The sequence below is a fragment of the Porites lutea genome, chromosome 13, assembly GCF_958299795.1.
Source record: "Porites lutea chromosome 13, jaPorLute2.1, whole genome shotgun sequence".
Taxonomy (NCBI): domain Eukaryota; kingdom Metazoa; phylum Cnidaria; class Anthozoa; order Scleractinia; family Poritidae; genus Porites; species Porites lutea.
In genome coordinates, this window is record NC_133213.1 from 16,533,241 (window position 1) to 16,657,518 (window position 124,278).

Here is a 124,278-nt window from a genome sequence, read left to right on the forward strand (position 1 = left end):
TTCTAATGACCAGTATCAGTGTGCGATTTGAAGAGTATCCCAATAAGAGTGGTATCCCTACGTTTCTCTGTTCCCTGATGTCTTGTGTAATAACAGTTTTCAGTGTCACCGGCTGATGCAAAATACGTTTCAAGAACGGTATAAAAGTAATCAGTGTACAATATACTGCATTTTTAACTAGCATGCGCTGTGAAACCGTGAACCTGACCCTTTAATAGAGGATTTACGGTACGTGGAAACATATGCATGGATGTGTCCTTACAGACCCTTATGGCAATTTAAATTTGCCCTTCCCAGGACAGCAAGGATATTAGTTTTAAAAGAAACATGCAGTTTGGCCAGCATTGAGTTAGTCTTAATAATAAACTATATTATTATTATTCATTAAATTATTTTTCCATTTCTGTTTGGTTGAAATCCCACGAATAATTCATCATATAGCTATTGTCGATTAAATTTGGAAGAATTTGTGATGTGCAAAATGATGACAATCGTGCAGCAAATTGCCATGTTATTGAACCATTACCCAAGAAGACCTTGTGATGAGGAATGAAAAGTTTTTAACCAACTACATGTAAGTGAAAGGGGTACCATTTTTTTAATGGAATGTGTACGAAAGGGTTACCTTTTCTGTTACAAATGATGAAATAAAATAAAAATATGGTGATATGATATAAAATAGATGAAAGGTTGTTATGAAAGGGTTAGGGATTGGACATCAGAGTGGAGCCTCCACGTATAAAAGTTTGAATTGAAAAGATTGAAAGTCAGGAATCTTTTTAATGTGAAAGATGCTGTCCCTGAGGGGCTACGCACGCGTGTGGTCTATAAATTTTCGTGTGCAAGTTGTAATGCTTGTTATGTTGGTGAAACCAGCCGACACTTCTCCACACGAGTGCGCGAGCACTTACTTTCAGACAGGTCTTCGAACGTTTTTAAACATCTGCAGGGTTCAGAGTTTTGTAGAGCATCCTGCACACCGGATTGCTTCGAGATCCTGGACTCTGCAGCCACTAAGTACCAAGTGAAGATTAAGGAATCCATGTTTATAAAATGGGAGAAGCCCGATCTCAACCAGCAGGTGAAACACATTAACCTGACTCTCTCCCTGTAAAGAACTAAGCGTCACTTGTTTAACTTTGTTTTAGTACGCAATATTGACAACGCAATGTAACGAACTTTGTAAGATCGCGCGCGCTTTAAAATTCAACGGCGATTTCAAAATATGTAACACTGGAGATGACGGATGTACCGTCGAAACATGTCTGGAAAATTAAAGAAAGTTGTTATGTTTATACGACAAACAAGGAAATGTAATTGCTCCTTGTACAAAATCTTCTTAAAACAATATTTTAGTTAAAATTTCAGAAGATTAAAAGTAAAGTAAGAACCAAAATCCAGAGAATATGACATAAAGGCTCAATTTTCTGAGGTTTCCTGGCACTTTATAGTTTGAATAAATACTACAGAGGGTACAACTGTAGATTATGTAGATGAGAACCTCTCTCTTGATGTGTATGAATACAAATTGATGTCAAAAAAAATAAGGCTTTCATCATTTTTTGGGCAACAACACAAAGAAGAAACTGCAGAAATGTCCACAGAACATGACGAAGCAGAGTGTGAAGAAAATGTCAATCGAGTGAACCAAAGTCGAAGTTGTTAAAGTGCAACTTTCAACAGAGCTGGCAGGCTAGAGAAGTACAAACAGCTGAAGTTCAATCCACCAAAGGGTATGTTCTGTTCGCTTTGCCAAAAAATCAAATCTCATATCAATCTCACATGAATAAACTTATCTTACTTTTCCTCTAGATAACAACGGTATGTTCAATTCACTCTTGAACATTGCACATGTTGATAACATCATAATGCCTGTTACATTAGAATGAAAAAATATAGTGATGCCACCAAAAAACGAAATGTCCCTCTGAAAATTGTTGACTGGGACACATTGCACCCCTAGCTGGAAATCCTAGATCAGACACTGTTCCAATGACTGTAATAGCTAGGTTTACCCATATAATAACAGGTGAACATATTAATTATCATTTCATTCCTTAAATTCATTCACTCATAGTGCATTCATCTGTCCTTTGCTGGTTGTATGGAAGCTTAATTTTAATGCTCTTACTTTGTTTACACAGTCCAGGTAGTTGTCACCCTAGTGCTAAACTGGACACCAAATTTGCGTTAAGTACCTAATAAGAAATTATTGAAAATAATATATAAAGTGAGTGACTGACACGTTTCCCAACCATAAGGCAACTTTTTTCAATTTCGCATTTTCCTTTCGATACAAGGTAGGATTCAGTCGGGACTAAATATTCCAATAAGCTGCCATATGGGAAAACGAGAAAACCCTGGGTAAAAGCTCGAGTCCCGTTGAAAGTTATAGGAGCCTGGACCGAGACCTAGCCAGATACGGTTATGGTACGATTGGGTACAACACATATGTTAACTTCAAAGACTCTAGATTCCCCTTATCTGTTTAGAGCCATACACCGTATTCACAAATGGCAGACACAGGGGAAAAATGGGTGCCTAGTTATGAAAGGAGGCAATGCAGGATAAACAAAAATTAAAAATTTCAGCGAACTTGCAGAGCGTTAAGCCTGCAAAGCAGCATTTTTTTTTACTTCCGACTGACCAAGAGTTGGGGTGAGTCAAAGGAGAGACGCCTGACATGTCAAAATAGGGAAGGGGGAGGGGTGAAGGGTGGAAAAACATTGCATTCTCTTAATGTTCCTGATACTGATTCTCTCAATATTCCACTCAATGCTTCTCTTAATATTCTACTCAATTATCTAACTTTTATGAACTGTCTGATAGTCGAGTGATTTTACTTAACCCATGAAAGAGGTAGTAGAGTCCTACGTGCTATAATGCACTAATTCTGTTGTCTCCATTTGTTTTTTTTTTGTAGCCATTTCACGCTACATGTATTTGTTATTTCTCAACTGAACACTCCTAGCCAGCCACCTTGTTCAGATTGTATCTTTTCTTGTCTTTGTTATTTTATGGCTCAAGCAGTGTACAGATGTTACTCATTCCCAGCTACAGCAATGTTGCTCAGCACACACAATCGTAAGTAACTACAGCTCACCTAGCAAAATCTACTTTAATTGACTTTTGGATGCTCTTTGAACCTAAGACAAGCTTTAGACAGGAAAGTTTATAAATCAAGGAACCTTGTATAGGTTTGGAATTTCATCATGTCCTGATGGAGTTTCAAGTTTTAATTACCAAGACCCCCGGGGGTGGGGGGTACTCCCTTATAAGAGCTTAATGGGGACGTGCGGCCAGCCAGGGTATGTTTTTCGAGATTTTTGTCTTATACAGGGTATCAATTTTATCATTTTGTCTCAATCAGGGTATCGATTTTATTAATTTTTGTCTTAAACTAGACTGCTTGCAGTCTGTCTTTTCTCTTAAAATCAGTCCAGACGAGACGAAAAAAGAAAGCCTGTGTGCAGATGTTCCCCCTCCCTCAGAAAAAAAAAATGTCTCTTATTTTTTCTTCTCGGGCTTACGCCCTTGTTTCTCGCGACAAGCGGCCTCGCCGCTCACGTGCTTAGGTTTCGCGTGCAGTAACTTTGCAAAGAAAAATGAGAGACTGCTCGCAGTCTAGCCTTAAAGAGGGTATCTTTTCTTGGACGATAAACAGGCTGCGCCTATTTTCTACGAACTAAACTACAGCAAAATCTTTTTTGGGGTTTCGGGTTAAATGTCTTAAACAGGGTATCAGAAATCGGAATTCTGTCTTAAACAGGGTAAGAAAATTAGCGATTTTTGTCTTAAACAGGGTCAGGGTATGAGGGGCCGGGCCGCACCTCCCCACCCAAGATATATCGAGTACCCCCCCCCCCCCCGGCCAAGACCGTCAAAGGGTAGGACATTTTTACACACGTTCAAAGTTAGAATTCAAGTAAAAAAATTTGGTGCCAGAAAAACACTGCACCACATAAAAAAGTACACATACTTGATTGGAAGTTGATGGCCCATACATGACTGTCTCCACTGGATCCATGTCCCCATGATGCTGTCGGAGAAAGGAGTGCATTAAAGCCATCACTCCTGTTTCTGACCCCTTATCCAGCCTATAAGCCTGATAAGCTTGCTCGCTATCGTTCTTGCTTTGTACAAGTAAACCCAAACCTTTGCCCAAACCATTTTTCGGCTGCAAGTGTCAAAGCATCCGTAAACGGCGATAGGGAGAGTGCTGGTTTGATAGCCCATTAATTTATCGTGGCCATCAAGGGTATGAACCCAGTTTGGGCCTCGTGATGTGAAGTTGCCTTTGGCCGTTCTTTTTCTTAAATTAAGAAGCCTTTTTCAGCGAATGCATCTGGATCTACATCGTATATTACTACATAAACAAGATCGCCGGTAACCAAGGAGTTTTCCCAGCCCTTCCAATTCTCTTCTTACTGCGTCTTCGACCTCATCGACCTCATAGACGAGCATATACGGTTCGATCGGTGTATGTCATGTGATGCCATTGAAGAACTCTAGTCTTCTGTCTAGCGTCCTTAAACTCCTCGCGTATTCACAAAAATCTCTTGACACAAAGTCTTAAGGTTCATTTCGAGGAACGTTTTGCTTCAAATAACGACTTAAGACCTCTTTTAACTCCTCAATCGTCTTCTTGACAATCGTTGTTGTCGCCATCTTGAATAGGACACCCCAAAGGCATTCTGGTCTATGGTAACGATATTTTGTTTTTGTTTTTTTCCACTGAAAAAAAGTATGGCAACATAGACCATGGCCGCTTTTTTCACTTGCAAAAAAAAAAAGCAGAAAAAAAAAGAAAAACCTAGGGCAACGATAAGCCATGGATAAATTTTTATTATTATTTTTTTATTATTTTCAATTCATTAATTTTTCATTTTTTCATTAAAAAAAGTTGATTACTTTTTGAAAGTATTATTATTTTAGTTTGTACAATAGTGCTAGTGTATCTTTCATTTAAATTTATTTTTAGGAAATATTAGTAATATCTTAAAAACAAAAAGGAAGATAAAATAAAACAAAACGAAAAATAGAGAAACATGATAAAGAAGAAAGAAGAAAAGAAAACAAAATGTAGATTTACACAAACATTTTCAAGGCAGGGGGTTTTCTTGCAATGCGGCAGTCCTAGGCGACAATACAGATGTTCTAATAGTCTTGAAAGGCTTCTTTTCTATCCAGAACGTTAGCAAACACTATTTTTCGATCTATTTTTGATAACTCACAAGAGATGAAAAAAACGTAAACTCAGTTTTGACCAAAATCATGCACTAACTCCTTTGAAAAATGTCAATTTTGCGGTTTTCTTAAATCCATGTTTCTATTGTCTAGTAAGGCTTGTTTTCTAACGTGCAAGTCGCCAAATACCTTTTCTCGGTGTAGTTTGCATTACTACTACATGAGAAATTTCGACAATTTGATTGGCTTAGAGCAGTGGTATTTCAGCTTAATTTGAAATACCAACATGTGAAAATTACAAACCGTTTGCGGGTAGTAGTATAAACAAATAATTGCATGATTTATACGTGATATTTGGCATAAATACCACTCGTGATATGTCAAAATTTTCTCAAATTTCACTCGCCTAATGGCTCGTGAAATTACGTATAAAAATTTAGAAATATGACTCGTGGTATTTACGCCAAATATCACTACAAATCATGCTATTACCTATACAAACGAAAAGTTGAAAAAATCTCAAATACTGACCAAAACCCGCCAAAACCATGGACAAAACCCCTTTGGAAAAATACAAATTCTGGGTTTGTTAAACTGATGTTATAGTTCAGAAAGGCTTGTTAAACACAAAAGATAAAAAAACTTGAATTTATGTTATGCAGAGATTATATACCTACTTTTTACTCTTAATTTGGTATAAAACATGAAAGTTAATAACTGTACAACAAACCGTGAGTAAATGGCAAACACATTGACCCTATTACATTTAACAACTATACTAGTGCATATTTCGTAACAATTCCCCTTGCTAAATAGTTTTGAAAAGTAATTGCAGTTAAAGATGAACGTACAAAGGTCAACAACAACTGCCGTAGAAACAACGAGCTGTCTAATAAAACTCAAATAATTAACAACAAGCTCACGGACACCATCTTGAGTAACCAAGCTAGTTATGCGCATGCGTTGAGTCCTGTAAAAGAGATCTTGTTTAATTCCTGTGTGACCCAGGTCCCATGAATATGAAAATAAGCACGCCAAAAAATAGATTTTGTTACTTAAATTTGCCTGTAACACTGCTCTTATGCCTGAAAAAAACCTTGGTTTTATCAGTTGCAGATCTATCCAAAAGTGCAAATTACGCTAGCAGAGCGGAAAATAGATGAATATTATTACATATGCTTGTAACGACCAACTATGCCAGAAATGTTGCTAGCACAATCTATCAAAGCCCAACGGAAGGCTTCCTTGCCAGAAAGGATGAGGGCATGAAAGTATTAAAGGAGCCTTGCAGAAAACACTACTCTGAAAATGAAATCAATGTCGAGGTTCACTTTTCATGGCAAAACAAGGTAAACAATAAGGAAAGGTTTCTGGCGCCGTTTTAAGCTCGTAGTTTTTATATCTTATCAATTCTAAAACTCTTTTTAAAGCTAAAACTACTAACCGTACTCGTCAACTATTAAAATAAAGGCAGCACAATGAACCGAATTGTTGCATAATAGAGCGCGAAGTATTCTACTCCCTATTTCACGGGTTATGTGAAATCACTCTATATATGTAATATCTACATGCACTTGGTGACAAGATAAGAAAAACGCAACTCACACATGATTCTCATGATTTTCTCATTAACTATAATTTATGAAGACATCAATTGGTCTACTTACCTCTTTGGAAAAATCCCAACTTTTCTACTTTTTAAACTCCGTCTTGTTTTTATAGTGTAGAAACTTAAGGCGTTATTTTCTTTCTAGAGTATCGTGAAACTTATCTTCTTGGAATATTTTGCCTAAAACTGAAAACATGCCAAAATTGCCAACTTATGACCAAAACAATGGACTAACCCCTATGGAAAAATCCCAATTTTTCGACTTTTTTAACTTCTTGTTTAGATAGTCGAGAGAGGCGTCTTTTTCTTTTTAGAGTATCGTGAAACACAATTTCCTGGCCTATTTTGCCTAAAATGAAAAGATAGAAAAATTGCCAATTTTGGAATAACCCCTTTGAAAACATCCCAATTATTCGCCTTTTTTAACGTCTTCTTTTTTAAGTCTAGAAAGGCGATTTTTCTTTCTAGAATATCGTGAAAAATATTTTCCTGGCCTATTTTGCCTCAAATAAAGCGACGAAAAAATAGGCACTTTTCGACCAAAACGATGGACTAACCCCTTTGGAAAAATCCCAATTTTTCGACTTTTTCAATTTCTTGTTATTATCGTCAACAAATGCATTTTTTTCTTTCTAGAGTATCGTGAAACACATTTTCTTGGCCTATTTCGCCTGAAATAAATAATTGCCAATTTTTGACCAAAACCATGGACTAACCCCTTTAGAAAAATCACAAATTTTCGACTTTTTGAACTTCTTGTTTATGTAGTCTAGAACGGCGTTTTTTCTTTTTAGAGTATCGTGAAACACATTTTCCCGGCCTATTTTGTCTAAAATAAAAAGAAGGAAAAATTGCCAATGTTTGACCAAAACCAGGGACTAACCCCTATGGAAAAATCCCAATTTTTCGACTTTTTAAACTTCTTGTTTTTTTAGTCTAAAAAAGCGTCTTTTCCGTTTTAGAATATCGTGAAACTCATTTTCCGGGCCTATTTTGCCTAAAATAGAAATATGGAAAAAGTTCAAATTTTTAACCAAAACCCCTTTGCAAAAATGACACGTTTTGGACATTTTTAACTCCTTGTTTTATAGTCTGCCTAAACTTTTTTTTTCGCGAATATCGTCAAAGGCATTTTCCTGGCCTATTTTGCTTTAAATAAAAACATGGAAAATTTTTAAATCTTTGACCAATTGAACCATGGACCAACCCCTTTGGAAAAATCTCACCTTTTTGATTTTTTTATCGCTTTGTTTTTATAGTCTAGAAAAGCTGTTTTTTTTTTTTAAGTCTAGAAAATCCTGGCGAATTTTGCCTGAAATAACCAAATTTGGGGATTTACTTCTAGCTTTGTTTCTAGAGTCAAAAAAGACTTATTTTCTATCACGAACGACATTAACACTTTTTCGGTCTATTTTGCATAAAAACACAAGATAAAAATCTGTCAAATTTTTGATCGAAACCATGGACTATCCCCTTTTGGAAAAATGCAAATTTTGTGACATTCTTTTATCATTGTTTTTAGATTCTACAACAAGTCTTGCTTTCTATCAAGAATGTCATCAAACACTTTTTGTCTCTCTTTTTTTGCTTAAAATAAAACATGAAAGACTCTTTAAATTTTTTTTACTAAAACCATGGACTAACCCATTTGAAATAATCTAAATTTTGCGATTTTCTCTTATCTTTTTTCCCAGTCTTTTAAGTCTTGTTTTCTTATTGCTGGCTCTAAAACGAGCTTGCAATCCTAATCTCCAGGTTGTTATTACGCATGCGTCGCACGTATATAGGCAGTATTCGTTTGGACTCCCACTAAGTTTGTATGGAATGCACAGAACGCACTTTGATCACGTGCGTTTGGACATTTTATCACTCGTGTTTTGGCCATCTGTAACTTAAAACTTGCGCAAACCACATCGCTAGCGGAAAAGCGTTTTAACCTTCCATTCTATTTCGCGCGCACCCACGATACCTTTGGTTATTGGTAAAAACTTTCTCTTTCCATTTGCAACCTGAAAAATTTGTTGTTCGAACGCCGGTTAGCGCTAACCTGAGGTTAAATTTTAACTCGAGTTCCTTTCCTTGTTATCAACAGCACTTTTTCGGATAATTTTCTCTATTCTTTTTAGAGTATCCAATCATCAATTTGTAGGCAAAGGGAATTAAACTGAATTTGCTTTTTACGCTCTCGTATTTGAGTTCAAATTTCGCACTAACCCTGGGTTATCTTAACCCAGCTTCGAACAACCCGGCCCTGTATATTAAACGCGAGGCCATTGAAATATCGTCTCCCATGACAAGAAATACTTAAGCTTACGCCTAACTTAACAACAAAACTAAAACAAGAAAAAAATTGTAAAAGCTGCTCAGGCTTACCTTGGATGTAGCTTCTGAAAGCGAGTAAGTGAGGTCAGAAACTTTTCCCGTACCCTGCTGTAAAAGCCTTCATGTTCAAATTTCACTTTCGTTGACCTTTCCTCATAAGATCTAAAGAGATAAACAAACCAGCTTCGAATAACAGAATAACCTTGATAGCACCTGTATTTCATTTTGTGGCAGCAGTGGAAGAACAGGAATAGTTAAAAATTTGAAATGTTAAAAGATTTTTCCTATAGTCCGCCGGAAAACTTGACTAAAACAAACACACCATCGAAGAAGGACCCTTTGCGACACTTTCCTTGAAAAAAAACCAAATAAACAATTAAGTTAACAGAAAATGAAGCTTGACAGCAGTTGTATTTAATTTTGTGGTGGACGTACAAGAACACGATAGTTTTGGAACTTAGCTGAAATGAAAAAAATCTTAACACTGTTGCCACTAGTCTGCCGACAAGTTCAGATGCTGCATGAGTTTTCACGCATGAATTCACCTGTCAAAAGTTTCTCCAAGCGGGGGTTGGGAGAGGGGTTGTCCATGGACTGTGACCAAAACGTGACTGAAAACGTACAAAGCAAAAAGTAAAGCCAAGAAAATTGTTTCCGAAACTTCCGAACACAAGAAATATCTATCAAGAAAGGCTTAATTTAGCGCCAAAAGGAAACTCAAAGTATATGTTCGGGACTCCCTTCCCTACTCTACTGAGTTTTTTTTTTTACCCTACTTCCAGAGTCCGTACCGAGGGTTTCATACGCTGACGTCATAACCAAATTTCTGCCATCGATAAGTTTCCCGCATTCTCTTTTAGGTATGGGGCTCCGCTGCGCGCTAATAAACAGAAACGTTTAGGCTCTCATCGGCTAACGTAAAACAGACTGACAAAGCTCGTTAATAGAGAAAAAATGTCTTTTACTGATGCTTTAGTCAAAGAGCTGGTGTTTACATTCATCAAATACCTTTGTACATTGTTGGTTGACAACCGGTGGCTATGCTAAAGATTTTGTTTATAATTAATTAATTTGTCTTATCATTATGGCTCATAAATATAGGCTAATTGTACGAACCTTCATATTCACAGGAGAAAAAGGGCAATTTGAGGTAAGAACGTACTTTTATCCCTTCAAATTTACCTTATCATGATTAGTTTCAACTGAACGTTAAGTACCGAAGAAGCAGCAAGCTTAGATACCAAGATCCATTTATGGAAAAGGATCAATTGATAATTCGAAGTTCAGACTGAGTTTTTTTTTTTTCGATTTGCCAGCTTTGTCTTTATACAGTAGGTTTCAGTTAGAGCGACTATGAAAATTGCAAGCACTTATAATGTCCGGACTGCTAAGAATACCGCCAACAACATAACGTTTCGGAAAACTGATCGAGATTCCATTTTTTAATAAATTCATTGGAAACTGTACACTGTACTTCATTCATTATGAGGTTATAGCAGTTAACAAAAAACTGAAATGGAAGATAGGGCAGAAGAAGAAAAGGATGATAAAAAAGACTTGGGCAAAAGAAAACGAGAAAGAAGAAAGAGTGAAAACTAATAGCCTTTAACTAGATTTTGCTTCGCTTGTATTTACAATGAAGAAGCGACGTTATCGGGCGTGTCCATCACTCTTCTTTCTTGGCTACATAATGTACCGTTTATTGACACTAGTCGTCTTATTTTTAAGTATAACGGTCCAGATAAGAAGGAAAGCAACGTTTTTGAACATGTTAGAGTGCAAAAAGGTGTTAACTTTGCAGTCTGTCTACTTTGAATCACTATTGTCTGTACTATACTTCTGATGTTGGCTTAAACAGCAAAAGTTAGGAAAACTTCATAAAGCATTATACATATTCATCCTTACTTTTCCAACCAACTTCTATATAACAAAATCTCTTCTCAGTCTGAATAACACGGAAATCCTATTTGGGGCACATGTAAAATTGTAAACTTCTCTAGGCTATTGTTTGTAATTCTTATGATTGGTCCAAATCTTTTAACGCAAAAAACACCCTAGGCTTTCAAAATGAAGTTTCAACACATTTTGTCGCGTAAACGCCCTTTGTAGGTTATACATTCTCTGTGTAAAAATGAAAATATTCCTACATGTATGTGGGGAAAGCACATTGTCGTGAAACAAAATAAATTGCTTTCCACCTGGATAATTACTTAAATAAGACGATAAAACGCCTATCAATGTATACCTCTTTTTTAATTCCATGTTTCTGAGCTCTCTCTTCTCTTAAGTATTCCTAAATTATAACCAAAAAATTTATGAAGTAATGAGATAATGGAATAGTTCATGAATACATTTATAATTAGATTAGGGGTGATCTCTGAAACGACCTATAGAGTGTGGCGAACCATGCCAAAGACAATGAGGCACAAGCAACGGTTTCGTTTAATGGTTAATAGGAGGCCATCGTGTAATTAGATTTAAACCACCGTGACAAAGATTGATTTTGTAGGTATGTAAGAAGGGAAATTAATTTCTAACCTTTATTTTTTTATAACGTTAGGAAACTGGGGGATTGCAAGACTGACCAACTTTTGTCTTTGGTAAGCCGGATCTTTGGAGTAAAATGTAGATCACAAGACTTGCTAACAGAGAGAAAAATAATGAACTGCAATTATGAATAAAGGGTCAATCGTTTCAAACTATTAAGAATCGAGAACATTACAATGAGGTGTTTTTAAAATTGAAGCGAAAGATCAGTCCTATCAATTGGATATTTCTTAAGCAACAATTCAACTTTTTCTACTATCGTCTATGAGAAAACCTCATCAATGTTAGGAATTTATTACGCACTAGCCTTTTTGCCGAAACAGGTATCCAGTCACATTTTTCGCAGGAAAACCATCATATCTGCTGTAAAGTATTTCTGCAATACCTACTTATGATTTGATCTTGAATGGCATAACTTTTTAACTTCCTTTTTGTCCTTTAATAGGCTGTCCCTGAAAAAAAAAGACACGATTTAGTACACAGCAATTTCACAGTAATTTGTCTTTTTGGGGTCGGGATTCCATGTCTACGGCTTAGCCAAAAGCATTTCTTTAAGTAATGATCCAGGTAAGAAGGGAAGCAATTTGTTTTGTTGTGGCGCAATGCGCTTTCCTCACATAGAAATGTTTTCCTTTTTACGCAGAGAATGCATAAATCTACAAAAAGGCAGTTTACGAAAGAAAATGTATTTGAACTCCACTTTTAAAGGGTGTATTTTTGTGTTAAAACATTTCGACCCATCACAAGAGTTGCAAACAATGGCCAAGGAATGTTCACAATTTTACACGATCCGCACATACGATTTCTATGTTAGTTAGACTCAGACGAGATTTTGTCATAAGGAAGTTGGATAGAAAAAAGGGATTAATACACATGCTGCTTTGCAAAGATTTCGTAAAATTTGATGTTTAAACCAATCAAAACCATGGTAGAGACAATAGTAAAGTTAGCACCTTTTTGCATACCGACGTGTTCACTGCGTTTTGGTCCTTTCCTTCTTATCTGGACCATTACTTAAATATGTTAAATTTTGGAGTTCTTTTGTTGTTGTTGTTGATGATAAAGAATGAGCAGTACGGGGTGGGAGAGTCTCGTAAACTTGGTTGCGAATGTAGCATGGGTGCCTGCGGTGTACGTCCACTTGATTGTCTATCTGGATCAATTTATAGGTTTCTGGGAAACTGCCCACCTACCCCTCTCCTAAGTCAACATTAACACTTACTTCTCACTCTGGGCAAAATGTTGGCTTGGGGGAGGGGTAGGTGGTCAGTTTTCCAGAAACCTAAATTGATCCTCTTATTTCACAACCTTTAACTGTGACTCTTAGTTAGACCTCAAGCTTAGCTTCGCAATACTCAGTTCATAATTAGTTAAAATAAGTCCACTCACTAAATGCCGTGCAGCTAGTACATGTATAATAAGAAAACGTATTCAAATAATTTTCTATATTTGTTTTTTTTCTTTCAGAAATCTCCGACAATGCTGCGTATCTTGATTCTATGCTCCGTACTTTCCATCATCCAGTTAATGGAGGTGGACGGGATTCGCGTTAGTTCACGTTGGGCGAATGGATTGAAGAGGATTCAAAATAACATCCTTAAACGAGCTAATCCTTTTCGCATGTTGATTACCGCCTCATCAGTGACGTCAGTGTATGTAGGTGGAACGGGCATCTGGTGGAGATCGGGTGTCATTGCTTCGATATCCCAGATGGAACAAGGGGAGAAAGAAAAGTCAATGCAAACTCTCCACATTGCTATGACAACCCTGGCTGTGTTTGACACAACACAAGCCACGGTATCCCCCATTGCATCTGAACTAATTTCGCAGTTAGTAAGCCACAGAGGATTCCGTCAGACAGTCGCTGGATTCAAAGAGTACAACAGAGTAGTAACCGAAGCTGTGATCGGTGGCAATGCAAATGATGTAGATGACATCATTGATAACGCTAAGGCCCTGAGAAAAAGGATCGGAAATTTTTTTGACAATGAAGTAACATCATTTCTGAAAAACACCCAAGGGTATGATGATCTCGTTACAAGTCTGAATAATGCTAAAAGGTGGGCGAAGGGTTTGACCTGGTTTGACACCATAAGTGGGCCATTCTTTGATGCCGCCAATGTAGCATTTTGTGGCTGGCAGTTGTATAATGCAATCCATGATGAAGATTCTCCACCTGAAGTTAGGTCTCTGAATATTGCAAGTGCATCGCTGGGAGTTGCCAGCGGAGCTGTTGGAGTGACATCATTTGTTGTGGGAGCTTTGGCAACGGCTGGGAGTGTAGTGGCGACAGTGGCAGGTCCTGTCGGTGCAATTGTAGGATGCGTGCTTTCGCTTGCATCAATAATCATCGATTTAATCAATTCTGCCAATCCTTATGGCACGATAAAAGATCACCTTGAAACTATACAGAAACTGAAAAAAGGTTCCCTGCAGTACCTTCAAAATCAAGTTAACATAACACGGCAAATTACTCCCGTTTTCAAACAAAACACTGGCTTTGACACTATTTACGAAATTAACCAAGGAAATTTAATAGAAGCGAATCGCCCTGGATTACCCTCCCTGTGGTCGGGTGTAGACAGAGATCCCAATATAATATTTGACGCAAGAAACAGTCCTGGAAATGAAAGTGGCTATCTTACAATGGGAAAGAAAAGGATTTTTGACAAGTCAAAATATCCTCAAAACTTCTTTTTCCGACCACAAGGTCTAGTACCGCTGGGGTATGACTTCTATGGGAACGTTACAAAACCCAATGGAAAGGGAGTGACGGTCGTTGTTAACACGGCCATGGTCGCCGAGCATTTTTGGATCAGAGGAGTTCATATTGACACTCGAGTAGAAAATGATGAAGAAGAGGGAAACCCAGATGATGTTGTGATTGGAGAAATGACTGGGCTGGCGCTATCAGGGCATTCAATTCAAGTGAACACTGGTGCTGGGGACGACTTGCTCCAGGTTACTGGGCTGCTTTGCAATGCCTGGACTTATCACGAGATGTGCTTTAGATGTGAGCTCGGTACAGGAATCAATACATTATCATTTCAAGGTATGAACACGGATCGAGTTCGGTTTCCAGATTCCCGAGGCTCCAAAATTTTCGTTGGTATTAAATACAGTATGACAGGGTTCCACTGGATTCATTTAAGAATGAAAGACTCGGAGAGATCACCAGTACAGGAATACCACTTTGGTTACGTTGCTGATGTGAATGTATTTCATGGTAGGTATTTCTGCTTACTTAGTTAACTATCATAAATTATCAGATTCATTTTAAGTTCCCTTTAATTGCCCCTCCGCATTCCTGTCCTAGAGCTCAATCATCGGATTTATAGACGTCTATAGACGCTTTTTTCCCAGAAAAAAAATATTTACCAGTATTTTGTTCATGATAAGTAGATTAACATAAAGGATGACTTTTTAATTAGTATCTCTCACATTGCTCTTCAATAATGACGAGAATCTATAGCTCAGACGTATTTTTAAGGATGGCAATTAATAAAGACAAACTATGTGTTGATATATTAATTTGGCCCTGGTTAGAGCAGATGGCTGACTGGTAGTAACAGTGTGGAAAGTAAATCCGACAATTCAGCGAGCCACAATCACCAAGCAGACCTATAGAGAGACAATTAACGGCGTTTTTACTCGTTTTCACGAGCTTCGTTCTGACGAAAAACCCCTTTTTTCAAGTACTAAAAGTACTAAAAAATTAAATAGTCTTGCTGGTAAATAGTTTATAACTCTCTTGTAAACAGATGGCCTTACCATGTAGCTGTCATGATCTGGTAAATCTCTTACTCCAAAGACATTTCTTAAAAAAAAGGAAAGGCGGAACGAGATTGGATCTTTTCCAATGCTATTATTGCACGCTTTGGATAAGTTTGTTACCGAAGGAAAGTAAACAGAAAAAAAATATAAGGGGAGCTTCTCAAACTTGAAACTTTAAAACATCTTCGCAATAACCTTTGATTAACAGGAAGCATATTTATATTTGTAGGGTCTCCATTCGATGACGAAATTGTGATGGGAGAAGACAGAAGTTGTGTGGTCAAAAACGATGGCGGAAACAACAATTACGTCATCTATCTGTCCAATGAACGCAGCTTTACTCATACGATCATTGATGACTCAGAAACACTCGGACAAATATTTCTTGTTAGGAAGAAGGAAGGAGGAGGGTTTAAAAACCATGACATTCGAGACGTAGTGTACGATAAAGAAACACAAACACTAGTAACGTTCATGAGAGACAGTGAAGGCAGGCACACGTTTACTGGCAGGATTATAATCAAAAGAACAAAACCAGGCGATGTTAAAGAAATGAAGCTCCATTTGGTCCAAACGTACTACTTTAGAGGCTGCCCACAAGTTCCAAGCTTGGACGAAGAAAGACTTGACTGCCACTCTTACAGTACACTAGGGCACCAAAATATAAACAGAGGGATCGGTAGTCTTCATCGATTTAACCGATTCTTTGGCTGGAATATCGATGATCGACCCGTCCCAAGTGTCCCATTCCATTATGACCTTAATACCGATTTAGAAGCTAACCCAATTCCCGGCCTTTGTGGGGATTTCATTATCTCTCTTGGTCCTTTCAAAGGTACGCGTCCTCAAAGAGGTGGAAGTCACGAGTTTTCCCTGAGATTACCACAGAACTCTTTTATAACTATTAGTGATTACCTTTTGGGTTACGTAACAGCCCGTCAACCATTTTATGTACTCTACTACCTTAAGTCAGATAGAAAGCTAGTATTTGAACATCGTTTTGGTTATTTGATAAAAGCACATTATACAATCAACGTTAATGTTCCAGAGGCAAAGCGCATCGTATTCAGGACAACTGGAAATTATCAGCTTCTCTTAGATCTTAAGCATGATGACAGGCCAGCAGTGAATTTAGCTAGTGAATATGAAGGGTTAGTTTCCAGGCCAATTGATGAATATAGATTTACCAAGAACTATGTTAATGAAAGTTCGAAACCGAAACAGCTTGTCCTTGGAGTCCCTGCTAAAACTCCTACAGAAACAATATGGAAAATAACGTTTGGTCAAGCAAAGACGTACGCACAGGTGACACTCGAAGAACGTCCCTGGATCAGTAGAGAAGGTGTAACAACAGGAGATTATGCGGAAAATGCATTGATTGTTAGTGATATTCTTTGGGCGCACCTCTCAAGAGAGCAAAATGACATGCGCATAATTTTTAAACCGTCAAATAGGAATAGAAACCAGTGGAGGATTATAGTCGAGAAGGGAGGGCAGAAAATTCATGAGGCTTTAGTTACAGGAGCAAATACTCTTGCTTATCACGAGGGATCAGTGAGAAGTAACCTCTATGATCTAGTGAATGGGGAAAAGAGACAGTTTAATCTTAAGAACGTGTGGCGGCCAAAAATGGATATACTACAGAGCGATATTATTGCTGAAGCTAACAGGTGCAGATAAAAAAAAAATCGATGTTTAAGCTACATTGTATTGTTAATTCCAAAAACAGCTTTCATTTTAGAAGTATGAATCGTTTGCTCTCACATATATATATAGAACGGAACAAATTATGACGTCAACCATGCCAGTTATAATGAGTATGTTATTTTCACTTTGATTCCGTTTTAAAAATCGTTAATTGTAAAGTACTTTGTAATGGACACTAGAGAGCTTAAGAAAGGACGACGGCAACGAGAACGGCAAAAAAGCAAAACAGTAACTTTGCACGTGCATCACGCTATTTTATATTAATGTCAGTGCACTCACTGCACGACTACAACGTGAAATTGTCTTATTTCACGTCTTGAGGAGGACGTGAACACTAGAAGGCTTTCTCTTTTTTGCCCTGAGCTTCGATTAAGTCCTTTAAAACTAAACCCCAGAAAACTTTGCTAAAATTGAATTCCATTCATTTTTAGTGGAAGTCCAAACGAATGCTGGCTACATACAAACGACGCATGCGTAATAATAACCTGGAGATTAGGATTACGGGCTCCTCTTGTCGCCCACAACTAAACCCCACAAAACTTTGCCAAAATTTGACGAATTAAATGAGATGGAATAGGCGCGACGAAGTTTGAAGAAGCAAAAATTCAACTCACTTTTTAATTCAGTGACGTTTTCGTAGACGTGGCCGCCATCGTTACTTTAGCTCTTTACTACAGACAGTGGTGACCAGCACTGAAAGAAAAGTACATACAATCAGGCCCGGGTTGCTCGAAGCATGGTTAGTGCTAACCAGCGTTAAATACCATGGAAACCTATACATTTTGATACCCCTTAACCAACGGTTAGCGCTAACCGGGCTTCGAGCAACCGGCCCCAGAATGTCAACTGATGCAGGATCAATTACGACGAAATTGTAAAAGATAAATGGTGATGCTATAGTGATATAAAATTCCTGTGTTCATATTTATCTTAAAATTAAATTTAAGAGTATATTTTTAATTCCTCTTTAATAGTCACGCACCGTTCAAATGAATCGAGAGGGCGAACACTTACATGTATGAAGATAATAATACTGTAGTAACTTAATTTGATTAAAGCAGTTAGAACAAAAAGTGTTCATGGCGAAACCATAAATTCTCTTTCAATGTTCGATGTTAACTTTTAATGATACAGAATGAGGTTTTTTTTTACAAATAATATGATGGGTGACAAACTACAGTTGAGCCTCTCTACAAGGGCTACCGTTGGGACAGAAGAAGGTGGGCATTGTAGAGACGTGGCCGGTGTAGAGAGGTGTAAAAAAGAGTCAATGTATGAAATGTCCGTCCGAGAGGTGGCCGTCAGTGGAGGTTCGACTGTACTCCTAATTTAGAATACAATCATAATTTCCAGCACATTCTGAGCAATCAACATTCGTCCGATTTTTAAACAATAGGATGCGGAGCCTATTATACTAAAGCCCAAACTAAAACAGGTATTTGCAACCTTGTACACAGGAGAGTGTTGTTGTTGTTTTGACAAATGAGAGCTTAAACACAAGCTTGTATTATCATGTATGTGACGGGTCAAGAAGTGGTACAGGCTATGTTGCCCTTTTCAGTAACATCTAATGCGATCGTTTATGGAGGACGTGAACACACGACGACCAATTTCCCTTTCTATTTTTTAGAATTCCACTCTACAAAAATTCGCCTATGGAGCGTTTTCACTCACGTGGTTAGCAGCTATGCAAATTGAATGGAGCAATAGAAAGTGTTTACGTAAGAAAAGAGTTCAACTCCCACAGGACTGGTTCGGAAGGCCAACATTGTTTTAATAGGGACCTTACGATCCGACAACGGCGACGTCCATGAAAACGTCAATGAAAAATAGACTTCGCACCCTTTCATACTATTTCGCGATTATCACAAGTCGCCCTGTTGCTTTAAAAGAAGGGAATTTAGGTTGGAGCTGAAGAAAGGGACCGCGCCCGAGTTCAGACAGGGATTGTAGAATTAACCCCCTTGCAGTTTCCGTGCTAAAGTAAACTAACATTTGGTCATTTCACGTCGTAGTTGTGTAGCGACAGCAAAGAAATGTCCAAAAAGCGTGATGCACGTGCAGAGTTGCTTTTTGGACGTCCTCGTTTTCGTCACCGTCATAGTTTCGTAAGGTCCCTAATACACCAATAGGGCAGTGTAAAATGCACACTGCGGACTGACTGCGGACTATTGTTTTAGGGTTAGAAAACAATGGGACATTATTAAGTTTGAAAGAATACCAATTCATTTAAGCAACGTTATAGCGGTCGTTGTGGTTGCTTCGCTTCACTCCATTTTGATGCACTCCCTATAATTTTCATCAAAAGATGTGTCAATCGTAGTTAATTTCTATCCTCCTTTCGTTTTCGTTCCTTATAGAAAAATGCAGATTGTGGATTTCTGAACCCATTTTTAGCTTTCACTTCAAGCGATTAAGATGGATAGGAAAGATTTCAGAAGGGTATAGATTATTGTACAGGTACCCCATTTTAGAAAAATTAATTCTGACTAAGACTCTGCAAGAGTTACAAGCTAAAACCTGTAAAACGTACTACCATTTTGGAATTTTTTCTTTACTATTCACCTTACCCTGGGGTACCACTGGTTTTTCTCGCGTGCGGCGCGAATTTTCGGTGATAGCCGAAGGTCGACACATCTTCAGCCGTAGGCCGGTTCACTATAAAGACCTGACAGAAACCGGAAACCTTGCTAGAATAGTCTCTGGCACCCAGGGTAATTCACCTTCAACTCTTTGCAGATTAAAATTTCCCCTTTCCTAAAAAAGATAGCCATAGCCGCAATTCTATGCGGAGGAGAGACAATAAAGTGAGTAACAGAACCAGATATTCGAAATAAAAGCAAAGGAAATTAAAACAATTGACATAATCTATACGAATTATATTGTCATACGTTTCATTCATGAGCCTCTGGGGGCAACCCCATACCACGTATTGACATAAATAAATTGATTGATTGATTGATTGATTGATCTAGATCAGCACTTTTATTGTTCTCTGTCAGAAACATTTGTCGGATGCCGTATTTATAGTCAGTTAAATATAATATTAACATTGTATTTGAGTGCGAAATCCTGCGCCGAAAGTGATAATGTAACGCGATTTCCGGATCGCGAGGCGGCCCTGCTAGCGACAAAAGCGCGATAAGTCTTCGTGCCGCGAGCCAATTTTTAAATAAGACGAAAAACTTCCTCGAAATGTAAACAACAAATCTCCGTCGGCGGTGCGGTCCGGAAGGAAATCTTGTCGAGTCAATATGACAGTTCTATTGTCTTTTGAAGAAAAAAAAAACAGATGAAGCTCGCGCGTGCGCACAATCGTTCTGTAGGTACAAGTCCCTTCAAGCACTGGAAAATGAATGAGCACAGATGATGTTGCCGCCTACTATGTAGGTTAGCCCAGTCATTAGTTAGGAAACCAGGTCCTTGCATGATTTTTTCTCTTAGGACAACCCTCACCCCTCTCTTTTGAAGCCTTTCAAGGTTCTCCACCCGGGTAGACACCACACTACTCAAGCACAGTCGCAAGTTAGTATGGCTAGAAAACAAGAGCACAAGTATTTTACCAGTTTTCCCACCCTACCCTTTCTTGGTAGTACCAGGTTGTACGTTTTTCCTAATTGTTTCAGAGTTTTAATGTTTTGTTAATTATTTACACAGTGCACAGTGTACCTTCAATACTGGTCCCAGTTGTTCAAAAGGTGGATTGCGCTATCCACTCAATAGTAATTTATCCAGTGGATAGTACTATTCAGCTTTTGAACAACTGGGGCCAGGACAAAAAAATCTTGGGATACGGTAATAAAGTTTTCATAACTTCCTGTGATTTCTGGGTGACCGCATAAAACAATTAATGCTTCCTTTTCAAAATTTTCTTACAGTTCTCCCTCCCCCACTCTACATGACATTGAAATGCGCAAAAAAAATCTGGAAACATGGATACAACATTGTTTGTGGAGTGGGGGGAGGGATTGGGCATGTCTAAATTGAAAAAAAAAAGCCGCACAAATGCAAAAAGTGTCCCAAGACTTTTATCCATGATTTTAAGTATTGTGGCCTCACTAAACTATCATACACACAACACAGCTGTGAGGCTGGTCAGCCAGGCCAAAACTAAGCATTTATTGAAGCCTCAATAAAATACAGGAAACAGAGGTAAATATAAACCAATAGCTTAGATGCGCCACAGCTAGACATGTAAACCCTGACTAAAAAGCTGTAGGAGAAAAATAGGGACCATGTACCCCCACCCAATGTTATGGTGCAATAATCACTAAACAATTTACTAATTAAAACAATATTACAACAATACTGAACTAAAATAAGTAAAAAAATATATTTCCACAAAACAAACAGATAAAACAAACTAAACAACATAATGCGTTGCCAAGGGAGGCTGACAGTAGGATATTACAAACTTCTCAACGCACACTTTTGAAAATACCTGACCATGGGCCTTTACGCACTGCACTAGCCCTATACTTTTTTGTGTTTGTCCGCAAAATATTGATTTATGTTAATTGGGATGAACACAATAATTACATATTTCCTGCCCTTCCACTAGTATTATTTAATTCTTTTTTTTTTTGTATGTGTGTGTACTAGCTTTATTACGTGTATCATTTTCATGTTGTATCTATATTGAATGATCATTTTCACTTTGTGAAAAGGCTCTCATGATCCCAATCTTGCCTGAGTCTTGGTTGGTAAAAAATATTGAAAATGCATTTGGGAAGTCCAAATGGTGACTGTGTCCATCCAATACATGTACAGGTAAACCAGGTGGTACTCCCATAAATTTTGGAAAGGTGGGACAAATGAAAATTGACTCCCTAAAAAGTCCTAAACCAGAAAAAATGGCATCCATTTCAGAGGAAAAAACAAAAACTAAAAATTTAATGGCGAGTCTTACAAACCTTGATTAAATCACTAAATTTTAACAGATGATTTGTCTCTTGTGTAGCTAGGCATTTATGCACTAGAATCTTATTTACGCATCCTATCTAAGGGTCACACCAGAAATGCAATGTCAACAAAGGCAAAAATGATACCCTATTTAGGTGCGAGACCCTAAAAACATACCATAAAATTCCAAAAATAAGCCCCTCTATGAATAAGCCCCTCTAAATATAAGCCCCCAAAATCGTAACGCAAAAATCCTTCCATTAAATTGCCCCTCCGAATATAAGCCCCCCGGGGTGCTTGTACTTGGAATTTGCCCTCGAATACAAAGTAAAACAAAGCAAAAACAGTAAATTTCCCTCCAACTATAAGGCTAGCCCAATCGATTTTGAAACCTAAATTTCCCTCCGTACATAAGCCCCTCTGAATATAGGCCCCTCCATAAATAGGCCCCTCAAAAAGGGTCTTTGAAAAATATAAGCCCGGGGGCTTATTTTCAGAATTTTATGGTACCTTGTTGGGCAGTACATCATATATTATCTACATCTACATTTAGTAGTCAGCAGAAACCATGAACAGCTATCACGCAGTTATCATGCTATCTGGCCAGAATGATCAAGTTCGAGGGATTAAAGAGTTGTCAGCTGAGAAAGGCCAAAGCTGATAACACTTACCAAGACTTTGACTTATTGAGGATATCACAAAAACCAAATCTAATAATAATTACCAGATAATATTTAGTAATTATAATAATTATTACTGTTGCATGGAACCTGAAATATTGATATTGTTATTGGAAAATGCACTGCCCATGCAAGTTACAAATTAGCTAGTTATCTGCTAGCAGATAACTAACTAGTCTGTAGGTTGCACTGATTTCAAAATTTAGCTGTAGGCTATTAGCCAATGACAAGATAGATAGGGAGTATAATGTCGAATAAAGTCATACATTGGAGTACTATGCTCCTCCCTTCCCCCGGGCAGCCATTACACAGGTAAACTTCACAGTCATCCGGAGAAAATGTAAGGTCCAGTGACTGTAATACACAGGGTGATCACTGTAAACAGCAGGGCAGTTTATATACAGGTTTGAGTGTATGCAATTCAATACAAATGCAATAGGCTACGTATTTTGCAGCTAATTTTAAATCCTCAGCAAATAGCTAAACATCAGAAACATGGAATTTTCCAGTAAACAGCTACAGAAACATAATGAAGCAGTTAAACTTCAATATATACTAACCTTCACGTTTTGAGCTGGTGGTAAAAGGTATATTCCCAGTGTTCACTTCTCTCAGTTCTAGTTCAAATGCCACTTGAACAAAAACAATTGTCATTTTCAACAAATCGTATCCCGGTAAAGCTTCCGAGAGAAGTAACTCTACTATTGAGCAAGTCGATTTCCTTTCAATTTCACTTCTGTCAGTTTCTTCGAAAGATCGGGACTGTTTATGAAGTTCAGTTCGGATATTTGTTACCGGCCGGTGCCATCTCGAAATTTTGGCGCTAATCTTATTTGAAAGTGAGGCTGCGCTCTTGGGCAAGTGAGCTGACCCCTGTGTTTGTTTATTTTTGCCTTTTTTGCGGGTGAGTCTGTTAGATCTCTTGGAAGGTCTTGGATGAATAAGATTGCAGAAAAAAAAAAAACACCGAAAGAAACATGGAATGGACTTTTCTGCCGTTTGAATCATTTGAAATCATGTCAGTCTTAAAATCTTTGACTTCAAACCGATACAAGTCGTGGAACTGGAAAGGCAATCGCCTTCGAAAGCTGTGCAAGACCGCACCACTATGAACATTGTCATTGAAGCCAAAACTGCTGAGCCCCATCCAAAAATACCTGAAGCTATCTATACTACGGCACAGAAAAGTATTTTTTATTATTTCTAACTTATTTCCTGATTTCAAACCGACTCTTAATAGGGGGGGGGGGGGGGGGGGGGGGAGTGCGGTGGTTAATAGGGGTATGCATTTCCGCTGATCCGTCATAATTTTGCCCTGAATCCGAAATCCGGGTAAAATATTCCAAAATCCGGGCCCAAAAAGTGGATGAATCCGCAATCCGCTGCAATTGCAGGATCGGGAAATCCGTTGAACTCTCGCTTGGAATCCGAAATCCGGGCAACAATATTTTCAAAATCCGTCGATCCGTTCGCCTATTCACCCCGCCTCCTCAATTTTCTGGCGATGATACTTATCGCATGATAGAATAATGCTAAAGTTACTCTCAAACTTTATGCGTGACAATAAAGTTTACACACGCGTTCATTCTTTTATGTAGTTTTCTGTAACAACTTGTCTCGGCGAAAAACTATTTTGTAGGTTGCTTGTTCTACTTCGATATCTTAAATTTCAAGACAGATGAATGCAAGAAAGTTTACTGTAATTAAATATCCAATAAGAAAAGCTAAAATGTACTCTCTGCCAGTGAGGAAGGTTGATGAATGTACATGTATGTAAAGAGCTAGTGGCCGTTTGTGGGGAGGAGCGTTCAGTGACGACACTAAAGACGACTGTGTTCGGACTAATAGCTTGTACAAAAGAAGAAATACCAAAAGAGATCGACTTAAGGGAGGTTTTGTGAGCCCGCGAGACTGAGCAACCCCCACAAACCCTTGTTTTCACGAAAACCGCTGGACACAAAACCTCCCCTAGGTGGATGTTACATCGTCACAACTGACTAGTAAAGAGCTGACTGGATGCGTTGTATGACTCTGGCCCAAGCGGATGCGAAGGAGACTACAGAGAGACTGTTTTTATACTTAACATGAAATAACTACTTTTTAAATCTATGGTTGTACGTTCTTCCTTTGAAATACAGATTAAATATGGGATTTGAAAAAAAAGTTTAAGGTGATTCCCTGGTTTTGCATTGCGCATCTCTTACTGCGCATAACAAGATGGCCTCCGTAAAAAAGAGCATGAGGTAACATTATTAAAATGAAGTTGACCGAAGAGAAACGCTATTGCAATTTTTGCTTGCGGTTGTTTCTTGCCGAGGTGAGACTCAATGTGGTGGGAATGTGTATAACGTAAGCAGTACGCGTGTTGATGAGTTCGTCTTCCTCACGGAGAACCTCGATAGTGGATGTTTAATTTGTGCTTATTCACTTTGATTTTCATTTAAACGCTTTCTTTATCACATTGTGTCCTAAATGTGATATCTCGATGTAAATTCTGTAAAGACGGAATTTTTAATACTTTCTTCCCCCTTTCACATACATTCTGTTTCGAAACTCGCCCCAGTCCTCTCTCAAAAATCAAGGAAAATGCATTTGGTGCGCACTTTCTGCAGCTCTACCGCAAAAACGAGTACGGTGACCCCCATTTTTTATTTCATGATTTTAATAAGGATAGTGCTTCCTTTCGGTGAGAAAAAAATTGGCAAAAATCTATGTTCAGTTTTTTGGCAATTTTACTAAATTGTACGGATTGAGCTATCACGTGTCGAATAGCGCGTGTCCAATTTAATTCTACTTTGGAGCGTAAAGTAAAAACAAGGGCATTAAAAGGCATTTTTATGGTACGTAAGTGGATAAACAATACATTAAAGTCAAATTCTGTGCGATACCACATGCATCATTGAAAAAATCTTTCCTTTTTGTCTAGTTTTGCGCTGCGCGCGGTTTTTGTCAAATAGTCCAAAATAGCCGTATTTGTCAGCATTGTGACGTCAAAACGAGCACGGTGACCCCCACTTTTTATTACTTTTTTATCATCTTCTTGACTTGTTACATCAGTGTACCAAGTTTCATCTACAATCTATGTTAGGTTCTTTTACTAGGGAATCACCTTAAGCCATTCCTCAGCCCTCTATTTCAGAAAATACAGTTAAATATGTTATGTTTAAATAGTAGTTTGATAGCAATATGTTTCAAAGACAAAGACATCATTCTGCGAAAATTATATAAATACAATACAAAGAGATGTCAAATACATTTAAATCTCCGATCAACTTGAACTAGCCAGACGCTACCCCCATATGGGGGACTGGAACTAGTCGAATAAACTTTTCTCAGCACATGGAAAATGGCTGTTTTATTTTGACGTTTGAACTGGGCCAAATAGAATTCTAAAACCTGAAATTATTCAATGGTTATTAACTCGTTTAAATAGCGTTTAAACTACTTCCAAAACAGTTTTAAAATACAGTTGGTTTGGTACAGGATTAGCTCCAATTTTCATAGTTTCTAAGCCTTAAGGTCTCGGTAAATGAAAATTTTAGTACATTGCTCGATTTTGTTTTTTTTGGATTTTTGGCATGAGTGGGTCCTAAATTTTATTTTGGCAGAAAAAGAAAATCAGAAAGTGCTTTTTAACCCTTCTAAAATGAGCCTTTTCTGAGCTAACCAGCCAAGCGTGGACCTCGCGCTAAACCTTTAGAGCTGATTTTTTCTCACTCTATTTTAGACGCAAAAATCAAAATTTTCCGACCTCCAGTCGGGACAGGTTTTAAGCTATCGCTTTGAAACTTTCAGATATGATGGATAATGATATAGACTCAAAAAGGGTGTGAGGAATTTTCCGATTTTTCTTTGTAACTAATTTTATGTCAGTTTCTTTGCGTAAATCGCGCTCGAGATTCGACCTTTTAGTTTGAAATGCAATAATTCCGCCAATACGAGACATATGCAAATTTCCTCACACTCTTTTTTAGGTCTTTTATCTGTCAATCAGATGCAATAAAAAGGAAGTGAATATTTCACAACGCGAAAGGGCTGGAGCTTCAGCAGTAAACTCGATACCTCTGAGTTCGAGAGCAAAAAACTTACGCGCCTTTTGAAATTCGATGAAATAAAATCTTTTATAAGGTAATTCAGTCTTTTAGCTTTAATTTGATATATAACTTGCCTTTGTAGCGAAAATACTCGCACGACTAGAATTTTTTTCTGTGGGCACCTCGTTTTCCTTTACCGAGACCTTTAGAAGGTGGATATTGTTGAATTGTCCGCGACAGCGAACCAATAACATAGCTTAACAGATATGAGTGTGTTTATACTCATGGCCTATATAAGGACATATTCTGAATGGGCAATATTCTGGGATACTTCTTTATTCACATTGAAATTTGCACAGTATTTTTGCCATGTTTTTTTTCTACTTTCATTGAACAGAGTGTTTTGCCGATTTAACACGGTTTATTTACTTTTCATTATACTATCCTCCTGCATTCCTCTTCACATTTCTGCACTATCTAGTTTTTAGCTTCATACGAAACATCAGAATTCCGTGTATCCACAAGTATACATTAAAATTAAATTAACATAATTATTAGGAAAGCATAGTTGGATTGTCTATTACTTATCGGCCAATTTTATACAATTAAAGAACATAACTTAATAGTCAATCAAATACATAACCAGTGTTTATTTAGGACTTACGGTGATTATTTTATCCGCACATTTTAGCTTCAGCAATGATGTCTCTCTGGATTTTTTCCATTTTTTTCCTCCCCACTTTATAAAGATTAAAAGATCTCTTTTCTCCATTTCCCAGATCGTAGAGGTTACTTCTTACTAATCCCTCATGATAAGCCAGCGTGTTTGCTCCCTCAACTCGTGCTTGGTGGATTGTTTCCTTCCCTTTCTTCACGATAATATCCCAGCTGTTTTTCCCTTCAATAGATGGATAAAATTTTATGCTCATGTCATTTTGCTCTCTAGAAAGGTGCCACCAAAGGGTGTCACTCACAATCAATGTATTTTCAGCATAAGCTCCTGTTGTTGTACCTTTGTTCCACGGGGTCTCTTCCAGTGCTACCTCTGCATACGTTTTTGCTTCACCAAACTTTATGTTCCATTTTGTTTCTGTGGGCTTTTTTGAAGGGACGCCAAGGACAAGCTGTTTAGGCTTCGGGCTTTTGTCAACGTAGTGCTCCGTAAATTTGTATTTATCAGCTGGCCTGGAAACTAAACCTAAATATTCAATGCCTAAATTTACTGCTTGCCTATCATCGTGCTTAAGATCTAAAAGAAGCTGATAATTTCCAAACGTCCCGAACACAAAACGTTTTGCTTGTGAAACATCAACTTCTACTGAACGCGACGCCTTTGTTAAACTACCAAGACGTTGTTCGAATACGAGCTTCTTTTTTGACTTCAGATAAAAGAGGACACGTTGTGCCTCCCAGTCGCCGATCTCATCCATGAGTTCATCATCAAGGGCAATAAAGGAATTCTCTGGTAGTAGCAGCGAGAATTTTTGGACAGCAGCAGGCAAGAAGTCACCGAGAGAGATGATAAAATCCCACAAAGCCCAGGAATTGGATCAGCTTCTACATCGGTATTAAATCTATAATGGAATGGGACACTTGGAACAGGTCGATCGTTTATATTCGAGCCAAAAGCTCGTTTGTAATGTTGAAGACTGCGCTCAGAGGAGCATCCAAGTTCTTCGATATCTAAGCTTCTGAGCTTGCATCTAATCTGCACTTTAATTAAGGATTTGGGTTCAACCAGGTATAGCTTCATTTCAGCAACATTTCCTGGTTTTGAACGTCTGATTATGATTCGTCCCGTGAACTTATGTTTCCCTCGACTGTCTCTCATGAAGGTCACTATTGTTTTTGTTTCTTCATCGAATCCAATATCGTCGTTTTTATGCTGTTCATACTGTCCTCCTCCATAATATCGCTTCCTCACGAGATATATTTGGCCAAGCGTTTCTGAATCTTCAATGATCGTGTGAGTAAAGTCGCGCTCGTCGGAAAGATAGATGACATAATTGTTATTTCCTCCATCGTTTTTAACCACGCAGTTTTTGCTCTCTCCCATCCAAATCTCATCATCGAATGGAGACCCTTGAGAGGAAAGGCAATAAACGTATGAGAATGTTTTAGACTAGCTTTGTGATCGGTGAAAGGTATAGCAGTGCTGGAATAAAAACTGTTGGGTTTCGAATCAGTATCCTGCAAGCGAGTTCTTCATTTCATTTCTCAGAGATCTCAACCAATTGATTGGGCCTAAATTTCCAAGAGCAAAACCGCTGCCAAACGCCATTGCATGTAAAGTTTATATTGAGGCAATTAATCTTCCCGGAGTAGTCAATCGATAAAAATCGGCATCCATTTATCAATCGTTAAATAAATCGATAAAAAAAATCGTTAAATCTGATTTGATTGATATCGATTACATCGATCGGGAGAGTTCGATGACACACTTCTCTTTGTTTGGTTGATCGATTTATCTTGTCCCTTTACTGATTATTTCATCGATTTGTATCGGAAGAACTGAATACATACAAACCGGTAAATTGAGAGTCGAAAGGATGAAACAATTATTACTCTTTTTTACGGATCATTTGAAAATACTTATCTTTTCCATTAAAACAGTTTTGAATTCATGAATTTTCTGGTTGCTGATTTTGGCAAGGTTTGTGGGCGCCCAGTTTTTCAACCGGTTTTTCGCCCAGTGTTTCACAATTTAGATCTGCCACCCTCTTAAAATATTGTTGGTGTAGTTCCGGATGTAGCAACATCCCGCAGAGGCCAATAGATAAAAAATTGTTAGCAATTAAGAGTGTGTCTATGAGACAGGTGGGTCCCTGTGTACCTAGGGGTTTCGATGTTTGGACCTCATTTTTTGTCGGGGTAAGTATCTCAACACATCCAACAATTGTGCCAAGTTTAAACCAAATGCGTGGTTTGAGCATTATCACACCCTGCCTGATTCTCTAATGGACACAGTCGTAAGTTATTTGTATCGTTTTATAACGGAAAATGGTGAAAATCTATCTAGGGAAATCGTTTAGCCTGAATTTCGACTGAGGAGGATGTCTGAAATTCAGGGTAGGAATAAGGAAATCTCTATCTAAGGTTGTACTTCCCGTGATACTCGCCCTGGGAGCTGAATGTAAAAACGGAACCGTACCGTTTCTGTCATTATGTACAAAATAAACGGTTTTATAGAGAGACTTGTGTGTGTGATAGTTCCCACATTTCTCATTTTCATGTTTGTTGATCAGTTGTTACTCGTGGCTGTGCGTTCTCAGCCGGCTGTACTATTTAACTTATCCCAAAAAACAACAACAATGGCGGATCGTTAAAATCATGAAAAATCCACAATATCGATTTGACACAGCAATTTAGATTATCGATTTTCACTGATTTTCGTTATCAATCAACGAAAAATCACTTGATTGCTACCGTTTTTCATCGATACCGATTTTAAGCTATTGACTACTCCAGGTAATCTTTAATTTAAAGAAAATAAAGTTCTTAACGCTTAATTCCCTTTTATGGTAGATGTTCTCACCATGATTGAGCAGGCAATTTCAATGTTTCTGTATCGCAACTAATTCGATGTCTCAGAGGAAAAAAAAATAGACTCGCTGACTTGCCTTGCATTCATTTAATTTGCATTCTAGTTATCTTGGATACATGTATCTGTTATATTTAGTCCCTATATAATGAGACCCGTCTGGGCGTGGTTTCGACAATTCCAAAGAAGAGTGTTTAAACGATATCAAATCAGGAAGAGCGTTAATGTACTTGTATCAAATTTGAAAACATGCACATGTCAAAAACAATATTGGAAGACAGTAGGTAATTGCATAGAGCATGAATGATTCATAGACATTAAAATGGAAACTGAGGAAAGATTTTTCTCTATCAGTGAGTGCAAGTTAAGTGTCAATCACTGACTCACTAGCTGCATGTTCCGAGAAGTTGTACAGTCATAAACGATTGGATATTCTGAGCTCACACGACGTTTGTTTCCTCGACTAGGAGCACAAAGTTTAAAGCCAATCACAACATTTTCCTAGCATATCAGTTAAATGCTTTTTTCCTCACATAATCCGGCATTGCAGCCGGAATTCTTTCCATATTCTACCATGACGGACGTTTTTGGCTTAATCGTAATGTTAATCTATATTTGCGTTTCCCCACAAGTTAATAAAGAAACGAATATTATTCATTCCTTCAACACAACACAGAGCAGACACCATTTAATGTAGCATCTCAAATTATTTTGAAAATGGTAATCATGAATTAAATGTACACCATATCTGTAAATGGACACATGCATGTTGAATACCTACCATGAAATACACTCACACCTTTCACAAAACCGACTTTGTATTCTGCTACTCCTTCACTTTGCTTTGATTCCTTTAATCTCAGGTAAATGTTAGTGCAACCCGCTTCTGGAAACGGGGTTCTTCTTTCCCTCATGTCGTACTTAACACCAGCGAAAATCTTGGGGGTTGTACCCTCAATAGTTGGAAACTCTACTCTATCTGGGTTCATGCCTCGAAAAGACAATGTATTAATTCCTGTACCAAGTGCACCCGCAAAGCAGTTCCGATTGGCAGTCCAAATATTGCAAATCGGTCCAGTAATCTGAAGTAAGTCGTCGCCAGCACCAGTTTTCACTCGGATTAAATGAGTTGACTTTGCCAGGCCTGTCATTTCCCCAATCACAACATTAACTGGGTATTTTGTTTCCTCGTCGTTTTCTACTTGAGCGTCAATATGAACTCCTCTGATCCAAAAATGCTCGGCGACCATGGCCGTGTTAGCCACGACCGTCACTCCTTTTCTATTGTGTTTTGTTACGTTTCCATAGAAGTCATACCCCAGCGGTACTAGACCTTGTGGTCGGAAAAATAAGTTTTGAGGATATTTTGACTTGTCAAAAATACTTTTCTTTCCCTTTGTCAGATAGCCATTCTCTCGACCTGGACTTATTTTTCCGTCAAAGATGATATTTGGATCATCATCAACACCTGATATATGTTCAACTGACTCTCCACGCATTCCTTGTATTAAATTTCCCTGGTTGATTTCGTAAATGGTGTCAAAGCCAGTGTTATATTTGAACACGGGAGTGACTTGGTGAGTTATGTTGACTTGATTTTGAAGATACTTCAAAGAACCTTCTTTCAGCTTCTGTATGGTCTCGAGATGATTCTTAATGGTACCATACGGATTTTCAGAATTAATTAAATCGATGATTATTGACGCAAGCGAAAGCACGCACCCTATAATTGCACCTATAGGACCTGCTACAGCAGCCAGGGTATTCCAGCTGTTGCTAAAGCTCCTACAACGAACGCTGTCACTCCAACTGCTCCGCTGGCAACTCCGAGTGATGCACTTGCGATATTCAAAGACCTCTCCTCAGGTGAAGAATTTTCATCATGGATTGCATTATACAACTGCCATCCACAAAATGCTACATTGGCAGCGTCAAAGAATGGCCCACTTATGGTGTCAAACCAGGTCAAACCCCTCGCCCACTTCTTGGCATTTTTTAGACTGGTCACGAGATCATCATACCCTTGGGTATTCTTCATGAATGCTGTAACTTCACTATCGAAAAATTCTCCTATGCGTTTCTTCAAGGTTTTGGCGTTGTCAATAATGTCATCGACATCATCTGCATTAGCATTGACCACACGCTTAGTCAGTGCTTCGTTATACTTTTTCAGTTCACTAATTGTCTGAGGGAATTTTCCTTTGTGTTTTACTAACTGATTAATGAGTTCAGATGCAATGGGAGATACAGTAGCTTGCGTTGTATCGAAGACAGCTAGGGTTGTGATAGCGATGTTTAGGGTTTCCATAGCCGCTTCTTGCTCTCCTTGCTCCATTTGGGATATCGAGGCAATTATACCAGATCTCCACCAGATGCCAGTGCCACCCACATACATTGACGTCAGTGATGAAGACGTTTCCAACATTCGTATCGGATCAGCCCTTTTAAGCATGTTATACTGAAGCCTTTTGAAACCTCGTGCCAACCTAGGCCAACGTATGCGCCCATTCGCCGCCAGCAACCAGATGAGGAAAAACACTGAGAAAGGAACTAAGGTCCTTAACATTGCCATAAAAGCCTGCAAAATGATTGAAACTTTGTCAGTGGTGCAAAATTTTTGTCAATACTAATAAAACATTTCCATTTTTTTTTCGAATTTTAGGGCATTTCAAGTAATTATTTCCACGGATTTCGATTCTCAAGGGGAGTATTTTTGACAGTGTTCCTTTGCCGAGCCAATGACACAATTTTTTTTAGCAGTCGAAGAAGAATACATTAGCCGCAAACACAGAAAACACTTTCTTTTTTAACAACTAAAAAAACCTGTGAACCGCTAGGTGTCTCCAACTAACTGAAAGATCACTTCAGATAGAAAAACCTCTCAGAGCAAGGTGTAGCTAACTAACAACCTCAACCCACACATGGCGTCGATCTTAGACTTCAGAACCCTCGCCACTTGGGAAGGAGACGATCGATCTTACCACAACTGCGCCAATCTTTGTTCCCCTTTTTTAACGTTGCCGAACACCCTTACTCTTCTTAAGAGATTGGTTTTGTTTTTCTTATATTCAGTTGGTAGCCTATTCAATTGCTAAATTTCGCGACAAACATGTCTTGTAAATATCTGACCATATAGCCCTGGGATAAGTCGAAAAAATACTCCCAAAAAGCCAAGCCTAAGGACAGTAGACCTTTATTACAATCCACCCTAGTGAGGCACAGGCTCTCTGTTTTAGGATTTCATGCAAATCCCTGTTATAATTATTATATATTACCTTATTTGTCAACTCAATTAAGCCTCCGAGATTGTTGTCCTCCCTCGTCACAGGAATGCCTGGAAAGGCTATCAAAAAAAAGTCCTATCTCGTTTTTGGAAAATACACCACACTTTCGTCACCTCTCCAACGTCTTTAATAGTTATAACGTCAAGGACGAATTTTTTCATATGTTTGTAACCTTCTTCTATGACAACAGGTTAATTTTGTGGACTCACCAGGGAATCCAGAGTTTGGCTATAGAGGCTTGGTCAAAACGTACTGTATTGTCTTTACTATTATTTTTATGGGCCCTTCTTTTTGGTAAAACGCCATACTAAACCCATCTGAATTTTAAGGAAAAAGGTTCATTCGTCGACGCATCCCTGGCAATATGACGCGACAAGACAGTTAATTTGTTTTTTTTTAAACTTGGTTCTACATATTTAACAGTGTTGTCTACCTGCGATCTCTACCTCAAAGACTTCTAAATTGCCTGATCCGTGTAAGTAATTTGTTGACATTAGTTCGTCGTTGTTATTTTGGGCAACAAAACTATTTAACGCTGTAATTTAGTGACTTTAAAACTTTCCATTACATGAGAGGGTGTGGCTTTGATCCATTTTTAACATTAATATCTTGATACCTTGATAGCACAATAGAGTTCTATTAACCACGTCAACACTGTGTATCGATCAGAAATTCACATTCTAGGTAATAATGAACAATGACATATTGTGCCTCTACGAAAACTCCCGCCTGTGGCCTCTGAAAACACAATTCCAATCACTGGAAAACTGCTATCCTAGTCTAATGTCCCTTTTTATTGTTTATCAAGTACTGATTACCATTAGACCATCAAGGAGGATTTCGGATAAGAGTATTACAGATATCCATTGAAATGCTTTCCTTTACCCAGCTATTCGAATACTTAATTATTTTTGTCCTACAGGTCAATCAATGATGAACATCTTCTTGCCAGAAATTTATCGTACAGATTAATTTAATCACATGCATTTCCGATCAGTCACTAAAAGTGAAAGTAAATCAATATATGAATAAAATTAAAATTAGTTTCTGTTCATACCTTAACAGTTGCAGTCGTTATCGCCCTCGGGTTATTTCTTACTTTACCCGTTAAATAACAGGGTAGAACAAATCAATATCCGTCCCTCCTTTTCGAAAGGCTTGCAAGGCTCCGATTGGTCTTTTAAAGTCCATGACCTAATGACATCAATGGCCTATTCCATAACCTCTTTATTGACCAATATAGATCAAAGAAAATGCAAATTATTACAAGAGTCTCAATGATGAAATTAGCGATAATTACAATAACAATAATGATGAAAAAATGGATTATGGGATGACATTCTCAATTCTTAAAATCTTTTTGATGGCTTAAAACTATGACGCCTCGTTCGCTGAAAGCAGGTCAACTCCCCATGGAGTCAGCAGCTTGTCGTTAGTTTCCAACTATTTCACGGTTTAAAACAAGGCCTATATTAATGAGGATTTGTTATAAGCGTACATAAGGGGCCAGGAACAAAGAAATTGATTTTTCTCGTGTATAAGTGTGCCACAGTAATTAATGCAGTCCATAGCTCCCTTAATCCTTTCACACTCAGAGAAAATGGTGTAGTCTAAGGTAAACGTGGTTCTAAGTCTTGGATGAAATCCTCTGGTGTGTTCATTCAAATGAAAGCTGGACCAATTGTGCGCCGACGTGGCCTTATTCAAACACTAAGAATTGTAAAAAATGTAACCTAACTCCTGAAGCTCGCTTCTATTTTGTAAATTGGTGATACATAGTGATACATAGGCTGTATATATCACGACACTTATTTTTAATCTAAGAAGACCAGAGGATCAGAAAACACGATTGTCTGTCTCGAGCTTTTTAAATGTTACTTGTAATTGCTCCCTCATTGTTGGCCAAACTCTTTTGGAATAAGGAATATGGCCTATGAAGACAAGAATCATTCGTGTTGGTAAAACTACTGGTGTCATATTCAACATAACTCAGGTCAAACAGTTTTCCATTCAGTTTCATGACAGCACATTTATGTTGCGCAACTGGTGGCTTTGTTCTACACGAATAAGTTTATACAACGCGTACTATCGTTTGTTGTACATCAGTGAGGAAACTGAGTAGCGGACTAACGGAAAACAAGGTTGGTAATACACCCGGCGCCTGTTCTTTTATTTATTTATTTATTTTTTTTTTTTTCATAAGAACTTTATTAAATGCCTTAGGGCTAATACTTTGAGACTTTTTGAATATTTAGAAAAGTGGAAATTATATACGTAAGAAAACTAAAAGAGTAAAGGCAAGGAATTGACACTAGGTTCGAGTGAAACAAGAGAACAAAGCAAATAAAAGGCGTTCAATATTATGCCTTTCAGGTATGCTACCTATTTGCCTTTTTAGCATGGCAAGAAGTCTCTTTTTTAGGCTAATAGAGTGATATATAAGATCCGAAACTTCCACAATGTAAGTCTCCTACAGGGTCAAGCACTATTTTTAATATCATCTGTCACTTTAAGTTTAATTAATGAAATGAAATTAGGTGTAATCCTCTTTTTAACGATTTCATAGTGTAAAACGTTTTAATGTAGTAACTAGTGTGCACAAACACATTGTCAAGTGTCTATTGTTACCCCAGGAAACGTTTATGAGACAAAGGGATTGGAAGCAAAGAGCCTGATATCTCTCTACCCCACAAATGGTACTTTGCAACGTCTTTTTCTAAACCCAAATCAAATTGATGTTGTCATAAAAGTTTTTCTTTTCCATGAATTTTCAGCTAAAGTTACGTCTGGACTCGGGGAGCGCCCATATTTAAACTGTATCAAGAGGTACGTTGGGTGGAATGGGGTTTATAGTTCTCATAAGACCTATGCTCCTTAGCCCTAAACCGGCATGTAAAAGCACAGGGCCTATAATCCTCTGTTTCATAACCTAATGAACTACGTCATTGATGTTTTGCAAGATTCTCCCTTGCAGAATAAGGAATTATGATTGGCCGGGTCTACACTACAATTTCATGCTCTATAAAAGGAAACAAATAAAAACGACTCCTGTTAAGACCCTTGGTTCCCACTTCATAAAGTGAGAATTTCCGTTTCTGGGTCAAAAATTTTATGGGGGAGGAGACATTATGCATGTACCTACTAGCTGGTAGGTGATTTATTTGACCATTTTTGTGTCACACGCTGTGTTGCCTTCTTGTCAAATTTACAACAACTTTCTAGCAAGATAGCTTGCTTTTTGACGGGTGCTAAAAACATCGTCAGAAAATTCAGATTGCACCTGAAAGCCATAATAATGCAAACTGGTTACAAAGAGTTACATATGCAGGTCCTAAACAAACAATGTGATGTTCAATTGTTTCTGAGTAAAACCTGCTAAATGCAGGTCAATGAACGAACGCATGGATGAACAGAAATGTCAACTTTCCAGTTGCAAGTGATTCGCAAGATATGTGTTGCACAAGTCAGGAAGATGTGAATAAATAAAGATTGAAATGCTCTTTAGGAAAGCACGTCTGATGACAGTTTGTTTTTAGTAAAAGTAAATGATAAATTGCCTTGTAAGATATTTTCCTTGTCATTGCCTTCCCTTTGCCAAGATTATTATACCATGAGGTAATCATTATTAAGTCATTATGTGGTCATAACGTTACGTTTTTATAGAGTATATCATTCATTAAGAGGTCATAGTAAAGAATATATTCACATTGCGGAACGATTATTTCGGACTACTACTTATTCTGCTCTCTTTCTTTCAGGGGGCATCGAGAGCACAACAGCGATTGAAGCTGTGGGTAAGAAAAGAGACTAATTTATAGCCCAATTAAATTAATGATCGTTTTCGTCAATTGCAAAATTACAAAGTATACACTTCAGGATAATTTAGTCGGATAAATGTCAAGTTTAATCTTTTCAGTTTGGTGTAGATCCAGCAGTGAACCCGTGGCCGAACACACATTGAATTGTCAGTTAGATATATATTTTTCTTTTTTAAGCTTTGAGATAATGAGCAATTCTAAGGGCAAACAGTACGACGGCCTTACCCGTTTGCATCAGTAGTGTGTGTGTCTGTTATGCCCACAGGTAGGTCCTCCCTTTTAGTTCCCGATCTTAAAGGCGCACCTCCGCTATTACTGGTTTAGGTCAATTCTGTTCCAAACTCATTTCTCTACAGTGTAAGAACTTTTACTTATACTCCGGTAGAGCCATGAAAATGATATCTAATAAACTTCATCTGGGAACACTAACCATATTTTTTGCTGATTTTTGTCCACATGCCAGTAAAATGTGAACACGTTGGCCAAACGTTTCAAGTTTCAATCCAGGGCCAATACTTGACATCCTTAGCAACAGTCGATAGGGAACAATCGCCATGCCAAAATGTAGCCGTTTAGAATCAACAAACTGGATCTGTTGTTTTTGTATCAATTGATGTAAAAACATTTTTAACTTTGCAAAACTGCAGCAAATAGCGTGACTTACCATTTACCATTTACTAGTCAATATTTCATAAAACATCTTTTACGTCACTACCAGCTTTGACAAGCCGTAATCACCTTGCATAAAAGAGAGATTTCACCTTACGGGCCTGAGTGTTGGGAGACAAAGGTTTAGGGAACTTACATTAATTGCTCTTTTTTGCAAACAACGATTGTACCAGAATGTATTGTCAAACTAACAAACTTCCTATCTTTTTAGAAATGGCAACGCTGCGCTTCCTGGTCCTCTGCTTTGCTCTGTCCCTTTTCTACTTGCTAGACGTAGATGGACGGAGAATCAGTGGATATAGAGCAAGTGCGCTTAAAAAGATTGGGAATAACTTCCTTAAACGAGCTGATTTAACTAGAATGTTAGCCACAGGATCATCCTTGACATCAGTGTATGTAGGGTATCTGGTGGAGATCTGGTATAATTGCTGCGATATCCCAAATGGAGCAAGGAGAGCAAGAAGCAGCAATGGAAACAACCCATATCGCTATTGCAACCCTTACAGTGTTCGATACAACACAAGCAACAGTGTCCCCCATTGCATCTGAACTGATTTATCAGTTGGTAAAACACAAAGGATTCCATCAGACAGTCGCTGGATTCAAGGAGTACAACAAAGTAGTAACAGAAGCTGTGGTCGGTGGTAGTGCAGATGACGTAGATGATATCATTGATAGCTCCAAGGCACTGAGGAAGAAAATTGCAAATGTTTTTGACTATGAAGTTACAACATTTCTGAAAAACACCCAAGGGTTTGATGATCTCGTGAAAAGTCTAAATAATGCCAAAAAGTGGGCGAAGAGTTTGACCTGGTTTGACACCATAAGTGGTCCATTCTTTGATGCCGCCAATGTAGCATTTTGTGGCTGGCAACTGCATAATGCAATCCATGACAAAGATTCTCCACCTGAAGTCAGGTCTTTAAATATTGCAAGTGCATCACTGGGAGTTGCTAGCGGGGCTGTTGGAGTGACAGCGTTCGTTGTGGGGGCATTGGCAACTGCTGGAAGTACTCTGGCTGCAGTGGCAGGTCCTGTTGGTGCGATTATAGGATGCGTGCTTTCACTTGCGTCAATTATTATTGACCTGATCAATTCTGCAAATCCGCATGTCACCATAGGCGAACATCTTGATGCAATTCAGAAACTGAAAGAAGGTTCCTTAAAATATCTGCAAAACCAAGTTAACATAACTCAGCAAGTCTCTCCCATATTTAATCAAAATACTGGATTTGACACCATTTACGAAGTTAATCAAGGAAATTTAATAGTAGCGATGCGCAACGATCAGTCTCAACGTATTTGGGGGTTTGAAGATATTACAGATCTCGTATTCAATGCTTCAATGAAGCCCGGTAAAGAGAATGGTTACCTTACAATGGGAAAGAAACGTATGTTTGACAAGTCAAACTACGGCAGAAATTTCTTCTTCCAGCCCGAAGGTATAGTGGAACTCGGTTACGACTATTATGGAAACGTGACTAATCCCGAAGGAAAGGGAGTGACCGTTGTTGCTAACACAGCCATGGTTGCTGAGCAGTTTAGCATTAGGGGAGTTAGAATCGACACTAGGGTAGAAAACGACGAACAACAGAAGAACCCTGATAACGTTGTGTTTGGTGAATACGCAGGCCTTGCTTGGGCTGGTTACAATAAATTTTATACTGGTGCTGGTGATGACTTGGTCCAGGTTACTGGAATACCATGTTCTGGTTGGAACTGTTTTTCAGGAACACTTGGTGAAGGAATAAATACATTGTCATTTCAAGGCATGAACCCCAATATCTTTAAGTTTACCCCCGTGGCCAACCCTGGGCATTCTACGGGTCCACCAAAAATTTTCGTTGGTGTGAAATTCGATATGAGACAACGTATAATGGACAATGACACTCAACTCCATTTGAGAACGAAGGACTCAGAATCAGAATATTCTCCAGTAAAGGAAAAGCTTATCGGCTACATATTTGGTGTGAATGTATTTCATGGTATGTATCGAACTTAGCTAATCGGCCGTGTGTTATATTTCCTTACTGGGAATAATAAATTAATTTGACACTACTATAATGATTAAGGTAATTGGTTTCATGACAAGCTTTTTGATGCAAGCCGTTGATTAACCATGACGCTATAATCGGCGCACTGTCTAAAGACTTTCAAATGAATACTAGCAGTATGGCTTAAATATATTTTTTCAATTTAGTCCAAAGCAATGAGTAATATTAACTTGCGGCCAGCGAAGTCCTTTTTATGACGGTTTTTCTTCCGCAAAATCTGACGTCAGGATTTTATTACAAATGCAATGCTAAAAGTCATGCCAGAAAGACACCTCTGCTCGCAGTGTCGTGCAATTGTGTAATCTCTTTCCATTGCCAGGTATTATTTGCAAGGAAAGCTTGGCTTTTTGTACTCCTCAGGTGTGCTTTAAATCAAGAGAGAAATTGAGTCCAATTTAATTCATGACCATGTTGTTGGTTGGCATTAATACGTCACAAGGAAACTAATCAAAGCGGATGGCTCATTCGGGCTCGTCCAAGTAATTGAGCTTGGAACATATGACTTAAACTTCTGAACAAAAAATTCATCTCGACGCGCCACCCAGTCATCCGGTCGTGTGTTCTAGTCATCTTGGCAATGCGGCGTGTCAACTCATCGTCTTGCTTTGTTATCTCGTTTTTACTAGCGTCCATTGACTCGTTTGTTCTTCAACTCGTCGTGTCTAATGTCATCTCGTCGTTTCGACTGTCAACTGGTCGTGTCGCCCATCAACTCGTCGCGCTTTTCTCTGGCGTTTTTTTAAAGAGGGGACCTGGATACTATAACCATTAAGCAACATGGCTACCATATGGGTGACACGACCAATTGACAGTGGACATGACGAGTTGAAGAACAAATAAGTCAATGCACCCAAGTTGAAACGACGAAAACACGAGACAACAGAACGACACGACGAGATGACCAGATGCAATGACGAGTTGAGATAAATAATCGGCGAGATGACAACAAGACACGACTGGTTGACTGGGTGGCGCGTCGAGATGAAATTTTTGTCCCGAAGTTGACTTCATTGGAACAGACAAATGATTTGACTAATGAAAGAAAGAGAAAGAAAGAGGAAAACCAAATGTTAGCATGGCACTAACACAAATTGGTCGCCATCGGGAATCTTCGCGAAATGTTCGACAACATTTGTCATAACTGAAAGTTTTATAAATCGACTGATCTTATGAGGTAGAAAGTGGGGTTATTTTTTAGTAAAGAAACAGTTACTGTGGTGTTGTGTTGGGGGTAGTAAAGTGCAAAAATTCTAGGTTTTATGTTACTCCTAATGTTAAAGAGGTTGCCTCTGTAAAGGGATAGAGAAGCTGATATCTCGAGCGCTAAGTCTTTTATCTTTCCGATGATTGAAGCTCAATTTGAAACGTCAGCTTTGTTTGAGTGATTTTTGTATGACCTTGAAATGAAAACGCGCGAACAAAACAGAAGCAACAAACGAACGGTAATAGAGCGATTTAATTGGTTTATCGAACAGATACAAACGCGCGTGGCTTTTTATTGGTTGAGCAAAGGCTCGGGTGGAAAAACTCCATGCCCGAGAATTTTCTTGAAATCAATCGATACTTCGCTTGACGTCACACTGCAACACAATGTTGCAGTAGGGTTTTCTTTGGCGGGAAAACGAAGAGTTCATGTTTTGATCTTCTCATCCATTGGCTAATAAAACAGATAACGAACACTTACAGAAACCATTTTTTTAAGTCATACAATAATCGCACTATCCCGCTACTGTGACCATTCTACATTCAGTTATCAAGTCAGTTGATGAACCGAGTTTTTGATTTTATCAAAAATTGTCTACTACAATTTCCAGGGACTCCATTCGATGACGTAATTGTGATGGGAGAAGACAAAAACTGTGTAGTAAATAACGACGGCGGAAACAACAAATATATCATCTATCTATCCGATGAACGCAATTTTACTCACACTATTATCGATGATTCGCCAACGCTTGGGCAAATATACCTCGTAAAGAGGATTAATCGAGGGTATGCAAACTTTGAACGTTATTAGAAAAGCGAAGTAGCATACGATGAGGAAACACAAACATTGGTGACCTTCCTGAGAGACTGGAAGGGCGAACAACACACGAACACTGGAAGGATCATATTGAAACGTACAAAACCAGGAAATATAAACGAAATGAAGCTGTATTTGGTTGAACGAAAAACAAAACATTTTGGATGCGACCAGGTTCCCAGCCTGGAAAGTGAAGGACTTGAATGCATTAGAGACTATACATTAAACTCCATTAAGAGAAAGCTTGGCAAACCATATGGTGACCGACCTGTTCCTAGTGTCCCATTTCAATATCATTTAGACACCACTGCATTAAAAGCTGAACCCATTCCTGGTCTTTGTGGTGACTTCATTATAAGTTTTTTGCATAGAGAAGAAGATCTTGTTTCCAGAGACGGTTTAAACAGGACGTTATATTCTGTGGATTTACCTGAAAATTCCTTCATTACCATCGCTGATCAGTATATAAACTTGCTTAAACAGGAAAAATCGCATTATGTTCTTCTCTATAAAAAAGCAGCAAAGACTCTCGTCTACAAACTGTATAAAGGGAAAAATGGCGGTATTCACTAGGCATCAAAGTTCCAGAAGCTAAACGGATTGTGTTCGGAACAACTGGAAATTATCAGCTTCTTTTGGATCTAAAGCATGATGACAGGCCAGTGGTAAACATAGGAAGTGAATACGTAGCTCTTGCTTTCAGGCCACCTGACGAGTACAAATTTACCAAGAACTATGTTAATGAAAGTTCGAACCCTAAACAGCTCGTCCTTGGAGTCCCTTCAAAAACTCCGACAGAAACAAAATGGAAAATAAAGTTTGGTGAGGCAAAAACTTACACAGGTGACTACGCAGAGAATACGTTGATTGTTGGTGATGCTCTTTGGGCTCACCTTTCGAGAGAGGAAAATGACATGCGCATAATCTTCAAACCATCAGAAAGGGGGGAAAACCGCTGGAAGATAACAGTCAAAAAGGGAAAGCAAAGGATTCACCGAGCTACAGTTGAGGGAGCAAATATCCTCGCTTATCAGGAGGGTTTGGTGAGAAGCAACCTTTATAATCTCGTGAATGGAGAAAAGAAAAGGTTTAATCTTAAAAAAGTATGGCAGGAAAAAATGGATGAACTCCAGAATGATATCATTAATGAAGCTAATACGTGCAGATAAATTAAGGTGCACTTGCCATCTGCAAGAAATTAAGGATGATTTCGCGATTAAAAATTCAATAAAGCATTCAAAGTATTAACAATGACCAAACGTCATTAAGAAAATGAATTATGACATAGTTAATTGTGCTAACTGGGAGATTTACGCAGTGTCAATGAAAATTAAGAGCGGCTTTCCGAAATATTGACCCACGGTCGGCACAAGTTCAAAATTTGATTTCGCTCATTTTTGGCTCATCGATAACCCTTAATGAGTAATGAAACATGCTGTAGTTAGTTTTCCTAACTGATGTGTTGTTTTTTTTTGTTAAAATTCGAGAAAACTCATTTTGCCCGTTCGGAGCTCAAAATCCACTTCCGGTAAAGCGAAATTTTACACAAATTTCATTGACTCGTACGTCAAACTACAACGATTTGGCAGTCGTTAAAGAACACGAATAGTTTTTATGCCCCTTTCTTCCTTATAAAACGATACATTTGTGAAAGCTGGATTATTTTTGTGGCCAAAATGGTATTGTCAAATATAGGCCCTATTGGCAATTTTTACTATTCAAAATTATGGGGATAAAATAATGTAAAGGCGTGCAATACATTGTAGGCCGAAAAATATATTTGCGATACCGCGAAAAATAATTCTCGGCCAATGAAAAAATAATTCTCGATACACATTACAAAAATAATTCGAAGTACCACTGGAAAATGATTCGTGGTATGAAGTAAAAAAGTATTCGTATAATATTAAAACCGAAAATAACTCATGTTGCTAAAAATGATTACTAAGACGCTGAAAAAGGTATTGTTTAGTAATGACAAAAATACACAACAGGTCCATAATATTTGTTACAGTTGAATTAAAATTCACTTGCGGTGCAATTTTATTGTCATGATTTTGACCAGAACGAGCCTCCATAATATGACTGTGTTTCTTTGGTATTAAACTTCCTTGTGTAATCCGAAATCCCTGCATGCTGATAGTCAGTGAATAGTTATCCTCAAAACATTCGAACTCGTAACATTGAGTTTGAGGCAATTCCATGCTCAACGTAATTGACTCGTTACTCATGCCTTACATATCTTTAATCAGTACATGAGACTGTTATGCTGTTTTTGAAGCCTGATGTAAAAAAAAAATAGAGAATTCTCTTTTTCACTGTTTGTTTTGTTAGCCTTGTTACTCATAAACGTTTCAGACTCAAGTCAGATTTAGAAGGATTTGTATCATGGAGTCATCAGAGCGTAACTAGGCTAATATCTCAGAGACAATTTGCCCCGAAATGCTAGTTTTTGGCAAGTAGGCCTCTTAGATGTTGCTCTTTTCAGAATATCCTGACAGATCCCATAATTTCACAAATTAACACCTTGGCGTGTTTCAAACGTCGTGCTACTGCCTTGCTAAGCTGGCTCGACAATAGCATGACTTGGTTTCAGACGTCGAATTTAATTCAGTCGAATAGAACGGCTGTTGCCGAAAACAATGCACAATAATAAACAAACAGTTTAGCAACTTGTGAATGTATTCTAGTGTATATTTTATAATTTACGAATTAAGTTCGGCACGGCGGTAGCACGACGTTTGAAATCAAGTCGAGCTACTGCCGTGTAGCACGACTTGGTTTCAAACGTCACGCTACTGCCGTGCTAAAGTCAAATTTAATTTGATCAAATGCTTTCGGCACGGCAGGAGCACGACGTCACTCCCACCATATATCAGTTTCTTACTCCGCATTTGCAGAGTTTTGTTGATATTGAAGTCGGCCCTGAGACGACCTCTCTTATGGAAACTGAGCTGAACTGCAATCGCAAGTCTCAATTGTACATGACTCTAAGGAAGTCGTGCCTTTGATTCATCGTCTGAGGCCACAAATTATAATTAACCGTACCACGCGCTTGTACATACGTTAGACAGACGAAAGCAATTAGAAATTCAATCTCGACAGTAATTTACATAATTATGAGATCTGGGGCGCTTTCCATTCAACAACCATTCCGGTTTGCAATTGTGGAAATTCTATGAGCCCAATGGAACGGTTTGACTTCATCCAACTTTATTTTTGCACGGTGACATAGGAAACTACCGGAAATATGACACTTTTCGCGGGAAACAAACCGTTATATTTATAAATCTCCTCAGAGGAAAGGGTTGACTCAAGAAATCAGTGAAGAAAGAGGCTGCTACTGATGGGCTTCTGAACATTTCTTTGAGTGCAACCCTAAAAGAGAACTTTACGGCTAAATATAATGGCGTTTTGCCCAGAACACCCTAAGTGAGACCCAAATCCGAAATTTACACCTCTAAGCGAGACGACAAGCATCCCCGCCCCTTTCACATAAGAGTTCCCCCCGGGCTCTTGTGTTTTTTCAGAGAAAAATAGTTCTAACGAATTGTAAAGTGGGAAGATAAACAATATTATAACATTGATAGAGACAGCAGCTGAGATTCATATTGATTGAAGTGTTTGATTTTGATTTCTCAATCTTACAAGTACCAAAAACACATCAAGTTTTAAACTCCCTTACCACTACCCAGTACCACCACGTCCCCGAGGCACTTTTCACCCCTCCCTATCTATCGAACGCACTCCCCTAATTTGAAATTACTATTAGTGTATTGAGATGAGTTGTTTAGAATCTAGAAGTTGAAAGGATGCTTCTTTAACCTCCCAGCTCACTGTTTAGAAATTGAGGTAAGTTTGTCCCGAAGAAAATGTGATCGCAAAATTTTCAAAATCCATGTTGTTGGTAATTAAGCGTCAGTTCTGTACAGATTTCATCTTATGTTACATTTAACCGTATTCTAGAACAAGAAAGGGAAGGAGAGGAAGTATGCGTTGTTGGATTTGTTTCACCCCAATTTAGCTTGTAAGAGGGAACAGTGGGGTACGTATGTCCTTTTTTACAACTTATCATACTTGAGATCTCATTTTCAATGAAATATTGAGCTTCAATTCTATTCAAATCTCCTGAGAATATGTCGTAAAAATTAGCATAATGCATACCACGACGCAGCTTGACTTTAAAGATATCAGTTTTATGTGGACTCCTTTGTATTTTGTGTTTAATCGGTTTTAACACTTAACAGTTGATTTCCTTGCACTTTCAACGGCTAGAATTGTCCCATTTATGCAAAGAATTACAGTCATGTTACTCGCAATGTATTTGATCGAGTAAAACTGGTCCTTGGCATAATTAACCTGATAATTGGTATTGAAGTCGGCCCTGAGACGACCTCTCTTATGGAAACTCCAATCGCAAGTCTCAATCGTAAATGAACATGACTGTAACGGAGTCGTGCCTTTGATTCATTGTCTGAGGCAACAAATTAACTGCACTACGCGCTTGTACATACGTTAGATGGAACGAAATGAATCAGAAATTCAATCTCGACAGTAATTTACATAATTATGAGACTTGGTGCGCCTTCCATTTAACAAAAATTCCGGTGTGCAATTTTGGAAACTCTACGAGCCCAATAGAACGGAACAGCAAGTGGTAACGTTGCGAGTATGCGCGAGCCGCTGGACGGAAGTTTGTGGTGGTACTGGATCGCAGCGAATGCAGCAAAGAAAAATGGCGCCTGTTTTAAAAATTACCAGCGACCTAGTTATCTGTTCTGTCTTTGTAGAGTGTAGAAAAGACAAAGTCTTCAGTGTAATATGCGAGATTGGTCTCAAGGCTAATAAGTGGCAGATCATTCACAATTTTGTGCGGTTTGTGGTCCGTGAGTGATATTGTTTCGTGTTTTGGCTTGCGCGCGGACACGTCAAACTTTGATGGGGTTCTGTGTAACAGCTGTAAAATTCCTCTATACTGGATAACTGGGAAATAATCCCTTCTTGTAAGTTGTGACCGAGTACAAAACGTCAAACGCTTGAGATTTGAATATATCGCTGTGAAAAAAAAATTCTAAATGCTAGTCTGTTTACATAGTCATAACTACAGTTCTTGCGACCATACCCTTGCAATAATACGATGGTTCAGGAACGCCCTGTTGCTCAGAGATGTGCAACCTAGTGCAGTGATTCTGCCAGGGATTACTTTTCAGAGATACCCCACCCTAACCACCAGTGGCCAAACCAGGTGCAGTGCCCCTAGTTCTGCGACTGATAAAATTTGAAAGATATACCACCCAAGGCTATGAAGTTGCATGTTTCCATTTTTGACCAGATGCTATAAAGCTAAGGACCCAAACGCTAGAAATAAAATCTGTTAAATGTATGTGATGCCTTTACTTATTCAGGGGTGTAGGCAGAATTTTGTAACATAAAGGCTCTTGACTCCAAGACGCCCCCTATTCTTCTAAAATAAAGAATTCGATGAGCCAAAAGAGGAGTGTGGTACAAGATGTTTAATATTACAGATGTGTTTCACTGAGGTAACCCTAATCCTGAAAAATCCCCTCCCTTTATAACTCCCTACACTTTTACATACTACAAAATTGCAAATATGCACACAACAATGAAAATATTTAAAATAGTAAAGATCACAGTCACAAATTTTGTTGGTATTTTCTATTGCACATGTTTTAATTATTTATATTACTAATAAGGCTTAGCTCCCTTGACTAGCCCATATCTACTTGTGGCTAAGGTCTTATGATTTGAAGACTAAAAAATTGAAAATGAGAGAAAATGAGCTCTAACTTGTCGTTTTCATTCAATTTCAACATGAGAAGAACTCAAGAATCTTAAAGACAGATATTTATAAAGTCTGAGTTTATAGTAGCTTCAAGTGAACCAATGTATGACTCAATAAGATTAAAGCTTGTCTGTGTGTCTTCTGGGGTACCAAATCTCTTTGATGGAGTGACAGGCCCTTCACATTCTACAGACAGCATAGGGTTAAATAAGAAACAGATAGTCGCCATTTTGTACCAGCTCTGCTATGGCTTGAGTCAAAATTGCAACCGGTTTGAATGAGACGACGTAGTCATCCTCAAGGACTGTCCCCTGAATCAACAAGGTTTAGTACTGAGCATCTCATAGGGAGCTCCTGCAACAGGCAAAAGGCAAATGAAATTTTTCATAACTTGTCCTCTTGCAAAACCAGGAGCATCAATTAGCTTGTTTCAGGAGCAATTTTACATAAATTATGGCAACCTATGATAAATGACTATTTACACTACTACTGTATATACACAGCCAAACTGACACTGGCAAGCCAAGTGCTCCTAAATTCATGTGCAGAAATAGCTATGTGAATATATGAGACCCAGAATATCAAAAGAATCATTTCTATTGGAAAGGGAAAAGTTACCCCTATGGTATTTTGTTGTAGCCCACACCTTGCAATACCCCTTTGGATATTCAGGATTACTAAAGTGTCATGGATACGAATTTATATTCAAGAATGAAAGAAATCTTTTGGATAGAAAAGGAAAAATAACATTTATGATTTTTGCAAGCATACAAATACACTCTATCTGATGGAGCTAATTCATATGTGGATGCCAATGCATGGGATGAAATTTAGGGATATCATGTCTGTTGTCTGTACTTCAAACTGGAATGGTCCAGCTAGTGCAAAGCTGAACAAGGGCAAGAATTGTTTTGTGTTTGCACTTGTGCCCGTGTCGAAGGGGGAGTAATGTCGTAATGGTCATATGGAAAATGCATTAAATCGCAATTATTGCCAACGAGGCAACCGAGCTAAGAAGCGAGGTTGACTCGGCCGCAGAATTACAACGCTGCGCAATGTAGGCAAAAACTCTCACACTCTGCGTAACCCTCTAAAATTTGCATTTTTGACCATATTTGGGAGTAAGTAAAACCCCATATTTAGGTAGTGACGTCATGGTCTTGTATTTACAACTCGTGGTTCGTGGTTCAAGATTGGGTGATTCAGTGTGCAGCTGTTCGTTGTCTGTTCAAGAGGACCTAACTGGTGAGCAAGCTTTAATGCGATTTCTAGTTTGAAAGGGCAATTAGTGGTCTGGATTGCTTTATAATCAAGGAATAGGGTTTTACGCTCAAATTTTTGTCAGAACTAGCTTGTTCTTTGCAGCTCGATTTACATTGAGGTAGCGTGTTCGCTTTTCGACTCAGAACCAAGGTTTTCAGTGTTCTCTTTTCCTTTGTGAATTGAATTTTAAGCGGTAGTTGATCAAGGCATGGGGTTATAGCGGAGCTCTGGCGCCCGAAGCGCGCCTGCGGAGCACCATGGGTAAGTAAATCTACCCATCCCAGAAAATTTGGTAATCACGTGACCGACTGACCGACCGACCGACCGACCGACCGTCCGTCCGTCCGCACCACAGGCATACCAATGTGTACTCTCACACTTTCTAGCTACTTTGGGAGCCCAGGAGAAAGCTGATTGCACATCAATGTTGTCATCAATTGACAGCTGTCAAAACAGGGTATCCGCTGACCAGTATCACCTGACCGTATCGCGGGCTCAGGTGTCGACCCATCAAGGTCGAGTTTTTTTTGTAGTTATCCCGCTGACAATTTACTCCTTTTCAAATGATCGCAGGCTCACGTTTACTTTATTAAAAAAATTCATTTCAAATATGTTCTGTTGATGTCAGTATCGTCCCGCACTATTACGATTTTGATTTCAAACTGATCTCAGACGCAAAAATTCAACCAGTTTTTTTTTAAATACAGGCGGGGAAGACCTTTTCTAACCATGGTCACCTGTTGGTCACACTCAACGTCCAGTTTTTATGCTCTGATTGGTTAAAATTTGACAGGTGAGTTCATGCGTAAAATTTATGCAGCATCTTGAAAGTTGTTTACTTTGACAGCTGAAGCTGACAGAGTTTTGAGTCAACTTGTGATGTTTTTAACTGTCTTTTTCCACTGGATGTAAAAAATGAAATACAGCTGCTATCTAGAGTGTTCTCTTATTCATGGCTGGTTTGTTTATTGGGTTTTTGGTTGAGAAATGCGTCGCTTGTCAAAGCCGATTATCCGATTTCGGATGGCATCGTTTTTGTTTTTCACCTTGCTGGATGCGTACGAGAATTATGAAGGCTCAAGCGATCCTTGCCTTACTTGATAGCTTTCAGGAGCTGCATCTCGAAATATGGTAAGCCTGAGTAATTATTGTATTTAAATCTAATTTCATGAAGTCCAGCGGCGCAGTTTATGAAGCTAGTTTATGCACGTTTGTATTAAGATTTGACTGAGACACTGATCTGACCTCGTATGAGGTTTGATATAAGCTTAAGCTTATAGAACTTTAAAAGCCTTTAGTCGATATTAATTTACCGTAAATAGAAAGAAAAAAACTTTCCGAAGAATATCTAGTTATAATTTTGGCTGTAGAAAGAAAGCTTTGAGCGATTTTCTTGTCGTGAGTTCATCTTTGAAAAAAGCAAACACCGGGAAACCGGCGGCTTAAAACATAAACTTAATCTTTAAGCTTACTTGAGGATTCTTAGAGACACTTAAATACTCATTTGTTTTCGTGAATGAAAATTGTTGTCTCTGTAAATGTTTTACCGAATTATATTTCTTTATTGATTGTTGGTATCTCTCAAAAGTGTAATTTTCATCGCTTTGCCGTTTGTTTTCAGGCGTTCATAAACATCGCTTGCAGGAGTACTCAAAATGCCGAGCGTATCAAACGCTTTTTAAGATTACACATCGTTATAAAACCATTAATAAAAAATAGACTCAATAAATTCTTTATCACGTTGAAGCGTAACTCTTTTAAAATTTCTTCGCAAATTTGGCGCTTGTCAAAAGTTACAACCGGCTGGCCGTATAGGTGATTTTGGACATTTTTTGAACGGTTTCGCTAATTAAAAGTCCACGTTTGCTTCGATGGTCCTGAGTATTGAATTAATGCAATTTGTCTTGAAAAATTGTGAAATACTGCATTTGTAACGAGGTCTGTATGATAAAAACAGCGCCTCATAGTACTCTTTCTCCTCAGATGTGGTGTATAAAAAAAAATAAAAGAATGGTTTGCACGCACCCAGATTTATTGGCAAGAATTTGTAAACTTGTCAAACGCAAAACATTCGGCCTGATTTGTTTTCCAAGAATTTGTTTTCCACGCCTTATCTACTGTGATCAAGAGCCATTATTGCTCTTAAATGTGACCGGAGACTATTTTTTGGGTGTACATATAAGGCTATATCAACTCGATACAAGATTTGTTTCACCACAAAATCACTTAGCTTTTCCCTCAAAAGTTACATGAAATTCCCTTAAGTTAACTGATTTGTAGAATACAAAATTATTGTTTGATTTAAGTTATAAATTTATCAATGGGAGCTTCGCTTTTAGCTGTGGCTAAATCTATATATTATTCTCAAACTTATATCAGAAACAGCGTGTTCTTCGCAGGTCGATTTACATTGAGCCAGTCCGCACCTTCAGTGAGGAATGCAACGTATATGCGGACCTTTTGTTTAGGGCCTGTTTACATGGAGGTGGGAGACCCCAGGTAGGTGAGGTAACCTGCTTAGGTGGGGTAAAAAAATAACCCTCCTTTACATGCAATCTTACAACCCCGCCATCCCGGGGTTCACTTTCTCAAGATTATTAAGTGGTCGCTAAGCACGTAAAGAAGAAAAATGCTGGCAAACCACCTGTTTTGGCGATTAATGCACTTCTACACTCCCTCGTTGCTCTTGCTACAACCTTCAGTGCTGTGGCTTTCTATTGTTAACTTTAATAATGATGCAAAGTGCAAAGCCACCTCCAAAGTGAATTTTGCGCGAATTTGATGTATCACGAATCCGACCCCGGCCAGGCGGGTTACCCCACCTTGGAACGTTTACACGGCAAAATTTGACCCCGGCTGAGAGGGTAACCCGGTCTGGTAGACCGGGCTACCCGCTTTTGGGGGGTCACCCCACCTATCATGTAAACGTGATCAAATTAAAACGAGAGATTAAAAGGACTGTGACACACTTCTGCGCATGTGCGGCAACTTGATTTCTGTTCTGGCAAACAGTTTTTCAAGATTGGCGTTTTGGTGGAGAAATCCTCTTCCATCGACCATGAGACGCCCGAGAAAGCCATAATATCAGTACTCAAGAGCTATTTGGTCCATTTGGGAAGTTTTAAACGCTATATTTTGTATTTTTGTGCAAGTATTGTCGAGAAAATTCCAAGTCATTGAGGATAACCGTACGAAGCCATGTTTGTTGTTGTCAATGTTCATACAAACAGATCAAATGTGGCCTTTGATATGGTCTTCTGGCTTTCTGTCTATTAATGTTCTCCAGTCAACGATCTACCTTTGACGGATATTTTTTTAAATATGTAAAGAGGGTTAAAAAGAGTTTCCTCGATACCACCGTGGGCCGCTAATGGGACGCAGCAGCGAGTGAAGCTGAAACAATTTAATTTATCGAGTGCCTGGAATCAGAAGGAGAAAACCCAGCAATCTTTTGTTGTAAAGGAAGTCGTGTGAGGTTTGAGGAGACAATCCATCGAACATGAAACGTTTTAACAGGCATTCGATTTATGACTCCGATCCGTAGAACGTATAGCAGAAAGTACTAACAACAGGCCGCGCGATCTTTACTGATGTATTTCACTGGGAGTGTTCCTTGTATCTTTTCTGTATGAGCGTAGATTAAGACTTGATCTTTTAAAAATAAATTGTTGCCTGAATTTTCCGTTTAACATCTGGTTTCTTTATGTGCTGAATCGATAATGTTTGTTTTGTGGAACACCCGACGCATGGACTCGGAAGGAATATTTTTATTTGCTGATAAGCAATTGAAATTTATGCCATATTGATGGGCTCCTGTTTATGCCTTTTCTTGCGTTGTTCTTTTAGAGTAATATTTACACTTATACGTTATGTGGCTACTATTGCAATGAAAGCGTTTAACGATAAAGCGCTAAGAATTGCTTTCAAACACTGCTACGATTTTCAGCTGGTATCAATCAACTGAGCTGCAGTTTTCATGCAGAGTGTTTATCGCGCTAGCCGACCGCATGGCATGGCATATTTTACTTTAGCGCGCATTTAGCTGGCATTTTAAGCAAATCGTTTGCCTCATCCTATACTGTGTGTTTTGATCACCGGTCAGGAGCTATTTGCAGGTATTTCTAAGTTTATATAGGGTAAACAGAGAGATCAATAAGGTTTGTTTACAAATCATTTTTGTTTGCGGATCGGAGACTGGTTTTCTAGCGTGGGTACGTAAAAATACACATAGGTAAATGCTTGTTTCAAAGCAGGACAGGGTTGTTAATCTTATTCTTATCAGCTGCAACATTTATCTGAGGAATACCAGAGAATAAATATGAATTATGGGGATATATAAAATCGAACAAAAGCGTCCGGAAGACTCCCAGTTCGCGAACAATGAATGTTGAATTATGTAAATTTCCTCGCGTGCATCTTACTCGCTTCCGATTGGTTCAAAGACAATCAGCCCCTGTCACAGCTCGCACATGCGCACTATTGTGACACAGTCCCTTTAAATGGACAGGCCGGTTGCCCCACCTAAGCGAGTTACCTCACCTATAGCTACCTGGGGCCCCCGACCTCCATGTAAACAGGCCCTTAGAACTTATTTATGTCCTTCGAGAGATTTTGTCCACCAGCATGTTTTTTCACTGCTCGATTTACATTGAGACAGCCCAAAACTCCCGTGAGGAACGCAACGAATTTGCGGACCTTTTGTTTTTCACTGAGACTATCATTATGCCTTTCAAGAGACTCTTTGTCCTGTGTCACTCCTTCATTAGATCTTTGTATTTTATTCAAGTTTATTTTTTTATATATACCTTTAATACATTCCGCCTCATTCTTGCGCTTTTCACACATTTTACTTTACACGATATTTTGTCTTATGTATATTACCACGCGAAATATTTTTCTTATCCCTGATGACGCTGTTGCTCGGAATTTAATTATCATTTTTTAATTTCAGCAGTCAAAGGCCTCATTTGAACTAGATTTTCTTTCTAACGTTTACAGCTTTGATGCAATGGAATTTTCCATGAGACATAAGTGCTAACTTGCTCATATTTACCAACAAAGCTTCAAGCCATGTTGTTATTGTTTAATGAAAATGAGTGAAAGCCTAGGATGTGCCAAAGTTGTTGTTTTGAAGTTGGGTGCCATCCTTTTCTATAGCGGAATCCATTTTAAACCTCTAGAATTATGAAAAAAAATAACGCGAAGATCAGAATGGGCACATTCCACAAAAGATAAACTAATTCGCCTCGTTGGCACTTGCCGGAAGGTACCCCTAGTCATACTTTATAGTAGAGCAGGTGTAATATATGTCTTCTCAAACTCATTAATAATTCATAAAGAAAATTCAAAGGAAATCAATGTTTAATGAGTGTTTGGATATCAGATGAAAAACTGCTCATTTTTGCATCCTTAATTTCTTCTTCAAAAATGATTTTGTTTGAGAAGAAATATCAAACATTCGACACAGTGTTTCATCACCAGATGAAACACCTCGAAGTTCGTCAAAAATACTCCGCTGCGCGTCGTATTTTCAACTCTCTTCTCGGTGTTTCATCTGGTGATGAAACACTGCATCTCATGTTTGATATATTACATGAAACTACAGCATGTAAACGAACCATGTGCAAGGCCCCCATTTTTAATGTACTGCGCAAGTACATAATACAAGGAGCCTGGAACCTAATATATTACAGCAGGGAAAAGAATGCACATATGTGTATTTTCATATTTTATATTGATTTCAGTTATGTTTCAGGACATTATGTAAACATGATTTTAGGCATAACATTAAAATATTCTTTTTGGCTCCAATTTTGTATCTATAAACAACTCATCATAGAATAATTATCAGAATAAAATCATCTTCCAAATGGTGAGGGTTCTTGTCAAATGAATCTGAGAGCTTACAGAGCATGATTATTAAAACACAATTTCATCAGTGTTCCGCCCATTGGATGCAAAATCAAACATACAAGAATGAAAGAGTGTCCTTTTACATGTACTTTTACATGTTCACGAAAAATCTGAAAACAAGGTTGAAAAGGACATGAAAAATTTGTCTATCTTTCACGAAGTTTTAGCAAATAATATTTCACAATCCACCGCCTCGATCTCTGGAATTTCTGAGAATAAGTTATCGCCATAGAGCATCACTGTAAACCAGAAAAGCAAATTTCGGAAAATGGAAGGAAACAGCCGCATACGGCCTTACTTTTAAGAGTAGGAAATTTGCTTGTTGATTTTATGCCGCTAAATACTATCAAAATACTTGAACTTCCCCCCCTTTGAATTAACCATTAAAAGTGGAAATACGGAGTGACCGAAAGACAAGTCTTACCTGTTTAGTCGCTTATGTGGGATATATCACAGGATCTCGCTGTACGGACATGGTCAAATACTACAGAAATACGGGGGTCACATAAATTACGTTGATTTCTGGCTGCTATAATTTTAACACATCAGTCACATAACATGTGATGATGCTGCAGCACATTAGACAAAGTAAATGAAGGGGTATATCTTACCTAAATGCTAGGCAGCTCTGCAGATCGTGGACAATAACCCAAAAATCCGTAACCGCTTGAATGTCAACAAATTAACATTTCACAACAACGAATTCGTGAACGCTTTATCTGCTTCATCAGAGGAGCCAAATGATGAAAATTAACCAGCTAAATGGCCCTTCTCCCATACATGACACTTCAACATGGCTTAGCCAAAGTATCCAATCTATAAGACATGTCTGTTGTTGATTGGGTATGCAAAAAAATCTCCCTTGAAAGTGCTTCTGAACAGCTTTCCGCCATTACGATTCACCGTCAGTTACCGTCAGTAAGTTAGTAAGTCTGACGCATGCGCAAACGTTACCACTTGCTGTTATAGAAGGTCAGCACTCGTTAACATCCGTCGAAAGGCCCTCTTATCTTCGGTCGGATTTCGTAAACGTATGACGTCAATCCCAAGTTAAATATGTGATTCATCTGCACTTCGATCGTCTATATCCGACTTGTTTGATTTTTGGTGAGAGGGTTTGTCTCACTTTTTCGATCATTCCTCGATTGATTCCAATCAAATCAAATAAGAAGATGCCACTGCCTCCGTTTAAAGGATGTCTTGACGTTTCAAGCCTCTTCTTACTCCGCGGGGAAAAGGACCTTTCAGTGGATGTTACTGAATAACATCCTTTGAATGGCCCCAGATCACCAGGCTGTGTATCTAGGTGACAATTATGCATTATCACTTTCCTTATTGAATACATGTACAGTGTAAAAATCGCCATACTTATATTTCACACTGGAGGAGAAGGATCAATATTGTTATTATGTTATGTTATTTATTTATTTTGTCATTTTACCAAATTTATAAGATCAAGAGAATGCGCAAAATATGAGGCTGTAATAATAATATTATTTAATAATATTTCTGTCTGATTTCGTTAAAATGACTGGTCACTAGGTTTTCGCCTGGCGCCGGGCACAGCCCTGCACCAAGCCAGTCCGGTGTCCCAAAAAGTAGGGGGCTTGCCGTCTTGGTCGGTTAAGCTGGATAGCCCAGGGACTACCCTAACAGTGGGTGGGTGGATCAGGCCTGGGGGCCAAAATTAGTGGGGTAGGGAGGGGGCTATTTTGACACAACCCCTTCAGTAAGCAGCACTGTTCACTAGAGACTTTGACTAGCAAGTACCTTGTTCTTAATTTGCCCTAGCCACTGAGCTAAATCAGGCCTCTGCTGAGAATGATAATGTTAATAGCTTTAGTCTCTATTTTTATATTTTGCCCGCACTGTCCCGCCTCGAATAGCCTTGCTTAGCTGCGGGCAATACTTCTGTAAGTTTATTTGTTTATTAATAAAGATTTGTTGTTGTTGTTGTTGTTGTTGCTGTTGATAATTGCAGAACTCAGTGGGAGGCACAGACAGTCACTCATTGTCCTGGGTGGGGAGGATCAAAGTCTTGGTACAAAGGACACACTTAGCATAGGACCTTTAGACTCTCACTGAAGCCATGTTTACATAAATTCTGTCAGACTTATTTATTTATTTAGGCTTACTTATTTTATGCTTTGTAATTAACGTGGCAAATGAAAATGTGCTTTAACTGTGCATTTTGGTTCGAAGCCATTGATACTATGAAGTCTTCATCTACATGACATCTGCAAGTTATTTCTTGGGAAAGGTTGCCTATCAGGTCAATGGGTTTGTGCAAGATTTTTTTAATACATTTCTTTAACAGTACATCAAAATGAATGAATGGTGGAATCAACATTTTTAATTCAACTTAAGTAACCCCTCAGAGTTTTGACTTGGCTTCTTGTTGTTTTGTCAAAAATGTCCTGTAAAAACTGAAAGGGAGGCCAAAGAATTTGGAAATGGTTTCTTCCCATCTGCATTAGCCCTTCCCTCTCTGTAAATAATCCCCACTCCCTGATTTCTTTGAGGTCTTGCTTGAATGTTAGTTTATAAGTGCACCTTAAAGCCTCTTCTGCTGTAATTGTTCCTTCAACTTCTTTTGCAGTAAAGGCATGTCATTCTAGAAAAAAGAAAATGCTCTGTCATTCGATCAAGTAGAGCAGATGCTATTAATTTCATGAAGCAAAAACAAACATCGAAAAGTAATATTATTGAATATTAAGATTGTTTTTCCTTATTTGATCATCATTAAACTTCCCTTCAGTTTTCCTGTGCATTAATTTATTGACTGTGTGATTTGACTGGTGGATTGATTTTTGGTGCACTCTCGATCCTACTTTCTCCCTCTATATGTTAATTTGTTTTCTTATTCATTATCAAAGTGTTGACCAAATTACTCCGGAATTATGCTGCTTGTGAAAGGCATTTGTTCAACCCAAGAGCCCCATAGAGAGAGGAGTATTTGCTAGCTATGATCTATCATGTGGGCAACTATTCTGCAAACAATTTTAGGTCTGATTTGACCGATATATTAGGATGTTTGTTGCTTAGAAAAGATGTCTTTACTTACAATAGTTTGGATTAATGCAGATTTTTAACATAGAAATTAATTGCTGTGAGCCCAGATTAGTGTCTGTTAGTAAGAGGTGCATGTATCTGTACAGTACCTGATGGAAATTGGGATTTTTTTCTCCTGCTCAAGTTCTGTGCAAACTAAATGTCATACATGTTAATGCTACCATTTACAACAGTAGTTTAGGCACATGAGTGGTGTTAAGAATACTGAAAGTTTAAAGATATTACTTTGTCTAACAAGGTAAATTATAATGATTATTATAATCATTACTATTACATTATTGTATCAATTTATTACAATATTATAGTCATTGCTATTACAAATTTTGGCAATACTATGCAAAACATGCTTACCATGCAGACAAACTCAGCCACAGTCATAGCTCTTTGCTTGAAAGGGAATTGCCTTTAATGTAAATAGCGGAGGGGGGGGGAGCTTGCCCCCACCCCCCTTCCCTATCACCACCGCAGCCATGTTTCTCAACCCAAAATTGGTCAAGTGGAAATGTTAAGATTTTATTGAACACCAGTTGTAGCATCCAGGGCGCACGTTTTCTACCCTCCGACGACTCAAGAAGCACCATGAAGCAGGATTATTTTAGCCTTTCTTTGAACAACTGCCTACGTATGCATACCCAGCCAACTGTTGATTGCTGAAGGTCTGGATCCGCCACTGTATAATAATATAGCTACTACTCACCAGTGCCTCCAAAGCCTTGCTGGCCTTGTAGTCCTTGTAGCAGGAAAATTTTACGGTATTTCGAGTCTCAAAATCTTCGATTAGCTTTGTACTTCTTTAGCGGATGAAACAGAATATAAATATCAGACAACTTAGTGTAAGCTTTGGCTTTCCGTTGTTTAGTAGTGGTATACTTAGCTTTCTTTTGCTGTCTTTCTTTTTCTACTCGTTTTTTTTTTTGCGTGTGTGTGTGTGAATGTTTCTATGCGTAGCTGTGTGTGGTGTGCGGTACCTGACCCTTTAAGGTATCAGCCACCCTTCAGGACCGTCCGCGAGCGGATCGCTGTAGCGTTAGTTGTTTTTATAAAAACCCCTATAAACCATATATTTTTTAAAAGCTTAATAATTCCAGATTATGGATTTGAACTAACAAAAGCGATTTACTTAAATGTGTTTCGAAATTGGAACGCTTTGTGTAAAAGTACACTTCTCTATAAATCATGTTCCACTCCCGCCGGAAATAAACGGAAGAAAACAATTAACACCGCATTCGCTTCTCAAAACGTTCCACTAAAAAACCGTGTCTCAGATTTTTGACAAGTGCGTTTGTTTTTCTTTTATTAGCAAATGAAGTTGGGGAAGGCAATTAGTCAACACTCCCTGTGGAAAAAAAGCTCTAGCTTTAAAATGAAAAGGAGTATTAAAATTCGCAGACACGGTTTTGTAGAAGAGATATATAGCATCACTCTGGCCAAATTTTAGCCAAATTGATTGAAAGGCTGCCGACTTGGAGTTCAAAACGTACGAGTCGATCGGCAAAATTTGCGTTCGGAGATAAAATAGAAAATACATTTCTGGCGGCATCCTACCTGGAATGAGATTATAACACCTAAATGTTTATTCTGATTGATATCAGAGAGGGATCAATTTTCTCTAACAATAGGACTTTGACAGGTAACATGTAACAGGAAAACTTCCACTCTTTTACACCACGAGAAGTACGGTTTAATTCTTTCTCGAGCAAAAGTTTTGCCTCTCCTTCGATCTTTTTTGTATGATCCGCTCAGGCGTTTTTGTTGATCGGCGCCAGGCCAAGGAAACTAAAAAACTTTGAAGCCGCCGAATGTCCACCACCGATTGCTCGAAGGCCAAGAACTGAGGCCCGGTTTATTTCAAACGCTCTGCTCTTCTCGGACGAATTAAAAACAGAATTTGTCTTGTGCGACGGACAGCTTTCATTCTCGCACTGGAATCTCCAGGTAGAACCAAGTCCATGCTTAGTCGCTACATTTTCCATGACTTGGACTCTTCCCTGGCCAAACCGACAAGATACAGACTCGTCCAGTTTATGACACGGGTATGACAGATCTTGTCAACGATCAATTAAGATAATTAACGAGAAAAAATCTTTTACCCCCGATATCTTTCGACAGAAATAATATTTTCTTCTGATTTTTTTTTTTAAAGAAAGCTCTCAAGCATATCTATTTGAAAACGTTGAAACCTCAAATATGGAAAAATGGCAATTTTAAGGGTGGCTGATACCTTAATATGATCATTTATTACTATAAATAACCTAAGTAAGGCTGCACTATCTTTTTAACCCTCAATGGTTAATATGGGCAGCCTGTACTCTCTATATATTTTCATCTAATTTATTTTGCATCATGTAAATCAATGTAGGGTACAGCTGGGTACAAATAAAGTTGTTGTTGTTTCAAGCATTCATTATTATTCGACAGAGACAGACATTACACACATGGATAATTCTCTATTTTTTATATTCCCGCCAATATTTGAAAAAGTTGTTAAGTGAGGCAGCGGTTCATTTGAGTTTTATTTGCTTGTTCGTGTAATTCTTCATGAATGCCATTCGATCCGGGGCCATTGAAGGGATGTTACTCAGTAACATCCGCTGAAAGGACCTTCTTGATGAGCTAAGAGGTTTGATCGAGGTGAAACATTAAAATATCCTTTCCAAACAGATGCAGCGGCATCCTCTTGGTTGAATCAATCGAGGAATGATCGAAAAAGCAAGACAAGACCTTGAAACAAACATCACATCATCAGGCAAATCAGAGTGGACGATCGAAACGAAGCTTACATGAGTCACAGGGGGAACCACGAGGCGAGGGTGACGTCATACGTTTACGAGGAATCCGAGCGAAGATAAGAGGGCCTTCCGACGGATGTTAACGAATGCTGACCGTTTCCCAGCCCGTTTCGCGCATGCTCGCTACAGTTCTCGAATGACTGACAGATTTCTTAACTGGGGCGACCATGGAAAGCCGAAAAGCGGCAAGATCAAAGGCCGTTGTCAGCCCCCTCTGGGTAGCACAATCGTCTCAACCTTTTTGGTTTAAGAATTCTAAAATACAAGAAAACTTAACTGTTTATAATTAGGCATACATTATGTGAAAACTGGTCTAGATTTTTTGATGATGTTAGGGACAACTGAGGTGTTAATAGAAAAAAAATGATAAATGAACAACAGCCCAGAGTAGTCTATTTTGCATCATACCAGGGTAAGTGGTTCTTGATGATAACAACTGGATTTTGCAGTATGTCACCTTTGATAGGATGGGTAACTTTATAGCTTGATCAAAAGTAATATCATAGTTTACTCGCCAATCCTAACCACACCTGCTCTCCACCCCTCCTTGAGCTTCCACACAGCATTGGCTTACTTAAGCATAGGGCATCTTACTTTACTTGGTTATTGACAAATAATGATGAGCCAAATTAAAACTTGCTTCCACTGGTCAATGATTCAGTTCTGTTAAAACTTTTTCCTTGTTGGAGGCCCCGTGTTAAAACAGTTAGCAGATAGTGAGCAGATATTGAACTTTAACTCTATAAAGCACCACATTCAGTTTCAATACAACTGAGGAGGGTGGGGATTGGGGGTGAGGCTCTACCCCCCAAAAATCAGTTCAGATTCACCTGCAGTATGCTTCTTGCCTTGCCAAATTTTGACCAAACTATGTGATTTTCATTATCCTATTTCAGGCCGGATCCAAAGTTCTATCCCCAATTTCATACCTTGTAGGTCTTGCACTCCAGTCTCAAAACTTGATGAGAGCAGCTACCCAAGAAAATGCTTTTGGGTTGTGTGTTACTCAAAGTGTACTTTTTAACGGGGGGATCTCTCAAAGCATACAGTATATATACAATGCATATATCACTCTACGTACATTTCACTGTTCCAGATAAGAAAGTACAGCTATATAGCTTATGGTAACCCGTTCTAGGCATTCGATAGTGAGAAGTAGAGCATTAAAAAAAGCAGGTTTTTTTTAGTTTTGTTCTCTTTGCACCTTACCCAATACCTGAATGTCTGGCACAGGTTACCTTAAACTACTGCTTTTAAGCCTCTCCCCAACTTATAAGCCCCCCAGTTATAGGCTCATTTACCATTGAACAAGAAAAAATGTCCCCCTGGTTGTAAGCCCTCCCCTAAGGAAAAAAACCCTTAAAACCCCTTACAAAGATGTGTAACCCATGAGCTCATAAGAAGTAGTTAAGCAGGTTTCTCTCTGGATGCATTTGCATAATTACGATCACTTCCTACTAACTCAGGTAAATTAAGGCATGGGCCTCAATTTGCCTTAATTTGCTCTCTTCAAAAGTGAGGGGGTGGTCTATATCTAAGAGCTTTAGATGAAGAGACATAAAACTTTGCCAGCTAACCACATTTTTAGTTTGTGTCAATTTCGTGCTTTAAAATTATGCAAATTAGGTCACGTGACCTCCACCGGCTAAAAAAGCTTGTTCTTGAAACGGCAACACTTTTTCGTGTGTTTTCAATTACTTTACTGGTTGCATAATGTTAAGGCCGTTTAATATATCACTTCTGTGTTTGGCCTTTTTCAGATATTTAAAATCGAAGGCGTTAAGATAGGATACAATTGCCTTGGGGGACTGAGTCTAGTTGAAAAAACCATTTATTTTCTAAAAAAGTAAAAAATTCACAAAAGGCCAAGCACAGTTTTGTATATGCTTCCATTACACATTGTCCTAAACCAAGAAGTGTTGCCATTTTTGTTTAAAGACTTTTTATTGGCCGTGTGGAGTCACGTGACATCATTTGCATAATTGAAAATCACCTAATCAGACAGAAACCACACATGTATGTATCTGGCAAAGTCTCATCTTTCTAATGCTTAAGAGATAGACCACCCCCCATCACTTTTTGACTGAATCATTGGGGACCCATGCCTTAACGGTAATTTACCCTAGAAACTAGTGTCCTGGGAAACACCTTTTATTAGTAACCGGTACTCAAAAGTACACATAACTATTTATACCCCTACAACAGAGGTGACAAGAGCTCACCTATACTGTGAAAGTTACAAAACCATGAACACCACAAATATTAAGGAATGCTATTGCATTGCAAAGAAAAAGCTAACAAGGGGTGAGAAAGCAAAACCTCAAACAGCAATGGTAATTACTTTTTGGCTTTGAGGTTTGGTCATGTGTACGGAACTTTATGGTGATTGGTCACTACACAATCAACATTTTTCAGGTATTAATGATTTTCTGAGTCAGACAGCAAGATTATTGAAAACTCTCTCTCTGAGGTACTTAGTTAGGAGACGATACCTGAACTCTTTAGGAGGATAAACCCTTTTAGCAGAACACTGAATGGCCCCCATGAACACCAAATCACCCAGACGTTTTATGATTAGGGTTAGGAAACTGGGGTTCAAGTTTTAGTTAGGGTTAATATACAGAGAGAATTGAACTGGAATTTGATTCACCCAGTACTGTATAAAGTTGCCATGCATGGAAGCCCATGAAGGTGTATTAGACTGTCACTTCTCCTGGACAAACCTTGTAATATATGTTTTCTACCCTGGGTCGGTAAAATGATTAATATTGATTTGTTTCGACGTAAATCCTTCGGCTGTCTAACACGTGTTGTCCACAAAAGCTCATCGGCAAAATTAAAACCCCGACATGCGACAACACAAAAGGAAATAAACATAGGAAAAAACACAACCAGCTCGAGTGAAATGAAATGTATATTTTACTCTCCTAACACAACACATGAATGGTTTCGTTTCAAAAAGCGTTTTGAAGTAAGCTAGCAGTTGCAGGACATGGAACGGACCTTTTTAGATTGACTTTTTCCCGCGTTATATCGATCTTCGCGATATTGCTTTCCCAGTGTTTGTTCGCCAAACGTATTGAAAAAAACAACTCACATAACTCAGACGACAGTCTGCCGATTAATTGTCTCAGTTCTGCAAACCAACAGTGTTTTCAGCCGGTTTCTGTTATTGTCTTCTTCTTTTAACCCTAAATTATCAGTGAATCTAAGTTGAGAGAAGTGGTGCATTTTAAAAACACCTCAAAGAAGCCACTCTCTGGAGAGAGCTCAGGAAGTAATATTCTTCCCCCAGTGAAGCGGTGAGGGACAAAAATCCGTTATGAGCACTGAGCAGTGATATTTGTAACTTCTGCACATGCGCGACCGGATGTCAGAAATTTTTTGACATCCGGTAACGGCTGCTTCCAGAGCCCCTCGTTTCCTAACCACGTGACCAAGAAACGAAGGGCTCTGGGGACGAGAATGGGTACATTCCGGTTGCACAGACCCGATCCAAGCCACCGCGCGGTTGTTATTGTTCTTGAAAGCAGGATACAAAAGAGCGGTACTGGGCCCAACTATAGGCATGTCCCGATTGCTGGGCAACACCGCGGCAAAACGCACTGTGCATGAGCACAAAATTTAACATCCGGTCAGCTTTTTATTTCCGGTCTAGTACATAAACCAATTGCGTAAGCATAACATTGCCGTCGCACCAAGTTTAATAGCAAAAAGGGAGAAACAGACAAAAAAGGGGCGAAAAAAATCACTTCATTCGAAAGCTTATATATTTTAATAGCGTCAAACTTTTGCACCACATGGTTATCTGTTTGCACCAACGGTGAAAATGATGTTTGAAGTTTGCCGGTCAGTGCTCGACAAGACGAATTTGTTTTTACTGGCTTTCTTGCATGCTACTGGTTTGGCATAAGTTAATTTGGGAGAAGGCGATAACTAAGAAAAGAATAACAATACTTATGAAAGAAACCAAAATAAAGACGTCATCATTATCATTAACACTAAAACCAGGAAATAAAATTTTAGTCCGCTCAATAATTTTTTTATTATCAGAGAAAACAAGAACTGAAAACAAAGATGGGCGGGATTTTTAACAACTTCGACTTTGATGACTGTGGTTACGAACACCGGGAGTTTTCAGTGCCGGGAAACTAAACATGCCTATAAAATTTAATGACTTTCATTCAAGAAAATGCCTATTTGATTCTTTTACATGGCTGTTCTTTGGTTGAAGACTTCAATAATTTCAGACTGTGCGGCTCGGCCGCATCTCATGCAAACACGAAACTTCCAGTTGCTAAATACATGGCATGAAAAGTTCGGCTTGTAAAAGCCATCGAACCAGCTTTCGCTCTCTGATTGTGAGAATGAAAAAAATAAATAGAGTTGTCAACTTGCTGCCAACCTCAACAGTATAATTAAGCTTATGTTTTATGGCAATCAACTCAGAAGAGTTTCGTTTCAAAACACGGTAAAACTCACTGGTAAATACAACTACAAAGCGATTGTGTGTCGTCGTTTTCCACATAAAGCTCGAATCGGCTTTAAGACATGAAGACTGAGAAAATGAAGAACTGAGAGTCTTAGTTTCAGCCAGGATAAGTGAAAAATAACAGTCAAAAACTTAGTTTTCGTGAATGAAAATCAGTTTACCTGACGCTCTAGGCAAACTTACACACTGAGTTAATATCATCTTACCTTTTCTGAATCTAATCGACTAACTGTTTCAGTGATCTGTGCCTGGTTATCCAAAAAAAACAATTTCAATAACTACAAAATAGTCAAAAACACGAGCAGCATGAAGCAGAACAACTGAACCACACGCTGCACACAGAATGAAGCCGAGAGCGCGCGGGAGACTTTGATCTGACTGGAAAGTGTGACTGAAAATCTGTACGGCAACTCCGGATACAACTAAGCGACTGATTTACATGAACCAAAAAATAAAACTTTATACTAAACTGGACCGAAAACAATAAACCTCACGAACTTACAAAAATTGACAATAACGATTACGTAATGCAACGCCGAGACTAGAATACAGAAAGAATACGCATATGAAAAAAGGCTAACAAAAGACTACTCCAAGCGCGATAACAAAGGTACTAATTAAACTAACTTTACGCAACGCAAAACATGAAAAAATAAAGAACAGGAAAAAACTCGCAGTCTCTCGAGGCTACAGCACAATTATTCTATTAACCGGGAACAGTCGATTTTGATTGGCTCGTGTGATGCCTCGATATAATATATCGAAAAGAGACTAATAAAAGTTGTAGCTATACGCTGATACGTTAAACTCCATACGGTTCTGTGTTGCTGGGGGAGTGCGTTAGAAACTATGCTGAGAGTTTGACTGGGTCGATCTTGGGTTTATATCTTAATAAAGAGTTTTTCTTTTTGCAAAAAACATTTATTTGGTGTTTCACTTCTATGGTCGCCTATTAGAAAATCGAGGGTTAAAGCTTTGATAAAACCAAGAATATTTATGAACATCTGCTACGAAATAATTAAAAACTACGAGCAACTTTCGAGCACTATTTCTAAATTTCAAGCACTTTTTTCAAAAATTTGAGCACTATTTGAGCGCTTTTTTGCTATCTTTTGAGCACTTTTTAGCGAATTTTCTTGCGCAATCCGGACATGCCTAGGGCCACCCATTTTGTCAAATGGAAAGGGACATTTCGGTCGGATCGAACGAAATGTTCAGACCGGTCAAAGTGGACCAGCTTCAAAGCTGGTCCCGAATATTCCGGTCGGACCAAACCGAAATGGTCCGTTCCGTTTGATGTACCAACCGAAATTTCCGGAATTTTGCGCCCTTGAATTTTAGGGGCAGATCATTAAAAAAGTTACTGGGGGGTGGTGTGGAGTTATTGAGTTAGGGTGAAGGTTAGAGTTGTCAATTTCCTTTCACGGATTTTTTGGGTCAAAATGTCGAGCATGAATATTTTTCTTGATTCTAAAAATAATCCTGGCAATCGGCAAGAATATTTTTTTCTGGACTACTCAGCCTGCACAATTTTTCTCACTCAGTTTTCTCGCGTGTGAATATTTTTTTGGTACTTTGTACCAAACTTTGTACTTTTTGGTACCAGGATGAGGGGCCAGGATAAGAATGATTTCTCCACAGCATTTAACCCACTTTTATCAACTGACTATATAAACTAATTTTTTAGTCAATTATAATACATTCATTTGTGTCACATTTCTGCCCCGTCATTCTAAAAGAAAGGAGCATGTTCAGGATATTTTTGATACAGGATTTCAACACTGTCTACACTATTAGATAGAGATAGATAAATCTACGTATGTATATTATCGATGCAGGATCTACTAATAAAACTGTTCCTAAAGACCTGTCTTGCATTTAGGTACGATGAAGAGCCTGTTGCACCTTAGGGCATAACGTGACGGTCCACTAAATTGTATTAACCTGTTCAGACGGTGTTCAGGGTCCTTTATAATGGTGTCGAAAGTATTACTACATAGCCCCGTGATGAAATCTACAATAGGGACAATGTTCACTAGTTCGATGGTCTCCTGGTAGGGCAGTCCTGGGCATATTATAGACATTGCCCGCTTCTCAACTCGCACCAACTCATCTTTTAGGTACTTTGGCAAGGCGTAAAAAAGGCAGGTGCTGCGTACGTAATAACAGAGCGCATACAAGCAGTGTAAAAGGTGGACATATCATGCCGAGGAACTCTTGATCTTTTTAACTGCAATAAAAAATACAGCCGCTTTGAAGCTTTCTTGATTACGTCACTAATATGTTCGTTCCACGTAAGGTTTCTCGATATGGTCAGACCTAGTAGTTTCGCACTAGTCACTCTCTCTAGTTCTTTACCGTCTACTCCAATAGGCGCAAACTGGGGCTCATTCTTACACTTTTCGCTATTGAGTTTGACTCTATTCTACATAGACCACTCCGCGACCTTATCTGCGATATCCTGGGCACAACTGCGGTTGCCCTTGGAAACGACTTCTGATACCGTCGTATCGTCAACGTATTCCATACATTAGCTAAATCATCAACATCTAAGGCCCGGTTCAAACGTCGAATTTCACATGTGCCGAACTTAACGTGAGAGTTAAATGCATGTGAAGTGCGACGTTTGAATCAATTAAATTCGACTGTTTAAATTAAATGCAACGTTTGCCGTATCTGCGACTGAAACAGTCGAAGATTCGACTTAGGTTCGACTTTTGATTCAAACGTCGCATTTCACATGTGCCGAACTTAATGAATGAATTTTAGTAAATTATTATTATATTACTGGGAATATTGACAGCGAAGAGAGTTAAATTCGACAGAGTTCAGTGAGTTAAATTCGACGTTTGAATCAAATGCCTTATTTAACTATTTTAGTCGACTAAAATAGCAATTAAATTCGGCACATGTGAAATTCGACGTTTGAACTGGGCCTAAGTCATTTATAAGTACAAGAAACAGCAATGGGCCTAATTTTGTTCCCTGAGGGACCCCGGGGGACACTGAACCCCACTCTGAGTAACAGCCCTCAGATAGTTTGATTCTTTTTTTTTTTTTTTTTTTAATTATTATTTATACATTTATTCAATCAACAATCAAAAATACTTACAAACACTACGATACTTACACTACTTACAATACAATATTTAGAATACAATAGACTAAGGTACTTTCTCTGTTTACAATGTAAAGACTTACAATACTCGGTACTTACAACACTACCTACTCACTACTCACACTACAATGCACTATTTACAAGCAGTTCTAATTAGTAATTGTACTTCAAAACCAACATTTACAAAACCAAACATTCACGGTAAACGCACTTATATCTTAAGTGTCTTAAAGAGGCAGCGATTGTGAAGCAAAAGATACACCAGGTTAAAGCTGGAGAAAATGAGCAGAGGATCGAGATATACAAATGTATACAAAATCAAAGGCTTACTGAAATAAGGAGCTCACATTTTCCCATTTTTTTGGTAAAATGGGACTGCAGTGGTCTCTATGTGGTAGAATGATTTGAGGTATTGCAGGAAGCCTGCTATCTTTGGCGAGGTTTCCCTTCTTTTGCTAATCCAGATGTAATTTCTGGCTAGAAGGAAAAGGAAATTAATTTGCTGGCAGTTTTTTGAAGAATCCGGCTTTAGACCAAGTGCAACAAATATATCTAATGTGTAATGTTCCGGTGTAATGTGGAGCAAAGTCAGCTTAAGAGATAAACTATGCCAGAAAAAGGTCACTTTAGGACAAGACCAAAAAAGATGAAGAAGTTTCTCCGGTTCATTATTACAAAAAGAACAATTTGGGTTGTCTTTTACGCCAATTTTTGTTAAGAAGTCGTTCGTTGATATTCGTCTATGTAAAAATTTATATTGGAATTCAATAATTCTTGTACTTTTAGTATATTTAGCGGCCAACTGGTAGGCTTCCCGCCAATTAATCGCCTCCACATCATTTTCGTTGCAGTCTTTTAGCCATTTCTGTTGATTATGGGATGGTAACTTGCATTTTGTAGAAAGCAACTTGGTGTATACAAGTTTGCTCGCACTTTGGCATTCTGTTAATCTTACTACAAAGGTTTCATAATTGTTGCAGTTTTTGATACCGTTTGTTTTACATGTAGTCCAAAGAGATTTTAGAGCAGACACTAGTCCGAAATAGTTTAAAAGACAAACTTTGAGGCTGTATTTTTGCTGCAGCTCAGCTAGTGATAAAAATTGGTTATGTTCATCTTTCAAATGTTTCACTTTCGTAACGCCTCGATCAAACCATTCACGATAGAAGACGGGGCAGTTATCGATTCTAATGAGTGAGTTGTACCATAAAGTTTGTTCAAGAAATTGTTTCTCGGACGTTATGTTTTCATCAAAATTGACTTCCGCCCAGATTGAAAGTATCTCTTTTATAAAGTTATTCTTAATCTTGAGATTCTCAATGGTATCTTTCTTGTTTAAATTACTAGTGAGGACTATTGTGCCTCCAAATCGCTCTAACTCTATATCAAAAAAATATTTCCATTTTCCCTGGTTCTCTTCATCCAGATATTTTTTAATCCATGTAGCTTTCAGGGACTTGTTAAAAGACTGTATGTCTATCATTTTAAGTCCTCCATTAGCATAATCGTTTGTTATAATGTCTCGTTTGATTTTATCTCCTTTTCCATTCCAGGTAAATCTACTAGTGTCTGGGTGTAGAATCCTCCAGACGTCTACCAGATCTAGTTTCTCAGAGAATTCTTGAACAACTTTAACACTATTTTGGTGAGTTTTAGTAAGACCACCCACCTTGTCCTTCTCTAAATCCAGTATTTGATTCTTTGGGAACGATTAGAAAGGAAATCTATGATCCAATTGATAATTCTTGTAGGCAGATTCAACCTGCACAATTTCTCTACGAGTATTCTATGATCTATAAGGTCAAAGGCTTTTTTATAGGCAAAGAGAATAGCTCTAACTGTAGCGCCGTTGTCATCGGTTGAAACCGTTTTACAGCTTAAACCTGAAATGCACCCATTTTGGGCAGAAAAGAAGCGAAGAAACTGCTCAGGTTATTCCTTCCAGACTATAGGTAAAGACTGCACATGCAAAAACCCCTATTGTTTTTATGGCAAACAGCAGAACCTCACCATCAAATTGAAAATTGACTGCTAGGTTCGAATTCACAGTCTATCCTCTGCAAACTACCCCGTTTTGTTCCAATCTTCTTCGTTAACATTATCCAAAGCTCTTAGGTTTGTGGAAAGGTTGAACAAGACTGCTGTCAATTTTTTAAGAAGAATCCAAGCATCCAATAAACATTCCGTTTGTTCATTTATTGGCATTGCTGTTGATGTCAGCTCTCAGTCCTTAAAGTGATACTCTATGGAAGTGTTCTCACTAGGTGAGCGATAGTCGACCCAAAAACCCATCACATGCATTTTTAGTACAATTTTGTACGCAAGTGCAAGACGTATTTTTTTTATGGATTGACAGTTTTCTTTAGAACTTAATTAGTTTTACTTAAAGCTAACTTCAATTCTCGATCCCGTTCGTACCCGGGCTTTCAATTTAATTGACTTGGGCTTAGACTAATATGCTGGTAAACTTTCCACCTACCCCTCCCCTCTCAGTTTAAGTAACATTGTAATTTCTGTCTCTTTTTCTTTAGTCTCACCAATGATATTGGCATAGAAATGGCCACAGGTACATCACTATCAGCGGCAGATGAAGCGTTACGTGCAACAGATGAAAAAGCAAATTTTCAGCGGTTGACACGGCTTCTGATGCGTGGAGGTCTCTCACTTTTAAAGGAGGTGTTTGACAGTATCCATCCCTCACTTAACCTTCCAGCTGTGCTTAGTAACCCTGCAATAAAGGCGCAGCTCCAAACTCTTAAAAGAAACAGAGTCCTTACCCGCCCCGAATGGAACTGCCTTTACAACCCAAGTGGGCCAGGGACGTATGGAAAATCGACCGATTTTGATATCAGCTTACTTTGTAAACTGTTTCGAGCAATATGCAGCCTCACTCCTCCCATTACTGGATGGGACAACTTACCCAGCAGCACTGATCACAGTCTTGGGGCCGACTTGGTTAGAATTAGGATTTATCGTAACACAATTTATAGTCACAACCACAGCATGGAGATGACAAATGCTGATTTTGAGAAGCTTTGGATGGAAATTAGTGAGGCACTATTAAGAATTGCTAGCAGCATAAGTAGTGCAAAGAGAGATGAGTGGAAGAAGTCCATAGAAAGCTTTTTCCATGAACCACTAACACCAGATGCACAAGAAAATGTCTTACAACTTCGGGCATGGTACAGAAAAGAAATGGAGACTAAAGACAAAGTAGAAGAGCTAACAGAAGTGGTCAATCAGATGAAAATTAATCAAGACCAAATGCTCATGTCTATTCACATCCTTGCAGAAATGTTTGTTAAAGGAAGTGTGTCTTCTGTACGGAATAATAAAGAAGTTCTTGACTTCTGGTCTGTTGTTTGTTCTTTCAAAGATTCATTTTATAAACTGTTTGAATATCTGAAATCAAAAGTTGGAGTTGACGTTCACGACTACAGACTAGGCAGCTTGATCGTAACAGTCTCCTGCAGTTCTTTAGAAGTTCTTGAAGAATTGTGGGAGGAGTACCGAACAGGGCAACTTAATGAAATGGTTCAGGCTACGCTTGTATCGGCAGAGGTTCTTGAAAAGCTTGAACTCAGTGAGGTAAAACTGAGAACCATTATTTCAGAGGAAGACTACTTGTCATACAAAGATTTTTTGAAGAACAGATCAGGTAATGATAAGATATCTTTAAGTGGCTCTTAAAAGCCACCAGTTAATAAATAGGGTTTAAAAAGGCCTTAGAGTTAATCAATACTTGCTAATTTACAACTTTTGGCATTAGTAGTTTTCAGTCCTTCGCTTTGTGTAATATTCACATATGGGAAATTAGCGGATCGAGTGTAGGTATGCAAACAAAAACTCAAGTTAATCGATATGGCATGAACAAGGAATGTTTATTTACATATTACCCTTTCATTAAGATGTAAGCTCCAAATAATTCATGCGTCGGGATATATTTTGAGACGGGTGATGAACATAATCACCAAAAAATTAAACTGAGTTGTGTCCCACATTGGTGGTTTTTACTGGGTGGTTAGATTATTTGGATACTGGGAGCATCAGCCCTAGAAACAAGCAAGGTAGATAGTATTAGAATTACTGTAGAAACGTGATGTACTGATACACGTTGATATAGTACTGAACTATAGGGTTGGAATAATCAAACATTAAGATGCATTACTTACAGTAGTCTGTTACACAGCCATTTACTAAAAACGGCTGTGTAGCAGACTACGCATTACCATCCTTTTTTCGGGCAAATGTGAAACTTAAAGACCCACACTCCACGGTCGCTGTTGCTAACCGTGACTAAACAGAAGAGTAATAACTAAAGGCGCTTGTTTTTCACCTTAACATGCTGCTGTAAGTGGCAATATACGCTTAATGTCAGGTGTCAAGGGAAACAGTCAGTTTTGCTTTCCCGAGAGTCCTGATGTTTCTCGAACCGAGGACTCCAGGGGAAATAAATTATTATAACTAGTTTCCTTGGCCACATGAGCACTTTTAATTCTTAAAACAGCTAAATGAATGATTCGCAAAGTACTTTCCTTATATCATCTGCATCTTTGCAATCCACTAGCTGCTATATCTCTTCTTGAGTAATTTGGTATTTTTCAGCTTGACACTCCATCTTTAATTAGTTGCATTGATTCACGAAAGGTTAAACGGAGCAATGTTTTCCCGCCTTCTCTAACGTCCCAATTCTCGCCATGTTTTGATCATGTACCGCCGTATCCAGAGTGGGGTACAATTGCTGCACTGTATCACGATCGGGATACATTGACTAAAAATTAAAAAATTTATTCAAGGCAACGTGGCCAAGAATCAACCAATGGCAGTCTCTGTTTAACTGGGGAAAGCCAAGGAATATACTTTACAATATCAACATAGTTTTCCAAGGTTTTAAACTTATCTAAATTATACTCGCTGATGCAAAAACAGCCTTTGAACGACGACTACGAGATTGATATTAATTCAATCTCCGAAATGACGTTTCGCAAATAACACAATCGCATTTCTGACACTTTCTAATAGCTTCAGTTAAAATAATTTCTCAAGGCATAAGAGGTGAGTAGAGACATGGGAAGATCTTTGCACGGAAAAGTTTACTTTCATTTAGTGCTATTGTTCAACCTGAAAAGTCTAATGAATATCCGGGAGAAAACAAGTTCGAATTTTCCATTCGATGCAACGCTTGGTGGGCTGATATTACTTCCTCTACAAAAATGTTTAATATGAATGTCTGTAGGTTAAAAAATAAAAAGGGAATCTACAACGAAGAGAATGGACTCAGTTTTGCACAACTCTCTCGTATTTTCCAGAGGCCATTTTGTTACTTTTATCATTTTCCTGTACAGCAATGTCCAATTTCTGGACAATATGAAGCGATCAACCGGTCTAAAATTAAGGTGACATTCAAAAGGTTTATTTCTGCTACGGTTACATATGGCCATTCCAAAAACCTTATGCTCGTTATACGTGCGCATATGTTGATGTTGCAGCCAAGGTGGAGGAACCCAGCAGTCCGAGGGCTACACAAGTTTCCCACAACCAACTCACTAAGCTTTCAAAAGCGCTTGGGGCAAACTGGAGAAAGCTCGGTAATTCCCTTGGAGTTTCTGAGCAACAACTCGAGGATATTAACAAAAGGAATAAACGTAAAAGTGATAAAGGAAAGCACATGCTTGATGAGTGGAAGAGAACAAGTGGTGATGCTGCTACGTTGGAGGCCTTACAGGAAGCACTGAAGATGGCAGAAATGGATGATCTGTTGGATGTAGTTGCAGGTACACATTCTTATGATCACAAAAAGTAAGCAAGCGGTTAGGCATGGGACTATGCACACCATACCACGAAAGTTAGCTCAATTCCTTATTTATAATCATTTTCCTTATCGAATTTTGAGAGTTAGCAATCACAATCGTTTACTGATCAGCAGCTGACGTGAAATCAGTTGAAGACAGTAGGTGTGATTTCTGAACGAAACCTAGATGCTACCTCGGAGGAGGAGTGACAGGAGCACCCAAAAGATCTGTTCCTCAAAATATCTTTTCTTCAGACCAATTCTTGCTGGCTGGCCACAGCCATTTTTTCTACGCCTAACTACCCCCCCCCCCCCCCCCCCGCGCCAACTAAAGGTCTGAATTTTGTCTGTGGCCACACCCAAAGTGGCCAGAAGTGCCTGGAGATACGTCTGCTGAAAAAAAAGTTATAGGTACACCTTGCTGGCTTGGAACTCTTCCATCAGTCTTGCTTAGAGCGAAGAACAGATAAATTTTCCCCATCAATCTCCCAAATTGCTTAAAATGGCTTCAGAAAGCTTTATTCATGCTTTGTTGTTGTTTTTAGGTCTGTTTCGCCATTTCTTTCCCGTTTTAAAAAAGTAAATTTGACGAGGTGTTACAAGAAGACAGGAATAAGTTATCTTTTGTCTGCTTATTGTAGGCGAGACCTACAGCGAGTACGCATTCTTATGATAGTGAACTTGGTATATATAGGTAATAACATGATTTCGACTGCAATTTGGAATAAATTGACCACAAAGTGCACTCACCCTACGGGCTCGTGCACTTTGTGGTCTTTGAAAAATTTACTAGTGCTTATTTGTACAGGTAATCACAATCACATGAGTGCAATTTGGAATAAATAAGCACGAGTAAATTTTTTCAAAGACTAACAAAATTGCACGAGCTCGTAGTCCTTATTTATTCCAAATTGCACGCGAAAAATCGTGTGATTACTTATTAATAAGATTCATGGAAAACTTGCGAGATAGCTTTAAAATCACTTTAATAAGGAGTCAACACGCGGAAACTACGTGCAAAAATAGATTATTCAAATGCTGCAAATATCATAACACGTGCAGTCAAAACAACATTTTGCTCGATCTTTTTAAAGTTTGCAAGCTGCAGAAACGGGCTGAACAGTTCATGGAATTGTTCAATGTGTTTGAATTAAAGATTCTGGGTTATTACCTCGAGTTTTCCGCTCCTCCGGATAATTTCTTCTTCCTCCTAATTTGATACTTGCCGAGCTTTGTTTGGGTGCTTACCACGGCCAGCCAAGCGAAGCTGTTTCGCTTTGTCCTCCAACAACTCCTTGGACGAACTAAATTCTCGGTCACATACAATGTTCCTTAAGTGTCTATCAAGCGATGCCATCATTACTTTAAGGCTTTCCGGTTGATAATTTTTACCTTTTTTATTGCTTGTCTTCGACGTAGAAATGCTCGAGCAAAGTGTTAAGCGCACCCGGCTCATAATTTTCTATTTCATTAGTAATTTCCTTATCTACGCACCAACTCTTCGAAACTGAGAGCCAAAAACTAGTGCTTTTCGCAGTGTTTTCGTTTTTAGGGCAGTTTTTCAGCTCCTCTACAGTTGTTTCGGTCGCAAAAGCAAATGTGCTGCAAATGCCAACCACTGCGGTTTTTGCTCGAAACCGGTCCGGAGCAGATCCAATTCTGTGCCATTTAGATGGCGCATTTGACCGGCTCTCAGTGAATTCCTTTGTTTATTAGCCAATCAGAATGTCACGTTTGTTATTCTTTTCAGCACTCAATTACCATTTTTCTGCACCGTGTTACCTAAAAACTGCATTTCTCTTAGCCAATCACAATCGAGAAATTTTTTCATGTAAATTATTGCTTCCAAAATGCACGAGAAAAATCATGTGGTTACTTATTAATAATGCACTCGTAAAACATAACCACAACAACGAATTTTGAGAGCGCTCTCGTTTTTAGTTCATTAAACTGATTGGCTCAAACAGACTACTACCTTTCATGGTCTTGAAAAAGTTTGAATTTAACAAACTTTGTCAAATTCAAACTCTTTCAAGACCTACGGTTTCAAAATCACTCAGCTAAGAACTTGGAAATGTGCAAGGATTGATTTTATATGGAATAATTAGGAAAAGTATAAAACAGTGTTTTTAAATTCATCCCCCATTATGAGAGCTCGGCGTTTACAAGAAGTGTTTACAAGAAGTATACTGCCGTTTTGAAATCAGGAGAATGCTTCGCGCAGCCAAAGATGAAAGGCACTTGCTAAGGTTTTTTAACGACTTTTCATCATTGTCTGAGACCTGAGACCCCATCATAGCTGGATTCATCGAGAAATTTTTGAGATTTAAAACCCGAAAAATGAAGGAGGCAATTTGTTCTCTTTCGACGCTGCCATCGATGGGTGAGTGGAGGCACAGTTGTTGTGGTGTCGTAAACTGCCAGTATTAATATAATATATGCTTTTTCTCAGCGCTGGGGTTTTCATTATTTCATTGGCCTACTGCAAGAGTCATCGTAGCTCTTCTTCGTCGCCTTCATCGTAGTCGTTAAGGAAATTTATACCTCTGTGGCCTGTGACGTTGGCGAACTGTTCTGAACTTACAATCTTTGCATTCTTCAGCTTCCTGACTGTTGTTTTTCTTGCACAATGATTCGTTAACTTTTTTATCACTTTCTTTAAGGCTAGTACCGGCTACGGATACTTTCATTATGTTACGGTTATGGTATTCTCGTCCATTGGTTTAGTTTGGACCAGATGTTTAAATTTTCGGTTTCGTTTGCTAGAGGTAGAAAAATCAGACCATCGCATGGATGTTTTTTAAAATAGAGGTCTTCGCTCCACAAAAGACTCCAAGAGAGCAACCGGACACCTTTCTCCTCCAACAAATAACGTAGGTGACTTGAAATCCCTGTTGTTATCATGGAAAACCTGTATCCTTGTTCATTTACATGCCTGAATGGTTTGCGTGTGGTTGCAACCGTTTTTGTTTTATATTTTATTACTTTAGCGCAGTCTGTTGTAAGTAGCTTGTTTTTTAATTTCTCTGGCTCATTTTCCTCGATTTTGTTGACGGTATTTTTCTCTTAGCAACGCATTTTCAATACTTTTAGCTTTTTACTGTGTTCGGGTTTTTGGAATATTTTTTTAACTTTTCTATTGTTGTTTTGCGTGCAAAATTAAATCCCGTCGTCGTCTACTGAAAACCATGGCCATTTTCTAGAGTTTTGTTAAAACAGCTCTTAACTGATTGGTTCTTGGTGGTGTCTTTTGTGTTTTCAGCCAATCAGAAACCATTTGTAATTTGCACTCGTGTTACAGAAGAACTGCACTCCTTTCTCAGCCAATCAGAACTGAGTAATTTTTTCGTGTATATTATTAACACAAATACACAACTAATTAATTAGAAATAATGTGCACGGTGATTGTTCTGGCTAATATAAATGCGTTCCCCCCTTGTAGCCCTTTACCCTCGTTTTATGCAAAAATTATAAACACACTATCGCACGATTACGCCAAATTCGGATTATCAATGTGGAACCACACGACTGTAAGAGGTAAGTCACGTTCTGCTTGCGAAATATAACAGTGCGAGACTCGCGAATTTTATACTATGAAAACAGTCGCAAGTCATGCCCAGTTTGTAGGAAATCTTACGACCGGTAGCCCTCTTTGCTATTAGTTGTTGGGTGGTTTCAGTATTGCCAGGGGTAGAACTTAAGTTCTCGAGAGAGGAGCCAGTTAATTAGTATCATGTAGTACTTGCTCGCATGAAAGATTCCGCATCATCCTCTTTCGTCATTGCAGGCACACCAGTTTCCTACTTATTACTTGATGGCCTTGCAGAAGGTCTTGATACAAACTGGATAGAGCTTGGCAAAATCCTTGGCTGTTCCAAGAAAAAACTACAAAAAATAGACATGGAGAATGAATGTTTACGTGATAAAGGAATGGCGATACTTGTTGGGTGGAAGATGAGACGCGGTGATGATGCTACAGTAGAGGTGTTACAAAATGCTCTGATGGAGTTAGGAATGATGGATATGTTGCAACTTGATGCAGGTAAGAATTATTATCATGATAGTTAAAGCTTGAATTTGCTAGAATTACCAGCAGTTATTATTACAAACTTGATGTCCAATTTCTTAGACCAAGCTGACCCCAAGGCTAAATATTGTGGAAGGGCAAAAACGATTCGAAAACGACAAGAGAGGAGTTTTTTTCTTAACTCCGCAAAACAATACGGATACGTGTGGACGGCTTCTTAGCCTCCTATGAAGCGTTTTCACATGATGTCACAGAGGCCACGTTGGTGAACCAAGAACAATGAAACTGCTGCCGTGTTAGTTTACCAAGACGGTCCTTTGGGAGTTGAGTACCTCTCTCATGCAAAAACTTTCTTTTCTTCCAAGAAATGAACATTCCTTTTATTAGTTTATTCCAGTTTTTATAGGGCTGTAGATATTTATTCATGTATCTGAGTGACCGAATAATTATACCTGAAGTTTTGAAAACCGGGTTAGCAAAAAAATCAACTGATTCTACTATTTAGCAATTTAAAACAATAAAAAATCATTCAAAGGCCGATTTAAAGCCTTTATCTGACGTCAGGTTGTAAGTTAGTGGTCCCTAGAAACATTTAGCGAGTCCAAATTCTAAATGACGCAAATTTTAGAACATTTATTCAGTAATGTGACTGTGTGAAGTTTCAAACTGGTGTCATCTCAGTCTAGAAGTGTTTAAGTTGAGTGAACTGCAGCGAAAAAGTGCCTGGTTAAGGCTTACATAACAACTTAAAAGTATTTAATTAGCAAAACACTGCTTTTTTGCGGTCCGATAAATGGCAGGATTTCGCATAGAATAGACAACAAACTGATTGAAATATAACCCTAGACGAATTATCACCTTCTTATCTATAAAAATCGGCCTATGATTCAAAGCCAAGAGCCCGCTGAAACTATAGACCTAGATCCCGTTTTCCTGAGTCGAGAATTGGTTTTCCACGACAAGGAATATATTTTACAATATCAACATAATTTGCCAAGGTTTTTAAATTATGTAAATTATACTAGCTGGTGCAAAAAACAGCCTTTGAACGACGACTACGAGATTGATATTAATCCAATCTCGGAAATGACGTTTCGCAAATAACACAATCACACTTCTGACACTTTCTAATAGCTTCAATTAAAATAATTTCTCAAGGCATAAGAGGTGAGCAGGGACATGGATGGGAAGATCTTTGCACGGAAAAGTTTACTTTCATTTAGTGCTATTGTTCAACCTGAAAAGTCTAATGAATATCCGGGAGAAAACAAGTTCGAATTTAGAGTGACATTCAAAAGGTTTATTTCTGCTACGGTTACACAGGGCCATTCCAAAATCCTCATGCTCGTTATACGTGCGCATATGTTGATGTTGCAGCCAAGGTGGAGGAACCCAGCAGTCTGAGGGCTACACAAGTTTCCCACAACCAACTCACTAAGCTTTCAAAAGCGCTTGGGGCAAACTGGAGAAAGCTCGGTAATTCCCTTGGAGTTTCCGAGCAACAACTCGAGGATATTAACCAAAAGAATAAACGTAAAAGTGATAAAGGAAAGCACATGCTTGATGAGTGGAAGAGAACAAGTGGTGATGCTGCTACGTTGGAGGCCTTACAGGAAGCACTGAAGAAGGCAGAAATGGATGATCTGTTGGATGTAGTTGCAGGTACACATTTTTATGATCACAAAAAGTAAGCAAGCGGTTAGGCATGGGACTATGCACACCATACCACGAAAGTTAGCTCAATTCCTTATTTATAATCATTTTCCCTATCGAATTTTGAGAGTTAGCAATCACAATCGTTTACTGATCAGCAGCTGACGTGAAATCAATTGAAGACAGTAGGTGTGATTTCTAAATGAAACCTAGATGCTACCTCGGAGGGGGAGTGACAGGAGCACCCAAAAGATCTGTTCCTCAAAATATCTTTTCTTCAGACCAATTCTTGCTGGCTGCCACACCCATTTTTCCTACGCCTAACTAACCCTCCCCCCCCCCCCCCCCCCGCCAACTAAAGGTCTGAATTTTTCAATTCTGTGGGCACACCCAAAGTGGCCAGAAGTGCCTGGAGATATAACTGCTGAAAAACAAGTTGTAGGTACGCCTTGCCGGCTTGGAACTCTTCCATCAGTCTTGCTTAGAGCGAAGAACAGATAAATTTTCCCCATCAATCTCCCAAATTGCTTAAAATGGCTTCAGAAAGCTTTATTCATGCTTTGTTGTTGTTTTTAGGTCTGTTTCGCCATTTCTTTCCCGTTTTAAAAAAGTAAATTTGACGAGGTGTTACAAGAAGACAGGAATAAGTTATCTTTTGTCTGCTTATTGTAGGCGAGACCTACGGCGAGTACGCATTGTTATGATAGTGAACTTAGTATAGGTAATGACATGATTTCGAATGCAATTTGGAATAAATTGACCACAAAAAGCACTCACCCTACGGGCTCGTGCACTTTGTGGTCTTTGAAAAATTTACTAGTGCTTATTTGTACAGGTACTAACATTATTTCGAGTGCAATTTGGAATAAATAAGCACGAGTAAATTTTTTCAAAGACTAACAAAATTGCACGAGCCCGTAGTCCTTATTTATTCCAAATTACACGAGAAAAATCGTGTAATTACTTATTTATTATATTTATGAAAAACTTGCGCGATAGCTTTAAAATCAGTTTGATAGGGAGTCAACACGCGTAAACTACGTGCAAAAATAAATTATTCAAATGCTGCAAATATCATCACACGTGAAGTCAAAACAACATTTTGCTCGATCTTTTTAAAGTTTGCAAGCTGCAGAAACGGGCTGAACAGTTCATGGAATTGTTCAATGTGTCTGAATTAAAGATTCTGGGTTATTAACTCGAGTTTTCCCCTCCTCGGGAGAATTTTCTTTGATACTTGCCGAGCTTTGTTTGGGCGCTTACCACGGCCAGCCAAGCGAAGCTGTTTCGCTTTGTCCTCCAACAACTCTTTGGACGAACTAAATTCTCGGTCACATACAATGGACAGGGTGCAGCCTTTGTTCCTTAAGTGTCTATCAAGCGATGCCATCATTACTTTAAGGCTTTCTGGTTGATAATTTTTACCTTTTTATTGTATGACTTTGACGTAGAAATGCCCGACCAAAGTGTTAAGCTCACCGTTAAGCTCACTCATAATTTTCTATTTCATCACTGATTTTCTTATCTACGCACCAATTCTTCGAAACAGAGAGCCAAAAACCAGTGCTTTTCGCAGTGTTTTCGTTTTTAGAGCAGTTTTTCAGCTCCTTTACAGTTGTTTCGGTCGCAAAAGCAAATGTACTGCAAATGCCAACCATTGCGGTTTTTGGTCGAAACTGGTCCGGAGCCAAATTTTGCGCCATTTAGATGGCGCATTTGATCGGCTCTCAGTGAGTTCCTTTCTTTATTAGCCAATCAGAATGTTACGTTTGTTATTCTTTTCTGCACTAAATTGCCTTTTTCTCTGCACTCAACTACCTTTTTTCTGCACCGTGTTACCTAAAAACTGCATTTCTTTTAGCCAATCACAATCACGATTTTTTTTCATGTATATTATTAATTCCAAAATGCACCAGAAAAATTATGTGATTACTTATTAATAATATACACGAAAAACACAACTACAACAACGAATTTTGCCAACGCGCTCGTTTTTAGTTCATTAAACTGATTGGCTGAAACAGACTACTACCTTTCATGGTCTTGAAAAAGTTTGAATTTAACAAACTTTGTCAAATTCAAACTCTTTCAAGACCAACGCTTTCAAAATCATTCAGCCAAGAACTTGGAAATGTGAAATGATTGATTTTATATGCTCACCAGCCTGGTAAACATAACTTGGTTGACAATAATCAGCAAAAGTATAAGACAGTGTTTTTAAATTCATCCTCCATTATGAGAGCTCGGCGTTTACAAGAAGTGTTTACAAGAAGTATACTGCCGTTTTGAAATCAGGAGAATGCTTCGCGCAGCCAAAGATGAAAGGCACTTGCTAAGGTTTTTTAACGACTGTTCATCATTGTCTGAGACCTGAGACCCCATCATAGCCGGATTCATCGAGAAATTTTTGAGATTTAAAACCCGAAAAATGAAGGAGGCAATTTGTTTTCTTCTGACGCTGCTATCGATGGGTGAGTGAAGCCACAGTTGTTGTGATGTCGGAAACTGCCAGTATTAATATAATATATGCTTTTTCTCAGCGCTGGGGTTTTCATTATTTCATTGGCCTACTGCAAGAGTCATCGTAGCTCTTCTTCGTCGCCTTCATCGTAGTCGTTAAGGAAATTTATACCTTTGTGGCCTGTGACTTTGGCGATATGTTCTGAACTTACAATCTTTGCTTTCTTCAGCTACCTGACTGTTGTTTTTCTTGCACAATGATTCGTTAACTTTTTTCTCACTTTCTTTAAGGCTAGTACCGGCTACGGATACTTTCATTATGTTAGTTATGGTATTTTCGTCCATTGATTTAGTTTGGACCAGATGTTGAAATTTTCGGTTTCGTTTGCTATTGAGGTAGAAAAAACAGACCATCGCATGAATGTTTTTTAAAATAGAGGTCTTCGCTCCCCAAAAGACTCCAAGAGAGCAACCGGACACCTTTCTTCTCCAACAAATAACGTACGTGGCTTGAAATCACTGTTGTTATCTTGGAAAACTTGTATCCTTGTTCATTCAAATGCCTGAAAAGTGTAGCTTTCATGGTTTCCGTGTGATTGCTACCGTTTTTGTTTTTTATTACTTTAGCGCAGTCTGTTGTACGTAGCTTGTTTTTTAATTTCTCTGGCTCATTTTCCTCGATTTTGTTGACGGTATTTTTCTCTTAGCAACGCATTTTCAATACATTTAGCTTTTTACTGTGTTCGGGTTTTTGGAATATTTTTTTAACTTTTCTATTGTTGTTTTGCGTACAAAATTAGATCCCGTCGTCGTCTGCTGAAAACCATGGCCATTTTCTAGAATTCTGTTGTTAAAACAGCTCTAATCTGATTGGTTCTTGGTGGTTTCTTGGTGTTTTCAGCTAATCAGAACTCATTTGTAATTTGCACTCGTGTTACAGAAGAACTGCACTCCTTTCTCAGCCAATCAGAGTTGAGTAATTTTTTCGTGTATATTATTAACACAAATACACAACTAATTAATTAGCCCTTTACCCTCGTTTTATGCTAAAATTATAAACACACTATCGCACGATTACGCCAAATTCGGATTATCAATGTGGAACCACACGACTGTAAGAAGTAAGTCACGTTCCAATTGCCAAATATAACTTTGCGAGACTCGCGAATTTTATACTATGAAAACAGTCGCAAGCCATGCCCAGATTGTAGGAAATCTTACGACCGGTAGCCTTCTTGCTATTAGTTGTTGGGTGATTTCAATATTGCCAGGGGTAGAACTTAAGTTCTAGAGACAGGAGCCCGTTAATTAGTATCATGTAGTACTTGCTCGCATGAAAGATTCCGCATCATCCTCTTTCGTCATTGCAGGCACACCAGTTTCCTACTTATTACTTGATGGCCTTGCAGAAGGTCTTGATACAAACTGGATAGAGCTTGGCAAAATCCTTGGCTGTTCCAAGAAAAAACTACAAAAAATAGACATGGAGAATGAATGTTTACGTGATAAAGGAATGGCGATGATTGTTGGGTGGAAGATGAGACGCGGTGATGATGCTACAGTAGAGGTGTTACAAAATGCTCTGATGGAGTTAGGAATGATGGATATGTTGCAACTTGATGCAGGTAAGAATTATTATCATGATAGTTAAAGCTTGAATTTGCTAGAATTACCAGCAGTTATTATTACAAACTTGATGTCCAATTTCTTAGACCAAGCTGACCCCAAGGCTAAATATTGTGGAAGGGCAAAAACGATTCGAAAACGACAAGAGAGGAGTTTTTTTTCTTAACTCCGCAAAACAATACGGATACGTGTGGACGGCTTCTTAGCCTCCTATGAAGCGTTTTCACATGATGTCACAGAGGCCACGTTGGTGAACCAAGAACAATGAAACTGCTGCCGTGTTAGTTTACCCAGACGGTCCTTTGGGAGTTGAGTACCTCTCTCAAGCAAAAACTTTCTTTTCTTCCAAGAAATGAACATTCCTTTTATTAGTTTATTCTAGTTTAAATAGGGCTGTCGATATTTATTCATGTATCTAAGTGACCGAATTATTATACCTGGAGTTTTGAAAACCGGGTTAGCAAAAAAATCAACTGATTCTACTATTTAGCAATTAAAAATAATAAAAAATCATTCAAAGGCTGATTTAAAGCCTTTATCTGACGTCAGGTTGTAAGTTAGTGGTCCCTAGAAGCATTTCAGTGAGTCCAAATTCTAAACGACTTAAATTTTAGAACATTTATTCAGTAATGTGAGTCTGTGAAGTTTCAAACTGGTGTCATCTCAGTCTAGAAGTGTTTAAGTTGAGTGAACTGCAGCGAAAAAGTGCCTGGTTAAGGCTTACATAACAACTTAAAAGTAGTTGATTAGCAAAACACTGCTTTTTTGCGGTCCGATAAACGGCAGGATTTCGCATGGAAATTAGACAACAAACTGATTGAAATATAACCCTAGACGGCCTATGATTCAATTAAAGCCAAGAGCCCGCTGAAACTATAGACCTAGATCCCGTTTTCCTGAGTCGAGAATTGGTTTTCCAAGGCACAATCAGCTAAGCTAATCACCGACGAAACCTTTTTATGGCTGGTACAGAATATTCTGGTGCAAGAGCTCAACCACGCGACCACATACCTGAATTCTGCCTGTCAACACCATGCAGAAATGATCAAATCACACAATTACATTCTTTCGCTGCACTGATAAGACTATCCACAACCACACATATTGATCTTCCCACGTCTAACACAAGCGAAATATCATCAAAAAACTCGGAAAAACACCGCCCATTGGCAGATAAACACCTCAGGACCTGGTGTAAGCATCATATAGTGGTTCCCCGTTAGTTACTAGAAGCAGTGTACATAATCCTACATAGCCATACACAGCCATACATAGCCCTACACAGCCATACATAGCCCTACATAGCCATACATAGCCCTACATAGCCATACGTAGCCATACACAGCCATACACAGGCATACACACACATACATAGCCCTACATAGCCATACATAGCCATACACAGCCATACATAGCCCTACACAGCCATACACAGCCCTACATAACCATACGTAGCCCTACATAGCCCTACACAGCCCTACATAACCATACATAGCCCTACATAGCCATACACAGGCATACACACACATACATAGCCCTACATAGCCCTACACAGCCCTACATAGCCCTAAATAACCATACATAGCCCTACATAGCCCTACACAGCCCTACATAACCATACGTAGCCCTACATAGCCCTACACAGCCCTACGTAACCATACATAGCCCTACATAGCCATACACAGCCATACATAGCCATACATAGCCATACATAGCCCTACAAAGCCATACACTGCCCTACATAGCCAGACTCAGCCCTACATAGCCCTACACAGCCCTACACAGCCATACATAGTTCTATATAGCCCTACATAGCCATACACAGCCATACATAGCCCTACATAGCCCTGAAAAGCTTTACATAGCCATACACAGCCATACATAGCCCTACACAAAGCTAAAATATCCTCAGTGCATTACATGTATGTCACTCTCTGCAATGGAATTCTGAATCTTTGAATTTTCTTGCAAAAAGGGGTTTAATTATTTCTAATTCCTGGCTTGTTTGAACACGGTGCTGGTGAGGTCAATAAATCAATCAAACTTTTACAAGACTGTAGTGCAAATGACAATCCCTGACTGTACTTATAGCCTGCGCATACCGACAGATTACTAGACCATTTATCATACCATGTATTTACCTCTCACAAGGCTACAACTATATAGACTTTGACAAGACAAGTTTAGTTAGTAAACATCCCCAGAGAACCTGTATTCACGCAATAAAAAAAGCAAATTTATTTGGGAGGATATTTAATTCTAAACTACAAATTCTATAACATACTATATTTATTCTAATAATGGAAGCCCTTTCATTTTTTTGAATGACACACAAGCTTTTACTTATATTCTTGATTTCATCATATGTTTCAATAATTAGCTATGTTATTAGGCATTTAATGACTATTAAATAGTCATTTGGAAGTGGGCTGTGGAATGGATTGTGTTTTCATACCGACAATTGTTTTTTTTTTTATTTTTTAATAATGTTAGACACTACAATGCAGAGAACTATGCCAGTGGATCATGAGGTGATCATAACTTTAGTATTTCTGATTGTTACCATGGCATCGACTTTCATTTATTCCTGCTCCTTGCTTACCTGAGTACTTACATTGTATGCTTTTCTTCCATAGGTTTCTGTAATCACATGTAGTGAATTAGAGGTTGATCAGGGAACTGAAGGTAATAAGTTGACACAATGCTACTTGAGGTACTATTCACATCTTGCCCCTTTGATCAAAAGGTAGCCTACACATATACCCACCCTATATAAATTGAGATCAACAGATTACATTATCAACAAATTTTCTTGTTTGGTTATATAACATGTAGTTATATTGAATCACCGTTAATGCTATATGTTATGAACATTAACCATTGTGTGAAAACAGCTGTTTTGGTTTTTTTTCTATTGTTATTACATGCAACTGAGCAGCATACAGGGCAATTAAACCACTTTCAATGTAGGTTTAAACATAAATAAGAACTGACATGTTTTACTAACTTTTATGCATTTGTTGTGGTTGATTTCTTATTTCAGTTAATTTTCATTTTCCAAGGATTTTGGATGTGACCGTGTATTCTAATGAATTTGAAACCAAAATTAACTGAAATAGGAATCTAACTGCAACAGATGCAAATCAATAAATTTGTTGGATTTTAATAATCCAACGAATACTAATGATATGCTGAATTAATATCCAAACATCATTATCAAAAGTTATTATTGCGACTAGATATAATCATAGTTTTGTATATGATATGTTTTAATCAAGATTTTTTTTTCTGCTAAAGCGTCAAGTGCAAGAACCCTGAGGAGGCCTATAGGAGTGGCAGAGGTGATATTATTTTGAATAATATTCTCTGTACAGTGGTATTGTACTGGGAGTATGGGTGGTGCAGTGGTGAGAACATTCGCCTCCCATCACTGATTGTGGCCGGAATTCAAAGCCTTGAGCTTCAATGCCATTTTGCGATTTTCCCCTCTCCTCAAAACCTGACATTTTCAAATTCGAATTCCAGCCAGAATGGTAGAGTTTGTGAATAAATTACCTCTACACTATTTTACTGATTTTATCTTTTCAGTAAAACAAAATATTGATTAATACTTCAAAAGTGAACAACAATTTTAGTACAGTATGTTAGATGTACCAAATTCTGGAAAACACAACCCTTATATCAGAGTTAGCTTGTTGATTAGGCTTATTATGTGCAAAATTATTGAAGTTCGAAATATATATCGTTGTTAACCTACAGGGTTCTGCTCGAACTTCAGAGGCATATGACATCAAGAAAAGCGAAGGTAACGCTTTGCTTAGTTTCACAGTTTGTTGTTTGTTTAGTTTCTTAGTTTGTTGTTGGTGCTTGTTTGGTTGGTGGAGACTGAAGATGGTTTACTGGTTGAACAGTCCTATTTCAGTAATTTGTATATAACCTCAGCCGGTCCAAGCCATTAAAATATTTCATTTTTTGTTTTCTTAAGATCCTGAAGAAGAGTATATTGATGCAGAAGAAAGAGGGAAAATGGTAAACATACTTCATAATAATACAAATTAAAATCTATTCCTCGAGTATCTCTGACTGACTAACGATAATCCTAGTGGGTCATCCTCTTTTCTTCTTCTTTTTTCGTTTTTATTTTTTTCCTTGACAGATCAGAACACTCATAATTTTAGTCAAAACAATTTAAGAGATCAAAATTAATAATGATTAGGCCCGGTTCGGACGCTGAACTTTTCGTGAGCCGAGTTCCTAATTCGAATTACGGCAGATTAAGGTCGATCCAAACTATTTAGGCCGCCTGAATTGGTTCAGACGTCGAACTGTTCATGAACTTAATTCATTGTATTAGGTTCGGCTCGTGAAAAGATCGGCGTCTGAACCGGGCCTTAGAATGTCTACATTTTAATTCTGCAACTAGTTTCAGTATTAATATATACACTTAAGACACTCATGTTTCTTGCTAGCAAGAATGTTAATAATTATTTACCTAGCATTTGTGGTGTAGTGGTGTACAGTGTAATTTAAATTAATGCATATATCTGTCTCTAGGAGTTGGATGACGAGTTGTTACTACGAGCTGCAACTCAAGGTAAAGCCAACTATGGATCCTCACTATCGTATTTTTTCCGCTGTTTGATCGACCCGGGTTATGTTAACAGCCCTAATTTGCAGGGTTTCATTTCATTTGTTAGGTATAGTCACACCAGACTTTTGTGATTAACCTCCTGTCGGTTTGGGTTGGGTTCACTATGGGTTTTGATCACTTTCATTTTTCGAGATTACACGCCGACAATTTAAAACCTTTTTTGACATATAATATAGTGAATCAATTAATTGGCGTCATTGTGGTTACTGAATTGTTATGTCATAATATGTGCTGTCCCACGAAATACTTGTATAACGCATGCGGAAGTATTTAGACGTTTTTAAGGCTAATGACCATAAGGCCATAAATACCAACATTGCCTATTTTAAAACCCTATTTATAAGTAACTGCAACCATATGTACTTTCTTCTCGGACGTCTTTTTTTTCGAATGGCTTTATCAAAAATAGTGGAAATAAAAGACAGCAAGCATCCACAAAAGCTATGAAATAGAATCAATATCTCAGAATATTATACTTGAATCCATCTAAGAATCACCTAAGATCACCTAAGATCACCTAAAAATCACCCAAGAATCACCTAAGATCGTCTACAGTGGAGGCTACAGACATGGGCCCATTTATATTAAAGCGAAAAGAGCCGGATACAACTCCCTCCATCCACTTTTTCTATTCCGGTTGCACCACGCAAAGAATGTTTTTTTTATTTTTGTCAAAGTTCGCATCCCGGGTGGAACGTGCGTGGATAGCCCTTTCAACGGTTTTTTCCACTTTTGACATGGACCAGTAACGATAAAATCTGTCAATACTACTAGAAAGAAGCCTCAAAGTTAGTAAGACTGCCAAATTTGAAAGTGATATGTCATGTTTGTATGGTGGCGGGTAAGTTTGCCCCCCCCCCCCCCCCCTCCCAAATAAAATTTAAAATTTCGCCATAAAATTTCTTAAAATTTCGTTCCTTTGAGAAGCTACATCTTGGTTAGTTTACAACAAACCACTTTCAAACCTAGTGACTGATTTAACTAATTCAAAGGCGCACTTTATAGTGGACTTGTCCCTTCAAAGGTAAAGAATAGAATGAACAACGAAGGGTCTATTGCACAGCGAGGTGTGGAATCACTAGTTGCTTCATTTAGTCACATCCATTGGTGTCCACAATTATGCGGCGTTTTAGCGATCAAGATCTGATGATGTCTATCACTATGTGGGGTGTGGGAAAGTAAATTACTAACCCCTAAGGAGACCAGCGAGGGTGTGGATTCCCCTACTAAAACAGACATTTATAGGTCAGTGTCACGCAATTTATTTATGCACAGCCATAAGCGATACCTCAATGAGCAAATCGTGTCGAAAATAACTTTAAGTGACACCAAAATCGGCAATTTACATCACTAAGGGAAACGATGAGCATCCCCTTCACTTTTATGAGAGTGTCACCCCCAGGGTATACATGTAATAAATACATCAATACGAGTATGCGATTTGGCATTAACTCTGCAGGTTCTTTGATGAGTTGTGCCAATTAATATTCAACCATGAAGTCCAATAGATGGGTAGTGTGAACCTCTAAGGGATTTGAAAGAAAATTAAAATTAAAATCTCCCAGTATGTACTGAATTTCTTAATACCTGGAATCTGTCGGGGTATGTAGGGTTATGTACGAGAGAGGATGTCCTATCAATCTCAGAGAAAAAGTGGCTGAAATATTTCCAAACTCTTCATTCTAATGAATCTCTTAACCCAGCCCATTTTCGGATAAATTAGAAGTGAAATAGTAAAAGCTAGTCTTTACACTTTGATGCCTGTACCATGCCTGAGACCTAATGTGGTGGTCTTATTACTCCCATCTATTTTATTCGAGCGGGAGTAATAACCCGCAAATTTTCGAGGTACATCTGTCTCCAGCTACCTGTGTTCGATATCTTAAACCAACGACTCTTCAAAAATGTCATGTCTTTAAATACGTGTAACAATTGAATCTCAAGTTGGCTTTTCTTTTTTTATACCAAATAACCGCACAGGAGAACACGTCTTTCCTTTACGTTCATAATCACAAGGAAAAGATTTATGAATGCTTTGTCTGCACATGTGTACGGTGATATAGGATTATGTAAGGGTATATAGGGCTATCTATAGGGTTATGTAGGGTTATGTAGGGCTATGTAGTGCTATGTAGGGCTATGTAGGGTTAGGTATGGCTGTGTATGGCTATGTATGGCAATGTATGGTTATGTATGGCTATGTAGGGCTATGTAGGGCTATGTATGGTTATGTAGGGCTATGTATGGCTATGTAGGGCTATGTAGGGCTGTGTATGGCTATGTATGGCTACGTAGGGCTACGTATGGCGATGTAGGGCTATGTATGGCTATGTAAGGCTATGTATGGCTATGTAGGGCTATGTAGGGTTGTGTATGGCTATGTATGGCTATCTAGGGCTATGCAGGGCTATGTAGGGCTATGTAGGGCTGTGTATGGCTATGTATGCCTATGTAGGGCTGTGTATGGCTATCTATGGCTATGTGGGTCTATGTAGGGCTATGTATGGCTATGTAGGGCTATCTATGGTTATGTAGGGCTATGTAGGGCTATGTAGGGCTGTGTAGGGCTGTGTATGGCTATGTAGGGCTATGTATGGCTATGTATGGCTATGTAGGGATATGTAGGGCTACACTGTAAAATTCGACTAGTTAAAATGACTGTTTTAAATGGTTGTAACTAATAACAATAGTCATTGTAACCATTCTTAACAGTCGAAATTGTCAACAAAAGAAAATTGTTAAAATAACCTGGATTAATACTTGGTTTTAACCATTGAGGTTAGTTGTGATAACTTGAACTATTCTGATTAGTGTAAACGACCAAAATCATTCGTCGTGCATATGTGCTTTAGGGGACAAGAAAAGTTATGGGGGGGGGGGAATTTTCGAGCCGCAGGAATTTTTTTCGTTATCAAATTTCTTGTACGAATTTTTTTTAGGCCATAGCATGAATATTTTTTAGGGTTAATTGGCGTGCAAGAATTTTTTTCATTTAATTTTACCCTGCGCGAACTTTTTTTTTTGTATTTCGCCAGCGCCCCCCCCCCCCCCCCATAAGTTTTCTAATGGTCCGTCCCTTAGTTTTTTTCCTCTCGTTTCTTCTTCTTGTTTTTTTTCTCCGTTTCCTGTTTGTGGTCTCATGTTTGTCAATTGAAGTGGAAAGTTGGATAAGTTGCCTAACTTAGTTCAACCGACAACAAGATTCTGCAACAAGAGAAAAATAATGTAAAAATCAGGGGGGAAATGCGATCATCTAGCGCTTTATAAAACTGTTACAGTAATAGCTCATTCAGTGATGACGTAAGATAAACAAACTTTGTTATTTCAACTATTTCATTGATAGATTACACGCTGCAAACCGAAATTTCTATGACAGATATTAGTAGTTGATATAACTACTGAAATAAGTTAATTCAACTAGTATTGTGGGTGGTATAATGACATTTTTAAAAATCAGTCAAAATCAGTCTATTAAAATAGAACAAGACTATGCTTTACAATCCTTTACACTATTACTATTACTTAAATGTTGACTTATACAAACTGCGGAATTGCTTACATGAGCAACAGTAAATATTGTGACTGCTAACAACAACTATCCTCCTTTGATGCAACCGACGGTACAACAAGGCATGACTTCAATTAGTTGACAGGAATCTGAGGAATGTTAATGTGGTTCCTATCTTTTCTGAAAAATGTAACACCATCTCTTGTTGTCGTTCTATTTTTTTTTTTTTTTCGCCTTTTAATATTTCGTCTCTCCTTTCGTATTATCGTTTTCGGCTCACAGTTCAAGTAAAGGAAATTTACAACAACTTGAATTTCGTGAGTCAAAGGAAACGCAGTAGATCAACAGATCACATACCGTAGCTACATTATTCTAAAATCTTAGTCGCCGGAAGCTAAAGTGACAGGGCGCGAATTTTCGTCCAATCAGGATCGATGATGTTTTGTTTGAACATTGACTCCTGAATAACCTTTGTTTGCCTCTGTGTATTCCGACTGTCCTACACGAAGGTTGTGCTGAAATGAAGCTCCGTGAATTTGAAGATTTTAAGTCAACATCTCCATGGATCTCAAGTTAACAATTATGTATCAAGGCCGAATGTTATAGCAGGGGATGATAGAGGCTCTAAGTGACTGCTAAGGATAGAGTTAATGAAACCATTCAGAGATTACACCGACGCATTTCGAGGTGAGTACAAATTCCATAATTTGTGAGATTGAGGTAAAAACTATAGTCTGGCCCTGGGTTTCTTCTTCAAGCTTTTGAAGAATTATTTCACCGTACTGTAACACCTGAAACAGTTTTCTTACCATCTGAAATCGCAAAACAGAGCCAGTGCTGCGAACAGGCTCTCTTTTGGTCGAAAATCTGTGAAAGAGCGGTATAACCCATTGTTGGTGTTTATTATCTTTGAGATTTCGTTAAACGTCTCCATTGCGCTTAAAATTTTTGGTTACCCTCCCAGAACAATTAGCCCGAGAGGAGACCGATGTAAAGGGGAATAAGGATCATGAAAGTAGAGGAATACGTCGAACGGAATTTTTTGTGAATTACCGATTACCGTTGGTGGTTCGTTAGTTTTAGCGCCAAAACGTCAACAGCGAAGACTGCATTTTTATTGCCACGTGTTATGCCTTAGAAGATTTGAAAAAACAATTAGTATTGACCAGAGAATCATGTTTAAAGGAGAAGTCAGATGATGTATGTACATATATTTTTATTTTAAACTACTTGGAGGACTGAATTGTTGATAAATGGACCAAATTTTTTTAGTGTCAGTTTATTTTCCTTCGTCTCGAGTACATGACTTTCTGTGAATGTCACGGTTAAATAGAATGGTGAAGTGTGCTAAGGGTTGAAGAAAAGCTTAACTCCTATGCTCAGTTAAAAGCCGTTGTTTTGTCAAGGCAAGATTTAATTGCTTGCCTACTGGCAATTTCCTTGCTGAGGTTGTCACTTGGGGCAGCCTTGCTTGGGCTATAATCTGCAGCTTGCGGGTTCTTGCTTTCTCTCTTGACCCGGCTCACATATTTGTAAATACTTCCCATCAGTGATACCAAATTCAAAATTAATTACTATTTCAAACAATGTCTTGCGTAAACATTTGAGCTGAAACTCTACGTGGACCGACGTGCAGTCAATGAGTTCAGTACTCCAAGAGTGAAATGACAACGAGAAAAAAAAGGAGACAACGAAAGAATTGCATAAGTCGAAAAAACTGTCGAATTATAGACTTCTTTATTCTGCTGGCAGTAATTTTAAGGATTGCAAAGTAGATATTCCTAAAAGCATGTTAATTAAAGGTATCTGCACCAGCAATTTTTTTAAGGTTTTCTTTCGCATTCAAAATGTTTTTACAGTGAGTTCAGAGATAATAAGCATATTATCTTTTTCGAATTTACCTTCCTATTAATTAAGCGAAAATGTACTTGAAAGGTTACCGATTTAATTACCGAAAGTCTGAAGGAAAAATTTTCATATCCGTTTCTAAGAACACTTACTGCAGGAGACTGCATGAAGGAGTGCAATTAGACCCCCCTTTACAGCATCAAGTTCTCTAGCTTGTATACAGACACCTTCTCCCCTCAAAAAAAAAAAAACTCGGAGAGCATACATCTTTACACAGGCTACGAGTTCTCTTGACTCTCTCAACGAAATCTAATTATGCATGGATTCATTTAAATATTACCGCCACTTATATATGCCTAACTTGATTTTCCTTTTCATGACATTGATTTACCTTGTAGCCTGCGAATACAGCCGTCTTTCCTCGCTCCTCACCGCAAGAGACTTTTCGCGCGCAAACTTCCAAAGCAGGCGAGGAGAGACGGCTGTATTTGCAGAGTATTTTCTTGCTTCTGCACAGTCTTTGATGAGTAATCTTACTTTTGACCGGCTTTACTTCTTGTCAAAATTCTCTACATTTGATTTTCTCAGTTCAGCGTGCAAGGTTTGCTACTAATAAATCAGGGTAAATAATATAGGCAAAGTGGAAAACGTGCATCTTCACGGGGCAGGCTTTAGGAACGAAAATATATATTTTTTCAGTAGGGCTAAGAAATTATTATAAATAAATCATAGACTTTAATGGCTATCACAATAAGTGGTGGTTCCAGTGGTTTACACTGTCACTGTGGCAATGACAATGGCAATACTGACGCCGCCTGTGTGATCATGATGCATCTTCTGGAAGCCGTGCATCAAACCTTGTTATTGCATAATGGTTCAAAATCCAAGGGGGCTATAGGGCAAGTAATTCATGGCAGTCTCCATATAGACTCCTTGATATGTTATCTCTTATACCTTGTATACCACTATATATCTTATTTTTACCCTAGTAATACTACTGTATACCCTGTATACCCCTATATATCCAGTGTACCCATGTTTACCCTAGTGATACTGTATACCCCTATTTATCCTGTGTACCCATGTTTACCCAAGTAATACTGTATACCTTTTACACCCTGGTATATCCTGTGTACCCATGTTTACCCTAGTAATACTGTATACCTTGTATACCCCTATATACCCTCTTTACCCATGTTTACCCTAGTAACACTGTATACCCTGTATACCCCTATATATCTTCTGTACCCATTTCTACCATAGTAATACTGTATACCTTGTTTTAGGGTAAACATGGGTACACAGGATATATAGGGGTATACAGGTTATACAGTATGACTAGCGTAAACATGGGTACACACAGGAGCCGATTACTGGTACACAGGATATATAGGGGAATACAAGGTATAGAGTATTACTAGGGTAAACATGGGTACACAGGATATATAGGGGTATACAAGGTATACAGTGTTACTAGGGTAAGCATAGGTATACAAGATATATAGTGGTATACAAGGTATACAGTATGACTAGGGTAAACATGGGTACACAGGATATATAGGGGTATACAAGGTACACAGTATGACTGGGGCAAATGTGCATACACAGGATATACAGGGTATACAGTATTACGAGGGTAAACATGAAAACACAAGATATATAGGGTTATACAAGGTACACAGTATGACTATAGGGTATACAGGGTATGCAGTATTACTAGGGTAAACATGGGTACACAGCATATATAGGGGTATACAGTATTACTAGGGTAAACATGATATGCCAGGGTATACAAGGAATACAGTGTTACTAGGGTAAACATGGGTACACAGGATAAATAGGGGTTTACAGGGTATACAGTATTACTAGTGTAAACATGGGTAAACAGGATATATAGGGGCATACATGGTATACAGTATTACTAGGGTAAGCACAGGTACACAGGATATATAGGGGCATACATGGTATACAGTATTACTAGGGTAAACATGGGTACACAAGATATATAGGGGTATACAGGGTATACAGTATCACTAGGGTATTCATGGCTACACAGGATATATAGGGGTATACAAGGGTATACTTGCTATGCTGGTATTATAACCTATTGCACTAATATATTAGGGGGTTTATATGGAGACTACCATGAATTACTTGCCAGATAGAGAGGTTATTTGGCATTTTTTTGCACTTCCAAGGACATTTTACACAACAGGCTTTTCACACCCCAATAAAGCACGTTAATTACTACTTGGCCAATTTACTTAATAATTGCAACTGACTTAGTTATAGGAACCGCTTTTAGGGGGATAGAATGTTATTAGTTTTTTTTCCATTCTTTTGCGACAGAAACAAAGGAAAAAACGAAAGGTATATACAATAATACATATACAGTATATCTGAAAGAGCAATGTTTTTTTAGTAGTATTATCATTAGATATAGAAATGTTAGACTGAAATATGGTTAAAACCAAAACCTTATCATGGAAAAAAAAAATGAAAAGCTTGTAGTTTGAGTTTATAGGAAATGTTCAGGATTTGTAACTTGGCAGTAAAACAGATATTTTTTCTTTGTTGCAGAATGATTCAGATGCAGAAGATTACGAAAGGATATGCGCAATGGAAATATTGACCCTTCAAAAATTTCAAGGGTTTTTATATTTCAAAGAAATGACTGCAGAACCGCAACAAAATCGAAAAACAGCTAGCCTCAAATTACTTGTATCAGCCGGTATTCATGCCGATGAAGAGTCAATATTACATACCTGGAAGTACGACGCAGTCCTTTATTTTCCATTCTAGGACGCCATTTTACTGAATAGAATGTTTACAACCGACTGCATAAATGTACGTTCAATAAAGATGAAACCGAATTTTTTTGTTAATATGGTCCATTTAAATGTGTTATTTTAACTCTTTTACAGTATTTAAATCTACTGACTTTTCAAAGTTAAAATAACAATTTTTTGTAACCTATTCTTTTTTAGTTATATTAACGAAAAGTAACTAAAAAAAATGGGTTCTCTCAGATGCACCCCGGGTAGTTTTTTGAATAGTTGAATTGACTAATTTGAAATGGTCTCATAACTAAATAAAGTGAGTTAATTTAACCAAAAATATTGGTCATTCTTACTTAAAAGAAACTGGTTAAAACTACCATTTACTAATGGTTAAAACAACATAAATATTGAACTAAAAACAACCAAACAAAAAGGTCAAAATAACCCTGTTGATATTCATTTTAACTGCTTTTAAACTAGTTATTTCAAATCAAAAGAATCCAGTTATTTCAAACCAATCTAAATTGGTCAATCTGACTAAAACAAAAGGATTCTCTCAGATGCATTTTGCAACAATTTTCATTGGTTATTTTAACTAGTCAAATTTTGCTGTGTATGTATGGCTATGTAAGGCTATGTATGGCTATGTAGGGCTATGTATGGCTAGTTAGGGCTATGTATGGCTAGTTAGGGCTATGTATGACTATGTAGGGCTATGTATGACTATGTAGGGCTATGTATGGCTGTGTATGGCTTTGTATGGCTGTGTATGGCTATGTAGGGCTATATATGGCTATGTAGGGCTATGTATGGCTGTGTATGCCTATGTAGGGTTATGTAGTGCTATGTAGAGCTATGTAGGGCTATGTAAAGCTATTGAGAGCAATGTATGCCATATATTAGCTAACGGGCAACCACTATATGATGCTTACACCACGTACCTGTGTGTGGGGTGCTCAGTCTCTCGGGCTTATAAAACCTGACCTCCCTCATTCTTAGGGATTTTACTCGTGTTTTCACACCAGGAAAATAAAAAAAGAGCTCTTGCTCCGGGTCAACGTTCCAATTTTGCTCTCGCCTAATTCATTTCACTCCTAAGAGCCTGTTCCCGAGACCAAATTAAAGACTTAGTGGTCACCTTAGAAAACCGAACAATATCGTTCCTTTCTGTCTCAGCCCGGATCAGGGTGATTGATCCGTTTAGCCAAAGGAAGCGAGAATATAATACGATATTGGACGATGCAGAGTCTGCGAATCGTAATACCTTTGTCCCATCTCAGAGCCTTACACGATGCTCTCCGGGAAACCTTTTTTTATGGTGACCAATAACGAAATTTAAACTGCTAAAGGGCATCGAAACCAGCTTTAGGTGCGCACTGATTTCAAATAACTGTGACTTGTGTTAAAGAGAGAATTGTGGGTAGGGCCGGGGGAAAAAACACAGAGAGAGGGAGGGAAGTGGGGGGCGGGGGCGGGGTAGATAGAAATCCGCGAAATTCTGTCCAGAGCCACTTCTAAAGAAATCCCTAATCACAATAGAACCAAAAAAGACATAACCAAACAATACAGTAAACAAGCTAAGACCAGGGAAGTTGAGAGAAATTACAAAATTTTAGCTAACCCGGTTTTCACAAATCTAGGTAGATTTATTTTAGAACAGACACGGATAAACGCTGTGCGTCACAGGAATTCGGTCAGTTGACTCTCTACTGTCACTCATTTAAAAAGGGCCATAAGTTATGGCTGCTCATTTGGGCAAGCTTAAGGTGGCAGCTGATTTTTGTGTCTTGCATCCTTGCGTTAGGTCAAACGAAAAAGAAAGCTCTTGACGTCCAAGGAGGTTTCACGACTGGAATTCCTGCAGGTAAGTTATACACGCCGTTTCTGTTCATAATTACTAGGGAACTTAGGCAAAAGCGTGTCTGAGCGACACACGTCAACCGGAAGTGGACGTATTACATTTCTGATCTCTGCTTTTGCCCAAATTTTCAGTTAAATTATCTCTACAACTGTAAAGTCAAGTAACTAAGCAATACAAATTTTATAGCGTCAAAAGGCATATTTTAAAAACGGGCCAACATGTGCGGTCTGCTTGCATTTAGGGAGTAGATTTTGATCGATGATGGCAAGCTTGAATTAATTGACTAAGCTATTATCATGGATCTTTATACAACTCTTCCCTTTCGTCACGACATGGATAATAGAAAGACTGGATAGGAAACTGGCTGACGTGATCGGTTCCAACATAGTGGAAAAATGTGATGTCACATTATCCGAGAGCCATTCAACCTCTTAAATCCGGTGTTTCGCGATTCTTATTTTTTCCTCGCATATTTCCCTATCTCTGTCCTCGACTGTACAGATTGCCCATGTTTTAAAGTAAAAAGATGAAGAGTACTTACTCTTGGAGAAGACAGTTAGAGGGTACAAAACCAGTAGAGGCAAAAGGCAGAGTAAATGATTATGAAACTTGTGAAAGCGAAGAATGACTCCAGCGCCCAATAATCAAATGCACTATACGGCAAGCATAACTACATGAAGATATACGAAAAATTACATTTATACAGTGGCAAAAAACCTACAAAAAAAGACACAGCCTAACGTTAGTCTACAAACCACAAGAAAACCGAAAATTTTAATTATTTTATCACGGTTTTGACGACTTCTTTTCTGCTTAAAAAGCTTAGCGAGTGTCGAATTTTATAAGTTAACAACTCTTGACAAAATGATTTTATTGGCGGTAAAACTGTCGAGGTTTGATGTTTCAAGTACCCAGCTCAAACGAGGGTTTAATTTTCCATTCAAATTTATTTACGGACAACCAGTGACAAAAAGCCGTATTTGTATACGTTCTCACATTCTAAATCTATTTCAAAAAACAAGTAGTTGCCACTCCTACACTATAACAGCATCGGCTTCAGTTAGTATTTATGTTAACAGTTCCGATCCAGAATTATATAAGCTGTCTTTCTCTCGCTTTGGGGCTAAGCTGTGGAATAAGATACCCTGTCACATCCAACATCTTGCCAAGAATAAATTCAAACAAACACTCAAATTACTTTTTGATATTCTGAATTCAGAAGATGACTGTATTGATACGCCCACCTTAATTAAAAAGGTTAAATAAGCCAAAAATGTCGAAAATATATTCTTGATTATTAGTTTCTGCTTTTACAATTTATTTGTTTAATTCTTTTTTTCTTTAGTCTGTTATCTAGTCCTCATCCATATTACGATTTTAATTTCATTTAGTGTAAACTGTAAACTTTCCTTAGTTAATAGCCTTAGTCTTAATTTCATATTTTGCACGCATTGTCCCGCCTCGAATAGCCTTGCTAGCTGTGGACAATACTTCTGTAGTTAATTTCATTTGTTAGTTTTGTTTGTTTGTTGTTGTTGTTGTTGTAAAAAGGGGGGATAAAAAGTTCACAGCGGAGAAAGGAAATTTGCTTGAGGACCACTGAGGAAACGCCATTACTAACTTTCTCAAATGATTTTTAGAGTAAAGCAAGTTGTTTTGTTATTTTCGGGTATAAATTTACAATTACCCAAGTTAATTTTCAGTCAGGACTTTGAAAAAGCGAACTGTAACGCTTTTAAAACTGTTTTATAACATAGCGCGCGTGCTTGCCCTATGTAAGTCCTATTGAGCCGCTATGAACAAAATCTCTATTTACGTACCCCGTCCGTAAATAAAGGGGTTTTATGATGACGTGTTCAGCTGTGTTTTTGGTATCTTTTCCAAGTACTAAGTACCCAAAAATCGAGGACAATAATGAAAAACGTTCTAGCATTTTTGGAATTTAGCTTCTTACCACTCAAACCAACAGCAAAAGCGGTGAAGATGTTTCGCAAGTAATGGAGCCTGAATTGTTGAAAAGTCTGCCGTAAAGACTGACATTTAGCTTGAAAGATCCAATTTGTCTAAAGTGTCCTCCTTTTGGACGTTTGTTTATCCTTTACAAAACAAGTTAATTATAAATTATGCACTTTTGTTATCGCCGAACAATATATCCGACTGAAGCAGGAAAATTTCCCTAATGCACTAACAAGACAAATTACACAAGAAGACACAAATTTATTACTCACAAAAACATCTGCTGCCAGGTGTTCTCAAGAAGCCGTTATGACCAGCCATGTTTGTAAATGAATATAACGTAGGATGACAGTCGTCTTCGCTAAAAAACAAGTTTTCAGCGAATCCAAATCATACTCTTCTTACGAACAATTGAGTATTTTGATTTTAGGTGGACTTTTACCTTTGTTTCAGCTTAGTTTTCATTAATCGTTAACGAATAAATAAGAAAATTCTCAATTTTACATAAAGGTTTTCTTTCACACTAGACGATTGTGGCGTGTTTGTAACCAGCCAACAGAAGCGTTTGTTTTTCTGTGTCGTGCGTTACGAGAATTTTGCAGTTAATCAAAAAGCAAGCATTTTTGTCAGCTATGTTATAAAAGAATTTGCTCATGCTTCAGGCGGCGTATATCGAGTTATGGATGCACTTGGGAAGTTTGGAGAGCACTCAAGAAGCTAGAGTTGCTCGAGGAGCACTAAGCTTACGCATCTTTCGTGCTCTTCAAACTTTCCGCGTGCATCCATAACTCGATAAAAGGACGTAAGCATAAACAAATTCTTTAATGTAAAACGGTTAATGTTAACTACTAGAAATCCACTGGGAAGCAAACTCTCCTGAATAGACAAAGCAGAACTTCTTTTTCATGAGGATACACTTATCTTCCACTTATAAGGCTTAATAAAGCTTAGAAATACGTTATCTTTTGAAATGCTGACCTGTTTTTAGGATGTAACAGCCTTTAAGTTTTTTGTATTGTAGTGTGGCTTTTTTAATGATATGGATAGGGAATACTGTAAATCACCTCTGAAATAAACATTAACACTGTTCCCAAAACAAAATAGAAGCTGATTATTAAAAAAAGTATCAGCAACATCCAGGTCCCAGTTGTTCGAAAGCCGATTAGCGCTTAACCCAGGGTCGAATTTAAGCTGGGTTTCTTTTTCTTGTGTTCAAAAGCATTTTCTCGGATAATTTTCTCTGTTATTTTAAGAGCTTCCAATCATCAACTTGTACACGAAAAGAATTAAAACTGAAATGCTTTTTGAGCTTTCAAATCTGAATTCAAATCTCACACTAACCCTGGGTTACCTTAACCCAGCTTTAAACAACTCGGCCCAGTGGTTGAGGTTGAGTGGCTGAGGTAAGTGGATGAGGGCCTGAAAAAATATGACTGTCTGGTCACATTATCTGTTGCTGAAAACAAAATTCGTACCCCAAACAAGTACATATTAATTTGATTTAGAATACGTCTTGGTATGGTTTATCATCTACAGGCACATTGTTGCATTGGATCTCTAAAAAACTACAAACAATGATAGTGCTAATCAAGACCATCTTTGGTTTGAAAAACAATGTGATTTAGATATAGACCGCTTCAGTGAAGAACACTAACCTAATCTAAAACACATGACTCTGTAGCTCAGTAATACATGCAGTGACTGTCACACAGTAAATTTGTCCCAGATAGAAACAAGTAGCTGATACACTTCAAAAGTAATCAATAAAGCTTAAAGCACCACCTGATCATATATAAATTAGATGCCACATTCTGGCTGTCATGCATGAAAAAAAACAACTTTGTTGCTGTTTAATACAGAAAGATTGATTGATTTGTGCCCTCACAGAAGAGTACTTGACCACAATTTTACTGTCTTCATTGATTAAATGTGTTCAGCAAATCCTACAAAAAAGACAAACACAAGGAAAACTAAAACACTGTTTAAAAAAATAACAAGACTTTAATAGGAGCCAAAACGGGGGCCGAAAAATGTCAGTAGGTGTTTTCCCATTGATGCTTCAATTAATTTTATGTAAGGGACAAGCACAAAAATTATTCGAGTCTCTTGAGTGCCTTCAAATACAAGCTGCGAAGAGCGACGTGAAGCGATTGTATTTACAGGATATGTAAGCTTAAGTAATGGTCCGCCTAAGAACGATAGCAGAAAACAATATTTTTATTTTCTTGAATTTGACATACAAGCGTTTCCAACGCAAGAATGAACAATAACGGAGAGAGAGGATCACCCTGTCTTACCCCACGTTTAACAAAAAAGATATCAGTTGTAAAGCCATTATTTAGTACACAGCTCGTCAAGTTCCTATAGAAAGTCTACCATTAAAGAAAATTTGGTCCGAAACCCATTTCTTCGATCCTGATATTGTGAGAAGGAAGAAATGAAGTTGACGCTGCTCTGGTGCAGTGGCCTTTGAATTTAGACACATTAACGCCAGCAGTAGATAGGACTGCTTTACCCCATCTAGAAATGGTGTCCGTGCTTACAGTACCATGAGGCTTAGAGTGACTTAATAGCAGTTGTTTGATGCCATTTCGCAAATCGCTTGTCCGCTTAATATACTCTTTTACATGTGTGAGGATACACAACTTTTCATCCGCTGAATAGGATAAAAAGACGAGGGGGCAACATGGGTTCCTACACGGGTCTGCTTCATCTTATCAGTGACATTGAAGACACACTTGTCGGTGGACAGCTCCATATTGACAGTTATTAGAGAGTTAATCGTTTGACTTCGCTGTACACTAAGGAGACTTGAAAAAAATGTCAATTTCACAGTAAAATCTTTTAGGCTGAGTTGCGAGGCCAGGGGTTGTTCACGAATATGAGTAAAAAAACCATGCAAGGCTTACGTCCCAGATAGATTTATATCGTGGAAAGGCAGGGCGGAAAGATTCCTTTCAAGAAGCGCTTGACAACTGGTAACTGTCCAAACGGAATGGATAAATTGGAGTTGAACTGTAAGATAAACGACAACATGCTTAGAGCATTATTTATAGTGCTGTATGAAGAACCTATTTCATATAACATGGACAAAAAATCCACGGCCATGGTTATCGGTGGTGATAAGATGTCACAGTGTTGTTGTCTGCAAAATGCTAGCCATTTCTGGAGATAGGTCTGGTACTGGGAGGCTTTACCTTCTGGCCATGATGAAGTGATAACCTCTATTGATATGGTGGTGAAGCCAAGGCCTTGGAGTTGTTGCCTGACAGTAAACAGATAAGAAGGCTCATTTTCTTGTGCAGAGGATGGCTGATCTCCGGGTATTCGAGAAGACTTGGAAGGTTCTTTGACGGAGGAAGAGTGACCGGTGGAAGAAGAAGCAGGGTTGTCAAGATGGGATACCACGACTGACTTGGCCACATCGGCACTACCAACACTCCTGTTGCCCTGTCCTGAATAATTTTCTGAAGCACTCTGAGAACACCACTAAAAGGTGGAAAAGAATAAAATTTTTTTCTCAGTCCATGAGATGGTGAATGCATCAATACAAGAGGCCTCTGGGTCACGCCGGAATGAACAATATATAGGAAACTGATGCAAACAGTTCGATTTCTGGTTTGACGTCAAGGGTATCAAGGACGTTTCTCAATAGTGTGGGATTTATCATCCATTCCGTATCCTGAGAATGGGAGTGCCTAGATTCTCTGTCATCTCTAACATTAAGAGAGCCAGGGATGTGCACAGCAGTAAGCCATGTTCTGCCATGCGAAATGCTAAACTCCCAAATTTTTACTGCAAGTGAATGACATTCAGGAGTATGGCATGTTCCCATGTTATTCATGGCAGCAACTGCGGTAGTATTGTCAGTCATTAGCTGAACATGTTTTCCAGAAAGCGAGGTATGAAAACACCTAAGAGCAAATAGGACTGTCAAAAGTTCAAGACAGTTGATGTGACTGTTAGCCTCTGTGACTGACCACCTCCTCCCTGTTGAGATATCATTTATTACCGCCCCCCATTCCGCAAGGGAGGCATCAGAATACAGTGTTACATCAACTTGCCGATGGCAAATTGGATTAAGGCTCCCATCTAAGTTGCATAACCACCATTGCATTTCAGAGACACCTTTCTCTGAGATAACCACGTGTGCAACAACATTTCCCTTGGAGCATTTGAGAGCGTTAATTTTATCCATTTCCGAGTACCTGTAATAGAGTGTGCCATATTTGACAGCTGGTAGACTGGACACTAAATGGCCAATAGGTCTAGCAATGTCCCGAATCTTAAGGGAATGTGAACCGTCCATAGAAAAGATTAGGAAGTCTTTAACTTGTGTATGTTATCTTCAGTGAGCATGACAATCATTCTTACCGAATCAATAATGAATCCCAAAAAAATCATTTTCTGCTGTGGAATAAACACAGATTTTTCAGGGTGGATTACCAAACCAGGATTGTCTAACATTTGAATGGAATCAAGGACATTGATCGCACATTTTTGATATGTACTTCCTTGAAGGTATAAATCATCAATGTATCCACTAGCAATGTGTTTCATCAGTCTCAGATGTGAAAGGGGTGTCTTCAACATTTTAGTGAATTTTCGAGGACCATTAGGAAAAACTGTGTATTCAAAGATTCTCCATTGTACATAAACTTTAGGTACTTCTGAAAATAAGGGTGTATACGGAAACTATAATAAGCATCCTTCAAGTCCAAGGGTGCCATTAAACAGTTTGGAGACCTAGGACGGTACGTATCCTTTATCCTGGAGGGCAAATATTCCTCATCAACTAGACTCATGTGGTCTCTTGATATGGCGTTTTGTGGGTATGCCACCTGGTCAAACGGTTGGGATGATGAACTCAATACATTCACCTGAAATAGTCTGGAGAATAAGAGCATCGGTTGTTAAAGTCGCCCATTCGTGTATATGCAGGGATAACTGCCCCCCTTTGAAACTGTTGACCTTAGCACGCAAATAGGGAATAAGAGAGGAATCTATGGGAACTCTTTTACCTTCGTTTTGATGACATTTAGTTCTTTGTGAAATTCTTCTTGGGAATGAAACGAGGCTGTTTTTGATTTTTTTCTTGGGGGGAGGGTTCCCCCCCCCTTGATCCCTAAAAAAGGCTTACTACTATGGTGACCTTGAGACTGGCTTCCTCTGAACTGGCCACTGTGGTGGTTCTTTTGTGAAACACTTCCTCTGTTGTTACTCATTAATCTATTAGTTGTCTTTAGTTCTTGTAGAGTTTTGGGTAAGTCCTCATTGAATAAAAGCTTTCCTTGTTTGAGGGTTCTGGGGCAGGCCTGTTTAAACTCCTGGTTTAAATAAGGGCGAATAGCATCCCTTCGTTTGAAGGAGAGTTCTTTGTTTACATGCCCAAGTAAGGCGACAGAGTCAGTCAGCCTAGGTATGAGGCTTCTATAATTGGGAGAGGTCTTCTTCTCCTGATGACTCAGCAGGTCCTCGACGCTTACCACAATAGCACTGGACACTTTGATTAACGTGTCCTGTAACACAGACACTCTGATATCTGACCTTTTAGAATTCGCGCTAAGATTCCCCCAAATTTCTGGGTTTACTTTGGGTACAAAGAGCTCTGTACAATTACTAAGTGTCTTATACTTTTGAAGTATCTCTTTTCGTTTGTCAATACTGTATTCAGTATGAAACTTACCATTAACAAGTTTTGACAATTTGTCAGATACTGGAGGGCCACTTTCATCAGACGAACTCAGGGAAGTGGTGATTTGAGTGAGTAACCCATCATTATTTAACTCATCCTCTGGTTCTAGTGGCTCGTCGACAAGACTGTAATCGCCAAATAAAATGAGTGCATCATCATCTTGGAGCTTGGGGTGTGCTTTATCTGAAGCGCTATCATGTAATTCCTTTGAAGTAGTTGTCTTTGCTTTATCTGAAGCGATCGCAATGGCACGACCTGACTCATCTGAGTCACGCTTCTTTCTTTTAGCGGACGAGTGGGCGGTCTCGCTCGACGTAGACTGACGCTTTTGCTGAACCAGCTCCTGAAGTAATGTATTTGAGGAGGTCACACTTGCCGGTAAAGCACTAAGTATTAAAAGCATGGTTGGTGAGGTGTTTTGACCAGGGTCATCCTCATCATGAACAGCAGGAGATGCATGCTGACTGTTTGATGCTTTGGCCTTCAGCGCGGCCTGGCTTTCATTGATGGTGAAAAAAGAGCGGGAAAAACGTAAAACAGAAAAAAACTGTAACGAAGGACGATAATTCACACTTAGCTGTATGTAGGTTTTGTCGAGAAGAATAGCCAGGAGAACTAAGAAGTACGTCGATGAATTTTTGTGTCTTAGACGTCGACCAAACAAGAAAAAAAGTACTCCACAAAGGTGAAAGCCGGCCTTCTTCAACGCAAGAACAACACGACTGATTTGACGCATGCGCTCGTACCACTCCTTCGCGACCATGGCTGATGACAAAATAGAATAGTATTTTTGGCCTTCAGCAGTACTCACAAGCGCTCCTCAAGCCTCCCCTTTTCAAAAGGTTACGTTTCACTAAAACTCAAAGTATAAACGCCATCCACTACACTGGTTTCAAAACAAACTGACGGAGATTTCCAATAAAATTGTGAAGTTCTTCTGCGACAAGGAACGCGTACACTTCAGGAATGTTTCCCAATTGACCAGTATGGATATTTTTCCCACGGAAAAAATGATTTCATAAATCTTCAGAAAAGTCCATTGACATTTTGTGCGTGAAGTGGGAAAAGTCGCATGTTCCGTTAAACGTACTTCTGTTACTTGTATCTCAGGTTTGTTGTTTGCCGGCATGGCCTTTAAAATCCCGCACCTTAACTGTTCATTCTCAGCAGGATACTTTGAAGGAACTCCGAGCTTCAGGTGGGGAGAATTGGAGCATAACGAAGAGATCGGAAAGGGGAGTTTTGGATCAGTGGTGAAAGCCAAGTATGTTCCGGAAAACAGAATGGTAGTCGTAAAAAGATTTTTTGGTGAAACGGAAGGCAAATTTCAAGAACGTGGAAAAGGAAGCGAGAATGCTTGAAAGGGTAAGGCACCCTAAGATAGCCGAATTTCTACGTATTTGTTCTAAGCCACTTGCCATTATGATGCAATATGAATGCTGTGATTTTACACCATCATCAGGTGTCAGTCTTACTCGAGTTTTTCCACTGCCTGGATCGGCTTAAAACCCTTAACACAGACGCTTTTGAGCATTTCCTTCCTATGTTTTCTAAGGGAGCACGCGATGTTGCCGAAGGTCTTGCATTTCTACATGCAAATGATATCGTCCATCGAGACCTGAAACCGGGAAACGTCTTGGTAGGCAACAAACATTACATGAACAAGACTGTCGATCCGAATGAAATTCCAGAGTTGTTTCGCGAGGCGCGTGTTGTTTGTAAATTAACGGACTTTGAAGAAAGTCCTGAAAACCGCTCTCTATTACTGCAAACAACTACAATAATTGATGCTGCAACCGGAAATGTTGAAAGAGGAACAAAACCTCACATGGCCCCGGAGATAGTTGTCGATACCCGAAAGTTGGACCACGCCTCATTGGAAGATCTTAAGGCAGCAGATATTTGGGCTCTAGGGATGATCTATTTTAACATTATCAATCCCGATGTTAATTGTCCATTTGAAATGGAGTTCAATTCTAAATTTCTATTATCTCCGATGCAGCATCAACATTTTCTACTTTCTTACATGAAAAGATAGGCACGTTTTACGTGCATGAGCTATTTTGAACGCTTCTATGTAACAGTATCGGCAATTTACTGTTTTAATCCTAAATTAATGCTATGTTTTGAGCGAAATTGGGTATTGCTGTATATTAATGAAAACGAGAACCGCTGCGTATGGCTGATTCGATCCTCATACCATAGATTTACTTTTCTTTGTCTTTCCTTCTCACATCTCAAGTGCAAAATAAACAAACTGCTAAAGTACTGTGAATATCAACTCACCAAACGTTGCTTACCTTGTACCAGAATAATATTATAGGTGACGAATTACTCCTTAATTTTGGTGCGAAATTTCAGCGTTAATTTGTAATTTCACATGTGAAATTACAAAATTGCCATGGCAACCTAACGTATGTCTCAGTGTCAAGATGGCGACGAAGTCTTGCAATGTCGTGAATGAAGATGTCAGGGCAGAAAAAGACGCTTTAGAAAACCTGACCCACACGAAAGAGCACATCAAGAAGGATTCTAACAGGTATTTGGTCGAAAAACTCTGAACTTAAGCAAAATTTAAGCTCTAAACGTTCGAGAGAGTGCAGGAGTTCTCGATCGATACGATCCAGGATAAACATGTCAAAAATCGAAGATAGCTAACGTAATTCGTCACCCATGATATTAATAGGTAATCAAATGGCATACTCGTGAAATTTGGGAATAATTTCACTTGCGTTTTGTCCAAATCCTAATAATTTGGACAAAACGCGCGTGAAATTATTCCTTAATTTCACTCGTCACCATTTGATTACAAATACTAATTTAACGCATATTTGCATTCTTTTTTACATTTTTCAAGGGTTAAAGATGTAATTAGTCTTCTGTAATAACTCACACTAAAGAAAATTTCTTATTGAAGCCCGAGAAAATGAATGTCAAAGTTCACAAAATTTTCAGAATTTTTCCTCTGTTTTCACAATTCATGTAGAATTTGACATTCATTTTCTCGCTCGCAGGTTGCTTTCATCAGCACGCACTCTTTAAACAATGTAAATAGATGAAACGATCGATAACATATTTCTACCAGATACTGATATCAGTAAAACATTCGTTCGAGTTCGCTGTTTGTCTCACCCATGACTAACTTTTCTTCATGGCAGAAAATTACGCCGCTTTATAACTCCTCCGAAGTTTTTGTGCCAGCTAAACAATATCGAAACACTATTCACAGTCTTTGGATATTAAAAACACTGAACGTAACGCACTGTAAACGCACTGTGCCCTTGTTTACTTCTAATCACATGCGCACGTACTCTCTTTACAAGCGATTCATCTCAATGCACAATAATAACTGACCCTTATGTTTCATTCATATTATACCGTTTTTGCTCCTCACATTTACAGTGTTCGTTGGTATTCAAAACACCTTTAGGAAAATAAGGGTCGTCTAAGTCAAGTGTATTAACTACAATTACGTTTCGAAATAAATCGATTATAGGCTTTTTTAAGTTCCCATTTTGCGGTGACTTCAGTTTACACCTCCATAAAATGGTACGTATGGCTAGAAACTTTACGCGAGCTGTGAACTTTCAAAGGTTAATATCGAAACTCGCTAAATCAATTATTATACATCGTGTTTTTCCGGCTAACACACAGAATTGAGGAGAAGCATAACAAATGATAACAAGATCATGTACAAATTTAATGATAAAAGCTTAGCAAAATTCAGATACAAACAAAAGCAAAACCTCTGAGCTAGATTGAAAACAACTGTAAGTTCTACTCAGTCACCAAACCTTGTCAGTAATAGCTATATTTTCCTCGTTGGTCTTTGTGAAGCTACCAGATGTCCCGGTGAAGCTTTGAACTTGTGTGCGAAATTCTCAAAGTTCCTAATTCCGCTATTTTCCGCGTCTTCTTTATCCCTATCCGAAATTTAGACCTCCAAAGTGGGGTGTGTTGCATTAAATAGAAGGAAATATTAAAAAGAAAAGCCAGTCACCTAACACGGCAAAGTTGTTACTCCCCTCGCTAATATCATGGACGTCCAGTTTTTAGCCTGCAGTGCAGGCGTATTTTGGGCGGGTGAAAGCTGCTTGTTTATGTTCTTGCTATTGTAACCACCATCTTATGACGGAGGAAGATTGGGGAGAGTAAACATAGTAACCCTAAGGGTAGGTGCTAGGGCGAAAGAAGGAAACAGGGGAAGAGGAGGGGAGAAAAAAATACGCCTGTCCGATATCATTGTTCTTTTGGGAAACTCTGTACGCTGGCAAACGGAACCCCTGATTGGTGCGGCTTAGGGGGAGTAGATTGATGCCTGTCAATCAAATGTAAGTCTATATTCGTTTGCATGCAACGGCGGGAAAGAGAGGGGGAAGGGAGGGGGAAGTCTGTACACAGGTTACGGGAAAGAATTATTCTGAATTAAGTAATGGCGGGCGCAAAAGCGATTTTTAACTCTGCTGTCGAAGCAAGTCTTTTGGAATTGGAGCGGCTGGGAATGTCGCGTGTGTTACGCAATGAGAATGTCAAAGCGATTTCTACACTGGCATCAGGACAAGATTTGCTTGCAGTGCTAAAACGCTACCCCACTTTTACCTCATGCGAAAATACTGCTTGTTTCAATACGTTTTTTCTCTCTGGCGGGTAGATAATGCTCTGGAGGGTTCTTTGTTTTGACTATTTTGACTAAAGCAAATGTGATTTTAGCCGTTTGTTTAACACTGAGAGGTCATGACACGCTTCTTGACTTCCTGTGGCGTTTGAATTTCTGGTCGGCAGGATTTGCCCTCTGATGCAAGAGCATTTTCTTTGACCTTTTTCGAAGCGTAAAGCTCTTTCTTGTGGCTCAACAAGGCTTTTAGGTCCTTTATTTTTGTCCAAAGTGTCTCAGGATCTGAAAAACTAAGCGATTTTCTTCTAGTCCGTGAATGTGATTTTTTTGCTGATGTTGTATCACGCTGTCCCCAGCTTGTTAGTTTTGTTTGCAAATGTATTTTCTTTGACCTTTTATGAGGTCAAAATAAGGCTAAATAAGGGTTTTAGGATTTTTAATTTTCTCCAAAAGAGAGAAGGAGAGAGCCTTTTTTGATTTGCCTTTAGTAGCCGACGTTGAACCTTCGATCGAGAGTGACTTTGTTGCCCGCGAATTGACACGGACGAATTTTGATTTTCTCCATGCTGGGCTGGCTTTGTCCAACGGGGCAAGAGTATGTTTGCTGCTCTTAACCGGGGTACTTGCCGTGGATGTAGTTGCAGTTTTACACCGTAATTTTTAGGGAGTTATTATAACTCCAAAAATGGAGTAAAAATTTTAGGTACAGGGTAACCCCATTTTTGGGATTATTTTAACTCCTAATTTAACTCCGAATTTGGGGTCATTTTTACTCCTGAAAAAGAGTTCTTTTTACTCCCAGTCTGGAGTTAAAATTACTCCGAAATGGGGTTACTTGTACTCCTTACATGGGTTGTTTTTACTCTTTTTGGAGTTAACTTAACTCTGAAAGTGGAGTAAAAATTTTAGGTACAGGATAACTCCTTTTTTGGGGTTATTTTAACTCCTCAATATCTGGGGTCACTTTTACTCCTGAAAAAGAGTTCTTTAAACTCCTTTTTGGAGTTAAAATAACTCCACGAAAAATAACTCCACTGTAAGGAGTTAAATTAGCCCAACTAGAGGAGTTATTATAACTCCCTGAAAATTACAGTGTAATGAAATGGTAAAACTGGCCCAAAATATGAATTTTCCGGCCACATGGGTTACAGACCCGATCAGAATATTGCGTGAAATGAACAAACGGCAATCCAACTTCTTTACAATTTTCGGCTGACACAACCCCAAAGCAATCCTTTCGTTTTGATGGCCCGAACAGATTTTCTGAAGAAAACTGGCCTTGCTTTCCAAGATTGCTTCCAAATTCAACTTTAAACGAAATCGTACATAACCTACATTATTATTCATTCAAAATATTTCCCAATTCTGATTGGCTAAAAGCGCATGTTTAATTCACCATAACCAGTTACTGATGACCAAATTTGGAAGAATTTTGTGTTTAACGAGGAAATGACGTCAAAAATGCAGCGTTTTCGCAGGTTAAGGCACCGTTAACCGAGAAGACCTGGGGACGAGGTTGAGTTGTTTTGCTTGTGAACTTGAAAAAATGGCGGACATTTCACTCGTTTTAAGGGTAAGAACTAGGCAAAACATAGCTAAAAACATGGCAAGAACAGCAAGAAGACAACTCGAAGGGCAGCATCTGCTATTTGGAGAATATTTGCGGAGCTGGACGCTCACAGTTGTCTTTTAGTGTGAACCTACCGTGAACGGCGTGTTTGTTTGTATGCAACCTGAGCATTTCTCTGATTCGCTTTCCCAGCGCCAACATCATCAATTGACTTAAACTTGAACAATGACAAAACTTGTAAAGTGACTCCTATGATCAAATCGCTTCCAACAACGCAAATAGCCTTCTTAATTCGCAACGCCTTCTAAATTTTCTGTGGGAGCAAGGGCGAGATACAACAAATATTCGTGCAAGGGTCGGTGCAAGGGAATATCGTATGAAACCACTTGTGAGAACACCGTTACTCGGTACCAGGCCTTGTGTCTTCCCTCCCCGGGGAGTACGTTTTTCTGCATAGTCGACCGAAAACAGAATTTATGACTGGGCGTGCCCCATGGGGGCAGTCCAGTAATAACTCATGCACGCAATTTGCACGTGAAGATGTTGGACTTTGGCCCTTTTACTATTCGTACTTAAAATAAACACAAATTGTTTACAAGAAAATTTTCTCAAACGATTTTAAGAAATCACCACGGCTTTACAACATCTGCAAATAAATTATGTTTCATGCAGCGTCAAGGTTGATAGCCTAACATTTATTAACTTCCAAAATAATTATCAAACTGCCGAAATATATGTCTACTCATATCATGTTATTCCACTCAATAAAACAATATCTAATTGTTGTGTCAATTAGCTTCTTCCAATTTTATTTCCTAACGCTACTGTTTCTACTTAGTACGCATCTTTACTAAATAAAATACGTTTCCAGAACTATAATACTTAGTAAACAGGAAGGATGTTGCCTGGAACGAAAAAGACCCGTTGAACTTTGAAAGCGAGTGAATAAAGCTTGTTTAAGGGGTTAACAGTACTCGGTGCAGCTTTCAAAAAAATAAGATGCCTTTGAAACTTCTAAAACCACAATTTTTAGCTGCATACTTTCGATTAAAATATATGCTCCACATCTTAATATTAATTTTGTTTCATTGAAAGAGCTTTGAAAATATATGATCTTTTATACTCTACCTTGAAGCAGGTGAAACAGAACTCATACATACGTGCGTTGTACCGCTCGCGATAGCCGAATTAGGTCAGAGATGTCTTGAAGCAGCATCCACACTAATATAACTAAAATATGAACCCTTAAACAGCTGCATCACTGTACACAGCGTTTGAATCATGACGATATTTAATGTAATGCTTCCAAACACCTTTAGCCGTAATAAAAGACGAAATTAAAAATTGTGAAGAATCAAGATCGGGCGGTCTCAAAGTGCCCGTGTTTGAACTTTAGCAATGCAATGTTTAGTAGATGCCAAGATCTCATTGGTTCCTAAGCATAAACTCATAGTACCTTGAACCTTATTGGCTCCTGCAACAAACATCCGAACATACAAAGCCACAAAGCCATAAAGATACATACGCTCACCGCACACCACTCTCGGGTGTTACACCAGCCTGTGATGGGACAAACGCGTGTACTTTAATGCAACAAAGATCGACTTGTCGCTGCTTCTCTTCGACCGCACTAAGATAGTTTACAACTGGTGGCCCTGAGAGATGAGAGGCGCCAGCTTAGGATGTCTCTCCAAACGTCAAGATGACCGTTACTTTCCATATCGTAAACATTGAAATACAACGCTCCAGAGAAGTCATTAAAGTGAAAAGATGACTAAAACCAAGGTCACCAGAAAGTGTTATTGATTGCAGGGTTTTGGTCTCAACCCCTCCGCGTGTACAGTTTACCTTTGCCGGGTCTGCATTTTAGCGCCTAGTCTTCATTCTACACCTTACATACGTTTTACCTTCACCTCTGCAGTCTGTATGTTTTGCTCGGTCCGCAGTTTGTGTAGTCTACATAAAAGACCGTTTAGTGTTGTTGTTTTTTTTAATTTATTTTTCGCAAAACCCAACAGACCCCGGGACCGGTATTTTCCACAGACCCCGGGAGCCGTGTTTTTCAAAAAGCCCGTCACCCCGTCGCCCCGGCACCCGCACCCCGGCATCACATTATCCACTAAACCCGCCCCAGAGGTGATTTACCGCAAGGTTTTTCTGCACCCTAAAACATCATACTCCCATGTTTGAGAAGAAATACGACATTTTAGAGCTCTTGCTTATTGATTATCGAATTCTATTTTTTAAAATAACGGCGGTAATTTTGAACACAATTTCTCAGCTAAAATAGAAGTAAGTGGACGATTGAATAAAAAATATGGCAGCCGCAATCTACCTCCCGCGAATCTCAGGACCCAAATATGGGAAACCGTAAACCGCAATTTGTCGTTTGCAGTAAAACGACCAAACCTCGATTTTAAGCTCTATAGTTCATACTTGCCTCTGGTTTAGCACCCTACCCGCTCCTGGCCTTATCACCTCTCTCTGTAAAACGCTTTCCCCTAATGTGCAACAACTACTGATTGAACTAATTGTATGGCACTAACAAAGATACACCACCTAAAAAAATTGTCTCGACGATAAAATGAAACCACAACATATTTATACCTTTTTTCAGGAGAGCTGCAATACCAAAGCCAGCAGAAAGAAAAGAAACCCACAGAGTACCATGAACGACTACTCAAAATTTCGAAAGAAGTGGGAGACAGGGCAGGAGAAGGAAAAGCGTACGGTAATCTTGGCATCGCCTATTATAATCTTGGAGATGTTCAGAAAGCCATAGAGTACCATGAACGACACCTCAAAATTTCCAAAGAAGTGGGAGATAGGGCAGGAGAGGGAAGAACGTACGGAAATCTTGGCAACGTCCATTATAGTCTTGGAGATGTTCAGAAAGCCATAGAGTACCATGAACAACACCTAAAAATTTCGAAACAACTGGGAGACAGCGCGGGAGAAGGAAGAGCGTATGGTAGACTTGGCATCGCCTATCACAGACTTGGAGATTTCCACAAAGCCATAGAGTACCATGAACGACACCTCAAAATTTCCAAAGAAGTGGGAGACAGGGCAGGAGAAGGAAGAGCGTATAGTAGACTTGGCAACGCCTATGACAGACTTGTAGATTTTCAGAAAGCCATAGAGTACCATGAACGGCACCTCAAAATTTCGAAAGAAGTGGGAGACAGGGCGGGAGAAGGAAGAGCGTATGGTAGTCTTGGCATCGCCTATCACAGCCTTGGAGAATTCCAGAAAGCCATAGAGTACCATGAAAGACACCTCAAAATTTCGAAAGAAGTGGGAGACAGCGCGGGAGAAGGAAGAGCGTATGGTAGTCTTGGCATCGCCTATCACAGACTTGGAGAATTCCAGAAAGCCATAGAGTACCATGAAAGACACTTCCAAATTTCGAAAGAAGTGGGAGACAGGGCAGGAGAAGGAAGAGCGTATGGTAGACTTGGCAACGCCTATGACAGACTTGGAGATTTCCAGAAAGCCATAGAGTACCATGAACGACACTTCCAAATTTCCAAAGAAGTGGGAGACAAGGCAGGAGAAGGAAGAGCGTATAGTAGTCTTGGTATCGCCTATCACAGACTTGGAGATTTTCAGAGAGCCATAGAGTACCATAGACGACACCTCAAAATTTCGAAAGAACTGGGAGACAGGGCAGGAGAAGGAAGAGCGTATTTTAGTCTTGGCATCGCCTATGATAGACTTAGCGATTTTCCGAAAGCCATACAGTACCATGAACGACACCTCAAAATTTCGAAACAACTGGGAGACAGGGCAAGAGAGGGAAGAACGTACGGTAACCTTGGAAACGCCCATTATGGTCTTGGAGATGTTCACAAAGCCATTGAGTACCATGAACGTCACCTCAAAACTTCGATAGACGTGGGAGACAGGGCAGGAGAAGGAAGAGCGTATGGTAGACTTGGCAACATCTATGACAGACTGGGAGATTCTCAAAAAGCCATAGAGTACCATAAACGACACCTCAAAATTTCGAAAGAAGTGGAAGACATCGCAGGAAAAGGAAGGGCGTATGATAGTCTTGGCATCGCCTATTACAGGCTTGGAGATTTCCAGAAAGCCATAGAGTACCATGAACGACACCTCAAAATTTCCAAAGAAGTGGGAGACAGGGCAGGGGAAAAAAGAGCGAATGGTAGACTTGGCAACGCCTACGAGAGACTTGGAGATATCCAGAAAGCCATAGAGTACCATGAACAACACCTCAAAATTTCGAAACAACTGGGAGACAGCGCGGGAGAAGGAAAAGCGTATGGTAGTCTTGGCATCGCCTATCACAGACTTGAAGATTTCCAGAAAGCCATAGAGTACCATGAACGACACCTCAAAATTTCGAAAGAAGTAGGAGACAGCACAGGAGAAGGAAGAGCGTATGATAGTCTTGGCATCGCTTATGAGAGACTTGGAGATTTTCAGAAAGCCATAGAGTACCATGAACGACACCTCAAAATTTCGAAAGAAGTGGGAGACAGGGCAGCAGAAGGAAGAGCGTATGGTAGTCTTGGCATCGCCTATGACAGTCTTGGAGACTTCCAGAAAGCCATAGAGTACCATGAACGACACCTCAACATTTCGAAAGAAGTGGGAGACAGGGCAGGAAAAAGAAGGGCGTATCTTAGACTTGGCATCGCCTATGACAGACTTGTAGATTTCCAGAAATCCATAGAGTACCATGAACGACACCTCAAAATTTCGAAAGAAGTGGGAGACAGAGCAGAAGAAGGAAGAGCGTATGTTAGTCTTGGCATCGCCTATGACAGCCTTGGAGATTTCCAGAAAGCCATAGAGTACCATGAACCAGACCTCAAAATTTCGAAAGAAGTGGGAGACAGGGTAGCAGAAGGAAGAGCGTATAGTAGACTTGGCATCGCCTATCACAGACTTGGAGATTTCCAGAAAGCCAGAAAGTACCATGAACGAGACCTCAAAATTTCGAAAGAAGTGGGGGATAGGGCGGGAGAAGGTAGAGCGTCCTGTAATCTTGGCAACGTCTATCACAGTCTTATAGATTTTCAGAAAGCCATAGAGTACCATGAACAAGACCTCAAAATTTCGAAAGAAGTGGGAGACAGGGCGGGAGAAGGAGAAGCGTACGGTAATCTTGGCATCGCCTATTATAGTCTTGGAGATGTTCAGAAAGCCTTAGAGTACCATGAACGACACCTCAAATTTTCAAAAGAAGTGGGAGACAGGGAAGAAGAAGGAAGAGCGTATAGTAGCCTTGGCATCGCCTATGACAGTCTTGGAGATTCCCAGAAAGCCATAGAGTACCATGAACGAGACCTCAAAATTTCGAAAGAATTGGGGGATAGGGCGGGAGAAGGAAGAGCGTACTGTAATCTTGGCAACGCCTATCACAGACTAGGAGAATTCCAGAAAGCCATAGAGTACCATGAACGAGACCTTAAAATTTCGAAAGAAGTGGGAGACAGGGCGGGAGAAGGAGAAGCGTACGGTAATCTGGGCATCGCCTATTATAGTCTTGGAGATGTTCAGAAAGCCATAGAGTACCATGAACGACACCTCAAATTTTCGAAAGAAGTGGGAGATAGGGCGGGAGAAGGAAGAGCATACTGTAATCTTGGCAACGTCTATTACGGACTTGGAGATATCCAGAAAGCCATAGAGTACCATGAACAACACCTCAAAATTTCGAAAGAACTGGGAGACAGGACGGGAGAAGGAAGAGCGTATAGTAGACTTGGAATTGCCTATTATAAACTTGGAGACTTCCAAAAAGTCATAGAGTACCATGAACAAGACCTCAAGATTTCGAAAGAAGTGGGAGATAGGACGGAAGAAGGAAGAGCGAACTGTAACCTTGGCAACGTCTATCACAGTCTTGGAGATTTTCAGAAAGCCATAGAGTACCATGAACGAGACCTCAAAATTTCGAAAGAAGTGGGAGATAGGGCGGGAGAAGGAAGAGCGTACGGAAATCTTGGCAACGTCCATTATAGTCTTGGAGATGTTCAGAAAGCCACAGAGTACCATGAACAACACCTCAAAATTTCGAAACAACTGGGAGACAGCGCGGGAGAAGGAAGAGCGTATGGTAGACTTGGCATCGCCTATCACACACTTGGAGATTTCCACAAAGCCATAGAGTACCATGAACGACACCTCAAAATTTCGAAAGAAGTAGGAGACAGAGCAGAAGAAGGAAGAGCGTATGTTAGTCTTGGCATCGCCTATGACAGCCTTGGAGATTTCCAGAAAGCCATAGAGTACCATGAACCAGACCTCAAAATTTCGAAAGAAGTGGGAGACAGGGTAGCAGAAGGAAGAGCGTATAGTAGACTTGGCATCGACTATGACAGACTTGGAGATTTCCAGAAAGCCAGAAAGTACCATGAACGAGACCTCAAAATTTCGAAAGAAGTGGGGGATAGGGCGGGAGAAGGAAGAGCGTCCTGTAATCTTGGCAACGTCTATCACAGTCTTATAGATTTTCAGAAAGCCATAGAGTACCATGAACAAGATCTCAAAATTTCGAAAGAAGTGGGAGATAGGGCGGGAGAAGGGAGAGCGTACTGCAATCTTGGCAACGTCTATCACAGTCTTGGAGATTTTCAGAAAGCTATAGAGTACCATGAACGAGACCTCAAAATTTCGAAAGAAGTGGGAGACAGGGCGGGAGAAGGAGAAGCGTACTTTAATCTTTGCATCGCCTATTATAGTCTTGGAGATGTTCAGAAAGCCAAAGAGTACCATGAACGACACCTGAGAAATTAGGAAATAGTGGAAGACAGGGTAGGAGAAGGAAGAGCATATGTTAGTCTTGGCATCGCCTATGACAGACCTGGAGATTTCCAGAAAGCCATAGAGTACCATGAACGAGACCTCAAATTTTCGAAATAAGTGGGAGATAGGGCGGGAGAAGGAAGAGCGTACTGTAATCTTGGCAACGTCTATCACAGTCTTGGAGATTTTGAGAAAGCGATAGAGTACCAGGAACGAGACCTCAAAATTTCGAAAGAAGTGGGAGACAGGGCAGGAGAAGGAAGAGCGTATGGTAGTTTTGGCATCGCCTATGACTGACTTATAGATGTTTAGAATTGTATGGAGGACCATGAAAGACGCCTCAAAAGTTCCAAAGAAGCGAGAGACAGAGCAGGAGAAGGAATAGCGTACTGTAATCTTCGCAACGTCTATGACAGACTTGGAGCTTTCCAGAAAGCCATAGAGTACCATGAACGACACGTAAAAATTTCGAAAGAAGTGGGAGACACATACCGGTTGATCAGTCTACATCAAGTGTTATATATAAATAAATACATCTATTATACGTCTATTTTATAAGAATAGAGAATGAGACGGGACTTGAAAGATAAAGGGGGTGTAATAACTTTCTCACCCTGAAAAGAGGAGCTTATTAGAGATGGGGGATTAATAGAGGATTAATGCTCTACAAGTTCTTTTAATCTACAGTAAGTCTAACATTGGTTGAATAGAAAACTATATGCTGTTAATAAATAAGTTTAAGCTTTTCGTAGTATGAAAATTAGAGTGTATGTTTCGTAGCTATAATTAGTTTGCGACCAGTCGTGTACACTGTTTTATAGTGACCTGAAAAATATCAGGAATCAGTGGTGAATTGCGGCTATTTTCATTGTTTACCACATGCGACAGATTCACTTTACACTTGTCTACTGCCAAGTTAAGTATAATTCGTTGCTGTTATTATTTAGACAGCTTTTCTTTTACTCTTTTGGCACATCGGTTTCAGTTTACTGGTGTCTAGAAAGGTCATCATTTTAATACTGAAGTCAAATTCCCTTTTCAGTCACTAGGTTAAATCACTAATAAATTTAGTTTTACATTTACTTGTCTTTTTGATAAATGTTACAGGATTGCTATTTTATAGCCCAGGCTTATTTGCGTTCCCGACGTTGTTTTTGCCATCAACTTTTCTGATTTCTCTTGTCTACACCCTTTACATAAAGGACGGGTTAAGCCACAAAGAAAAAGGAAAGACAACTAGGGACCAAACAATTACGGAGTTTTAGTTTCCTGGTCAAAACAAATTAAAGAGTCCGTTGATCACTGTTTTGTAGAAGACAAAATTTCAAAGTTTGATTGAGTCGACACGACTTTTAATTGCGGGCGACAAAAGAAGCCCGCAGCCTATACATGCCCTTCATAACGGCGGATCGCTGGGGCAGAGTGGGAACGAACCACATCAGAGCGAGGCAAGTAAGGCCACGGTAACCAAAACAAATCGAAGCGACGCGACGCGAAGCAATCTTAACTAGCATGAAGTATGTCGAGAGAATCGTTTCTAGAAGAGCAAGATACTCCTGGTGCGTCACTTTGCAGTCGAAAACCGTTTGCATAAAAGAACGAAGAACTTGATATTTGGTGGGAATGTAGAGGTGATCCAGGCGAAGGCCTCAAAAACAAAGCTGAACTTGTAAAGAGGTAAGACAGCGATCGCTTTGTAATCTTACTTATATTCTACCAGTCACTTGTAAGATTTGTTCAAGTTTAATAATCATCTGATTTCTTTATCAGGGTAGAAGAGTATATCAAGACTGGAAAGGACAAGAATATCGTGGATCCCGATCCAAATGGTCTCTACACCAAGCAAAAACAGCAACGCATTGGAATTGGAGCTACATCAAGTGTCACGGACTCCTCACATGGTGATGCTAACAAATCGTCTGTCAAGTATCCCAATGATGGATGGAGTACGTCTCTTGAAAAGATGCGTATGTTCACCAGGGCAGAAATGAACGAGCACATAGCCAGATCGGGAAAAAGGAAGTTCCAATATTTAACATCATTCTGTGCCAACGTCCTTAAGAAAAACGAAGGCATTCCTCGAAGATGAATTTCTAAGGGAAATAACTGCCGCAAGTGATGACCGCTGTTTTTATTTTCAAGCCAAATGCTGCCATAGCTTTAGAAAGAACGAATCCCCACATCAATTAAAACTGGCGTTGTGTATTTTCAAGGGAGACGTTTTAGACAGCAGCCGTACGTGTGTCGCAGGAAAGGCTAGATTTTTTAACCATATTTCAGCCTTGATGTTCAAAATTTGCAAGTATACCCTCTTTGAAGCGAAGACTGTTAAGGATCTATGTCAAAAAAAGGACGAGAATCCAGAGTTGGCGTGCACATCTCAGCTTTAAAGATGGCACAAAAAAGCAGGCGGCAAAAACATAGTTTCCCAGCCAGTTATGGAGGTTTATGTTACCAAAACAAAGCTTGATGATCCCAGCAGTTCAACAGGATCAGGTGGTTTGAAATGTCGTTTTTATGAAGCCCGAAAACAGCCCCATTATGACCCCAAGAATGAGGCATCTTTTAAGACAGGACTTGCTACAATTGACCCAAACATGGGTTTTGCTCATTTGAGTAAAGGTAGCAACTCAAGTTGTGAAACAGCACAGACAAAATATGGAGAGACTCCTGTTGGCTCTTTTCTAAGCTACCAGGTGTCATTCATTCTCCCCCCGTAGACACCCCTCCTCCGATTTTTTCTTAGGGGAGGGGGCGGCTGTACACAGGCTATCAGAAACGGATAATCCATATCCAAACTGTCCGTCAAACTTGACCGATAAAGTCAGGTGGATTGTTCAAAATTAAAACCACATCTATTTTCAAACTAAGACGTATTACCTGTCTGACGCGAATTTTCAAACGGGTAATCCGTCTCACGCGAATCATCCGTCTCTAGGGTGAAAACGGCCATTTCCGTTATAAATGAATGTCAAGCCCCCGGTCTTGAGTTTGGCATTCGCGTTTTAAATTGACTATTGGCATTTCTTTGCATAAAGTAATATTAGAAGTAGAATACTTTACGTAACAAGTATGATCTATCAAATGTTAAAATTTTTCAAAAGAATAGCATTTCATGTCGAGGTGATCCTAAGACCTTTATTTTGCTTTAACTTGGGGATAGAAAAAATACAGGTTCATTAATATTTAACTCTTTGAAACAAAAGAAATTAATCTTCAACGTTTTTATTAACCGTAACTGACAAAAATTAACCGATAGCCGTAAAAGAGCCAAAATTTTAGCCCATAACCGTAAAAGCCACCACCCCATTGAGACCCTATTTTTACTGTGGGAACATTATAATCTGAAGACCAGAAGCACTATTATTTGTTTTTTAATATCATCTATTGATGTGTACTCTCCAACAAGTTTATTAAATATGGAAAGTAAATGTGAATTTTCTAAGGTGAACATTGTCCAAAATTACAGAGTAGCATGACAGAAATACCAATTTGTCAATACAAAAAACAGTTTAAATAGAAATGATTTCGGATTGGGCGTTGCATAAAAGTGCACAAACTGCCTACATTTGATTGACAACACCAAACTGGTGGAGAGGTGCAATCCCGTCCCAAATGTTTTCTCAAATGTCTTAAATTTTTTATTTTGTTCATGGCTCGCTCAGCATGTATGCGGAGACTGGCAATTTCTTCAGTGCGAAATACATCATTTGCTGCGACATTTGTGCAGAGCTACCAACGAAGGGTGGAATGTTTAGTGATAATCCCAAAGGGAGCAAATCCTGTATGGTAAATCCCTTGTCAGCCATGATGGAATCTTTTCCCTGGAATGGCAAATTTAACAATCCACTTCTTACTACTACTTCCCTATCTGAAATGCTCCCAGCATACAATTGGCTATTGAGAGTAATTGCTCCACCAGGGGAAATGCCAATCAACCCTTTCAGGGTTGTGTGGTTTTTGTAGATACTAAATAATTCCCCATTTAAAGTCCCATGACAGACCAGTATGCATTGCGCGCGTCATGTCAAGTCGCCATCTTTTTCGCGAGTCGAAAAAAGTGAGTGCTATAGCAATCTATTTCCATAGGCTGTTTATGGTGCTTTGTTGTACGGTTCTCTGATTGGAGGATTTCATTACACCATTTTTATGTTGGGTTTGTTGTTTTTGGGTGAATTGCAATTTCTTTTCAGTGAGGATCATGAACTCATAGTTTAATAACTTTGACTGTCTAGCATTATGGCGGCCGTTCGTTCCTGTAAAGGGAGGCCACGTTTATCTGGTTCTGCCTGTTATATTCGGATACAATCATCTGTGTTTGAACTGTGGATTGAAAGGAAGAAAAGTCTCGGGTTCGCCGAAGTAACGAACTCTGTCTGTCCAGAGAATCTTCTGCCTCAAACAGACTACCAAACATCAAGGTTAGCCTTAGTGGAATTTTATGATTTGTTTCAGTTTCTTTTATTTAGACTCCTAGCTTGTAAGTTTTTGTTACTGGATACTCAATACCGTTCAAAACCTTTACAGCCGTCTGAACGAGCTGGAAGAAAGTGGACAGTTGGAGTTGGCGATTTTAAAGGTTAGTCTGCTTTCCCATAAAACCTTTGGATGTTTTGTAGCACATCGATGTCGAAGAATTCTGTAAGGTTTTCCCACAATTTTTCTTTTCTGTTCATGCATAATACGTTCACCATGTAATCCAAAGTTCGCGTCAATTCCAATTCGGCAGCGACAGCGGCGGGTACTGTATTATGTCTTGGACAACGAAGCTGAAAACTCGTAAGTTATCACCATTATACTAGGGACTTTAAGATACGGCGACTACGTACTACGACTACGGTTAAACACGCTACTGC

The 124,278-nt window shown here is 38.8% G+C and overlaps 2 protein-coding genes and 1 long non-coding RNA gene across 3 annotated transcripts; all 3 read left to right on the forward strand.

Moving 5' to 3' along the window:
• Positions 1-38,479: 38,479 nt before the first annotated feature.
• On the forward strand, positions 38,480-43,320 carry LOC140922464 (uncharacterized). The gene is made up of 2 exons (XM_073372448.1): positions 38,480-40,059; positions 42,725-43,320. The coding sequence occupies exons 1-2, from the start codon at positions 38,517-38,519 to the stop codon at positions 43,318-43,320; spliced, it is 2,139 nt and encodes a 712-aa protein (XP_073228549.1). The 5' UTR covers positions 38,480-38,516.
• Positions 43,321-45,909: 2,589 nt separating this feature from the next.
• On the forward strand, positions 45,910-121,511 carry LOC140922465 (uncharacterized). The gene is made up of 11 exons (XM_073372449.1): positions 45,910-46,003; positions 46,118-46,196; positions 71,133-72,259; positions 79,797-80,081; positions 83,903-84,157; positions 98,750-98,809; positions 115,260-115,425; positions 115,519-115,665; positions 116,359-116,625; positions 118,639-118,785; positions 121,193-121,511. Exons 3-11 carry the CDS (start codon positions 71,158-71,160, stop codon positions 121,509-121,511), a joined length of 2,748 nt encoding a protein of 915 aa, XP_073228550.1. The 5' UTR covers positions 45,910-46,003; positions 46,118-46,196; positions 71,133-71,157.
• Positions 92,014-97,038, forward strand: LOC140923711 (uncharacterized). Its single transcript, XR_012164176.1, has 2 exons — positions 92,014-93,004; positions 96,746-97,038. It is a non-coding gene; the product is annotated as an uncharacterized lncRNA (long non-coding RNA).
• Positions 121,512-124,278: the final 2,767 nt, after the last annotated feature.

Bases quoted from the DNA above. Each gene is read 5' to 3' on its own strand.
- LOC140922464 (XM_073372448.1), top strand. From the start codon at position 38,517: ATGGAGCAAGGAGAGCAAGAAGCAGCAATGGAAACAACCCATATCGCT. The intron at 40,060-42,724 runs GTATGTATCGAA...GGTATTCACTAG, and splicing joins TGGTGTGAATGTATTTCATG to GCATCAAAGTTCCAGAAGCT.
- LOC140922465 (XM_073372449.1), top strand. From the start codon at position 71,158: ATGGCCACAGGTACATCACTATCAGCGGCAGATGAAGCGTTACGTGCA. The intron at 80,082-83,902 runs GTACACATTTTT...TCGTCATTGCAG, and splicing joins TCTGTTGGATGTAGTTGCAG to GCACACCAGTTTCCTACTTA. The intron at 116,626-118,638 runs GTACCATAAACG...CGTCCATTATAG, and splicing joins GATTCTCAAAAAGCCATAGA to TCTTGGAGATGTTCAGAAAG.